General features: G+C 30.4%; 1 protein-coding gene across 1 annotated transcript; it reads right to left on the bottom strand.

Moving 5' to 3' along the window:
• Positions 1 to 56,763: 56,763 nt before the first annotated feature.
• On the bottom strand, positions 56,764 to 136,318 carry LOC129988821 (alkaline phosphatase-like). Its single transcript, XM_056097090.1, has 9 exons — positions 136,016 to 136,318; positions 108,665 to 108,763; positions 96,047 to 96,270; positions 82,772 to 82,946; positions 65,148 to 65,329; positions 62,603 to 62,810; positions 61,095 to 61,433; positions 60,171 to 60,287; positions 56,764 to 58,048 (listed from the first exon to the last, which is right to left on the bottom strand). Exons 2-9 carry the CDS (start codon positions 108,747 to 108,749, stop codon positions 57,765 to 57,767), a joined length of 1,614 nt encoding a protein of 537 aa, XP_055953065.1. The 5' UTR covers positions 108,750 to 108,763; positions 136,016 to 136,318; the 3' UTR covers positions 56,764 to 57,764.
• Between the last annotated feature and the right edge of the window lie 7,861 nt (positions 136,319 to 144,179).

Genomic DNA, 144,179 nt, shown 5'->3' with positions numbered 1-144,179 from the left:
AATTTATCTTCGTTTTACTTTTTGTTTCAACAACTTAATATAAACAAATATGCACAGACGCACACATAAAATATATTACATTAGATGTAGAAAAAAAAGTAAATAGTTGATTATTTACAAGTCTATTTGAACCTAGCTTCATCCTCGACTTCTGGGAGCTGCATGTGCCCAGAAGTCTCGCCGCTCTGTCTTAACATGTCTAAATGGGATCTCCTTATTCATAAATGAACCCCCCCCCTCGTTTATAGGTATTACTGTTACGCTGTTAGCTTAAGTCGAAGCTGAAAGTTCCACGTGGAAACAAACGAATACTTTTAATATGTGTAAATGTTATTGTTCAGAACACTATTTAAATTCTTGATCACAGCGGGGCCCCGGTGCATAGTATCCACCGCAACCTCCAGATGGTCGGCCCTGCTGACATTCGGTTGAAAGTATTACAATATCGAATTTGAGTTTTAGATACATTTTTCCCAACCGATTGAGACAAAAAATTTCACTCAAATATGGACTTCTAGTGACAAAATTCCATACCATATTTAAGGCATTCCATTTTTGAGTTATCACCTTTACATTTTTCTAAAATTGCAAAGAGACAGACGGTCAAATGGTTGAATAATGCTCAAAATTTGATAGAAGTTTAGACTATGTTAATTACGCATACCGAATTTATTCTTCTAGTTCTCTTCATTTTGTAGTTGTGTCAACTTATTCGAACAGACAGACTTCCTCTGAACGAATTTTGCTCGAAATTTCACAGAAATGTGCAAATTTAATTAAAGACATACCAAATTTTATCCGTCTAACGCAAAGCGTTTCTGACATATATTTGTCAGACAGACGGATATTATCCAAAAACGTGTTTTTCGAACTTTGGGAAGACTAAAACGTAGAGATTCGTCAATCTCGAGTTCGAATGCTTATATAAAGTATTGTAATTGTCTAAAGTTTATGAGAAAGTAAAAAGAACTAGTGAAAAAGACTAATGATTGAGACACGAGGACTTGTTTGGCATTGCCAAATACTTAAAATATACAGTAGATTTGTAAAGTTTTGATCCAAATAGGCAATCGGAAAGAATAGTTTCAACACTTACACCCGATTCCATTAACTTTAGCATGAAACTAAATATGAAACGAATTGAGTAAGGGAAGTATACTAGAGTCTCAGTTGGCTTTTGTGCCATAAAACACAAACTAAAGTAAGTTGGCTATTGTGCCAATAACTTTCTAACTAAGTTGTGCATAATTCTTTGAATTAAAATATGGATGTACATAAGAAAGTAGAAGAATATTGTCGATAACAATTGCATTAATAAGTATTAAAATGATTTAAGCAGATCAGAGGACAATTATTTCTTCTAATTACGGTAATTTGATACAACAAAATTCATTTAAAAGGCTCTTTTCTGTTATCAGAGCATCAGTTGTCATACACAAGATGAGCTTTATTCAATGAATCAACACTAAGATTTAATGAACTATCGTTAAAATAGGTTTTTATTTGATTCCCGTTAAAAAAGTATTCGTATACTAAAATATAGTGTAAGCATGCTATTAGGTATACTTTTTAATAATTAAATACAGCATGAATACAAAAATAAAATTTTATTTGCAAGTTTGTTACATATATGCTAAAACATGACTAAGAAAATGAACTATGAATTCTGAAACGTGACATGACATATCTACAGTAATATACGAGATGAATCTGCATTTACAATAAAAATAGATACTAAATTATTTAGCATTAATATTTTATTTAATAAGTGTTAAATTAACGGTGATAAAGTGCTAAATTAACGATAATAAGCAAAAACAATGAATGCTAAATGATTAAATATTTAATAATAATTAATAGTTTAAAATTTTTGCAATTTCAGATCCGTATTACTCACAAAAATTCTTTTCTGCTGCCAAAGTTAATTGTAAAATTGCTCACTAAAAATATACAAAGAGAAAGAAAATTCATTACTGATTAATAACTTAGCAACTTTTTATGAAATAATGCATGCAAATAATTTAATGCTTTTTTCCAAAAAACTAGCTAAAATTTTTCTATTTTAGTTATTTTATTTTTAAAAGACATTATTTTGTGAGTCTTCGAATTATTGAACGAGCCTGTAAATATGCTACAACTTTTTTTGATTATACACAGCAAAACAATTTCTCAAATGTAACATAAACTCTACAACAAATTTGTAACTTTCCTCATGCGCTTCGAGTAGCATTTGTGACACCGATGACAAATCAATTGCATTATGCTTGTCGCACCGGATGTGAAAGGGTTAATAAAAATTTGAAGAGCAACAAAAGTATTTACTTTAGATATAAAGCAAATGTTCTACATAATTACACTTTCGAATTCTAAAAATATAATTTGACTATTTCATGGACACAAAATGTCATTGTTAAAGACAAAATGATACTAAAAATCAAGTTTTCATAATACTTTTATAAATTCAAGCTTAAACAGTTAATTATACAAACATTCCTACACAAATATATATGCAAACATTCCTACACAAATATATACAAACATACTTATATAAATTATAGAATAGCTAAAATGTTTAATCCCAACGATTTATTTTACAAAAGTTAAAAAGTAGTTTTATTCGATATAAGTGGAAATTTAAATTAATAATTTTGTTTAAAAATACCCTACACATTAATATAATTTAGAAAAAAAGCAAGCGATTCAGAACTACCAAGTTTTTCTAATAAAAAAAAAAGAATTTAACTTAAAAATCTACGCCTGTGCTATTTACAATTTATTGCATCTATTCTATAATTTTATAGAAAAATTGCACTTTATTGTATGGAAGATATACGTACATGGTAGTTTTGATTCATGATATATGTAAGAACTTATCTTAATTTTGTCTACAAAATATTGATCACCATGGTGATCAAACATGGCGATCAATTAGTGTATTTAAAATGCAGGATTTCCGATTGGTTGGCCGGCCGAACCAATCGGTTGTCCTTTATTGAGAAGTAATTTAAATAGAAAGAATCTCCTCCAAAATGATAATGACACATCCATGTACAGATATCTAAAAAAAATTGGAACTAAAATACTATAAGATTACATATTTTAATAAGATGAATTTTTAATTTAATTTAATTAGAGTTCAAAAAGAATTTGCAAATGGATGCAACAAATAGGCAGGGTTTTCCGATAACAGTTATTTTACAAAGTATCAAAGTTGCATATTTAAATACTATCTTTTTAAAGTTCGAACAAGAGAATTAATACTAGACATTTTGGAACATTTTAAAATGTGAAAATTTATCACAAAATTTAAAAATAATATTTTTAATATTAAACGTTCAAATTGGAAACATTTTATAATTATCATTTAAAAGACAAATCAAATTTCTTATCAATCCACAATACTAAATTTCATACGGATTCAGAATAACCCAAGTATTTATTTCAATTTGAATAAATACTTTTAATTTTGGATCATTACTTCAAAAGTGGAAGCTAAGAGGCATGTAGTAAGTACGGTTTTTTATATACATTTTGTATGAGTCATTCATAATTAAGCAAATATATTTGAATATTTGACTTGTAAAGAATTTCACATTCATAAAAAGGAATTTTCACAAATAGACAACATTATGAAATTACAGATTTGTGTCAAATGGCAATGAGAGAATTTTCTGACATTCAAGGATAAATATAACAACTTTGCAAGGAATTGTGTTTGCGGAAGAATTTATAGGGTGATAGTAAAAAATTGTATAAAGGTTTTAGAGCGGCAGTCGACCATTAAAAACATTCGAAACACTTTTATTTTAACATATTCTCTTTTAATTTCATTTAAAGGTGTATTCTTTAATGGAAATATTGAAATAAAAAATACCGCACTGCGCGGTTGTATTTTTTAAAATAATATTTACAGTCATGCATATACAGGTGCTATTACTAATACAGTTGTACGTGCACATACGTACTTGTAAGAGCTGAATTTTAGAAGCATAAACATTGTTTTACTTGAGAAATTAAAGTAAGCTGTGAAGCTTTTCATCTGCAGCTTAGAAACTGCTTACAGTAGTTCTGGAAAAGTGAAATGCAAGATAAATTTAGAAATAATTTTTAAGCCTGCAACGATTCTTAACTTTGACACATTTTCGCTATAAGTTAGTCTTCCAAAAATTACAATGAAAAATTTGTAAATCTGGATATTTGATTGTTTTAATCTAAATAAGTGTTGCCAGCGGAGACAAAACTTTAAGATAATTTTAAACTGTTGGATTAAACGCAAAATGTATGTTTAATAATACCAATATCAAAAACTGCTACTTAAAATTGTTTTATGCGGGATAAAGCTTTCGTAAGGTTTTTATAATAAAGAATTTGAAAAATAATTTTTGAATAAAGTTTGGAACAATCTCCCAAAATATACAAACATTCAGTATTAATGTCCTAAAAATGCAAGCAACAAATATCTTTAAAATGTACTAATTTTGAAAAACAGTATTGGTCACATAGTACATTACATTTCATGACAAACTCTTTAATTGGCACATGTTGAATACGAGATATTATACCAAATGGAACACTTTATCCGTTGGGTCACTTCTGTTCACAGTTTACTCGAAAAGGTTTAGAACTCCAAAAAGAACTTGATGGTTCAAAATAAAAATCTGCTCAGACGATATTTTCTTCTGTTTAATCATCATATAATCAACAAATATTCTGAAAAAGAAAAATATGAATTAGTATAGTTACGACAATCATAAGTGCACCGTGAAATACATTGTGAACAATTCGTTATATCTGTAGTTCAAGAATATAAAGGAAATTCAAATATTGCTAATTTTTGATTATTGTAAAACTAAATGATATTGTATTCATTATTGTAAAATTAATAAGTAAAATTTCAATAATTCTAAAAATAATATTAACCAAAATTTAATATTTACTGGAAAAGCTTAGACAATTCTACTGTCTTTACGATTTAAATTTATACGAAGAGAATGGTTAAAATCAAATATTTCAGTGGAATATCATTCAGCATATTTCAAAGCAAAAGGTTTACTAGTCAGAATATATTTTTTTATTGAAAGTCTTCTAGAATTTGACATCATACCCATAAAATCCTTATAACAAATTTTTTTCCTAATTTTAGTATATTAATAGAAAATGCAGTATCCATGTAGCTCCAAATAAAACATTATTTCTTTTATTAGCTTGATCTAAAAACTTACTTCAGATGGTACTAACACCTGGATGCCATTCTTGAGAAATCACTTCTTTCTTTGTCCATAGTTTGCTTAAAGTTCATGAAACAGATAACTCACTTCTATGATGAGGGACTTGCCAATATTCAGGAAATAAACATAACTGTAGATCAGAAGTAGATTTGCCGATGAATGCTTATAAAAAATAAAAATACATCATATGGTCATTTAATACAATTTCCAAATGAAGCTTTCGTTATGTTGTGCAGTTACAAACCTGCAACTTACCAAATTTCTTTCAGTGACTCCATGGAAAAAAAAAGTATTGTCCAGCCAAGACAAATAATGCAGGCAGAATTCGTGTCTGGATATAAAGTAATCACTATATAGATGTGGAGTTAAATTATAAGAATGACTTCCAATGCAGCCAGCATGCATTTTCTGATAGAAAAACTCCACAATTTTCGCAAAATATAGAATGAAGGTGGATTTCTTCAGTGCTTCTCCATTTGCTCGCGTATTGCTTATTCGTATCAGCAATAACAGATAAAATATTCAAAAAGAAAATTTCTTGATCTGTGTTATTAAGAGAAATCAACTCAAACAGGATTTAAGTGATGCAGCAGTTTCTTCACACAATGATTGCTTATTTAATTTCATGCATGAGAAGCATCTTTACTAGGAGATTACCAATGCATACGTAAATGTAATGTACGATTCACCTCCACATTTCAAGTTATTTTCCCGCATTTCTAGTGGGAAAAATGTTAGGTTCAACATGGATGAAGTAATTCTTTCAGAATTATACGGTGAAAATTAAAAAAAAAAAACACGATCCTAATCCTTTGACTATGAAGTACAATCTTACAATTGATTATGAATATTACATTGACTATGAAGTACAATTGAATTGACAATAATACCAATGTCTTGGGATTTTAACCAATGAAGTTTGTCTCAAATTTACGATGATTTTTCCTTCTAAATGGACAAAGGAGCATTGTTTACCATGGTTCTCTGTCACACCGAACTAAACGAAGCAAATCCACATAATTGCAGCATCTCCAGTTTGTGTAATATTCTTCCATATTCATTCAGAATACTAGCTATTCGTATTCTAATACCATCAACTGTCTTCAATAACTCAATAAATTTCAAATGGGGAAATCTAGTTCTGTTTGAGGAAGGAATTACTAAATTATAAACAAGTAAACTCTTCAAAAAATTAATCACCTGCCATTCGAAATAAAGTAATATTTCTATAAAGAGGATCCAAGCAAACTGCTGTGCCGAAATCTCCAAAATAAACCTCAATTACAAAACTATAAATGAATTTATAATTAGTTACAATAGATGCCGGTGTTAACTTTTTAAATTATAGTTTATCCCATTCTCTCAGTAAATACTAATATTATTTCTAATCAAATCGTTTGATTTAAACTGGATATAATTTCATTTCTGCGGTTTTCATCTCGAATGCTCCATTCAATGCATCTGCTGTTTCTGAAGCTTCTTTCTTGAATAATCATTGCCGAGTTTATACAACTGAAAAGCACTCGATATTTGGTGCATGCACTTAATACTTCAGTAGTTTGAATGGTAATTCAAACTACTGAATGGGAATAGCGAAATTAAAAATCACATTAAATGTAAACTAATGGCTTAATCATTTCTAAATACACAATGCCAGAAAGTTGATCCTCTGAACAACTTCAGCCTTTTTTCGATAAAGTTAAGGCATGTTGCATACAACAAAAAATACTAATACATTTAATAAGGGATTCAAATTTGAAATATAGCAGAATTTCTGTGAGATACAACCTGAAAATTCATCTTACACGAGAAATTAGAGTAAATGTAGATTTAAAACATTAACTTTTCTGACATTATAAACCGAGGAATGAAATTTAAGCTTTTGAATAAAATTAGAGGTGCAAAATGCTTCAGAAAAATAAGATATTCGAGATATTTAGAAGATAGGCTCTAATTTGGCTACTTATTAAAGTAGATATATGGACACACCACAAAGAAATGCATATTTCATTTATAAATAATTCCTATTTGAATGAGGTTAGATTTTAGATAGGATAAAAGAAATTTCTTCGTACAAGAGAAAAAAAGGAGCTCGCTTCTTTAGTTTATCTATTATCTTTTTGATTATAGACAAGGGAATTTGAGATTATGAAAAAATATGGATCAAATCGATTTTAATCGGCAATTTGATTGTTTTAAATGTTGATTTAAAATTGTCCGATTAAATTAAAAAATCGAATTTCGAGAGCTAAGGTTCTTGAATAACTATCACTTTGAAACATTCAGTTGCACTGGAAAGTTGATAAACTTGTCCATACAATTCTGACTATCTATAAATTAAAATATCACTTATGACAGACAATTTGGCCAAAAATTGTATAATATTGTTATTCAATGTGCATCATAGAAAATAAAAATTCCAAAAAAGTATTACAGGAAAAAATATCTACGAATTAGCTCACTCGGTGCACATTCCATGATTTTTTTTTTCTTCCATCAATTTTACAATATCTCATGTCGTTTCGACAAATCGTTACACCTGTGAATAGTAAAACCGATAATACTATATTCCGTGCGAAAAATAATGTTTCTATGGATATTACTTATAAATATATGGAGAGAAGTCATAATATACCATTAATATACTTTGGATAGTCTGGGTTGAAAGTGCTGTATCTTCTAAGGAAGGCTATGCCCTTAAACCAATTTCACGTATTTCTCTCATTGTTGTGTTCTACTTTTTTTTTTAAACTTAAAATTTTACATTTTTTAAAAACACATTTTTCTTTCATAATGTGTAATATGTACAACATTCACACATTTCCCAAAATCACCACAAACAATGTTTTCAAGCCATACCATTTCTAAAACCACAAGCTTGCATTACCACATTTAAAAGCTGCACGAACAGCTATACCACTCGCAACACTACGCGCATTGTCCACTACCACAACCAGACATTCTACTGCCACATTTCAGTATTTTCACATACTTCACAGGGTTTTCACTACAAATTTGCCTTATCAGTCAGACACCACACATTGCCCGCCCCATAAAGACATCACCTTCCCTCCACAAACACATTGCCCTCCCCATAAAGACACCACCTTCCCTCCACACACACACATTGCCCGCATCATAAAGACACCACCTTCCGTGCATACACAACACACATTGCCCGCATCATAAAGACACCACCTTCCGTGCATACACAACACACATTGCCCGCATCATAAAGACACCACCTTCCCTGCACACACAACACACATTGCCCGCATCATAAAGACACCACCTTCCCTGCACACACAACACACATTGCCCGCATCATAAAGACACCACCTTCCCTGCACACACAACACACATTGCCCGCATCATAAAGACACCACCTTCCCTGCACACACAACACACATTGCCCGCATCATAAAGACACCACCTTCCCTGCACACACAACACACATTGCCCGCATCATAAAGACACCACCTTCCTTGCACACACAACACGCATTGCCCGCATCATAAAGACACCACCTTCCCTGCACACATTGCCCGCACCATACAGACACCACCTTCCCTCCACACACACATTTCCCGCACCATAAAGACACCACCTTCCCTGCATACACAACACACATTGCCCGCACCATAAAGACACCACCTTCCCTCTACACACACAAATTAAGACGTCATAAAGACACCATCTTCCCTGTATACACACAAATTAAAGACGTCATAAAGACACCATCTTCCCTGTATACACACAAATTAAAGACGTCATAAAGACACCATCTTCCCTGTATACACACAAATTAAAGACGTCATAAAGACACCATCTTCCCTGTATACACACAAATTAAAGACGTCATAAAGACACCATCTTCCCTGTATACACACAAATTAAAGACGTCATAAAGACACCATCTTCCCTGTATACACACAAATTAAAGACGTCATAAAGACACCATCTTCCCTGTATACACACAAATTAAAGACGTCATAAAGACACCATCTTCCCTGTATACACACAAATTAAAGACGTCATAAAGACACCATCTTCCCTGTATACACACAAATTAAAGACACCACATTCCCTCCACTCACACACATTGCCCACACCATAACGTCGACTTATACCCTCCACACACACATATTGTCCATACCACAGCGACAGTATCATTTACACTCTTTCAACTGTATATTGCCAACACCCATTTGGCAGCATGCTTTTACATGCTTTCCACATACATTTCCCACATCCGAGCGTCAGTATAACTCCATATGCATTACCCACGCCATAACGACAGCATTTTCCTTCTACAACCATTGCCCGCACCTGCCAGATAGCACCTTTCCTCCACACATTACCAATTTGCTTCGATTTTATTTCTTATTATGCCAGTTCATATTCCTTGAATCACACATTTTCCAATACATGGTTGAACTAAACTTGGGTAAATTATATCACGATACAGCTTTCCTATCTCGAAAAATGCACATTTCAGTTAAAGAAAAAGATGTTCTACGGTTTAAAGTTTTATGGGTCACTGCATGAAGTATGAGTGTTGAAAGAAGAAAAGGGCACATGCAAAATACTATGATCTTGACGCCACGCATATTTTCTTTTAACAAATTTGATCGATTGAGGATCGAACAAAATGATAGTGAAAATCGTTTAGATGACTTGGCACAATTAGCTAGCATTAATACAAAAATCTTAGCAAAATATCTAGCAATAATTTTTTTGTAAAAAAAATCAGTTATTCACCAGAGTAAGAAACTAAGGCAAATAAAGATTACGGTCTTTCTCCTCACAAGTGATATTTCGACGTAACTCTCTTGTGCAATGAATTTGAAACGCAGTGTCATAATTAGATTGATGGGGGGAAAAAAACGGATGGATAGATTTAAATATCTTAACTTTCAAAATTGATAGATTTAATAAGGAGACCCAGGTTAAAGTCGCATCTTTCTGAAAATTCGGTTTCTACCACGAATTTCGTAACTGAGTTTTCAAATCTAGGCATTGGTACACATTTTAATCTAAATTACTCGAATCTGGACTTTTTAGATTTCTTTTAATGGATGTATTTAAGGCCAGAAAAATAATTTTCTGAAATTACAGCATTTAAATATTGACATCCATAACAATAGTTCAAGAGTCAATTTTAAGCGAGAATTGCAAAACAGGATATTTTGATTTGAGATAGAATCGCAATTTCTTGAAATCTGTCCTTTTTTAATTATAAATCTTAATGATCATATCGAATAATTGTAATTAGTTTTTGGTACTACTCAGATTCCACATATCGCACTTACTTAAAGACTATAATGAGCAGAAATGGTATGAGATTCTTATTCTGGTAAAGTTCTCATGAATTTACTTACACGTCCAATTATTCTCAATGATGAAATCGAATGCAGACCACTAGATCTTAACATTTCAGAATTCTTTAAAGGGGCTAATTAACTTAAAAGAAGCCGACAATTTTTATAATTACTATAATTTAATCAAATAGTCTTCTCTCCAAGACGACATACGATAACACTGGAAATTTGGTTAATTTTTTTTATTAGGGATTAACTAAAATTTCAGCTTGTTTTAAAACTTAAAATATAACGAAAGATTATTTTTACTTTATAAAAATTATTTACAATTTTTGCCGTTTATGGTTGCAATATTTATTTTTTATGACGCATATTTTAAATATTTTTCGAAAATATCACAAATAACTTATTTTTCTGAAACATTTTACATTTAGTTCCTACATTTTTCAAAATCTTAAATTTTATCCCTCAGCTTATAATGTCAAAAATCTTTTTTTAGAGTCCATTTATATTCCCTTTTCTGGTGTATGATGAATTTTCATCTTGTATCTCACAGAAATTCTGATACGACTCGGCTTTATATATAAATCATTTATAAAACCAACCGATTATTTCTTTGCAGTATGCAACTTATTTACTTTATCAAAAAGGAGCGGAATTTATTCGTATAATCAACTTTCGGACACTGCATGCTTAGAAATGATTAAGCTTTTATTAGTTTTCATTTACTGTGGTTTTTAATTTCGCAATTCCGAGGCAATGAGTAAAATGACAACATGTATTAAGTAAACGAATCAAATCTCGAGTGCGTTTCAACTCAATGAATTCGGAAATGATTACGCTATATAGAAGATCAAGGAGGAATAGATTCATTGAATAAATCATTTGAGATGCATTGAAAACTACACCTAGAAGAAATGACACCCGATTTAAATAAAACGATTCAGTCAGAGCTAGTATCAATATTTATGGATGAATAAAATGAACAGATGACTTAAGAAAATTAATATTAACATCAATTGGAAGTAACTATACAATTATTTATTTTCTTGTTAGTTGAAGGCTCTGACATGCTATTTGTTTGATCCGAAATCCAGATCAAAGAAATATTACTTTACTTTGAAAGGTAGAAGATTACTTTTAATTGAAGAGTCTTGTTTATAATTAAGGAATTCACTCTTCAAATAGAACTCGATATTTCTATTTGATATGCTTTGAACTACTTGAAAGATAGCATTTTAATCGACATTTAATATTCTGAATGAGTGGCTGAATATATACTAGAAATTATCTCTAAATGGCAAGGAGCCACAATAATGAAGATTTACCTGGTGAAGCCCAGTGAGACGGAGGAAGAACAAGAGAAAATTTCTACACCTCAGGCTTCTTGGGAATATTGACAATCTTTTCTTAATGCTGCTTACTACATTTTGAACTGGTCATTTTAAAGGTTGTCACTTTCTGCGAAGATGGCTTCAACACGGCTTGAAAGAGCAGACGAGGAATGTTGGGCGAAAATTTATTAGAGTACTTTGTATTACTTATGATCTTTTTTGCGAGATTTTGTAGCTGAAAAGAAAACAATTCACGGTTAAATTTCCAATTTTTAACAGGAGTTTGTTCTGTTTCTGTATACTCAGTTACTAATTTTTAAAGGAATAATTTTATGAAAAATATTACCATTAGCACAGCACAAATCTAACAGAATTTATATAAAATTTGTGTATTTATGGAATAAAAGTTGCTTCACAGGAAAGACATTTAAATGTGAAAAATATGAAATTCAATATTTTAAATCTGCCATTCTATTATTTTCTGGAATTGCCTCTTGCTTTAATAAATAATATAAAGTTATTCTAAATCAGAGCAAATAAAATTCAATTTTTCATTTAAAAGGTGCTTGCGACCTGCGGTGATTTTTTTTTTGCAAAATTCAAGAAAGTTTGCGGAAACAATCGCTGAATGTTTTAGCCCTTAACACTTTGGTAAGCAATTCGATGCGTCATTATTCACCTAATATGACATTAGGTTTATACACAGAAATATAGAAAAATAGTTTTAAATTTCTCCTAAAACTTAATCGATATCTTTTCACCATTCTGTAGGTATTTTTTGCAATCAGTTAAAAAAAGTAAAACGACAAAATGCAGTATCTTGAATAGCTCAGAAGATGAGACATCCATGTATTAAAAATGACCTGTGTTCGTTATAAAATTAAAATAATCTGTTATTCGAATGCTCTGTTTTTCCAACAAAGTAAATATTCAAAGTAATTCTTCATTTCGATGTAAGGGCATGTCCATTATTAATGACTTTTTGAAAAAGGCCATACTTCAACTGGGAAGCTAAGTCAGCTTTGCTTGAACAAAATTATGTTTCCCGATTCAACAAAACAAGCGTTACAAAAAATAGCATTTTCACCCTTTCTAGGGCCGTGGGAAGTATGCTTCCCACCAAATTTATCAATCTTTGAATGAATTTATGTAGGTTGGTATAAGTTCCGCCAATTTTTTTTTAGAAAGACAAACTTAGAGGCTTTAGCTCTTTATCTTACACAAAATGATGTGTCTTGATTTATTACTTATTAATTAACCAAATTAATTAATCAAATTAAATTTATCTAATAAGCTAATTGAATCCCTTTCCTTATTCTAATTTCAAGCCTAAAAATATTTTAACATAATACGACTAGAAAAAAAATGGCCCTTTAAAGGATTAAAGGAAATAGAACAAAATTTTATTTGACGATTTTTGAATTTTTGAGCTACTAGCATTGATTTTAAAACTCGTTTGAACATTAAAAAAATACTTCTATGGATCAGGAAATTGAATTATATAGATCTGATTTCACACTGAAAAATAGACGTTAAAATGAAATATTTTAAAAACTCCTTTGCATAGCATTGGCTTACAATAGTTACGAAACATTAACCTTGGACGCAAATTTAGCATATCTAAAGATTCTACCAAGTCATCCCTCACGAGATTTTGGCGATTAACCCCTGGCATGTGATCAAAAGTATACGAACCAATTGTGTTTTCGACGCGTTTTTTCCCAACCGATTGAAACAAATTTAATACAAACTACAATTTTCGAGTTATAGCGTTTACATGTAAAAATTTTACGGACGGGCGGAAATTCTTCAAAAACTTGTTTTTCGAACTCAGATATATCTAAAACGCAGAGAGTCTGGACAAATACTATACTTTATATTACGTATACGAGAGATTCAAAAGAACCAGTTAAAAGGACCCGCGATCTAGGCCATAGGACTACTTATTTGATATTGTCAAATATTTAAAATATACAGCAGATTGGTAAAATTTTGGTCGAAATTAGCAATTAGAAAGTTCCATTAACTGTGTCATGAAACTAAATATAAAACGAGCTGAGTAGGGGAAGTATACAAGAGTCTCAGTTGGCTTTTGTGCCATAAAACACAATCTATGGCTAAGCTATGTCACACTCATGGAAGTAAAATGGAAGTATACAAGAAAGCAGAAGCAAGAATAATGTCGATGACAATTGAATTAATAATTATTAAAATTATTCAAGCAGATTATGGTCATTCGAAACAACGAAATTCAATTAAAATGTTCTTTTCTGTTAGCAGAGCATCCATTGCCATACACAAGAGAATGAGCTTTATTCAATTAATCAATGCTATTTAGTGAATTATCGTTAAATGATAGATTTTTATTTTATTCCCTCTAAAAAGGAAAGTATTCAAATACTAAAATTTAGAGTAAACGTATTGTTAAATTCACTTTTCGGTAATTAAATATAGCATAAATATGAAAAATAAAATTTTATTTGCAAGTTTGTTACATAAATCCTGAAACATAACATTAAGAAGATGAACTATGAATATTTGAACATGGCATGACACAAGAATCATGACAATAATAAACCTCATGCACAAGCATTTAAAATAAAAATTGAAGTACTACGACATTAAATAAGTTTACTTAGTTTTACACTTTCACGTCCGCATCTTTCACAAAAATTCTTTTCTGTCCCCAAAATTTATTGCAAAGTTGTTCATTAAAATTTACGAACACAAAAGGAAGAAAATTCATTACAGTACAATAAACTTTCTGCTTTTTATGAAATAACGTATGTAAACGATTCATCTAGTTTATTGAAAAAAGGCATTAAAATTAATATTTTTCAATTATTTTATTTTCAAGAGAAATCATTTTGTGTGATTCCGAATTAACTAATAGGTAACAAAGCAGTCTCGCATATCAAATTTGTAATCGAATTTCAAATAGGATTTGTGACATCTTTTGACGACATATCAATAACACCAAGCTGGTGTCACCGTGCGTTCAAGGATTAATAAAAATTCGAAGGCATTAAAAGCTTTTACTTTATATCAAAAACTAATGCATTCAAGAATTCCTCTTGCGAGTTTTAAAGATATAAATTTACCTTTAAACGGACATCAAATGCCGTCTTTAAGAAAATTGGCACTAAAAAGCAAATTTTCCTAATTTATCATAAATTCAAGTGTAAAAGGGTTAAATTAGTAATATATCGAAATTATGAAATATTTAAAAAATGTTTAATCTCCGATATATTTGACAGAATTTTCAAAAGCTGTATCTACTAAATAAGTAAAAATTTAAATAATTTTGCTTAAAAATCTTCTACATATTAATATACTTAAAAAAAGCAAATGATTCAGAATTACCAAGTTTTACTAACATTAAAGAAGAAATTGAACTAAAAAATCTACACCTATTCTATTAAAAAAATTCATCGCATCCATTCAATAATTTTAAGGAAAAAATGATATTTTATTCTAAAGAAGATATCCGTACATGGAAATTGATTCATAATAATTTTAATGCATCTTCATTTTATCTACGATGTATTGATCGCCATGGTGATCAAGCATGGTAATCAATTAGCGTTTATTTAAAATGCAGGATTCCCGATTGGTTGGCCGGCCGAACCAATCAGTCGTCCTTTATTGAGAAACTAATTTAAATTGAAAGAATCTCGCCAAAATTATTTACAATATTACATATTCCACGTATAGATATTTATACAAATTAAAGCTAACAAACTTTAAAATTACAAATTTTAATAACATGGATTGTTAAATTTAATAAATATAAGTATAGTTGAAAAACTTTGTAAATGGAGGCAACAAATAGGCAGTATAGATAATTTCAGATAATAGAAAAATATTTTACAAAGTTATATTTAAATGCTAATTTTTTAAATCTCAAACAAGATAATTAATATTAGATATCTTAGTAATATCTTACAGCCTGACAATTTATGAAAAATACAATTCATTATAAAGCTTTATCACAAAATTTAGAAATAATTTCATTCGTAAGTTTAGAATATTTTTAAATTTAAAACATTTTACGATTAGCATTTAAAAAACAAATTATATTTCTTAACAATGCCCATTTCTCAATTTCAAACCATTTCAGAATAAACTATTAGCATTTGTTATTAATTTGAAGTCTTTCATATAAATACTTCATATGTACAAAATTGCAGTTTTTAGTACACATATTGAACAAGGAGTCACTTATAAGAAATTATGCAAATATGGAATTTTTGCTTTGTAAAGAACTCCGCATCCTTCAAATAAATGAATTTTCAAAAGTAGACAAATGAAATTACCATACGAAATTAAAGATTTTAGTTATGTCTAATGACAATATGACAATTTTCTAAAATTTGAGAGTAAATGGCACATTTTGGCAACAAATTATGCTTGCTCATGACTTATAAAATGATAGTAAAAATTATATAAAGTTTTTAGAATTATAAATCGGTTGATGACGATTAAAAATAACCGAAACAATTTCATTGCAACATTTTCATTTCATTTCATTTAAAAGTACATTCTTTAAGGGAAATATTGAAATATAAACACCGCAAAAATAATGGAGAGATTGTATTTTTCAAAATTACAATTACGCATATACAGGTGCTATTACTATTGCAGCTATTATACGTACACATACATACGAGGCAGATGAATTTAGAAATTATTGAGAAATTATAGTCCTTTAATTATTGAGAAATTATAGTCACAAGTAAAATTTGAGACTTTTCATCGATAAATAAAAAAATATTATCAGAACTTGGAAAGTGAAAGTGAATTGCAAGATAAATTAAGAAATAACAAATTTTAAGATAGGAAGAATATGCATCTAAGCTATGCTTCGTTACAAAGTTAGTCTTCCAAAACTACTATTGAAATTGAATATACGTTATATTTGATCGCTTAATGAATTGCTCAGCTGTGACAAAGTCTTAAAATAATTTTAAGATGTGAAATTGAATGAAACGCCAAATGTATGCGTAATAATCCCAATATCAAAAACTTCTACTTAAAGCTGTTTATGTGGTATCTCATGCTTTCGTAAAGTTTTCATAATACAAAGAATTTGAGAAATTATTTGTATAAAATTTGAAACAATCTCCCAAAATATACAAATTTTCAATATTAATGTCCTATAAATGCAAGAAACAAATATCCTTAAAATGTATTAACTATCAAACACAATTTTAGTCATATAGTACATTACATTTCATGACGGTTGACAAACCCTTTCATTGGTACATGTTAAATGAGATTTTACCAAACGGAGTACTGGATCTGTTGGGCATTTTCTTTCTGCAATTTCTTCGAAAAGTCTTAGAACTCCAAAAGGAATTTGACGGCCCAAGAAAAATATCAGCTGAGACTATATTTTTCTTCACTTTAATCATCATACAATCAATAAGAAATCTGAAAAAGAATAAATATATGAATCAGAGCAGTTAAGACATTCTTCTAATAACTGTACCATGGAATAGGTTTGTTCATTAAATCTGATTTCAAGAATACAAAGAAAATGGGAATTTCGTTCATTTTTCATTACTGATATAGTAAAATTTCATCAATTATCAATATAATAGGCACTAAATATAAATCTACTGTGAAAGCTCAGGTGATATTACTATCTTTAGGATTTAAATTTACAATAAGAGAAAGTTTAAAATGTTAAAATATAAATGTTAACATTTCTGCTGAATATAATTCAATATGTTGGCTTAAGACAAAAAATTTAAATGAGCATCAGAATATGTTTTTTTAATGAATAGTAGCACTCAGTGTGCATTCATATCCATGAAATTCATACAACAAAAATTCCACAAAGTTATCTTGATTTTAATATATCGCTAGTAACACAAAATACAGTGTCCGTGTATTTGAAAAATAAAATATTTTGCTCTTATTAGCATGATCTACAAACTTACTTCAGATAGTGGTCATACTTGGATGACATCCTTAAGAAATCATTTCTTGCTTTGTCCATAGTTTGCATCAGTAGAAGTTCGTAGAACTGAGAAGATTTTTCACTTCTATGGTGAGGGACTTGCCAATATTCAGGAAATAGCATAAATGTAGATCAGAAGAAGATTTGCCAATGAATGCCTTATGAAAAAATTAAAAATACATTATATAGTCATTTAATACATTTTCTAAATGAAAACACCTTTGCTATTACGTACACACATAAACCAGCAACTTACCAACCTTCTTTAGGGGATTACATAAAAAAAGTATTGTCCAGCCAAGATAAATGGTGAAGACAGAATTCGTGTCTGGATATAAAATAGTCACTGTATAGAGATAGAATTAAATTATATGGAAGGTTTCCGGTGCAGCCAACATACATTTTCTGATGAAAAAATTCCTCGATTAATTTCGATTCTTGCAAAATACAAAACAAAGATGAATTTCTTCTATATTTCACCACTCGGTCGCTTGTTGCTTATTCTAATCAGTGAGAACAGATAAAACAGTTATTCGCGAAAAAAATGTCTTGCCCAACATTATTAAAAGAAATCAATTTGATTTGAAGATAGGAGATACAAAAGGTTCTTCACACAATGTTGCCATTTAATATCATGAAAGAGGAGAAATTCATGTCATTATTAAGAATTATTGTATTTCGCTACTGCATATTTAAATCCGATGTATGATTCACCTTCGCAGCTTAGATTTTTGTGCCACATCTAGTGGTAAACGTATTAGGATCCACGTTGATGAGGCAATTCTTTTTTACAATAATATCACGGAAATCTGTGGAAAACTGCATTAAACTTATGATCCTCTGACTAGGAAACAGTCAAATTGAATTGACAGTAACGCCAATAGCTTGAGATTTTATCCAGAGAAATTTGTCTCAAATATACAATGATTCTTCCTTCGAACTGGATAATGGAGCAGAAAGCTTTTATCATGGTTCTCTTCTCTGTCGCACTAATTTAAGGAAGGAAATCCACACAATGTAGTATCTTTGTTCCTTAGAGACAGTTTCTGGGGAATGTTCTTCTATATTCAGATTCCTAATTATTCGTAAACCAACAGCATCAAAAACCTTCAACAGCTCAAACAATTTCAAATGGGAGATTGTGGTTTAATTTGAGGAAGGAAATACTAAATTATAAACAAGTAGATTCTTCAATAAAAACTAATATCTCGCCATTAGAAATAAATATTTCTTTAATGGCGATTGAAACAAATTGCTGTGCAGAAATGTCCAAGATGAACTTCAATTAATTTGAAAACTATAAATGAATTTATGATTAGTTAAAAAAAGATGTCGGTGTTAATTTTTTTAAATGCTATCGTTCATATTGTTCAACCAATGAATAATATTAGTTCTAATCAAATCTGATTTGAATTGGGTATTTCAATTACATCTCAAATGCTCCACTCAATGCATCTGCTGTTCCTGAAGATTCTTTATAGAGTAAACATTGCCGAGTTCATGTAGTTGAAATGCACTAGAGATTCGATTCATGCACTTAATACATGTTACCATTCAAACCACTGCCAGAAAATTAAAACTCCCAGTAAACTAACAGAAATTTAATTATTTCTATGTAAGCAATGTCTGATAGTTGATCCTCCGAATAAATTTAGCTACTTTTTGATAAAGAAAACACATGTTACACACTACAAAGAAATATATTCGTTTAATAATTTAGGTTTAAAGACAAATCAGTTCAGAATTTCTGTGAGATACAAGATGAAAATTCATGATACACGAGAAAAGGAAGCAAATGGACATTTAAAAAGTGAGATTTTCTTACATTATAAACCGAGAAAAAAAATTTAAGCTTTTGAAAAAAAATTGGAAAGAGGTGCAAAATGCTTCAGAAAAATAAGATATTTGAGATATTTACAAGATAGGTACTACTTTAGTTGCATATTAATGAAGTAAATGTATGGACACACCACAAAAAAAATACATATTCTTTTTGCAAATGATTCATATTTGAATGAGATTAGTTTTCTTTAGGATACAATATTAAACTTCATCATACACGAAAGAAAAAGGAGCTGGCATCTTTAGTTTCTATCTATTATCTTTTTGATTACAGCGATAGACAAAGAAATTTGATATTATGAGAAATTACGGATCAAGTTGATTTTAATTGGCAATTGGATTATTGTTTGATTTTTGATTGAATTTAAACTGTCAGATTACATTAAAAAAATCGAATTTCGGGAACCAAGACTCTTGAATAACTTGCACTTTATCACATTTCTATTGCAACTGAATGTTTCAAACTCGTTGTCCATACAAACCCAACCTTCTCTACATTAATTGTAAGAAGAAACGTCGTCAATAATTGTATAACATTGTTATTCCATATGCTTCACACAAATGAAAAACTCAAGCGAGGTATTACAGAGAAAAAATTATTAATTTCATCAGGCGCACATTCCATGATCATTTTTCTCCCATCCATTTCATGGTATCCGATATAGTTTCGACATATATTTACACCTGCGAATAGTAATATCAATACTGTATTCCGTGCGAAAAATAATGTCTTTATGCAATGTTACTCACTTATAAATATATGGACAAACACCGTTTCCATGCCATTTCTATAATCATAACACACATTGTTCACACAAGTTAGCATTACCACATTTAATAGCTGCACACAGTGCTATATCACTCTCAAAACTATGCGCATTGTTCACCGTCACAACCAGATATTCCCATTGAAAGGATACAACCGCATTTCAATATTCTCATACTTCACAGGTGAGTCACTACAAATTTGCCTTATTCGCCAGACACCACACATACACACACACATTGCTTACAACATAACAGGATTTGATCTCCACACACACACACACACCATAACGACATCACCTCACCTTTACACCACACATTTCCCAAACCATAACGACATCACCACACCACACCACACATTTCCCAAACCATAACGACATCACCACACCACACCACACATTCCCCACACCATAACGACATCACCACACCACACCACACATTCCCCACACCATAACGACATCACCACACCACACCACACATTCCCCACACCATAACGACATCACCACACCACACCACACATTCCCCACACCATAACGACATCACCACACCACACCACACATTCTCCACACCATAACGACATCACCACACCACACCACACATTCTCCACACCATAACGACACCTCCACACCACACCATAACGACACCTCCACACCACACCATAACGACACCTCCACACCACACCATAACGACACCTCCACTCCACACCATAACGACACCTCCACACCATAACGACACCTCCACACCATAACGACACCTCCACACCATAACGACACCTCCACACCATAACGACACCTCCACACCATAACGACAGCACCTCACCTCACATTTCCCACACCATTACGACAGCACCTCACCTCACATTTCCCACACCATTACGACAGCACCTCACCTCACATTTCCCACATCATTACGACAGCACCTCACCTCACATTTCCCACACCATAACGACAGCACCTCACCTCACATTTCCCACACCATAACGACAGCACCTCACCTCACATTTCCCACACCATAACGACAGCACCTCACCTCACATTTCCCACACCATAACGACAGCACCTCACCTCACATTTCCCACACCATAACGACAGCACCTCACCTCACATTTCCCACACCATAACGACAGCACCTCACCTCACATTTCCCACACCATTACGACAGCACCTCACCTCACATTTCCCACACCATTACGACAGCACCTCACCTCACATTTCCCACACCATAACGACAGCACCTCACCTCACATTTCCCACACCATAACGACAGCACCTCACCTCACATTTCCCACACCATAACGACAGCACCTCACCTCACATTTCCCACACCATAACGACAGCACCTCACCTCACATTTCCCACACCATAGCGAGGAACCTCCTTACACACACACTTTCTACCTCCCCTTCACACACTGTTCCCACAAAAGTGGCAGCACCCCTCTACACTCCTCCCTCACACATTGCCCACACCACAACGATAGCCCCCTCTATACTCTTCCCCTTCACACACTCCGCACACCACAATAACAGCACCTTCTTTCAACACACATTGCCGACAGCTGAAAGGTAGCACCTTCCCTCCACATATTGCCAATTGTCAAACTGCTTAAATTTTATTCCATATTACTCCAACCCATATTCCTAAAATTGCAAATTTTCAAATATATGGCTGAACGAAACTTATGAAAATTATATTAAGATACAGTTTTCACATCTAAAAATTGCGCACTTTAGCTAAACGAAGAGATATCCGAGGATCAAAGTTTAAGGGTCATTGCATAAGGTAATGGTTTTCAAATATGAAATAGGGACTTGCAAAATACCATGATCTTGAAGCCGCGCATATTTTCGTTTAACAAATTTGATCGGTTAAGTATATACAGGATGACAGTGAAGATCATTTTAGAAGACTTTGTAAAATAATTTAGCAATAACCCAAAAATCTTAGCCGAATATCGAACCATTTAAAAGGAATCATTTATTAATAATTTTTAATATAAAATTAAAGCGACCAAAGATTACGGTCTTTTTTCTCACAAATGATATTTTAATATGTCACTCTTGGGCAATAAAATTTCAAATGTAGTCACAGTTAGATTTTGGTGAAAAATACAGATGGATAGAAGTATCTTACTTTCGAAATCGGTAGATTGACTATAAAGAGCCAATTTAAAATCCATTTCTAATTTAAATTTGGAAAATGTCTTTATTTATATCCATTTTAAATTTGATACATATTTAAAACGTGGAAAATTCAATTTCTACCACGAGTTTCGTAACTGAGTCAGTTTTAAAAACTAGACACTGGTATGCATTTGAATCTGAAGTATTCTAATCTGGGAGTTTTGGACTTTATTTATTGGATGTTTATAAAATCAGAAAAGATAGTTTTCTGAATGTAAACCTTTAAAATTTTGACACTTATGACGGTAGTTCAAGAGATAATTTTAAGCGAGAATTGCAAATACTGTAAGAGGATATTTTGATTTGAGATAAAATATCGAAATTTCTTTCGATCTTTCCTTTTAATAATATTTATAAATCTTAATGATCATATCGAATAATTGTATTAAGTTCTTGGTACCATTCAGATTCAACATATTAAACTTTCTTTAAGACTATAATGAGCAGAAATGATAAGGGATCATTCTTATTTCGGTAAAGTTCACGTGAATTTATTCGCACAAGTCCAATAATTCTCAATGATGACTGATGCAAAAAACTAGATCTTAATTTTAGAATTGTATAAAGGAGCATATTAATCTGAAAAAAAAACTTTTTAGAATTACCATAATTTAATCAAATAGTCTTTTCACTAAAATGACATATGGTGGCACTGAAAAATCGATTACGGATCAATTATATTTTCAGTTCATTTCAAAATTTAAAATTTAACAAGGAAAGTTGTTTTATAATTTTTAAAAATTGTTATTTGCATTTTTTTTTTGTCATTTATGATTGCAATATTCCTGTTTAAATGATACATATTATAAACACTTTCCGAAAATATCTCTAATATCTTATTTTTCTAAAGCATTTTACACTTCGTTTCTATTTTTTTTTTTTTTTTTTTTTTTTTTTTTGTCAAAATTCAAATTCTATTCCTCAGTTAATATAATCTAAGAGTAGCTCATTTTCTTTTAAATACAACTTTATTCTTTTTCTAGTGTATAACGAATTTTCATCTTGTATCTCACTGAAATTCTGATACGATTCGACTTTAAATATAAATCATTCATAAAACCAATGGATTATTTCTTTGCAATATGCAACATGCATTTATTTTGTCAAAAAGTAGCTAAATTTATTCGGAGGATAAAGTTTCAGACATTGCATGCTTAGAAATGATTAAACTTCAGTCAGTTTACGTTTACAGTGATTTTTAATTTCGTAATTCCGAGGCAATGAGTTAAATGACAACTTGCATTGAGTGCATGAATCAAATATCGAGAGCATCTCATCCAAATGAATTCTGCAAAGTTTACACTAGAGAGAAGATCAAGGGGTAGCAGACTCATTAAACAAAATATTTGAAATGCATCGAAAATACACCGAGAAGAAATTAGACCCAATTTAAAACGATTTGGTTAGAACCAAGTATCTATTTATGGATGAATAAAATGATCAGATCACTTAAAAAATTAATATAAGCTGAAACTATTATAAAAACATTTTTTTTCAGTTAGTTCAAGTTTATTTTAGATGCTCTGTTATACGAATTGGTTGGATTACTTTATTTTGAGTGGCAGGTTATCAATTATTGAAGAATCTTCTTGTTTATAATTTAGTAATTCATTTCTCAAATAGAGCTCTATTGTACAATTTGATATGATTTGACTTACTTTATAGACAGCAACAAAATCGTCACTAAATATCGTGAATGAGCGGCTGAATATTCATCAGAAATAATCTCTAAATTACAAGGATGCCACAATAATGAAGATTTACTTGCTGAAGTCCAGTGCGACGGAAGGAAAATGTCAATAGAAAATTTCTACGCCTCAGGCTTCATGGGAATATTGACGATCTTTTCTTACGGTTGCTTACTAGCTTCTGAACTGGTCATTTTAAAGGATGTCATTTTCTGTGAAGATGGCCTCAACATGGCTTGAATAGCAGATGAGAAGTGTTGGATGAAAATTCATTACTTATACATTGTATTACGTATAATCTCTCCTTCTGGATGTTGTATCTAGAAAATAAAAAAAAGCGCACTTAACCTTCTAATGTTTAACAGGATTTTTCTATTTCTCTACACTTATTTATTAGTTTTTGGAGTGATAATTTTATATAAACTGTTACTGTTAGTACAGCACAAATCTAACAGAATCTGGACAAGATTTGTAAGTTTATTGAATAAAATTTTCTTGGCAGGAAAGATATTCTGGCATTTGAATGCGGAATAATTAAGTTATTCAACATTTTAAATTTGCCATTCTATCATTTTCTTGAATTATCACTTGATTAATGAATAATATAACAAAGTTCTGCTATTCTAAATAAATTCAAATTCGGAACTTAACAGAGCAAATGAAATGAAATTTTTTTATTTTAAAAAAGGTGGTGACGACCTGGGGAGATTTTTTAGGAAATTTAACGATTGTTTCCACAAACTAATACATTTCATCCCTTTGCACTTTTAAATGTAATTCGTTGCGTAATTATTCACATTTTTAGTTTATTGGTTTATACGAGATTCATTGCTCTGAAAATGTAGAAATAATAAGTTGAATTTCTGTGAAATCTTGATCTACATCAGCTTATCATACTGTAGAAAAGAATCAAAGTTAATCAAAAACTGTAGAATCAAAATTTTAGAAATCAAAGTAAAAAAAAAATGAAACGACAAAACTATGCACTGTTTTGAATCAATTTGAAAATATTTTCAAAAATTGATTAAAATTAGAGAAACATACAGAAATAGATGCCAATGAAAGGCTAATTTGTCTTTTTTGAAATGATTCAGAAAATATTTGAGAGCAACTATATACTTTGAAGATATTGAAAAATTTTAAGTATCGATTCATTTTAATTAAAATAAACTTTTTTGTTGCGAGAACTAATAACTTAAATAGTTTTAGACCTCATCGGTTTTGAGCGATTCTGTCAATATGCATATTGCATTACGCAATATATAAATATTATCCATTAGAAAACAGTTCCTCTGTAATATTTCAAAATAATAAGGGTTAAAATTTTCATTTTATTTCTTTAAAATAAACTGCATAATAGTATATTGCAGAATAATATTTTAGGGGGGAGGGAAGTCATTATCTTGAATATATTATAAACAAAGTAATTCATTTATCTCTAGATTAAGACTAACATGACCAAATAAAATAACTTACCAAAATATCTACCTCCTTCGTTAAATATCAATGACATGAAATGGCGCTAAAGAATTAAAAAGGTCAAAATATTATCCTGCCTTTTTTTACAGAAACTGAACGAAATGCAAAGATTTAAAACACATCCAAATCAAAAACGAAGTCTTCTAATAATGAAAAGACTGTAAAATGAAAACCAACAAAATGTAAAGACAAAGAATTTCTCTAGAACATTCCATCTCTTTCCTAGAAGGTGACTACTGAGAACAAGATGAGTTGTCCAAGTTTGAACTTAGAAAAGATTTGTGCCAAGAAATATTTCACAAAATGTATTGCAATTCATTTCGAAATAAATCAGCCAATCTTCTTTGAAAATTTATCAATAATGTAAAGAATTTCTGTCTTTCATTAAATATATGTTATAAGCGCATTAAGTGTTATTATTAATCTTTTTAAAAGATTACCAAAAAAAAGTAACGGTCCGTCACCATAATGGTTCGTGAAAGAGTATGATGAAAAGATTTGGATTCGAATCCAGGTTACCTTGGCTGAAATATGCCAGCAGGAGTTTATACGATGTTACTAAAATTGCTCTTTATGTGATTTTTGAGATTTATTTGATACCTATAACCCTCGTTGTTAGACATCAAATACATAGAACTCTTGCTAAATGCCTACAACCCTTGTTGTAGACATTTATGACATCCTATTCTGCTATAAATTCCAAATAATATCGATTTGCCGATTTTGACGGAGTGTCATGGAGTCTTGAACTCAAGGTTCCTAACCTCCGGACATAACAGGTGAATAGAGTAATGGCATGGCAATGAGATTACTTAGTAAGGTGGTTGTGCCATGTAATTAAAAGTATTAATTAATAAAGTGATTAATTGCTAATAAATCGGAATCCAAATAATATAGAAGAAAATTGTAGAATTTCGGCCATTTCGACATGTTCAATGTGAAATGATAAATCAATAATTTTATTAAAAAAAGTAGGAGAATTTTTGTACTATATTTATCATTAAAATAATTGAATTAATTTTTTTAAGATATATATTTTAAAGCAGAAAATAAAAAGCATCAAAATCTGTCATCGATATGCAATTAGTCTTTTAAATATGGTTTCCTACTGAGGTGCATGCATTGTTTCTATCCTATTTATCAATTAATGAGTAAAAATTAAGTTATGCGTAGACGTTATAATACGATGCGTAAATTGAATGAAATCCATATTTTCGTTTTCATAGACTTTTAGCTTTATTCCAACTGTTCCGTAGATTTTTAATTCAATCAATACGACAGCATCTTTCCAAAACGAAAACGTAACCTTATTAGATAGCAGCGAAAATGTTCTCCACCACAACTCATATCTGATATTCGAACCATCTAGTTAATTAGAGGTCTCTTTCTTTGCTATTCCTTGGCTTTAGTAGTGAAGAGATCATCTAATTGGGTCAGTTAAATAGTAAAAATGAACTACAAGCTAGGCAAATAACAGTAAAAATTAAATGTGGTTTCCTAGCGATGTCCGTGAAAAGAATGATCCTATTTTTCAATTAATGTGTTAAAATTAAGTTAGACGTTCTAATTCTATTCGTAGATTGAATGAAATCCATAATTACTAAGTGTTGTACAGATTATTAATTCAATCAGTACAACAGCACCTTTCCAAAAACCGAAAATGTTCGCTACGACGACTCGTACCTGATATTCGAACTATCTAGTCAGTTAGATGTCCCTTCCTTTGCTATTCCTCGGCTCCAGTAGTGAAGAGTTCATCTAATTGGTCCAGTTAGATATTAAATGTGCCGGCGTCCTGGCATAGGGGTAGCGCGTCTTCCCCGTGATCTGGGCGTCCCGGGTTCGAGTCCCGGTTTGGGCATGGTTGTTCTTCTGTTGTTCTATCTGTGAGATGTGTGAATGCGCCCTCCTGTAAAAAGGGGTTGTGCAAGCGAATGAGTGATGCGTGAGTGGCAAAGTCGTACTCTTGGCCCTAGTTGGCGCTGCTATAAAAAATAAGAGGCGTTCCCCTCAGGCTTAAATCGCTGTCTTCGTAACAGTGGGCTTGTCAGTGGCAAGTGCCATAAGAAACAAACAAACAAACAGATAGTAAATGTGAACTACAGGCGAGTCACATGGAAATCAACATTTTAAGAAGATGGTTTCCGAAACTGAAACAATGAGTTTTTGCAAATTGGACCATCGCTTTATTTAATCATGATTAAAGCAAAAGAATCGTTTGGTTCAAATTTACACCAGCGGGCTATGTAAGGATTCAAGTATAACCTTTTATACACTAAATATTTCTTTTTCTGTTTTTGTTTCAACTCATCTTGTAAAAAGTAACTTCAGGATTTTGAGGGGTGTGGAGGGTGTTAGCTGAATTGCCATCCTTGTTATCTGACTACGGTTCCAAACTACGAAATATGTCAAAATGGATTTAGTGTTGCTTTCAAAACGGGACATTAATATAATAAGATAAAATAATCGGGATTTTGAATTTCATATCTCCCGTTGCTCGAAAAACACTATTTTGAAATGATGCCTGTCTTTCAGTTGTTCTGAGAACACAATAAATAAAAACATCAAAAAATAATGTGTATGAAATTTGATAGGTAGTCATTTCTCTAAATTTACAGTTTTCTATTAATTTTGGACTCAATCTATCTATAAAAACACTTTTCATACTTGTGTTACCACGTGAAATCCAAATAGCGAAGAGGGTGAAATCAAGCCCATAGATTTGTTCCCCAGGGCAATACAAGGCATTCCCAGCCTTGCTTATAGTCCAAGATGTAATATGGGGGGGGAGATCACTCCTGTTGACTATCGTTTTAAGTTGTTGAGTCTGTCATCTAAAATATGCTTCAATATATACATACACCTGGACATTGGACCGAATTGGTTCCTGCATTTAAATAAAATGCTTTTAATCCGGAAGAAAAATTTTAAAAGTTATAGGTTTTAAGAAGTGTATAAAATGAGCCATCGAATGTGAAGATAACTTAAATCAGGTATTCATAAATTAAAGAAAATAAATTTGGAAAAATATTTTTTTTTCTATTTGGAGGAAATTTTTGTTTAAAGTGTGACACTGCATAGAAGACACCATTTCAAAACGTTATAGGTATTATTTTTCGAAAAATTTAACTTCGTTGTAAAAAAAAAGGCGTCGGAAAATGTTTTTTGTTACAAATTAACTGTTTAAAATATTTTCTATTTTAAAAATGTTGATCTTCAATTTTAGATGGTACAATAATGGTCAATTTTCTTAAAAAGATGAGAAAATTAAATTTAAGGAAAGAAGAAAAAAATCTTACTTCACGGCGACTGATCGAAACACATTTAGTAATATTCGGGAAATTAAAATTCATCGGAAATTGTTTCCTAGCTTGATCATTGATTCAAAAATATTAACTTTAATTTTCCTTATTTATTTTTTTTCCGAAACTCGACTATTATTATACTATTTTTATCGTAGAATAACGTTTTTTTAAAAAAGGGATATTTTTTTCGATCCGCTAAAATAATGTTTGATGCTTTTTTTGATGACTCTGTTAATCATTCAACTTCGGGACCGGAGTCTTAAAATTCGATTCCACAGATGAGCCGCCATGTAGAAGGAACAGGTGCACGCTAAATCCGTCAGGCTCGATTGTTTTCCTTCTGGTGTATTGCGGAGACATGAAAAGGGAATACCAATTCAGGTGCTGTTCTCGGTATTTGGCCCCAGTTCAGAATTAAAGTCTGTTCGAAACCCTAATGCTACTTTGAAACAACAAACAGAATGCAATAATATATTTGAAAAACGGACAAAGTTTGCCAAAAATTATTAACTAGTAATTAGAATAAGGGGTGAACGGAGGGATTTCGCACTGTAGGTAATTTTCAATAGACAACTAGTTCGGTAACTTCAGGAGAAGGTCAAAGGTAAAGAAGGATCCCTTTTCCTGTATTATGAAAGAGACATATATAAGATTAAACAATTCCCACCACTTTCTTGAGTTCTTGGATTGAAAGAAATCCATGCTTGCTTGGAATTTTGGATTTTTAAGTCAAGCCTTCCTTCTAAAACAATAATAAAAAAATTTCATCTGAAAATTTTGTCAAACCTGACATTTTAAATCAGAATAGATCATTTTTTAAAAATCAGTTTATCCATATTTAAACAAAATAACACCTACTGAATGAATAAATTCTTTGCAATGTAATTTCGATCACCACACAAACTAGTAAACGGTTTTAGATAGTTTAAAAGATGCTTTACCTAATGAATATTTTGTAAATCTTATAAGCCGGAATCTTAAATCCCTGAATCCTTCTTATACGCAATAATCTGCAATCTAATGTTCCGGAAAATGAGTTTAGAAGGATTGAATTTATCAATTTCCCTAGAACAATAACTCTCTGAAGGCGCTCTGAAATGAACCCTTTAAAGGGCCATTTTTTTCTAGTCATATTATGTTAAAATATTTTTATGTTTGAAATTAGAATAAGAAAAGGGATTGATTTAGCTTATTAGATAAATTTAATTTGATTCATTCATTAAATTGGTTAATTAATAATTAAGTATCAAATCAAGACACATCATTTTGTGCAAGATAAAGAACTAAAGAATCTAAGTTTATGTCTTTCTAAAATAATTTGTCAGAACTTATGCCAACCTACATAAATTCATACAAAGATTGATAAATTTGTTGTGAAGCATACTTCCCACGGCCCTAGAAAGGGTTAACTAAGTTAATTTGTGGGCCTTCGAAAGTGTTGGTGCATAATTTTGCTAAAATCAACTAACTGAAATTTATTTCAATAAATCATTAAAAAAATGCTGGTTTGGATTGATTTGGTTTATTTTATTTCTTATACGCATTCTATCCATATCATTAAATAAACGACTAGCTTAAACTGTGTTGACGATTTTTATTCAGTGGAAGTCAAAATCTATTTTTACAAATTTGCAAGAAATTTTCGAAAATTGTAAATTATTTGAAAAACGAATTTACAACGTAAATGACAATGAAATAGTTATGTACCAAATACTGATGCAAGAGTCTACGAAAGTATTGGGGCAAAAAGGAATGAAAAAATTCTATCCCTTAGAATCCGGGAAAAGAAAAGAAAAATATAACAAAGGTTTGTGATTTCAATGTTCCTGGAATCTAAGCTTTGAAATTTACGAAAACGGTAATGAGTTTTGAGTATCAGTTTGCACTGGTGGAACTCAAAATGATTGTTAGGGGATTTGAGAGCTATGTCGCCTTCTTAAATTCGTTTATTTGGATTTGTCGTTTTAATAATTGGCTCTTTATTTTACTAAGATATTCGAATTTTTAATCAAAATAGATTATTTGCTTTCATGTTTATATCATTTCTATGAAACCATGTTTTTTAATCATTATTCACGAAATTTCAGCTCAAGGCCACATGCACAGAATTCCCCCACTTATGAGGAGGAATGACTCGTCGCCATTGGAAGAAATACGCGCAAAGGAGCTTTTTAAAAATTTGATTCTTTTAAAACTGTGCTTTTACTGTTGCACTTAATGAAATTGAAAATTGATAAGTAAAAAAATATCATTATTAACTTCGCTATTTTCATAGATGTGTTAAATTCTGTTAACTTCTTATAAAAAGAGATATAAAAAATTATTTTGTAAATACTGAGAGAAGGGCTATTTCTAGCATAAATCAAAAAAGAAATTTAATACAAACGTTTTTTAAGCCCCTCCATCCTTGTTGTTATAAAAGTTATAATTTTTAAATTAAATTTATTAATTACTGTTTTATTTTTTATTTTTGAAATTCATAATGACAAATATTATATCATTTAGAAATCAATTATTTGCAAACTTCTTTACCAGATGGCACCACAAGTGAAGAGTGAAAATGTAAGTATATGATCGATTTTAATTGATAAATAATTTTCGGAAATATTGTAATAGTATATAGTCATTAAAAATATAAATGTATGCAACATCTTTAGAAGTACTAACATATCAACAAAGTAATGAAAAATATTTTAGATAATTATCTCTCTACAATTATAAAAAAAATTAATTTCAATAAAGGTGTGCATTTTGTGAGTATACAATGAATCACTCATTGCATCACAATTATAACTCTTAATCACATAAAAGCGCAATTTTTTTACGTAATTACGCAATTTTATTTCATTTAAAAAAGGATTTAAAAAACGAAAATTTAACATTCTATTTCAGCGAAACGAACAAAAAGATAGCTTTACTTTATTTTTTTTAATTTTTAATCTTTACATATATAAAATAAATTGCGCCATTTTCTTAATTGGATTGCAAACCTGGATGACCTTTCTTCATCTGTCTGTTATTTACTTAATCTAATAACGTTATTTCCAAAACGCACTCCGTTCATCTGTGTGAAATCCTAATTGTTTTTAATTGCTCTTCAACATTTTCCACATATGGAAGACCACGGATTCTTATTCAATAAGTACGAAGTCTTATTTTCACGGATTGTTATTCGACACGGATGCTTATTTTTCACTAAGTAGCTTTTTCTTTCATAAAGAAAAATTAAATTTCTTTCGTCTTCTTAAGTAAAACTAAAAGCTATATTTAAATTAATTTAATTCTGATATGAAAAGGCAAATTTCTCATTAAATTAGCTTTATTTGGATTTCATTGTCCATTGCCATCAGATTGAATAAAAACCAGCCGGAGGGGATCTTCTCAAAACATTCTAGCATATCCATCTATCCATGTTACAAATAATGCCTCTATGACATTGCTAAAACAGTTATGAAATATTAATCATTTGACGAGAATTTATAATTTTTACTGAATCTATTGTGGGATCCTTCGCTAGATTTTCGGCGTTTAATGCCTGGCACGAAATTAACAGTGTCCAAAAATCGAATTTGTGCTTTAGATGCGTTTTTACGAACAGATAGAAACTAAAATCTGCTTCAAAACTATTGTAGTTACAAAAGAAACGTATCAAATTTCACATATTTAAGTCATTGCGTTTTTGAGCTATCGCGTTTGTATGCTTCTGAAAGTACAGACAGACAGCCTGTCAACCCTTTGTCGGATTTGTTTCAAAATCTGATGCCTACAGTATAAATATTACCGAATTTTATTTATCCAGCTCTCTTCGTTAGCATGTTAATTTACATTCAAAGAGCCGGACAGACAGACTTCCACTGAATAGATTTTGTCCAGAATACGATCGGAATCTAAAAATTTAGTATTAAGACGATATACCATATTTCATTTGTTTAGCTCAGAGTATTTTTGAGTTATCTTTGTTACAGATAGACATAATACCGAAAATATGTTTCTGAGACTCTTTTTAATCTACAACGAGAATATTCGTCAAAATGCAGAGTTCATTTTTTTTTTCTTTTGGAATTACAATACATTCCTTGTACTTAGTAGATGAAGAAGTAAAAAAGAGTAATCAACAGTTGCTGCTACAAATTTATTATTGACTGACCATAATTGTAACCTTCAAAAAGGGTCTCCCTACAACTTTCTGACATACTGTAATAAATAAACGTGTTATTCTAGAGATCGCCTTGTATTGTATTTGCGTACAATATTTAAGAAATGTTAATGTTTCGCATGAATTTCGTATTTTTAATGAATCGATCATGCGATGATTGACGAGTTTTTTGGCTGTGATTCCCTGGAATGCTGGGATGCGTTTAAATGCTTTCTCCAAATATTTGAAACAACAATTTGGCACGAAATTGCACATACAGTCAAAAAATCCCAAACTACTTTTGATACATTCATTTCTTTTTTGAGTTATCGTAAACATATATTTCTGAAAATACAGACAAACTGATGGTCAACCTCTTATATGATTTGGGTCAACATTTTATAGATATTTGTATTATAAATATTAAATCAGTGAGTCGATTTTTTTACCTAGTTTTCTTCATTTTGTAGTTAGTATGTTAACATATATTCAAACAGACAAACTTCCAATGAACGGATTTTGCTCAAACTTCGATAGAAATCTGTAAGTTTACAGTAAATACCGTATATAAAATTCAAACATCTGGCACAAAGTATTTTTGATTTATCGTTATGACATTTTCAAAATGTATTTTTCTAACTCGGATAGATCTAAAATGTGGAGATTCGTCAAAATTTCGATTCAAATTTTCTAGCTGTTACAGTAATTTTTTTTTCTATACGTCGTTTACGAGATAGAAAAAATAGTTTGAAATAGCATAATAAACTTAAAACTAGAAACTACCAAATATTATAGTTATTTTTGTTTTAGATTTTGTGGTTCAATGACCACATCTTGCAAAGTTGTGCTAATCAAATGGTTGGAAGCATGATTAAACGGTAATAATCAAAATGTCAGAAATGAAACGGGGACTTAAAAGCACAAAAATATTATATAAATGAATAACAATGTTTATAAGAATAAAATGAGAAATTTAAATGTGAGGTAAAATGGACTTCAAGTAACTAAAAGAGTTTTTACGGGGATACTAGAAACCAGGGCAATATTTGGTGTAGTACAAACCTGTGAATTCAATCCCACACGTGGATAGAATGCTGATATAAATATGAAAAGTAAATAAACACATAGACTATTCCTTCAACATCAGTATACCACTTTAGTAGCTTATAAATTTTCTCCTAAGAAAATTCACCTTTTAGCCAGAATGGGAGACGCAGATTCGCAAATATAAGAAGAAAGAAGAGGTATGAAATGACATTAACTGAATTTATAATTTGTTAATCATGTACACAAAGTAAATTTTCAATAATTAACAACTTTGGATTGAAATCATTTCTCGGAACCTTACAGAATATCGCTTTAACGATGTGAAATGAGAGAGATCATAGAAAGAAATTGATTAGTGTCGATTCAATTTTTTTTATTTTCTCGGGTATGAAGTATGGAGGAAGTATTGTATTCTTCAAAAAATTTGAACTCTATATTTTGATTCCACGTTTCAGACCTTTCCGAGTCCGACAAACACATTTTTAGTCTTATACATGTCTGTCTGTCTGTGAAAACGATAACTGAAAACACTTTGAACTAGATGGATAAAAATGGGTAAGGGGATTTACAACCAAGTGTGTAGATGTCTGTCAGATTTTGAACAAAATCTTTTCAGAGGAAATCTGTTTATCTGGTTGCTCGAGTAGAAGTGAAATTCAGTCCGCCTTCAGAATTCGCTTGAGGAACAAAAATTAAATAAGAAATTCATCAATGACTACAACTACTAAATATTATCTTATTCTTTTGAAATTCAAATTTCATTGAGATTAAAAATTTTAAAAGCTGCATTTTTAGTTTGTTTTCAACATTTTAATAAAATCCCTATTTTTTCATTATGTTCATCTGTCCTAAGCTTTGTATAGTTTCTAAACTTAGAAAAGAAAGAAAGTGTGTGTGTGTGTGTGTGTGTGTGTGTGTGTGTGTGTGTGTCTTCGTGGGTGCCTGCGAACGTTTAGTTTTGCTATGAACGTCCCGTTTAGAAAGCGATACAAAAGCTATTTCGGGATGGATTTCTTAGTTTGGAACCCTGGTCAGATGACGAGGATGATACCTGAGCAAACACTGTCGCCTCCAATCAAAATCCAGAAACGTTTCATAAGATGAGTAGAAACAAAGGAAGAAAAGAAATAATCAGTGCATAAAATGTCCTACTTGAATTAAGGCATAGTGTGCTGATGTAAATATGAACCAAACGATACTTTTGCTTTAATTATGATTAAATAAAGTGATATTCCAATTCGCAAAAAGCAGTGCTCTATTCTAGGCAACCATCTTCTTAAAATGTTGATCGCCGTAACTCATCCTGTATATCACCTGTAGTTTACATTTTACAATCTAACTGAATCGGGCCATCAAACTAACTATATGACTTCTTCCCTACTAAAGGCCAGCGATACCAAAGAAGGGGACATAATATCAGTTGTGAATCGTTTTAGTGAATATTTTCTCTGCTATCTAATTAGGTGACGTTCTCGGTTTTGAAAAGGTGTTGACGTATTGATTGAATTAAGAATTAAAAGTCTATGGAACACTTAAATGTAATTATGAATTTCACTCAATTTACGCATAGAATTATAATGTTCGTCATAACTTAATTTTAACTCATTAATTGAAAAATAGAATCATTCGATACACGCACCTCTCTAGGAAACCACATTTATATTAATTGAATATCGATGTCAGATTTTGATGCTTTTTTACTCCCCTCTATAAAGTATGTATTTTAGAAAATATATTATTTTAATGATAAATAAACTACCAAAAATTTTTATACTTTTTTTAGTAAAAGTACTTATCCATGTCGATGTGGCCGAAATTTGACATCTTTCTCCTACTCTATTTGGATTCCAATTTATTAGTAATCATTTACTCTTCTAAGTAATACCTTTGATTATCTAGCATAAACACTTGCTCAGTAATTTCATTACCATGCCGTTACTTTATTTGCGTGTTATGCCTGGAGGTTTAGAGCCTTGAGTTCAGGAACTCCATGACACCTCCCTTAAAGCGGCAAATAGACATTATTTGGAATTTATAGCAACAGAGGACACTATAAATAACTACAACAAGTGTTCTAGGTATTTCACGAGAGTTCTATTTATTTGGTGCCTACCCAACAGGGTTGTAGGCATCAATTAAATCTCAAACTACATAAAGGGTTATTTTGGTAAGATCGGAAAAAATCCTGCTAGCATATTTCAGCCAATGTAACATAGATTCGAATCCAAATCTTTTCATCAGATTCATTCACTACCCTTTATGATAACTGGCCATCACTATCTTTTTAAAAAGATTAATAATAACATTCAATGCTTGTACAACATATACTGAATTAATAAAAAAAAGAATGTTTATATATTAATACATTCTCAGAAAGGAGTGGTTGATAAATTTTGAAATTTATTACGATAAGTGATGTTAAATATTTTCTGATTCAAATCTTTTATAGATTCAAACTTGAACAACTCATCTTGTTCTCAACCGCACCTTCTAAAAAAGACACGGAATTTTATAGTGAAATTCTATGTCTTTAGATCTTGTTAATATAACGCCATTTGTTGGTTTTCATTTTCAGGTCTTTGCATGATTAGAAGACTTCATTTTAGGTATGGATATGTCTTAAATCTTTGCATATTGTTTCGTTTCAGTAAAAAAGACAAGATAATATTGGGCCCTTTTTAATTCTTCAGTGCCATGTTGTATCTTTGATATTTAATGAAGACGATAGATATTGTAGGTAAGTTATTTTATTTCGTCTCATTAATCTTAATTTAGCAGCAAATTAGATAGGTTTTTTTCGCTTTTTCAGCTATTGACGATAACGAATCTTTCAAGAAATGTTATTTTGTAATATACTATACGTTTTTTATTTTAAAGAATTAAAATGAAATTTTAACCATTACTATTTTGAAGTATTAATGAGAAATTATTATATTATATTGTGTAATGCGGCATGCATATTGACAAAATCAGTCAAATTTTTGTATAAGATAGACCATTAGGTCTCTGCTAATTGGGTAATTCAAACATAAATTCTAGCTACAATAAAGTATTTTAATTAAAATTAATTGATGCTTTAAATTTTTCCTTAATAACATCGGAACATATTGCTGATCCAATATTCTCTGCACCACTTTAAAAGAGAAAAATGAACCTTTCATTGGTATCTATTCTATATGTTCTAATTTTAATAAATTTTGAGGTAATATTTTTAAATATATTAATAGAATAATTCCTATCGTTGCTTTAATGCACACTCGCTTTGGAACAACGTTAAATCAATCTTTTAATTTAAAAAATGGAAGAATTTCACAAATATTCCAGTTCAACGTCTATTTATTAGCGTGTAAAACCAAAACATCATAAATTCATGTTCTAGTATATAGAATAACTTTTTTAATGTTCAGATGACTTTTAAATGCCATTTCTGATCTAAACCTTCAAAAATAATCAAATAAAATTGTGCTCTATTTCCTTTAAAATGTTAGTTTACGTAACGCTTGGTTTAGTACATTGGGAAGAATAATTTTATTCAAGCAAAATTGTCTTAGTTTCCCAGTTGAAATATGAACTTCTGCAAAGAAAGTGGCTAAATTTGAGTTATAATGGACATGCGCCTATATAGAAGGAAGAAATGCTTAGGACGCTTACTTTGTACGAAAAATAGAACATTCGAATTGTCATTTTAAAACGAGAAGAGGAAATGAGTCTTTTCAATTAGAATGTCATATCTGGGGTACTATTCAAGACGGTGCATCATTTTGTCGTTTAATTTATTTTGTTAAATTTGATTGCCAAAAATATCTAGAGAATGGTGAAATACAGATTAAGATTTCGGGGAAATTTAACTTAAATTCTTTCTACTTTTCGGAGTAACCTAATTTAAAACAATAAACCTAACATAAAATTTGGCGAATATGCATCGAATTACTTTTCGAAGAGAAGTGTAAAAAGTATTCAAGACAGTTTGGGAAAACAGTCAATGAATTTCCCAAAAAAAATCTGCGCAAGCGGCCAGTATTTGTTTAAATGAAAAATTGAAATTTGCCCTGACTTAGTATAGAACAACCTCCTTATATGATCCATTTAAAGCAAGTGGCCATTCCAGAAAATGATAGAATGACAGATTTAAAACATTAAATAATTGTATTCTTTCGCATTCAAATCCCAGTATCTTTCCTGTCAAGGAACTTTAATTCAATAAATTTACAAACCTTGTATAGATTCTTTTGTGATACTCAAATAGTAAATATTTCTATGAAATTATCCCTTCAAAAGTTAATAACTGAGTATGCAGAAGTGGAACAAATTCCTGTTAAAAATTAGAAAGTTAAGTGCGCTTTTTTTTTATTTTCCAGCTACAGCATCCAGAAGAAAAGATCATACGTAATACAAAGTAGAAGTAATGAATTTTCATCCACACTTCTCATCTGCTATTCAAGCCATGTTGAGGTCATCTTCACAGAAAATGACATCCTTTAAAATTACCAGTTCAGAAGCTAGTAAGCAGCATTAAGAAAAGATCGTCAGTATTCCCATGAAGCCTGAGGCGTAGGAATTTTCTATTGACATTTTCCTTCCGTCGCACTGGACTTCAGCAGGTAAATCCTCATTATTGAGGCATCCTTGCCAGTTAGAGATTATTTCTGATGAATATTCAGCCACTCGTTCTGAATATTAAATGTCAGTTTTAGTTTACCTTTCAAGTAGTTCAAAGCATATCAAATAGTTGAATGAAGCTTTATTTGAAGAGTGAATTATCTAATTATAAATAAGATTACTCGATTCTTCAATTAAAATGAATATCCTGCCGTTCAAATTAATGTTTCTTTCATAGGAATTCAACTAAATCGCATGTCAGAGCCTCTTAAAGGAATTTCAACCAACTAGAAAACAATTAAATGATTCTATTTGGTTCCAATTGATGTTGATGTTAATTTTCTGAAGTGATCTGTTCATTTTATTTATCCATAAGTATTGATACTAGCTCTGACTGAATCGTTTTATTTATATCGGGTGTCATTTCTGAGTGCATTTTTAGTTCATCTCAAATATTTTATTCAACGAATCTACTGCTCCTTGATCTTCTCTCTAGTGTTAACATTGCTGAATTCACTTAGTTGAAAAGCACTCGACATTCGATTCATATACTCAATGCATGTCATTGAAGCTGTTTGGGAGTTGCGAAATTAAATAGAAGTAATAGAAGTTTAGAAATAATAAAAATAATAGAATCTTAATCATTTCTAAGCAAGCAATGTTACACAGTTGATACTCTAAATAAATTTAGCTACTTTTTGTTAAAGTAAATGCTTGTTAGATACTTAGTATCTATTCGTTTTATTAATGTTTGAGTATTGGTTATATCAGAATTTCTATAGAATACAAGTTGAAATTTATCATACACTAGAGATGGGAATAAATGGACAATAAAAAAAGTTAGTTTTTCTGACATTATAAGCTGGGGAGTAAACTTTGATATTTGAAAAAAAAATGCAGGAAAGAACTGAAAAATACCTAAAATATGTATCATGAAAACAAATATTTCAATCGTATATTTAAAAAAATTGTAAATAAAGTTTTTTAAATTTGAAATCGGCTTTCGTTGTTAATTTTAATTTTTGAAATATACTGAAGAAATAATACGATTTTCCGGTGCCATCATATGTCGTCTTGGTGAGGAAACTATTTCATTAAATGACAGTAATTCTAAAAATTATCTGCTTCTCTTCATATCAATTGGACCCCCTCATAGAATTCTGAAAAGTTAAGAGCTAGTGGTCTGCATCGATTTCATCATTGAGAATAATTGTTCGAGTAAATTCCTGAGAGCTTTAACCAGAATAAGAATCTCGCACCATATCTGCTCATTATAGTCGGAGAAAATAGAAACGGAGATATATGGAATCTGGCTGGAATAAAGAACGTAATATAATTACTGGACATGATCATTAAGATTTATAATTAAAAAAGGTCAATTGCAAGAAATTGTGATTCTATCTCAAACCTAAATATCTTCTTAGCTTTGCAATTCTCGCTTAAAATTGACGCTTGAACTACTATTATGAATGCCAATATTTGAATGTTGTAAATTCAGCAAACTATTTTTCTAGTCTTGTACACATCGATAAAAGTCCAAGCTGTCCAGATTCAAATAATTCAGATTCAATTGCGTTTCTGTGTCCAAAATCTTTAAAACTGATTCAGTTTCGAAACTCGGGGTAGAAACCGAATTCTCAGAAAAGGATTATTTTAACATTCCGTCGGGCGCAATGCAAATCCTAACACGATCGGGCGCAATTCATTTAAGAGATTAATGTACTTAATTAATGCAATTTTTGAATGTATGTTAAAAAAAACATATTAAATAGAACTTTTCACTTGAATCTGAGTATATTTAGTATGAGTATTTGAGTATAGTATATGAGTACTCAATTAATGTGACTTCATCTCGCAGATTAGTTGCGCCCAATGGAAGGTTAAATTAGTATTTTTAGTCAATCTACCAATTCTGAAAGCTAAGATACTTAAATCTATCCATCTGTATTTTTCACTTGCATCCAGCTGCGACTCCACGTTTCAAATTCATTACCCAAGAAGGATGCATCGAAATATCTCTTGTGAAGTGTAATCTTTGGTCGCTTTACTTTGGGGAATAACCTTTTTTTAAAAAAAATTGTTGGATTATTGACTATTGTGGAAAGTCATGAATCAAAAACCCTCTTCTAATCGGGTATTTTGGAAGTCGCGTTTTCATGTTTCAACACCAATATTTCATGCAGTAATCATTGAAAACTTTGACCTCGGATATCTCTTCCTTTAGCTGAAGTGTACATTTCGCGAGACACAAAAATTGTATAGTAAAATAATTATCTCCAGTTTCAATCCGCCATATATTGGAAAATATCTGATTTAAGGAATATGGGCTGGTCTAAGAAATCTAAGCAGTTTGACAATTGGCTGTTAGCAACGGGCAATGTGGGGAGGGAAGGGGTAATCTTTTAGGTGAGGGCGAGATGGGGAGGGAAGGTGCTAGCTTTTAGGTGTGGGTAGGAAAGGTGCTATCTTTTAGGTGTGGGTAGGAAAGGTGCTATTTTTCAGGTAAAGGAAAGAGCTGCGGTTGTAGTGTGGAAAATACATAAAGGAGTAGTATACAGGAGTGTCGTCCCTATGATGTGGGCAATGCGTGTGCGTGGAGAGAAGGTGCCGTCGGAATGGTGTGGGCAATGCGTGTGTGTGGAGAGAAGGTGCCGTCGGAATGGTGTGGGCAATGTGTGTGTGGAGAGAAGGTGCCGTCGGAATGGTGTGGGCAATGTGTGTGTGTGGAGAGAAGGTGCCGTCGGAATGGTGTGGGCAATGTGTGTGTGTGGAGAGAAGGTGCCGTCGGAATGGTGTGGGCAATGTGTGTGTGTGGAGAGAAGGTGCCGTCGGAATGGTGTGGGCAATGTGTGTGTGTGTGGAGAGAAGGTGCCGTCGGAATGGTGTGGGCAATGTGTGTGTGTGTGGAGAGGTGCCGTCGGAATGGTGTGGGCAATGTGTGTGTGTGTGGAGAGGTGCCGTCGGAATGGTGTGGGCAATGTGTGTGTGTGTGGAGAGAAGGTGCCGTCGGAATGGTGTGGGCAATGTGTGTGTGTGGAGAGAAGGTGCCGTCGGAATGGTGTGGGCAATGTGTGTGTGTGTGGAGAGAAGGTGCCGTCGGAATGGTGTGGGCAATGTGTGTGTGTGTGGAGAGAAGGTGCCGTCGGAATGGTGTGGGCAATGTGTGTGTGTGTGGAGAGAAGGTGCCGTCGGAATGGTGTGGGCAATGTGTGTGTGTGTGGAGAGAAGGTGCCGTCGGAATGGTGTGGGCTTGTGTGTGTGTGTGGAGAGAAGGTGCCGTCGGAATGGTGTGGGCTTGTGTGTGTGTGTGGAGAGAAGGTGCCGTCGGAATGGTGTGGGCTTGTGTGTGTGTGTGGAGAGAAGGTGCCGTCGGAATGGTGTGGGCTTGTGTGTGTGTGTGGAGAGAAGGTGCCGTCGGAATGGTGTGGGTAATGTGTCGTGTGAGTGGTGTTTGATGGATATGTTAGTGATTTTCCTGTAAAGTATGTGAAAATACTGAAATACGGTTGTGTCCTAGTAATGAGAACATCTGGTTGTGGGAATGGGCAGTGGGTGCAGTTTTGCGAATTATGGCAGTCAGTGCAATTGTTAAATGTGCTATTGTAAGATGAAATGTGTGAATTTTATGTGTGACGGCATTGGTGAATGTGGGATTTGGAAGCATTGTTTGTCAGAATCTTGGGAAATATGTGGAAGTGTGAGTACTATATATATTGCACATTATGGAAGTAAGTGTTTGATATATGGAGATAAAGAGTTTAAATAAAAGGAGAGCACAACAATGCAGAAAAATATGGGAAGAATACTTAAGGGCATAGTGTTACTAAGAAGACAGGCATTTTCATTCCAAACTATTTTAAGTATGAAAAAGGTAAATTATGACTTCTGTCCATATATTTATAAGTAAGCAACAGGCATAAGGACAATATTTTTCATACGGAATATAGTATTATTGGTGCTACTATTTACAGATGTAACAATTTGTTGCAAATATATCAGATACCGTAAATTTGGGTGTAAAATGACCTTGAAATGTGCATCTGGTGAGCTAATGAGTAGATAAATGTTTTTTCCTGTAATACTTTATTAGAATTTTTCACTTGTGTAATGTACATGGAATAACTGTTATACAATTCTTGACGAAGTTTCTTCATGCAAGCAATATTTTAATTTATAGATGGTTGGAAGTGCTTTGACAACGAGTTTGAAATATTCATTTGCATTGAAAATTTGATAAACTCAAAGTGTAAGTTAGTCAAGAATCTTAATTTGATTTTTTTATTGTAATATGACAATTTAAAATCAACAATTAAAAACAAACTAAAACTGTCAATTAAAGTCAACTTGATCCGTACTTTCCCCATAACCTCAAATTCCCTTATCTATCGCTGTAATAAAAAAGATAATGGATAGAAACTAAAAAAATGATCTTTCTTTTTTTTTTTCGTGTATCATATATTCATATTTGAATGAGATTACATATTCCTCTTATAAATTATGAAATCTATTTTTTTTTATGTGACCATACATTTACTTTATTAATAAGTAGCTAAAGTAGTACCTATCTTTTAAATTCTCAAATCTCATTTTTCTGAAGCATTTTGCACGTCTCTCCAATTTCTTTCAAAATAAATTCCATTCCTAAGCTTATGATAATGTCAAGTTAATTTTTTAAGTGTCCATTCACTCTTTTCTCGTATATGATGAATTTTTATCTTGTATCTGGCAGAAATTCTGATAAAACCAGTCTTCAATTCTGAATCATTTATTAAACGAATATATTTCTTTGTAGTGTGAAATATGTATTTTCTTTATCATAAAGTAGTTAAATTTATTCGGATGATCAACTCTCGAACAATGTGTACTTAGAAATGTTTAAGTTTACATTTCATGGTATTCTTAATTTTGTAATTCCCATTCAGTAGTTTGAATAATGAAATGTATTAAGTGCATGCGTCGAATATCGAGTGCTTTTCATTTATATGAACTCGGCAATGATTACTCTAGAAAAAAGCTTTAGAAACAGCAGATTGATTGAATGGAGCATTCGAGATGTACTTGGAGAAACTCAGAAGTGAAGCTATGCTCAATTTAAATCAAACGATTTCCTTAAAACTATTAATAGTCATTGGATGAAAGAGATGAAATGATACCATTTAAAAAAAATTAACTCTATCTGCTGTGACTAATTATAAATTTATAGTTTTTGAATTAATTGAGGTTCATTTTAGATTCCGACACAGCAATTTGCTTCGATGGCCAATAAAGAAATATTATTTTGTATGGAATGGCAAGATACTAATTTTTATTGAAGAATCTACTTGTTTATAACTTAGTAATTCCTTCCTCAAATTAAATTAGATTCTCCCATTTGAAATTGTTTGAGTTATTAAAGGCTTTCGATGGCATTAGAATACGAATTGCTAGTATTCTGAATGAATACGGAAGAATATTCCACAGAAATCGTCTCTGAGGAGCAAAGATGTTGCAATTATGTGGATTTGCTTCCTTTAGTTCGGTGTGACAGAGGAGAACCATGACGAAAGTTTCCTACTCCGATTTCCATTTTGAAGAAAGAATCATTATAAATGTGGAACAAATATTGCTGATTAAAATGGCAATACACTGGTGTTGTTGCCAATTCAATTTGATTTGTGCCTCATTGTTAGAGGTTCATGAGTTTAATGCAGTTTTCCCAGATATTTCGGTGGTACTATTGTAAAAGAAAATCGCCTCATCTACGTGGATCCTAATACGTTTACCTCTAGATGTGGCACAAAAATCTAAGCTGCGAAGGTGAATCATATATCGCATTTAAACATGAAGTAGCGACCTACAATAATTCTGAATAATGGCATGTATTTCTCCTTTATCATGATATTAAATACCAATTGTTGTGCGAAGAAACTGTTGCAGCTGCTAACTCCAAATCAAGTTGATTTCTTTTAATATTGCTGGCAAGAAATTTTCTTTGTGAATAACTATTTCTATCGGTTCTTACCGATTAGAATAAACAACAAGCAACCAAGTGGCGAAGAACTGAAGAAATCCACCATCACTTCGTATTTTGCAAGTAGCTTTAAATTAATCGAGGAATTTTTTCATAAGAACATGCATATTGGCGACACTCGAAATCTTTATTCCTTATTTAATTTTACATCTGTAGAGTGATTAGTTTATTTCAAGATACGATTTCTATCTGCACCATTTATTTTGGTTGGACAATGGTTTCTTCATGGCATCATTGAAAGAAATTTAGTAAGTTAATGATTATAATTGTATATTACGAAGGTTTCATTTGGAAGTTGCATTCAATGTCCACATGTATGTTTATTTCATTTTTTATAAAGCAGTCATTGTCAAATCTACTTCTGATCTACATTTATGCAATTTCCTGAATATCGGCGTGTCTCTCATCATAGAGGTGAAAATCTTCTCAGTTCCATGGACTTGAAGAAAACTATGGACAACGCAAGAAGTGATTTCTCAAGTATGTCATCCAAGTGTTGCCATTATCTGAAGTAAGTTTTTGAGTCATGCTGATAAATGAAGCAAAATTTTAATTGACACTAAGTGAACATTTCATATTGTATTACTATATTAAAATGAAGATAATTTTAGGAAAAATTGTATGATTTTCATGGGTATGAATGCGCACTGAAATCTCAAATTCTAGAGGAAATTCTTTAAAAACTTATTGGGATGTTTATTTAAATATTTTGCATTGGACCAACATAACTATGTTCCGATAAAATGACTTTTTATTTCTTTTAAATTTCTCCTCATATAAATTTAAACCGTAAAGACAATAGAATCATCTGAGCTTTCCCAGTAATGCATTTATGTTTAGTTAATGTTTTGAGAATTATTGAAATTTTACTGTACCGATAATGGAAAGTGAACGGAATTCTGATTTCTTTTAGATTCTTGAATTACAGATTTAATGAACAATTCATAATCTATTTCATGGTACACTTATCAGATGAATGACTTAACTGTACTAATTAATATTTTTCTTTTTTAGATTAGTTGTCGATTATAGGATGAATAAATGGAAGAAAATTATATTCTCAGCAGATTTTTATTTTTAACCATCAACTTCTTTTGGGGGCTCCAAACCTTTTCGAGTGAACTTCGGCCAGAATTGATCAAGATCCAGTGTATTCCATTTGGCATATCTCGTATTCAACATGTGCCAATTAAAGGGTTTGCCATGAAATGTAATGTACTATGTGGCCAACATTGTTTTTAAAAGTTTGTACATCTTTAAAATATTTATTGCTTGCACTTCTAGGACATTAGTATTGAATGTTTGTATATTTCGGGGGATTTGTTCCAAATTTCATACAAAAATTATTTTTCGAATTCTTTACATCATAAAAACTTTATTATTAATCTTTACCCTTATTACATTATAAAAATCGTATGTTATTTAAGTACAATAACTGTATATACATGACTATAATTGGTATGAAAAAAATACAATCAAATCATTATTTTTATGGTGATCTACTTCAGTATTTCATTAGAAGATGCCTCTTTCGGCTGTTAACATGAAATTGTTCAGATTATTTTTAATGATCCTTTGCCTTTTTATAATTCTAAAAACTGTATACAATTTTTATTATCAATCTTCAAAAGTCCTGGGCAAGCAAGTTTTTTTCTAAGTTGTTCCCTTTATCCTGAAATTTTAGAAAATTCTTTCATTGTCATTCGAGACAAACTAAAATCTGTAATTTGATAATTTTGTCTATTTTTGAAAATTCATTTTTATGAATGATGTAGAATTCTTTACGAAGCAAAAATACCATACATTTGTTCAATTATGAATGATTCATTGTACAATATGTAAGAAAAACTGTACTTATTGCAAGCATCTTTACATCCACCTTTTTGAAGTAATGATCTGAAAGATTTCAAATTGATAAGACAAATTTTTAGTTGATTCTGAATTGGTACGAAACTGAGTATTGTATATGGATAAATTCGTTTTGAATTTTGAATTTTAATTGTGAAATTTTCCAGTATGAAAATGTTTTAATGTTACGAAAATTATTTTTAAATTTTGCAATAAAATATTATAAATGTTATTTTTTATAAATTTTTACACTTTTTAAGATGCTCTAAAATGTCTATAATTAACTCTCTTGTGCGAACTTTAAAAAGGTGATATTGGAATGTAATTTTTACTTTGCAAAATACTATTCTATTTTCTGAATATCCCGCCTATTTGTTGCATCCTTTTTCAATCAATTCTTTTTTTTAATGCACTTATTTTTATTAAATTTAAAAACCCCTCCTATTAATATTTTTTAATCTTAAATTCAAAGTTTATTAGCTTTAATTTTCTTTATAAATATCTGTACATGGAAATTGCTATTGCAAATAACTTTGAGATTCTTTCGATTTTAATTTCTCAATAAAGGATTCCTGATTGGTTCGGCCGGCCAACCAATCAGGAATCCTGCATTTTGAATAAATGGTAATTGATCACTATGCTTGATCACCATGGCGATCAATTCATTGTAGACAAAATTAAGATACTTTCTTATAATTATCACGAATCAAAATTGCCATGTACGGATAAAATATAATTTTTTTTTTCCTCGTGAAACAACTAAATGGATGCGAGGAATTGTAAATAGCACAGGAAGAGATTTTTAAGTTAACATGTTTTTTCGAATATGAAAGAATTTAATTCTGAATCATTTTCTTTTTTCTCGAGTATTTTATTATGTAGAAGAATCCTAAGCATAAAATCATCAGTTTAAATTTCTTATGTAGAAAATAATTATCTTGAAAATTCTGTAAAATAAATCATTAGGATTAAACATTTTAAATATTCCTTAGTTTATACATTATTAGTAATTTAACCCTTTTATGCTTGAATTAATGATAAATTATGATACTTTGATTTTTAGTGTCGATTTTCTTAAAGATGACTTTTTTGTCCATGAAAGAGTTAATTTATATCTTTAAAACTCGCAAGAGGAATTCCTTAGGGCACTTGCTTTATATCGAAAGTGAATGCTTTTAATGCTCTTCGAATTTTTATTAACCATTTCACGCCCAGTGGCGCCAACTTGGTGCTACTGATATGTAGTCAATAGATCTCACGAATGCTATTCGAAATGCAAGAAAGCTGCAAATTTGATATTTGAGATGGTTATATTGCCTACTTGTTAATTTCAGAGTCTCACAAAATTATTTCTCTTGAAAATAAAATAACTGAAATTTTAAATTTTAATGCCTTTTTTTCAATAAACTAGATGAATCATTTATTACTTTTTATGAAATAACGTAAATTTATTATACATCAAGGAATTATCTGCTTTCTGTTTGTATATTTAATAAACAACTTTATAATTTCTGTAGACAGAACAGAATTTTTGTGAATGACTCGGATGTGAAAGTGAAATTTATTGAACTAATTTTAGTTTTATATTTTACTTAATGTCTGTATTTTTATTGCGAATGCTTGTCAATCACATTTATTACTGTAATTATGTCATGCCCCGTGTAAGCATTCATAGTTCATTTTCTTAATGTCATGTATTAGAAATTATGTAACAAATTTGCAAATAAAATTTTATTTTCATATCCATTTCATTTTTTTTATTTAAATGATCAGTTCATATGTAGGAAAGATTGAAAAATATTCATATGTAATCAATATGTGATTCGTATTTAAATCTAAATATTTTTACGAAAAATATTTAGATGACCATGTTTTTTTAAAAGAAATATTCTAAATCGGTTAATTTTATTTGTTTTAAATGTAGTAGCCTTGGCACTTTCAAATACAATTGATCTTCCTTTTAAAAAGTTTTTGATTCGGGAAGTGTATACTTTATCAGTTAGTATCAGAAAACATTGCTTTAATTTTATGGTTTTTAGTTTCTTAAGATGATTTTAATTCTATTAATGTGGTTTGAGAGCTGTTGGTCGTCGAGTTTCTATGTTTAAAGATCACATGCTAAAATTCATTACTGTAACGTTCGAAATATGAATTCATTTGGAAGTATGTAACTTACTGTAATGAAACCTTCCACATGCAATCAATAAATTTTTTTGATGGATATGCTTCAAATTTTTAAACAAAATTAAGATTTTGATGATAAAATTATCCAAGAAATCCAAATTAGAACCAGTCCAAATTCTCGTCATTTATCTTGATTTCGTTTATGAGTTTTTGTGTTACATAGCGACAGGCATACTTTCAAAATCTAAGACGGAAATTTAAGGCCAAGAAACACATTCAAAATAACAAGACCAAATTTAATGACAATCATAATACTTGTAATATTTCATAAACGAGAAAATAAAGATCTGAAAGTAAGTCGAAAAGCTATGACGGAATATTGTAATATCACAATATTTTAAGGCTGATGCATCTTTTATATTCTTGTATACATAGTGAATGTATTTTACTCAAAATTTGAAAGAAATCTACTAATTGAATCGTAATTTCATCTACCTGATTTCAACTATCTAGCTTATAACATTTTTGAGTTATCGTGTTTATAGACAGATATAGTGCTAAAAATACGCTTTTTTGGTTTCTGGGAGGTATGAACCGTGAAGATTAGTCAAAATATCGAGTTTGTATTTTTTAATGATTACAATATTTTCTCTTTATTTCGTATGAGTCTCACGGAGGGCACCTCGTAATTGAGGATAAGAAGCTTCCGGCAGGATGGTTGGTTCTCGCCACCCTTGTGGGTACAAGAAAAAGTGAGGATCTGGCTCTTTCCGTCGATGATGGGACGTATTTCCTTAGGGAAGTGCTGCGCCGTGGCCGGTGATGGCTGGCTCTTGGTACTTAACCACATTTCCCTCCAGTATTGCTGTTGCATCGGTCCGGTCATTCAAGTGTTTCCGTGCGTCTTCCGACGGATCGGAGTGGTCAGTTTGCGATTTCGTACAAGAAAAAATAAAAAGACAAAGGCAACTAATTTATTTTTTTGGAGGGGGGAGGGGTTATCGTAGTTCAGTATTAATTTTGAATTTATCAAGCGGAAGAGAAGACACTTACAGTTTTCTTCACACAATTATGAAGCACAAAACGTGAGGAATTCTATTAGGGTATGAAAAAGTATTAGAATACTTTTACTGATTTTGCACTGAAAAGTTTTGAATTAAATCTACGTTTCTGTATAAATTGCAATTGTTTTACATCGTGAATACTAATAAGATTCATAAAAGATAAGTTTTTGAATACGGCGTGTTTGTTTCACATCAACAGAATATTTTATTTTTACTTAATCTCCTCGTTGAATATAACGCATGTAAATCACAACATGTAAAAGCACAAGTTGTATAAGTAACGCTAAGTTATACATTAACTTAAAAATAATTAGAAAACGACCAATAAGAGATATTCGATCATATTAAGAAGGATTCGTTGTTAAAATAAATTGTTGAACAAATGCATTTGCTGAAGAGTTATTCGCCGCAAAAATCGGCTGCATTTAAATTCGTTAAACTCCCTTATGCATAATCTGATATTCATAATTTCCGCAATAAATTTTTTAAAGCATCATATGTGACAGACATGAAGCCATGTTATTTTTTAGCTTTGAACTAGTTCTATTTATTGACTACTATTTCTTCCTACTGGAAGTCGTGACTCGTGATATCATAGCACCATCAAAATTGTAATTATCCGGGAATTGAAACTATTGATACGTTGTCTTTTGTTTCAATCCACTTGTAACTCCACTTTTTTATACTTCACGTAATTTGGTAGCAAAATAAACAAAATATTTCTTCCTTACTTTTCAACAATGGAAATTTAAACGATTAATTATTTGATAAAAATTGGAAAATGAATTTTATTGGAAAAATGAAAATTATTTTCGAAAAATATGTAAAAAAATTAATTTTGAAATTATGAAAATTGGAAAACGTTTGTGCGGCAATTGAATTTGCATCATTAAAAAGACATTTTTTTTTAAATTTTAAAATGGTATAAAAATAGTTTGTGCTGCATTTTTTTCAGAATACTGCGGAAAAATGTCGGAATTTTTCTTAGTTTTAAATTAAATAAAATGTTTAAAAAAATCGCTTCGAGGTGCATATTTTCATTTTTTAAGCGTATTTGTTCTAAATTTGATAGTTCTAAATCTAAATTTGATAGTTGGCTTGCGCTACTTTTTATAAGTTCAGATACTATCCAATATTTAGTTTGATAAGCACAGCGTTAAAAAGCGCATAAATAACTAAATATTTTTTCTCACTTTTATCGGAATGTTGAAAACAAACTCCAAATGCATCATTTAAAATTTCAAATCTCAATGAAATTTGAATTTCATAAAGATGAGGTAACATTTAGTTGTTGTAGTCATTGATGAATTCCTTATTTTATTTTTGTTCCGCAAGCGAATCCTCAAGGTCGAGTGGACCCTGTCATTAGCGAGAAATAACTGCAATCTTCATCAAAAGAAAGAATTCTTTTGAGAGATCTGCTGTCTTTTGTGCTGGATGAGGAAATTCCGATTGCAATGACACTTGGCTTCTGTGAGACATGAGGAATGGAATTCTATTTTCTTCGGCTGTGGTTGATGACACGAGAGACTGTGAATCCATCTATCTTTTTTTGATGAAAGCAAATGAAGTAATATTTATTTTGTCGGACTGACAGCAAGTTTTCTGCTTTTTTGTTTTTGTTATTTTTATTCTTTGCGTAACTCATCAGAGAGCATTTTTGACCATGAAAAATGTTGCCCATTAACGGGAATGTAGATATTTTCATGATATTCTTTGAATAATGAGGTCACAAAATCAGATTCGGTTAAAAAAATTCCTTGGGTGCAGTATTATCATAATTGATATTTATTATTTTTTGAGAAAAAAAATGCGCCACTGCTTGAATTGTATTTTACGCAAGGATGTTTATTCTGTAGATTGGGATATGAAATTTTACAGAAGCTAATATTTTGTATCGTCTTTTTTCTTGATATGAATCAATTTTTTTCAAAAAAGAAAAAAAAAAGGAAACAATTTAATTTTGGGTCAGTTTTTTAATTCAAAAGAGTAAAAAAAGATCAGAACGATTTCCTTAAGATTTGATAAATGATGAATGTTGGATAAATAATGGGAACAAGTGTTGAGAAATTTTAAATGAATTTTTTTATTTAACATTTAAAAAATCGGTCACTTTGGCAGAGTGCTTAAGACTTCAACTTCAGAACCGGAGACTTCAGGTTTGAAATCTGAACCACCAAAGAATCTAAGAGTAACCAGTGCCATCCAGTTCAAATGTCCTTTCTCCCTTGTTTGACTTGAAAGTTTGAAGCGGAAGGTGAGGCTCAGATATTGGCCTCTTTTTCTGGCCACGATTCTGTATTATGAGAACCGCCGGAAAATAATTTTCGATTCTCTTCGAAACAGGCTGTAAAGGCAACTAAAATAAATTTTTAAAAAGTTAAATTTAGTTAAAATTTCTTAATCTAAGTTTTCATCTTTAAGTACAATTCTTATAATCTTAGAGATTAAATGAAAAAGATTCCAGCTCAGACTTTTTCAATCCGAGATAAATTGCCGAAATTCGCTAGTATTCTAGATAATCCGGAATAATAGGTTATCTTAGTATATGCCAAGAATTCTTGCATAGACTAAATTTTTTGCTTGTAAATGAAAGAAATTATATATATACAAATTACACGCATTGTTAGGTCTTTCTATGCATTTTTTAACACAAGGGAAGTTTTTCGAATTTTTCGCAATTGCTCTGAAGTTTTAGACGCCTTTTCTAACAATTTCTTAATATAGGATAAGAATTCTGTTTCGTATTAAAAATAAATATAAAAAATATTTTTAGAAATAATAGAAAGAATTTTTTTTAGAAACAAAAGATTTATAATAAGCCCAAACTGAAAAACGAAACTACAATAATGACGATTCTTATATCACTTTATCTAAAATCAGTATGTGAAAATAACTCTTTAAAATACTGTGTAGTTTTTAAGTTTTCATAAAATAAGTCTAGAAAGAAAGTATTGTAAGCTTCAAAAAATCCAACCTCGAGATTTCAATGGATTTTCACTTTTTCCTTCTTCCTTAGTTCAAACAAACCTATTTTGACATATCTATTTGTCGAATGACTGTGAATATTATAAATTATAAACAGAAAGAGTAAAAATGAATAAAATATGACGCGCAATCTTTAAAATAGAATTTAGATTTGAACCAACTTCCGTCCAAATCTTACAAAGGGATGGTTGTATGTTGGTCAATCTAGTCTAGTTATTGTGAACACAGCAACGAGCAAATACAGCAATCCATATAAATTATAATCGGGTCGTGGTTTCGGACACCAGAAATGTATAAAATATAAACAAAATATATTCCTAGAAAAATATCCAAATTTCTATTCTTTGCACTTCCATCTAATAAAATGTAAAAATTGTGAAAGTCAAATAGAGGACAAACCCCTGGTTTTATATTGTTGCGGTCTTTATTTTTAATGAGGTTCCTTTTTTTACTAAGTTTTTCTCTCCTCAGCTTTATGTTTTGACAGATTATTATACATCTAAATTATGTAAATTAATTATGTAATTAAATTTCAATTAGTAACTAAATTATATAGTTTTATTATTGTTATAATTTTTTTTTCAATACAGACAAATTATGATATATTTAAATTTTTAAAGGAAAGGTCATTCCTCTAAGAGATGATTTAAAAGAAAAGGGGAAAAAAAGAGACATATTATTCGCCTCTATTCTTGCATTGGAAGTTGTATGATGATTGGAAAAAAAATGTGATTCCACAGTTTTTGTCATAAAAAAAAGATTTTCACTAGCATCGGTGGAAAATTTCTGCGAGTTTGTGAATGGCTAATCTTTCTTTTTAGTTACAGATGATTTACTGATTATTTAATTTTTTTAACAGATCATTTACAAGAAAAGAGGGGAAAATTAAAGAATACTGGCACTGTCTGTTAATTAATTTGCACATGGATCTGTTTCTGGCCTGCTTGTCGTGTGATGATTGGAAGAATGCGATTCCACAGTTTTTGTCATAAAAAAGTATTTTCACTAGCGTCGGTGGAAAATTTTTGTGGGTTTGTGAATGGCTAACCTTTTTTTTTTAGTCACAGATGATTTACTAATTATTTAATTTATCTAACTGATCATTTACAAGAAAAGAGGGAATAATTAAGGAACACAGGCACTTTCTGTTAATTAATTTGCACACGGATCTGTTTCTGCCCTGGATATCGTGTGATGATTGGAAGAATGTGATTCCACAGTTTTTGTCATAAAAAAAGATTTTTACTAGCACCGGTAGAAAATTTCTGTGGGTTTGTGAATGGCTAACTTTTCTTTTTAGACACAGATGATTTACTAATTATTTAATTTATCTAACATCATTTACAAGAACAGAGGAGAAAATTAAGGAATACTTGCACTGTCTATGAATTAATGCCAGTTAATCATGTGATAATTAGAAGAATACGATGTTATAGCTTTGGTGATAAAGAAGATTAAATTAGTGCAATTGGGCAATGAGTGCTGGCTTGTGAATAGTTACTTTTCTTCTTGATCCGCAAAGGACTACAGGCAATATCCCTGTTTATTTTGCCTTTAAAACAGCAGAATCAAAACAGAAAACATGGCGTTGGTAAAAGAAATATCATTCGTGAATCCTTATTCGCAAAATCGGATAATTGTTTTGTCTCCTCTGCATGTAGAGCTGAAGTTGATGAAAAAATTCGAGAAAGCTTTTGATCATCATAAACCTTGCTTTGCATATACTAGGGATGACGAATATTTTCAGAGCGGTTATTACGTAACCAATATCAAAAAGTCACAAATACAAGTAATCAATACTTTTCAAAGAGGGGTGTGATTCAAATCCTTGATACGATCTTACTGATGATATTTCGATTACAGGTTTTGGATCACGATAGAAAGTAACAATCGATACGATATCACTGAAATTTGCCGGAGCGGTGACTTTACTGGAAAGTACGAATCGATACGATCTGTCCAATGGAAGCTCTCGAAAGAAATCTGTGATTGGATTGAAAAGTGAACGGACCGGTTATTGGAATTATCGTATCATATCATTGAATTACATATCACTGAAATTTATCGGAGCGGTGATTTCACCGGAAAGTGCGAAGCTTCACTGGAAAGTTGGAAGTCACCGCTCCACTTTACGGGAGTGACCGATATTCGTATTTGATGATGCGCTATTCCATACAGATCATTTTTAATTGCTCGTGACATTGATTGACTTTGATTACATGTACTCTGTTTACTGCTGGCGCCATCTATTGGTAGAATATAGGACTAAAGTAAACATTTTAAAGAAATGACATATATTTTTAACTCATCTTTTCTAGAAAATGGTTCACTCTAATAAATAAATTAAATAAATAGTTTTGAGAAAAAAAAAAAATTAAGAAGTAAGCTGAAACAGATAAATTAATTCAATCACACGTTAATTAAATTAGTAAATTAAGTATTAATTACAATTAATAAATTTTATATTTAATATTAAGTAATAATTTTTAATTAATAATATGATTGAAATAACAGATATTTGGAACGCATATTTAAAAATAACAATAGAAATATTATTTGTTATTCAAAAAATCGTAGATTATGCATCTCTAGTATATACATGAAAACTGTCTAGACAATACAAAAACATTTAAAACTAGAAGTGTTACTCATATGCAAAGCAGACAATTCATAAATGATCCTTACTTCATGAGTTCCATGAATGAATCAAGACGAAAAGCTCGGTTCATATTTTCAATTGCTACTAAGAGTTTTCTGGTCAACCGCTAACTGAATAATATGTGTGATTTTTACATAACCACAAGCTTAATGGATTTAGAAACCTCAGTTGTAAAGCCACATACAATAAATATTCTATTACATAGACTGATTCTTTCAAAACATAAGCGGTGCTAAGAAAAAAAATAAGATGAGTAGTTTTGCACGGGCATAAAATACGTTGATGGTACCATACCAGAGAAGATAGAATACTGATGCGGTGACAAATTATTCATGGAATCTACAAAGAATCTTGAAGCAAAACTTACTCAAGTGTAAAACAAAGATAGCTTTCGGGGTGGAACAGATTATCTTTATCATTTGTTTTATGCTTTTTATTTCCAACTAAGCTGTTGTGTATTTATTGATGTGTTGTTATTCAATTTAAGATTTGTTAATGGAGAAGTTTTTTTATTTAACACCTATACTTCTAAGCCTATTTTAATGGAATGGTATAAATAACACTACTCTCATGCAAACAAGAGTTGGTGGACTAAAACCAACATCGTATTTGTTTTCAGCACATAAACAACATCAAAATATTTGCACGAAAAATATCGGCAACAAAATAATTGCTAGCGTCTATTGTTATTTGATGGAATTTAGGAGAACTTTTGAAACGAATACATATGAGAGAAAAATTGAAACGATTCTAATCCATTATTTAATAATGTAAAAAGCAATAATTTGAACAATTTAACAATGCAATTTTTTCTGTAACTTTTGTAAGTACAGTATCAATATGTAAATCTGTAATATATTATGTGTGAAAAATGTTTTAAAATGTGCATTTATTTTTTGTTCATTTGTTTAGAATAACAAATTTGTTTTAAAATGTCATTAAATTTCTAACGTGTGCGGTTTCTTTTTTGTAAACTTTAAATTGCATAATAATATCCAATTAAAAGATCAATTATGATAAAAATTTCACTAAAATTATTAAACAAGTATGAAAGCAACTTTCATCGTGTTTTATTTCAATAAATGTTTCTTTTGATGATTTTATTTTCTTATTTTGTGTTATCTTAAAATGCTTATCACTCAGCAGATAAATGAAAATATGATATAAAGAAAGAAGCAGATTTACAAAAATTAACAAGACATTTATTAAAAATTAAGAACAAAATGTACATTAAAAACAAAAGTTAGCTGCTCAAACATTTAACAAAACAATAGAACTCTAAAAAATAAAAAGTGTATCGGCTAAATGTCTCTCATTTCCTCTATCTTCACAACTAATTCTTTTCCTCGACATTGTTCAATCACATTCATTTTCAAACAATATTTACAGCAAAAAAAGAGTTGCAGCTCTAAAGTAAATAATGAACACAATAAAATCGCTTATTCCGCAGCTCTTTGCAAAGTGCAACCTTTCAAACTGCATTCATCTTTTCTTAAAGTCTTTATCCATCTTTTATGTTCTTCTGTATTTAACTCAGTCTTGAAAGAAACGGTAAACTTTTCAAACATTTTCAACATTTTTAAACAATAATAATCATAAGGCCAGGATTCAGGATTTTTAAATTATTCCTTTTTAATTATTAATTATTTCGCTTATTTTTTATTTCATATTTTTGATTTTAAAAAAATTAAAGCATATATATTTATAATTATTGATTTGAACTTTATATTTATAAAAAATCACATAATTTTCAGCAGGAATTTAATTACTTAATTTCATCCTAAAGTCACTTGTATAAGAATCAATAATGCTATTATTTCTTGAAAATAATGGTGTTATTTTAAACGTCAGAAGTTTTCTAACAATTCAAATTTAAGAACAGAGTTTTGTTCAAAAATTACTTTTTAATCATTTCTTCTCTTCAATTCTTTTGCAATTTTCGTCCAAAAATATTATTTTTAAGATATAATCACTTCTTCACCTTTTGCATATAAAAATATTGAACATTTCGAAGTTATAGAATTCAAAATAGAGTGATCTCATAACATTTTAGGATGATTTTTGTATTCAATGAACACATTCAAGGATTTCGAAACCTCCTTTCACAACATTCATATTGATTCTTCATCGTAAGAGTTTGATAACAACCGGGGATTTTATGTCAGTAACAATGAATTCAGCTCAATATATCACTAATAAGGTTGCCAAGGCGACTGCAACCTGTGTCCACCACCTCCACTGACTCAGAGAGGATGCCTCTCCTGGTAAACCATCACCGCCGTTGCAATGATCTTTGTTGCGGCCAATGCAAGCTGCGTAGGCCATGGCATGGGCGATGTAGTGTTGGTCGTAGACTCCTGTGAACAGGTGGGACATTGGCCCCACAGCATATATGCCCACGTCCTCCCCACCATGCGTCGCGGTCGATCGAGGAACTGTCGCCTGTTGAAGATAGTCCTTATGGGCTGTAAAAGAAAGAATTCATTAGCAAAGTTGTTCAGATACTAATGTTAAGGTCAGTTAAGAAACAAATCAGAGATATAGTGCACCACTACAGACAAGCATTAACAGCTACTTTGTTTTTCAAAACCAATTACTTCCGGACAATCACTTCTTAAACAATTTTGCTTGCTTTTTCAGTTCCTAACTCTATTTTTAAGTAAAATCACGTGCACACACATTTAACTAATAGACTAAACAAATGGTAAATTTGTAATAACAACAACCTAGTAAGAAATCGGGGGGGGGGATCAGCTATGTACAGCCGATCATCCTACCACCACTGAACTGCGCAGTATCGACGGGACTGATGCGTCAGACTGGTGCCTTAATCATCATCCAGCTACACTAGCCACCAAGTCCTTAGACTTTAGTTATATTAGCGTCCTGTTTTAAAGCAACACTAAGGCTATTTTGGGACGGGCCTCGTCATTTTGAACCGTGGTCAGATGACGAGGACGATACCTAAGTTGGCATAATTATATAATTGTATTATTGTTATAATTTTTTTTTTCAATACAGCCAAATTATGATATATTTAAACTTTTAAAGCAAAGGTTATTCCTCTAAGAGATGATTTAAAAGGGGAAAAACTAAGACATATTATTCGCCTCTATTCTTGCATTGGAAGTTGTATGATGATTGGAAAAAAAATGTGATTCCACAGTTTTTGTCATAAAAAAAAAAGATTTTCACTAGCATCGGTGGAAAATTTCTGAGTTTGTGAATGGCTAACCTTTCTTTTTAGACACAGATGATTTACTAATTATTTAATTTACTAACAGATCATTTACAAGAAAAGAGGGGAAATTAAGGAATACTGGCACTGTCTGTTAATTAATTTGCACATGGATCTGTTTCTGGCCTGCTTGTCGTGTGATGATTGGAAGAATGCGATTCCACAGTTTTTGTCATAAAAAAGTATTTTCACTAGCATCGGTGGAAAATTTCTGTGGGTTTGTGAATGGCTTAACTGTCAAAAAATTCGAGAACAAGATTTTGACGAACCACCACGTTTTACTTTCTTTAGTTCGGAAAACACATTTTTTGGAATTATATCTATATGCCCGTCTATTACAAAATAACTCACAACGCTTTGAGATAGATAAAATTTGGTATACTGTCTTTAGATCAGATTTGCAGATTTCTGTAATATTGGAGCAAAATCCATTCAGAGAAAGTCTGCCTGTCCAGCTGCTCGTATACAAGTCAACATGATAACTACAAAACGAAGACAGCTAAATGGATCAAATTCGGTACACAAATTTATCCGTAGTGCTGACACCTATAAAATGTTGAGCTAAATGCAACTAAGGGGTGACCGTCTGTCGGTCTATATTTTCAGGAACATGTAAACGCGACAATTATAAAAAGCAATGATTTAAGCATAACAAATTTGGTACATAACTTAGTGACTACAATTGTAATTTTGTGTCAATTTTTTATTTCAATCAGTAGTAAAAAACGCTCTAAAGCACAGATTCGATTTTCGGATACTATTAACCGCATGCACGGATTAATCGCCAAAAAAACTTGCCAAGGATCACAGAATTGATTCAGTAAAAATGCTAAATTCACGCCAAAGGTTAATATTTCGCAACTATTGCAAGCTGTTTCTGAGTTAACACTTTTCTTAGAGAGTATGCGAAAAATGTTTTCAGAAGACCGCTGATTCGGCCGGTAACGGAAATGCCACCTCGAGAGATGGTAGGAGAGGCAAATAATGTTCGGAACTTAGTATTTACTTCTTTCTTTTCTCTCAGTTTCATTCATCTCCTGGTTTTAGAACGTGGCATTTGAGAACAATAGTTACAAAATATAGATAGATTTTTGGCGAGAACATAGCATATTTACTGAATCTGGCGTGTGATCTTTGGCGATGTTTTTTAATCACTGACTTGTAATTAATACATTCATTCTACTTTATTTCAATTTTCGCGTCATTCTACTTCACTTCAATCTGATCTCCAGAGAACAAGACATCGGGTTTGTCGGACATTACCAAAGAATCTTCACAGCATCCTAAACCGCAAAGATCGACAAATTAGAATTAAAAGCAAAATCAATTTTATATATTTATGACCTCACCTGTGTTCACACCGGTAATATTTTCCCTGCCGGTTGCTGAAATCCTATAGCCAGGCCCTGAGGAATACATGAGGGTGGTATACGGCATCTTGTCCACGTTCGAAATCTCGGCAATGCCTACAGAAATAACAGAAAGAAATGTAACTCTTTGATTGATGCAAATAAATTGTTGACGGATAAAAGCTCACGAATTCAAGTTTCAACGCAAACACTTTTAATGTGTAATTTACCAAGTGATCATTTTCGTAAACAATAAATGTCTCAAACTGGAACATTATTTAAAAATTCTTCATTAACTAATTTTAAAATAAAAAAAGATGTAATTAATACAAATTTAGATTTGTATAAATAGTGTGCAGGAATTTTTAGTGCATGTATAAATGAAATAATTTATATAAATAAAATGTTTAAACCAGATGGCAACTAACAGCTGATTTCGGATATCATGCGCCGTCAAAATAAAATTCCAAAAATTGAACAATTTCTTTGAATGAAAAAGTGAGTTTTTTCGTAAATTGAATTTGTGATTTCAAGATGCTTTAGGAATAACTAATTTGATTTGGCGCTATTGTTTTAAATCTTGCATCAAACCACTTCAATAATTGTGTAAACATAACTCTCAGCGGAATTACTCCATTATAACTATTATAAATCTGAAATTCTAGTAATTTTGAATTGTTCTTGGTATTTCTGAACAAACAGAAATTAACAATTAAGAAACTAAATTACTGAAATTTGGAATTCGCAACAATATTTAGTAAACTACCCTTCAAAGCTTATTCCCCGAATTTGCTTTTGAATGCCAATATTTCCAGAAAATTCATTACACCACCAAAAAAAAATCCCTAAATTTTTTTTATTTCTCACAATCCACAATAACCTACTTCTTTATTATAAAATAACAAAAGCGCTATAGCCGCTCACCGAAGATATCCTCTCCAACATTGGCGTATCCTGCGAAATTCATGCCCTGCGAGTGGTCAGAGGTGACGATGACCAGTGTCTCTTCCCTGTTGGTGAGGTCCAGCGCTGATCTGACCGCGTTCTCAAGGTCAAGGGCTTCCGAGACGGCCCTGACTGCCCTTCCGCTGTGGTGTCGCTTGTCGATGAGCCCTCCCTCCACCAACAGAAAAAAGCCCCGAGGGTTGCGGGACAAGATACGGATGGCTTTCTCTGTCATCTGGGCAAGAGTCGGCTCGTCGAAATCGGATTTCATGTTGCCCCGATCTGTCACATCATACAAATGTGCCGGCTCGAACAGACCTGAAAGACAAACCAAACAAATAAAATTTAAATACAAACATCTTCTCCTTAAGCTTAAGACATTGACAAGATATATAAACATCTTGCACCTAAGATTAAGACACTGACAAGACATACAAACATCTTGACATTAAGCTTAAGACACTGACAAGACATACAAACATCTTGTCCCTAAGCTTAAGACATTGACAAGATATACAAGGCATATAAACATCTTGTCCTTAAGCTTAAGACATTGACAAGATATGCAAACATCTTGTCCTTAAACTTAAAACACTGACAAGACATACAAACATCTTGACATAAAGCTTAAGACACTGACAAGACATACAAACATCTTGACATTAAGCTTAAGACATTGATAAGATATATCATCTATCTAAGATATATCAAACATCTAGTCCTTAAGCTTAAGACATTACCACGCTACGCCCTAACAGCGTAACATGGTAATGTCTTAAACTTAATTTATTTTTCTTCATATTATTTTTTAAAAAATATTTATAATTATAACAACCACAATGTACACCAAAGAAAATATATTGTTGAAATGTATGTCTGTGTGCGTGTACAGACGCAGTTACTAACAGAATTAAAATTATTATTGTAAAATATACTTAAAAATATTTCTTTAATTTATGAAATGTAGAAAACAATGTACGGAAATGAAACTGATATCAGTGAAAAGGCTATTTTTTTTAAATTTAAAGTTGCCTAAAAAGGGACTCTGTGCCTTACTATTTTCTGAAGTGAACGAGGGAAACTTTAAGATTCTAATTAATTTTCAATAAAAAATGTAGTTAAAATTCTGAAAAAATTCCTTTTTACTCAGTGCTTATTATTATAATTGCTTGATAAATTTGTTAACTCGAGTTGCAATGATATATTATATTGAGAATTTTAAATAATTTTTCTCATCAAATTTTTTGAAGTAATTTCAAGCCTTTTTCGCATGGTTTTAGGAAGTATGGAATTTTTTTTCTATAAACATTACCACAGAAAAGATATTCTCAAATTCTTCAATTAATAATAAAGAAATTGCATTACTCAAGACGAATCCTATCTAAACTAGTAATTTTCTCAACTAACAATTAATAAATTCCATAATAATTAATAACTCCGAATAAAGGCTCTATAAAAAAAGGAATAAATGAAACAACGAGACTCACCGAGAAGGTAGTCCGTCTTCCTGGGATCTACTTTGTCAAAATCCTTCTTATTCCAAACATAGCGGTATCGGTGCTTGCCTTCTTCCTTGTGCTTCTTCCACGTCTCGATAAGCTGCCGGTCGTCCACCCTCTTGCCACGCTTCTCAGGATACTCGGGGTCAAAAGTTGTGTTGGGCATCAACGCCTCGCGACCACCACCAAGTATAACCTATAAACAGAAAGTTTGAATAAGGCGATAAAAATTCCCTGTCTTTTGTTTGCGTCTTAAATTTTCGATTTAAGTCAACATCCGAAATTGAAGGTTTCTGGAATTTTACTACTTTGTGCTTCTAGACAGCGAGAGCAAAAAGGAAATACGAAGGACGGATTAGCAGAGTCCAAATTTTATAAATAGACACAAGAGTAGTAACACTGATGTTCTTACCAAATGTTACCGGGTGTACTCAAAAATGACATATTTTGAAAATCAATTAAAAAAAGAGAGGGAAAAAAAAGAAAGAAAACGTCGTAATGAGATAGAAATGTATCATTTGCAGCCACAGGCTTGGGAAATCAGGAAAATTTTTCCTACGAAATTGGAAATTTAGTTAACTTTACCACAGACAAGTGAAAGTTGTAGTTAATATTAAATATTTGAGATCTGAAAATCTTTGCCTCTGATTGTGCCACATTGTTGCGACAAATAGAGGTTTCATTGAAAACATCGATTTTTTTTTTTAATTTTTTGCAACATTTTCATACCGATTTTTATTTATTTATTTATTTGCAATGGTAGAGTAGCTAGTTGAAATTTGGAGTACAGGCGTCGCATTTAAAATAAAGATTCTAATCTAAGTATGAACTAAATCTGTCAAACGATTGCTCTTCCGTCAGCTTGCAAGTAAATGTAATAATTTATAAAGTCAGTGACTTAAATTAATGGAATTCAGAATATTATCTTGTGACTACAACTGTAATCCTGGACCAAATTTTGGTATCAATCGATCATCAAAAGGGCGTACAAAATACATATACTCATGATAGATTTAGCATAATTATCGAAGAGCATGCCAAAAAACTTTGGAAAGATCATCACTACCTCTAGTTAGAATTACATCTTTCAATCTATGAACTCGAAACTTAAAAGATGTTTTGAGCTAAACGAATGAAATTTGATACATGGACTTGACATTAGTCAGTAAATTTGCATCAGATTTTGAAAGAAATTTGTTCAGAAGAAGTCTGCCTGCTTGGCTCTTTCAGTGCAAATGAGCACGATATCGATAGAATATCAAGAGCCAAACAAATAAAATTTGGTACTCAGGTTAAGCATTTCAGCTGTATATCGGTACCAAATTTTCGATAAAATTAGACAAAGAGTGGACTGTCCGTCGGTTTCGCACGCATGTAAACATGATAATTTAAAAACGCGAGGACTTAAATAATAAAATTTGGTTAGTTATCGTATGACTACAATTGTAGTTTTATGTCAAATGTTGGTTTCAATCAATTGAAAAAAATGAGTCCAAAATACATATTCAGGTTTCATGCAGTTGCGTATTAACTGAATGCCAGTGATTAACCGCCAACGATCGCACGCTAGATGCAATAGAAATGTTAGATTTACGACAGAATTTTATAGTTCGTCATTTTTGTTCGTCAATGAGATGAAGTTCGTGGCCTAACCTAAGGCTCACACTTTTAAACGGAAAGAGAGGGATAACAACTCTATTAGAAAATATGCGGAAAACGAAGACCACTCAGATGTTTTGAACCAACATCGAGCGTAAACACAATAATATTTATAGGCTGGCATACAATTTCCAAATTGTGCTATACTGCATGCACAGTTAAAATCATCCAAAGTGCAGTACAGAGCTAACCGCTGGACTTAAAGCTACCAAATTTGGCAGGTAGTTATTTTTTTTTTTGTGCGAAATGTTTACCCAGAAAAGGTTTTACAAAGACTTAACAAAATTTTCCATTTATGATTAATCAAAGTTATAACATTTTTTTCAATAATTTCATACTATTATCGTAAAAAAAAGACAATTTTATTCCGTTTTAAAATTTATTAAAAAATGAGCTTTCAAATATTATCAATATTATTTCCGTTAATTATTTTACTGTGTCGATGTAAGGGTCTTTGATAATCAGTTAGAGAAGTTTGCCGATTTCCAGAGAACATTAAGAATAAAAGCAAAATTTTGAGATTTCATTACCACATCGTTTGATGAGTTGTTGTTTGATGTTCCATTATTACTTTCACTGTTTGAAAATGCAAAATAAATAAATAAAGTTTTTTTCCCCCATAAAGATGATAGTGCTCTAATAATAGTCAAAACAATATTTAGAAATAGATAAGTAGAAATTTCCAGAAAAACAAATAGTCTATATTGTTTAAATTACGATACTAATTTGAAGCGAGCAAAGAAACTTTGAAACTCAAAGAAATTATAAATCGTTTTTTATATAGAACCGTAAAACAAAGCATACAATCATAAATAATAGCAAAGCGTCCGAACCATTTAAATCTTTGAAACCTGCCATGAAAGAAGTTATCTACCTGCAAGTTCTTTCCCGGGTAGTCTTCGACCAGTTGGCGAGCAATGTCCTTGCAGAGGCTGCGATCTCTGTCAGTCTTGAAGTTGGCGTCGGACTCGAACCATCGGTCAGCGGAATGAGAATACAGGGGCGCAGGAGTGGCGTGTGTCACTCGCATGTTCGTTACTAAACCCACAGCCTTGCCTGCAAAGATGAAAAAATGAAAATAAGTAAAGCCGGATAAGTGTAATTTAGTTAAATTAACACTTGAAGTTACGTGAGGGCTATTTTGGATGGTTTGAATTCGGTTCAGAGAATAAGAACAATACGTAAGCAAGTGTGAGAGAGGCTCATCACATTTCTCCAGTACAACATCCGGTGGACTTTGGACATTCGAAATTAGATTTAAAATTCATCAAGTCAAAGTATGCAACAGAGTTTTAATGAAATTAGATTCCGAAACTACAAACTTTCTATCACAAAGGAGAGATTTAATCAACAGATAAGTTTCATAATCTTGACTGGAGCGTATTACTTGTAACATTCCCCGTTTCCCAGTACTGATAAGACATTTACAGCCAGCTGTGTCGTTGCTGTTAATTACTAAACTCCTCGAGATAACCAGATGGTGGATCTTTTCACCTGGATGGTCTCGCGTCTGTTCATTAGCGACTACAGTGAAAGACCACATGTGGGGATTTCTCGTCCAAGAGATATTGATAGTACCTTAAAAGAGAAAGGGGTGTCCAAACATCTGGATTTTAAATGTTTCTCATTGTGAAAGGGCTATGATAAATCCGTGTTCCAGAATAGTCAGTTATAAAAGGTACATCACTAAAAGGACCTTTACACGACCTACTGGCGCCGCTGAGGGAGTCTATTACTAAACCCCGATTGGCCGAAAGAATGCTCAAATGACCAATGTAAATTAAGAGGTGGAGATTGTCGCTGAAATAGAGTGCGGAGATTTTTTTTTGGGGGGGGGGAGAGGAGGAGAAACGAATTGCAGGCAGACTGTGGGACTACGCCCAAGAGTTCGGAGTCCGAGAACTACCCCTGGAGTGGTCGTGTTGACTAACAACCTGTTAGTTCCCTGTGCTGTTGTTTCTCCGTATTGATGGAGAACTGAGTTTCAAGATAAACCTTCGACTTCGACTGTTGTGTCTCCTACTACAGGTGTAAATAACTATTTATTTAACGAAGATTAGAACAAGTTATTCTTTTGTATATATAGGGCTGTAAAATAAAGAATTGTCTGGAAATTCTGCTTCGTTATTTGATCAGTCTAGATCAAGACATTACATACTTTAGAGTAGGTGTCAATCATGAGATTAGAATCTTCAACAGATTTAATGTGCGCCAGTTTCATATGCCTGGCGGATTTTCTGTAACATCCGGTTACGATGCTGAACTGTGGCGAAGTCACCGTGACATAAGTCCGTATATCTTCCTATCTAAATTTATATGGCTTGAAGGCATTATTAAAGACTTATCTTCTTTAGAAATTAGCGGGAATGTTCTTCCTTCGACTGTTTTTTGTATACAAACACAATATGGCGCGTTTTGTATTTCATAGTAAGTGAAGAAAGAATGGATTTTGTGGTGTCTTTGTTACAGCTAATTTTCAAAATTTAACTCAGATCCACAATGTCGCTGATAAGACTATAGGCAGTATTTCATTTGTTTAAGTCGTTTTCATTTTTGAGCTATCGCGTTCCCACAGATTCAGACTGAACCCTTTCGTGGTTCGGATCCAAGCTTTGTTATAGATTTACAATATTAATGATAAATTTATATATTTAATTTCTTCTATCTAGTTTCTTTGTCATTTTGAGCGATGCGTTCAGGTCGATATTGATGAATGGGTAATGTTTATATCAAGCGACAAGAAGACAGTTAACATAAAGTTTTTGATCAATCGCGTAAAAGAGTTACTGCCTGTTGATCTGTCTATTTATGGGTAGGTGAACAGGATTACTCAAAACCGTAGAATATATATACCGTAGAAAGCATCTTTAAATTTTAGTCGAATCCTTTTTCACATCACCAAAAGTTCATAATTTTAATCGCCGATGTGTCCTTCAACTTCACAAATAATTCCATGAAAGTTTTTCTTGCGTTTTTATCATAATATATCACACATTTTTCTAACAGGACTTTTTAACCAATCTCTTTTATTTTTTGGGTTATTTTTTGTAACATTATTATTTCGCCACTAGGGATGCTGTACTTTGTTTCAATAAATTTAGCGTAGTCTCTTTACTTTAGGAACATGTTACTTCCCTGGCTGTATGAGACACCATTTTGAATTTAAAGGGCTTAAAGGGATACCAATTACCATGTATATGGAATCTTTGATCAATAGAATTGATGAAAATAAAATAAAATACTTAGTTTCTTTTTAACGAGCTGATTACTTTCATTAAAGACAGGAGCACTTGAAATTGGCAGTTTCCAAGTTATAGCATTACGCTCAGTTAAATAATCGTAAATAAGACCTTGCTTTAATTTTTAAGTTATAAGACTTCAATGCGAAACACGAACAATTAATATTTTCTGGAAGAAAGCTCTATAGTTAAACAGTGGCATAGCGGGAATAAGTGCCGTCAAAACATATATTAATAAGAAATAAGAAGAAATTAATAAGAAAACATAAATTAATCAAGCGTATAGCAGTATTTTTTCCTTTCCTCGTCTTAAAAAGTGACATCAACAGATAAATACATTGGCGTTCTTTCAGACTGGACCCCGATATTTAAGCTTTCTTGCCCCCTCTCCTTCCAGCTTCCAAATTTGCTAAACCACTGGAATCGAAACGTAAATTGAGAACTAAAAGTGATAAAAGTTAAGCAAAAACAAAATATAAAAAAATCATGGTACTCACACGAATGAAATTCGGACATGCTGTTTTGAACTACTTCGAGTACTACCAGGCAAATTTTATTCATACTACACTTATAAAACACTGTTTATTTGATATTTTAATGTGGTAAAAAGCATTTGAATTTTCTGTGTACTTACATGGTTTAACAACTTTAGTTTTCAATTATATAATTTTACGGATATCTTTCAATAACTCTAAAAAGCATAGAAATAGTATAACTTTCTAAATTCAGTCAAACTGAATTGTCACTGATCATAATCATGTTTATCGTTTTAGGAGAACTGCACAAGTAATACTCGTAAAAAAGTAAATTCTGTTCTTTTTACTGTTAATTAGAAAAAAAATGATTAAAACTAATTAACAAGGAAATATAAAAAAAATTTAACTTTAGAGTGAATGTAGAGATAAGTATGTCTGAAGATATGTATGAAGTCTGAAGATAAGATAAGTATAAGTATGTAAGAAGAGATAAGTATGTCGTTAGAGTTAAGTATGTCTGAACCAAACGTCAGAAAACCGCACAAGATGACTTTAGAATGATGTCTGAAAACTTTAATTAATTCCTTTACAAACGACTGACACTAAATTAGCTAAATATCTAATTAGTCTAATAAAATAAATGACTAAAAAATCCAAATGATAATTTTAAAAAAAATTAATAAATTGGCGAAGTAAAAATTTGTTTTAAGTACTTTCACTTAGTCATTTTCTGCCAGCGGGAATTGGGAAAAACCGATTGAGCTTTATATTTATATCCAGAAAAAAATACACTGTGCACTTTCACTGAGGAGGAAAGATAATAGGGAAAAATAAGAAGAGCAGAAAAAATTTTCATTGTATTCAGACAAAACATATATTTTAGAATGAAATTGTAGAGTCCCTTTTTTATTATGCGGATAAGATAATGTAAAAACAATAATTTAAAACTAAGTGACGGTTTTATCCTTTCTTTTTGAACAAAAACATGTAACGTTTTCCTTCTAGACAGCTTAATTGCATGCCTTTTGCTTCATTATACACGAAAGCGTTTTTGATGACTACAGTTAACGCTTCAATTTTTTTTTTTTTTTCTCCATCGGTTTTATCTCGGTGATTACGGCGGTTTTTGACCACCAACTAGAAAAAAGACTGGATGATACAAAATATCGAACAGATAAGCCATATTATATTTTCTTTCCTGCGGTCATCAACATTTAGCCAGGTATAAAAGGTATAATTTTCTTTTCTGATGTTTTTTTATGGGTTTTGTGAAGATTGGTAATACGCTTCAATGGTTTATTAAAATAAAGTATAACATTTTGATTTATTTTTCATAACTGTTAACAGAGGTAGAAAGTGTTTTTAATCCGCTGTATTAAAACCTTATGAAATTGCTTAGTTTTAAAAAATTACATAAAATGTACGTAGCGTATATCAAATACGTATTACTCATACTGAAGTAGATGTAGGTTAAAAACATCAAAAGTCTTTTCCTCTGGAAACATAAAAGAAAAATATTCAAACACCACATATATATAAGAAACTCAGATCATAAAATCAAGAAGATAGTTCTACGTCTTCATATTAGGTACAAATATTTTAAACTCCTTCGTACATGAAGAACAGAGAGAGAATATAGTGTAATGCTTGGAATATTTATTTAAAAAAATTTAACCTCCAGATATTGATGAGTCTCATGTTTCTCTGGGTCAGAAATAAACCTTTTTTGTAATTATGTCTATCCTCTTCAGAGCAAGCACTATACCTCAAAAATTGTACAAGCTAAACAAATGAAATGTAGTTATTCATTTTTGCCGTAAGGTTATAAAATTATATCATATTTAGGTGTATTAATAGAAAATATATATAGTATATGTATATGCACATAATAAGAATAAGGAATAAAAATAGAATTCTATATTTAAAATTATGTATATCCTTTCGTATGTAAATGTGTGGAAATTCAAAAATGCAACCAAGACTGGATTACCAATTTGACAAAATAGGCGCGTGCTCACGGTCCCAGTTGGGAAGAGGGAAGTGCTTCTGGATTTATTAGCAATAGTTTCAGAGCGACTTAACTGTGTGCCTTCATTTGATCTACAAGGAATTTGAATTAGTTTAAAATATTCAAATTGGAATCAAGTATCATTTCATTATTTTTATTTTATAGATTCAATACATTCAGTTTTTCCGAAATGGGTTGATTGGTTCACAATTGAGAATCAATGGAAAAATTTGCGTTAAAGTGTTTAAATGACATCAAAAATTTTATGTAATGTATTTAATATTCTGTTTTAAACTACTTCTTAATTAAAATTTAAATTACTTTATGGAATATCGACATCAGCTTTCTGGAAGGGAATTCAAAATTAAATTACATCAAAAATTTTATGCAATATATTTAGTATTATGTTTTAAATTACTTTTGAATTCAAATTTAAATTCCTTTATGGAATATCGACATCAGCTTTCTTGAAGGGAATTCAGAAATTAAATGCTTTATTACAGTAGTGACCAAAATGGTGGAAATCTTTTAGAAAACTTTGTGCTTTAAAAACTTTGGAAATTTGATGCCTCATAACAACACTTTGAGGCACTTTGGAAATTTAATGCCTCATAACAACAATAGCAATTGCAGTAATACAATAAAGCTGTACATCGTTTAAAAAATAATTTAACCAAGAATAGAATTCATTAAATTATGTTCATTTAGCATTATTTTTTTTCGAAGTTATAGGCTGAAATAACTGGATGAAATAAGTATACATTGCTTCTACTGATCAGAAATAGTTTTTCTTTATTTGAACGTAGCAATAAGCATGTTTGATTAGACAGTCAGTTGGGTAGTAACTTGATTTTAGTAGAATTCAGAGAAATTGATATCAAATCTTGTAGTTGAGCAGAGACCGTTTCTTTCCCTGATTTTTATTGTTTCAAGTTATTTGTGTGTGTGTGTGTCCCCTTCTTCTATTCTGTGAATTGTTAAATGTTAAAAAAATGCATAAAGAAATGAATGGTCACTCAGAAAACGATGTAAAGTTTTCCAGTTGCATGAATAAGACTTAAGTTATTGTGGAATTCGATATAAAAAATGTAAAAATCAAAGTAAGGGGAAGCGTATTTCCAAATTTTTGAAGAAGTAAATATAAAGTCAAAGTGGTAGAGGTAGGAAAAGATACACAACATCATGTGATAGAATAATTAAAAACTGAATATAGAACAAAATCATATGAGAGCATACAAAGTGAAATAAAGCAATGTAATGTGAAACTGAGTGCGTGGACCATCCGACTTAAATTTCAAGAATACAGACGGACAGACGGTCCATTCCTGTTGGTTTTTATCCAAAATTTGGTACTTGTCTTCATTTTAAATGCTAAATTTGTCGACCAAATTTTATATATTTGGATTTTGATGATTTGTAGTTGTCGTATTAACTTGTATTCAGACAGCCGGACTAACAGATTTCCTTTGAATGAATTTCTTTCGAAATTTGATACAAAATTGCAGCTTTTGTATAAAGACAATATACCAAATTTCATCTGTTTAACTCAAAGAGTTTTTGAGTTATCTCTGTCACATACAGATAGGTATTTTCCGAAAATCCGTTTATCGAACTCAAGAGAATCTAAAAAGTAGAGATTGGTAAAAATCCCGAAATCAAATTTTTTGACGGTTACAATACTTTCTTTATGCTTCGAATAGGAGGAAATAAAAATAATAAAAAAAATGTGTCCTAAATTTGAGTTACATATTAGAATTTTCCAATATTTTTTTTATTGAATAAATAGTTGATATTAAAAAAAAGTTAATCATGTTGGATATTTTAAAGTTAAATTTCGAAGAAATTCCTTTAACAACTTTTAATCCACAGCGAATGAGCCATCCTGACAAGACCAATATGAATGAATCAGCCTGATGAAAAAAATAACAGTAAAAGAAAGAATGAATATACATTATTTATGCTTCTTTATTTCTTCCTGCTTTCAAAAACAGGAAGGGATAAAGAAGCATAAATAACATTCGTAATTATTTATTAAATATTTTTATTTGATACTTTTTTCACGTTGGAATAGATGGCAAGTAAATAAGCATTCTAAATCAGCCACTACGAATATACTGTCTGTCCACGACAAGAATACTGCTAGACATTCGTCTATGTTTACGGCGGGCGTTATAGAAACAGGTTACTGTAGGAAGAGTTCATTTCGCAGAGGTAGAAATTCATTCAAGTTTCTTACATTGGCACGTTTAGCGCCAAAGTGGCGATATTTGGTATTATTGCATTTAATTCTTGAAAACAAATTTAAAAAAATAATTCACTCAGCTGAAAATCATTTGCATACTCGGAATATTGAAAATATCCGGCATTCCTGTCATATGTATACAAAGAACAAAACAAATCAAATAGAAAAACTGAATAAATATTTGTATGTCTAACGACTGCACAAGAAGAAAAAAAAAATTAAGAAGTAAAATCATGCATGACAAAACATTAATCGTCTTCATTTCATTTGCTCTAAATTTATATAAGTTATTAATATCAAATTCTCCGCAGCAAACGCGAAGTAATCTAATTTAACATAATTAATCGTAATTTAACATAATTAATCGTACTTATTTCATAAATTTTATAAAAGTGCTTTTATTTTGTTTTAAAGTAAAATGCTCATTGTTAAATAGGTTTGAAACCTTTCCAAATTTATATTTATTTTTCTGATGTATATACTATTTCCCGAAACACAAAATTAACGATTACCACACTATCAATTTTCAGATTTTTAAAAATCAAACTGTGATTTGTAACTTATTTTCAATATGCACAAGCTTTTTACAGCATAATTAATTTCGCAAAGTTTATATGTAAAAGTATTCTGAATTTGAAGATAATTCAAGTGTTCATTCATGCACGTGCCAGATGTCCCAGATTTAAAGGAACCCAACTAAATAAGCCCAATATCGCTTTACATTATTCTACGAAAAACGCGGTAAAAGTTTGTTTTTGTATTCCAGATTACCATTTATTCATTTCCCCCGGCTTGAAAAAGAAATACAATTATTTCAAAGAAAAAATTTTCTCACGAGCTGTCAATTCAAATAAGAGTGATAAATGAGCTTTTCCTTTCAATGTATCCTCGAAGCAATAAAGGATCCAAATTCCTGCATGCATTTTATCATTTCGGGGTTGAAAATTCTTCACTCCTAATGTTCTTCACATTTCTATTCAAAGCCTATCAATACCGTTTGAGAATACATATCTGCTACCGTTTTACTATCACAATCAGTGCACCTGAGTAGAAAGGAATCTCGTTAAATACTTTAATCCTTCTAACTCACATTAACGTGCATACAATTTTTAGATTCTTGGAATCCTAGTTAAGAAGGAAAGCTATTGAAACTACAGAGAGGCGAGACAACAAGTCTCAATAAATGACTATTTTTCTTTATTTTATTGAAAAAAAAGTAATGCGCTACCTATAATATAATATTTTTTCATACCATTATATAGTTGAATAATATTTAGCGATAAAAATTTAATAGAATTACTTCTTAATAATTGCATATACTCATTCAATTCCAGAAAAGAAATTAAATCGTTTTAATCTCTAAATATTTTCATATAGCATAATAGAATCACTATTTTGAATTTCAAAGTAATTCTTTTTTTTTTAAACTATAAATACAATTTCTCATAATTATTATTTAACACTAAGAGCAAAAGGTTAAAACAACGGGGTTTTTTTCCCCTCCTCATTTTTTTTTATCTTGACAATGATTGTGATAGTAGATAACTAAATTAATTATACCTGTAGATTTAAGGAAATTACTCAATAATTTCGATGAAAATAAAATACTGAATTGTGAAATATACTTGTTTAAAAAATAATGGAATTCAAAGTTCCCTGCAAGAACTTTTTTTTAATAAATTTTCAATACACTTTTCAAATAAAAAATTCAAAATGAATGATCAATTAATTTTACTTATACAAACAGCTGAGTATAATTTGCTTTAAAAGTTTGAACTGTGCATTTTTTTTATAAATATAATCTGAAATGGATTTCTATATTTTCCAGTTCCATATATCGATCAATTCAAAAGGCGATCTTATTTATGCTAAAAAGTTAAATTCTAATTTACGATAATTATTTTATTAAATTTCAGTTTATAACATTAAATAAAAGTTTTTGATCCAGAAAAAGCTATAAAAGTATATATATAATGATATTTATGCACATTATGCACAATTTTACGTGCTTGTGATTTTAAAGTCTCTCCTTTCTTAAATCGAAAAGGCATTTTAAAGGATGTCAAAATTTACGAGACAAAAAAAATATTAAATAATAAAATGCAGTTAATATTAACCAAAGAAAAGATTAATAAAATATAAAAGAAATAAGTTAAGCGAATATAAAGATACGTGCAACTGCGATTAAAGCGAGAAGACGAATGAGCAATAGATTTTCTGTTATCGCTTCACATTGACGCCAAGAAAAAGAATACCCCCCCCCCCCAGACTTCTTTCCGATTCCACCCATTGAAAATGGATCATCCCTACCGCAACCTGTTTCTATAGCGCCCGCCGTAAACATAGACGAATGTCTAGCAGTATTCTTGTCGTGGACAGACAGTAAATGATTCTGTTCCAACTAACGATTTGAAACAGTACATTAAATTATTGCTTTACTCTAAATGGCACGAACAGTGGAACGTAAAAGTAAAAAACAAACATCATGCTATCAAATCTATTGTATAGTTTTGGCTGTATACTTTTTTTTAATCAGTTGGGAGATTTATTCATCGTCTTTATTATCGATCCAAGAATAGGCATCAAAGTGCTCACACTGCAACTAGGATTGTTTATATACACTAACCAACTAAACAAACTATACACCTAACTAAGTGTAAAAACTAAACACTTTACATCATATTTATGTTTTCTAGACACTATCAGAATGCCGTAAATTTAATTCCCAACGCTTACATTTTTTTCAAAACTGCTTTGCTTCAATTATTAAATTATTTTGAAACTCTCTACAGGTTTATCTTTTTAAATGAATAGGTGTTTTATTCTCTTATCTAAGTACTGTTCAGTTTTAACTGAAACTTATCACACCGTTTTTTACACAGTCATAAAAATATACCTTTATCTTGAAACTATTTTTACGGTTCAATCTGGTACGGTTCTGGAATTCTACAACAATTACAATATTCTTTTAAAGATACCTTAGATTCCCTATCTTAAGTCGACTCGTTTCAACGAAATCCCTATCAAAGTTTCGTACAAAAACCACTGAAGGGAAAAATTTCGGTTTATTCTCAAGTCGCCATGAAGATTGACGTATCGTTTATTCTTTGTACGTAAAGTATGCCTCCCGTGGTGAGGTAAATCACAGTTTTAAAATTTCAAGTATCTTCTATTCGGCCATGCAACTGCTAAAATATGTTTACTCTCTCTCTCTCTCTCTCACACACACACACACATACACACACACACACACACTCACGCACGCACACATGACGATGATGAACTTATAATCATTGCCTAATTCCATTCATTAGTCGAATATTTATTTCTTCGAATTATTCTCTTTATGTCAATGCCATGCCTTTAAAGACTCTCCTATTTACGATATCAATATGTTCAAAGATAATAGAGTTGCAAAAATTGGCGAAGTTCATGATTTGTAGTACCAATACGAAATTTCTGAGCTTTTCTGAGAGTCTTGTCATTTTCGCAGCACGGAGAACTGAGATGAAGAAGTGACTGATAAAATGTTTTGACTCAAATTACTTTGGAATTCTGTGTGCTAATCACGATTTGAAAGATTTTTAATTTTTTATAAGTAATTAAGAGTAATATTTTGTATGCTTCGATTTTGTATTTGCATGTTCCAATATACAAATAATTAGTGTTAGTAAGAGCTCGAAAATCGTATCTAGTTCTATGTCAGTAAAGAAAAACAAACTATATGATTAATTTTCTCTGGCTGATGTTTCTCTGTCTCACGATAAATAATTAAATTTAAAAAATAAAACCATTTCATCGAAGAATCATTACAAGAAAAACAATATCACAAAATAAACCACGAATGCAGTGCAAAGAAAAGAATATGAATAAAACATTTTCAGTCAGCTTACAAGTAAAATGTTCAACGAAGATAATATTAAAGAAAAGATCAGATATTTGTATGTTCCAATATATAAATTATTTCTTACATACAAATTAATTAATATACAAATTATGAAGTTTAACTTGTGGTAGTAAGAGCTCGAAAACTATATGATTAATTTTGTTTGGTTGAAGCCTCTCTTTCTAAAATAATAAATTAATAAAACCGTCTCGCCGACGAATCATCTTTGCAAGAAAAACAATATCATGACGAAAACCATCAAAACAGTGCAAAGGAAAACCACATTAAATTAATTTTCACTCACTAAGTCAGCCTTCAAGAAAAACAATGTTTGAAGGAAGATTATCTCCTTGAAAATCATGTCATCGTCAGTTATCAAATACTCAACCACTCAACCACGCCCTACCACATGCAGCTCAGCATCCATTTGCGACTCCACATGCTGTCTCATCATTCACAGAGATGTTCCAAAACTCATGAAGCATCCACCCAGATGGTTGCGACAACTTATCTGGAAGAGATTAGCATCTTTCTCGGGCTCATTAGAGTATATAAAGAGAGGAAAAAAACGCAGAAACATGCGGATCCTTACAGATATGATGGTGTTTTGCGTCAAGGAAAAGACGGCCATCTGTCAATGGAGAAAAGCAGTCAGCATTTCGCGATTCAATAGAAGTAAAGAAACAAATATTTACAAAGTTTCAATTGTCATGGAACTGCTCAGACTTAGCCTATTCGGAGCCTAGAACAGTTGATTAAAATAAATATTTTGGTGAAGATTCTCTGCATATCATATTAATGGTGAAGTCAATACCGAAATATGAAAAATTTCGAACATATAGTTTACGAAGTTTTCATAAATAATCCAAAATGCAAAACATTATAGATTATATATTGTTATTAATCCAAAAATATTGCTAATGAACTATAATGCCAATAAAAAACTATTTTAAGGTCAAAAAACGAAAATAAACGACTGAATTTTATCTCACAGAAAAGTAACCAATACTCCCAACAAAAGAAACCTATGTTTATAAAGTCATAATTGTATTTAAATAACAACTATAGTTAATAAAAAATTTGAAACACATTTTCGTGTTGAGTTTTGATATTTGTGGCCATTTTTCTGGTCACCCGCTGTTCCAGCAATAATCAATTCCAAAAATAATCTGGAATTTTTGCATCTATTATTGACGATTATTTCTATGAATTTTAAGCAGTTTTTCATTGTTAATTATCTTTAAAGATACGATAATTATTATGTTGTTGTATCAGTGCATCTCTAATTGCTTCATTCCAGAAAACTTTTGAGAACTTCAAAGAATCAAAATTTAGCATCATGGAGGAAGCTAGTTTAGTTTAGCTAGATTAAGGCTTTAATTACATTTGAAGTTACGTGACAGATATTTTGGAAATGATTATATCATTTTGAATGAAGGTCAGATGACAAGTACGGCATCAGAGCCATCTGTTTTATCTGTTTATCGAGTTAAGCGACTACAGACTTAAAGTGTTAATTTGTCATGAGATTACCGTTACCATTACAGTGAAAGTTATTAGATTTTTGAGATGTATTGAATCATTGTGGAATTTCAGGATTTCCAACGAGGAAATAGTGCTCATGAAATAGACACAAAAATATTTTTAACCCTTTCAGGACCGTGATCACATATCCTTGATCACGGCTCACGATAACATATATGAGACGAGCTTACGATATCACTGCGCAATCTCACGGCTTCACTGCTCATGATATCATGCACCTTTCCGTTGAAGTTGGAAAAGCTGGGCTCAAATGACCGTGAACCATGAACGGGGAATTGTATGACCACTATCCTGAACGAATGATTGGAAAGTCTTGACTCAACTTATCAGCGTGGTTCGAAATATTACAGAATTTTGAAAGAAGTTGCATTTGAAATGATATTACAGTGTTTTCTTCAAATGCAAGATGTTCAATTAACCAGTTTCCAGTCAAATCAGGAAAAATATATATAACATCCCTTCTTCATATATTCACCAGCAGTAAAAAATAATGTTTTTCGCATACGAGGTTCCGTGTATTTATACGATTCATATCGTACAACTTTAATTCGAGAGTTTTGAAGCAAATTTCGTGCAATAAAATAATAACTTATTACATGGAATAGAATGGTATTGTAAAGACACAAATATGAAAAATCATTATTTTTATAAAGTTAATATTTAAACGGATAAATTTTTATTAATAAATTAAACAGTTAAAATAATTGTTTAATAAATTTATTAAGTAGAATTTGATATGCAACTCAATAGTAAGATTACATTTTGTGATTTTTATTTCCTTTCCTTGTATGTTTTATACCAATTTCGTAAATAACGTCATCACAATTCACTTTTATGGCTACTTCGGATCTGATAAATAAAGTGAGTAAAGAGGTGAATCGATCTTAACTAACGATAGATCTCAAAATTTTTAAAGCTATACACATTTCATCCACGCTCATAACTGATCTTTCATTTATGTAATTATGTACATATTATTAAAGAATCTTCGCCTTCTTAATTAAACGCTTCATTACATCTTCTCATCCAACCGTCAATCACTGTCAAAACCTAAGCCATCAGCATAATGTCATCAATATTTCTTCTGAAGAAGCGAAATTCCAACTTGGAGTCATATTCATATCAGTATCAGTCACTAATCTCAGCCCATATGCGATAGACGATACCCATCGAGTACTCGCTTTCTTGCCGACGGCAAAAGAATCAGTTACCTATTGTATCAGATACAAGAGTATAAGTATCAGACAGACCCTTATATAGCAAAACCGAATATCAACCCAACCTTACTATCTACAGGTGCAGGGAGACTAAAAAGCACGCGTCCTTGCCTAAGACTGGTACACATGAAATGTCCATATGTGGCGGAACATTACCATTAAAAAAATTGAATCATATGAGCCTCTGCTTCAGAAGAAGGTCAAAAGAATATATAAAGACTAATTTTAGTTTTGTCGCTCCTAAATGACTCTGGATCGATTTTGCCTTAAACACCTTACGTAAAATTCTGCCTTTTCCCTCTCTCAGTCGAAATATATTAATATTATATTATTGCTCAATGTAACTGCTAGTCACCTTTATAAAGCATAACCACTTGTTTAGAAGTCTCAATGCTATGTCAATACGCATATCATCTATTATGTCCAGAGGTTAAGAACTTCTTCAATAACTTCGTGGCCAATTCCTCAAACACGTGATTGGATAATATTCAAATTTCGATGTATTCGAATTAAAAAAAAGAGATCAAAGCCTTTTCATTTGCAATATTAGTCAATGGTGCGAGGACCTGTCCCATCTTCAATACGCATGTCATCTGTTATGTCCAGTAGGTATCCATATCATCTGTTATGTCCAGAGCTTCGTGCCCTATTCCTCAAACGTGTGACTGGATAATATTCAAATTTATATGTATTCGAATTAAAAAAGAAAACAAATGGTTTTTTTTCTTTCGAAATATCAGACAATGGTGCGGAGAGACGGTCCATCTTCAGCATGATCCTCCTCCTCCTCTCTCGGGCCAGCTCTGCTCTGTCCAATCTCACACAGATTGGCCTCCACCGGTTGCTGTTCGCATAGTATCATCGTTCAAAAAAGTGCCTCGCCTCATAAAAACAGGCAGAATTCTTCCAGATGGCAGCGCTGAGCTATCTGGAATTGATTAGCATCTTTTTCTGCTCATTATCACCGCTAAGGAACAAGCGGGAAAAAACAGAAACCTGAAGCTCTCTGCGGAGAGGATGATTTGTTCCGCGTCACTCTGTCAATGGGAAAGCGCAGAGTCAACATTTTAGTGCTAATGCGAGAAGAGAGCGTGTCTCTGCGGAGATTTATAGCACTCGGGAGAGTCATATTTTCCCGAAGGGAGATGAATGGGTCTTCTTGAATGCAAGGTCGGCCGACCGCCCGATTTAGAAATGCGTCAGACCGACCTACTTCATTAGAGAAGGACAACACAGGATTGATCTATCTCGTAAGAGTTCTGTTTGTTTGGGTTGGGCAGTTTTTTTCTTGTTTTCAACCAGGAAACACAACATTTTAAAAAGAGCTGGAATCCACTTAAAGAAAACAAGTTTCGTTTTTACTTTCTCGTATACGTAGTAGAGAGAAAATATAATAATCGTCAAAAATTTCAAACTCAAGATTTTGTCGAATCTCCGTGTTTTTTAGACTTCCCCGAGTTCCGAGAAATACATTTTTGAAAATTATTCATCTGTCTGTGACTGATAATTGAAAAACGCTTTGGGACAGACGGATTAAATTTGGTATAAGGTCTTTACATCAAATTTGCATATTTCTGTCAGATTTTGACTAAAATTTGTTCAGAGGAAGTCCGTCTATTCTGCTGTTTGAATATAAATTAACACGATAATAATATACCGAAGAGAGATAGACAGATAAAATTCAGTACACAGATTTAACATCTATAATCTAGACACCTATCATATTTTGAGTCAAATGCAACAAGGTGATTGTCTGTCGTTCTGTATTTTCAGAAACATGTAAACGCGATAATTCGTAACCACAATGACTTAAATATATCAAATTTGGTACGGGATTTTGTGATTACAAGTGTAGTTTGTTTCACACTTTGTTTCAATCAAATTGGATTTCTGAATGCAATTAACGCATCCCAGGGATAAATCGCTAAAACACTCGCCAAGTAGGACACAGTAGATTCAGTAAAAATGCTAAATTCAAGCCAAAAGTTAATATTTCGTAACTATTGTACGCCGATGCCATATAAGGAGTTCTTTGGCATGAAATATTTATTAGAGAGTATGCGGGAAAGTTTAGGGAAGACCACATCCCCAAGTTGTTTGGAAATAAGCACAATTACGACAACATTGTTTTTCCTCAATTATGACTTTCTTTTTATAAATATTACATAAATAATAGAGAAGAACTTCATGATTTTTCAATAAAGCTTCTTTTGTTTGTTTGTTTTTCAATTCTATACACAACTGAAAATTAGTTTAGTACAATTCTATTAATATCCTCGCTTTAGAAGTTTTCGAGAGCTATTTCAGAATGGATCTGGTCATTTTGTATAGCAGTAAGACGACGAGAACGACACCTGAGCCAACACTGCTCTCGTAGCATCAGACTGGCGCAGTATAGCCTACCTTTGGCTCTTGCGCCATTAAACCCGAATAAACCAACCAATCTAGCATCAGACTAGAGTCAAGTCAAATCTATCAAATTTAGGTTGCATGTCGCACACGTGATTTAAAATATTTTTATAACAAATGCTTATATTGACTGTGATATTCAAAGTATTTATTTTAGATTATCATATATTCTGTATGATTTGTTGAAAATTATGCCTGAGATAAGTGAGAAACGTGCGGGAAAATGCAAAAATTTTCAATAAATCCTTCATCATTTTCCGGATATATATGCTATTTTTACAAAACTATATCCAAATATTTCGCACAGCAAACAAACCATTGACGAAAGTTGTGCATCATTATGAGCTTTTTCTGTAACTTTTTTCCCTTTTATCAACATTTGGTCTATTCCTTACTCGGTCATGGTCCCCTTGTATAGTCTTTACAGCTTCGAAATTCAAGAGCAGTCTTCCAGCTTTTCTGGAGAAATTCGGGAAAAATGTATAAATCCTAAAGATTCTGTATGCAATCACTTTTGATCAGAAACTTATCTGATTGCTGGTTTCTCTCTTGAACTGAAGCATTAATTCAGGATACAAAATAGGAAATATATCTATTTTTAAAGTTTTTTCCATTTCTAAATTTTCTACTGAAGAGGAAAGAAACATTTCAACACATCCTACGCCGTACTTTTCTATGTCTTCAGTAACGTGACTCAACTAGTGACAGATTATTTTCTTGAATAATTTTGATAAATAAGTATTAGTACTCTAATAATTTTGGTATTGAAACAACTTTTTTGTTTTCACGCAATGATTATTATCAATATTAATCTCTGAATCATAACTATCATATTGGCAGTGTGGCTGAATTAGGCGCCAAAAACAGTGCGATAGGTCTGCCAAAACCTGGCGATGCGTATTTGTATTTCAATAATAAAGATAAACAATAGAGTATTAAAAGGATTGTTTGCATTCATTTTAAATATTTCTCATAATTTTGTGCAAAAATTTTAGCACCAAAATAATGAAATATTTAACTAGTAGTAAAAGCATGTATCATAGGTTTTAGCACTATGCCGTCCGCACATCTGATTGGGATTCTTTTTTTAAACTTCGGTAGGACTTCTGTTACCAGGAGCGTTACAAAGTTGTCGGGAGATAATAAATTTTCATTTCCACAAAATAAATAAATAATTAAGATATTAATAATAATTTCTATAAAACAAATAATAATTAATAGTTAAAATTAAAATTAAAAAAAATCATATTATAAATAAATAAAAATTTGCGGGAAACCAACGTGGTGTCGCCAGACGGTATAGGGTTAAAACTCTTGTTTGATTAATTTATTGATTAAAAGTACTATAAATATCTTGTCAATACTTCTATTCAGATCAAATAATTCATTCTTCCAATACTATAAAAATTTCCATACAGCAAAAACAAAAATGTAAGAAATGTGTTGATTCTGGAGACAATATATATCGGTCCTTACCTTCTGCCAGAGCCCATTCTCCAATGCAGCGCACTTCAGTGCCGGGCACGCTGGAGCAGTCCGAGTGCCGGACTCTGTCGTCCACTCCCACTCCCTCGTATTTAGTCTTAACGCCACAGAGGAAAGCTGTGGCCGTCGACGCCGAATCTGGCACGTATTTGTCCGTCGCGTACGTCTGACAAAAGAAAAGAGGACATAAGAAATTGCGAGAAATGTCCGTTTGCATAAAAGGATTTTGAAAAGAACACTTTTCATAAAATAGACAGTAAAGTAGTCCTTTACATAAAATAGACCTTAAAAGAGCCCTTTACATAAAAGTGACAACAATATAATATCGGCTCATCTATTAGATGTGTAGAGAAGCATTAACTCTTGCAAGTATTAAAAAGATTATATTATTTCTTCATTATAAAACTTGTCTACTTTTCCTTAACCAATTATTATAGCCTACGGTAAAAGGTAACCTAAAGTAAAGTTAAGGCAAAGGTGCAACAAAAGGTAAAACCCATTTGGTAATCAACCCAAATGAATTTGTTTCTTCAGCTTACAGTGTAAATAAACTAAAATTTCTGCTGCAGTCATACAGTGAATTAGAAAGAAAAATCACTTCTTGAATAAACTTGGAATACCTTTAGTTTTAAAATCTAGTTAGCATTTGTCAAAGAATCGTATTTCCACATTTATACATGGGATACTTCATTTAATTACTTTGCTTTTTTGTACTGTTCAATTAGGAGACATCTTCGGAAAAGTGCAGCCTAAATGATTCAATTAAAAATTCATAGAATGCTTAAGATATTGAGGGTATGATTTGTGACTCAAATTGTGGAGTCTTTGAATGATTTAATTTCAATTTTTATATTTGAGAAGCGATGCTTAGATATTTGCATAAAGCAAAAGAACAACAAGTAAAAGTTCAACGATAAAGAAAGTTAGAAACTAGCAATTTGTCCATCTCCTTGTTGCTTTCTCGTATGCGAAGTATAAAGAAAGTCAAAAAATTTAAACTCGAGATTTTGACGAATCTCCACGTTTAGACTACTCTGAAGTTTGAAAAATACATTTTTAACGTTAGATCTGTTAATTTATGATAATGATCATTCAAAAAAGCTTGGAGCTAGATAGTTGAAATTTGGCATATGGTCTTTGTATCAAATCTGTTGATTTCTATGAAATTTTGAGCAAAATCCATTAAGAGGAAATATGTCTGTGTTGCAGTTTGCATATATGTTAATCCCTTTATAGTTATAGTTAATAGAATAACTATAAAACGAAGAGAACTAGATGAATTAAAATCTGCATACAGACACGTTCTTTTAATATGTACAATGCAAATAATTATTAAATCTTGAGCCAAATCCAACAAAAAGTACTGTTGGTCTATAGTTGAAGAAGCACGCAAATGCGATAACTCAAAAGCGTAATGACTTAGATATATCAAATGTGTCAAGTGATTTTTCTGACTCCAGTTGTAGTTATGTGCCAAATATTGGTTTCAATCGGTCGGGAAAAACAGCGTCAAAAGCAGAAACTCTTTTTTCTGATACTATTAAATGCATGCCAGGGATGAATCGTCAAAAAATTCGCCAAGGTTCATTCTATAGATTCAGCAAAAATGTTAAACTCGCGACAAAGGTTAATATTTCTAACTATTTTACGCCGATGCTGTGAAAGGAATTTCTACCTTATCCAAGGTCCACAATTTTTTGCGTGCGGTAGAGGATAACAGCATTATTAGAGTGTATATGAGAAAGGTTTGGGGAGATAGCTCCCTCTGGTATCTATATCTGTATTTCCTTTTATTTTATTTGTTTCTTATCCTTTCACTTTAATATTCATCCAAAATAAACTTTCTGAATATAATACATTATAACAATTTTTTGTCGCAAATCATTTCACAATATAAAGTATATAATTTTTCCGAAAAAAAGAGAGATTCAGTAGATATAAAATTGTTTATTTTTTAATGTTAAAATACAGAAATGATTTTCGATTTAAATAAATGAAAGGCGAGTTAATAATTTTTATTTATAAGCATTTTTAAAATATATCTTGCATCAGTACTAGTTTATGAGATGTTTTCCTACCATTGCCAAAGCGTCAAAACTAATGAATCTTGGAAATAATAGGTGTACAAAATATGATCATTCATATTAAAATGCCTCATTTTAAACAATTCGTTTTTTTTTTCTTTGATTGAGTTCACTTGAAATGTAGAGATAGATTTTTGTCTCCGACGAAACCAAAACTATTTTATCAAATACTTTTTTTGTAAAGTGTGCAAATTGTAGAAAATAAGGGAAATTATTTTCTTTTTCCCCTTTTTTTATTCAAATTTTGATTCGGCGAATTTTATTTAAAACCGATTTTAATTTTGTTCGAATGCAAATTGCTTTAAAGTGAAAGTTTAATGAGAATTCTTTTGTCTAAATTCAAGACATCATCTAAATCTGAAATGTGTCTATTGGACTTTAGTTTTCAAATTAGTTACATTTCAATCTGACAAACATTTCAAATGAAATATTTTAATTAGAATATCATTTTACAAATTTGTTTCCGCATCCTACGGAAAATTATAATAATGTTTTGTATTTTATAACTGAAAATTGCAACATAGGTAGATGTCTGGAATTTGATCTGTAATCATAACCCTAAAATTGCAATTTTGTATTTGAATTTAAAGAAATTCATAAACTGAAAGCCAGGTCGCATACATGTGAACTCTATTATTAAATAATGAAACAGGTTTGATACAGAAAATTTTATAACTGATTTTATTACTAGAATTGTATAAATGTGTTAAAATTCTGGCCAAATCTATCAAAAAGTTGACTGTCTGTTAGGATGATAATTTTTGTCTATATAAACGCAATCATTCAAAAATGCAGTAAGGTAGAAAGAAGAAATTTGTTTTTTTAGTCTGGATGCCAAAAACGCCGATTTATTCCGTATTTTAAAACCAAATGAATAAAGACAAGTTCAAAATGGATGCTCTGTTCTCTTTGTTATATTACAAATCTAAACCATTACGCTTTTATACATTTTTTAAAAATATACTCAATTTTAAAACGAGTATATAAAATAATTTCTCATTGCCCCTTCCAGATTTATAATCCCATACAGATTGCACTGAAAATTAGTGAATAATTAATTTAATTCATATTAGTGTTATCATTTTAAATAATTATTTCCTGCTTTTTAATATTGTGCGTGTAAAATTTTGCAATCGATTTTAAACTAACTTCCCAATGAGCAACACCCGATAACAAAATTTGTACCCAACAGAAAAGAAAGCGAGTTAAGATTACACTGTCATTCAGTTCCTAACTACTTTTAAAGTTTCTAGCTTATTGAGAAGTTCATTTAAAATTGGTTGCAATATTTGTACCAAACATATAAACAAACAGTTGGACAAGAAAACGGACCAAGAGAAATGTGTTAAAAATGGGCCACGAGGTCTGTGAAAATGCTTTAATGAGCACGTTCCAAATGAAGGGATAAAAATCTATCGTGCTACGCAAATGTTTTTAAAAGATGCATATAATTATTCCCTTACCTAAATTGACACGTGCCAAACAATCCCTATCAGAGTCTCATGATATAAAATCACGAGGAAAAATATTTCTCTCTTTTTGCTCTTGTGTCGTGCTCTAGATTGACGTATCGCGTCGCTTCTTGTTTGTACATAAACTATGCCTCTCGGAATGGAATAAAGCGAAGTTTAAAAATTCAAAAGTGTATTCTCTTCGGCCACGCAATTGCTTTAAAAAATGTGTGTTTACATTATATCTATCTGTTTTTAGATTTGGCTCTATTTGTATTTCTAATTTCGGATGCTCTTACCCACTAAAATAGAGCATTGCAAACAAGTTACGCATGAACCGTTTTCATTATCTTCAAATCATCACCTCATTATCTTGCTATCATTAATTTTACATCATTTTACACAGATCTTGACTGTAATTCGTGGTTAAGCAATCTGATGAAACTTGACCTTGAATTTCTATTTTTGCTGCATTGTTTCAGCGATGAAACAATGGTAAATCAATTTAATTTCGCCCCAAGGAGTCGTGGGCGGTTCAAGAAAGAAGAAAACTGCCTCAGAACGTGATGATGTTATCTGAAAACGCTCAAGAGGAAGGACGAGAAGTGACCCTCTGGCTTTAATAAAAGAGAAAGTTAAGATAACGAGCGTTTCTTCTATAATGCATAATATTTGGAAAAGTACCCACTTTCCCTTCACTCTCATAATCGCGAAACAGTTCTCATTTAGACAGACGCTGTTTATTCAATAAAGGAAAATAAGTGCTCAGTTCACTTCATTTCGGGAAATTGACCGGAATTTACTTCAACTAATTATGCCATGCCCTTCTTGTTAATAAACTATAATAACATTTCCAAATATACACATAACCGTAAATCTTTCTTCAGAATTTGCAACATACACAGCATCCAGTGATCTATAATACCATAAAATGGATCAAATGTCAATTTTTAAATTTTGAATATAAAATTATCTCAGATCTTTGACTGAATTTTGAAAATTACAAAATGATAGGATAAATATTTAGTGAGATATGTCGTTAGTTTGGCAGCAGACACGTTACTGTAGGCCACGCCCCTTTTCAGTTATTTATTTAATACTTCAATTGGTAAAGATTATTTCTCATGAAATAAAACAAAACACATTTATGAAATCAAAGATTTTTTTTGTTTACTTTTTGCTAGTTTGTAATTTTGATTATTTCACTATGCTTTCTTTGTTTATTTCCGATCCTCAGTTTATAAAAGTTTTGAAAAAATAAAGATAGTTTTTTTCAAGACTTTAACACGATTTATTCCTTACTTAAATATTGATAGACTTAGAAATGCTATCAGTTAGCCTAAAAGCAAGTTATTTTGAATGACAAGAATTGTAAATAGAAACAGAATCCTTCAGATGAAAAAGTTTCAGAAACGAGGTTTAACTTGATTTTCAAATTTTTTTAGTAAACCCAATTTGTCAGTAAAATCAATTGACTATAATTTGGTTTGTGGCATTATGGCTTGTGGAAACTAAATTGTTTTCAATAAAGTATTTTAGTTTCAACAAATCAAAATTTGAAAGCATTTTCTACAATATAATTTTGCTTCATATACATAAAAAGTAGTAATTAAAATTTGTATAGATGCTTTTAAGCTTATTTTCAACCAATGTATAGAAATTTATTTACTTCAATTTTTTTCGAATTATATTTTACTTAAATGTTTTATAGTTATTGCTGAGAATTAACAATATACCGAACTGAACAATACAAAAACTGAATAAACAAAATATTTTTTTAGAAAAAGCTTAATTTAGTTAGATTAAAAAATCACAATTTCACATAAAAAATCACAAATTTCTAAACATAAGAAATATTTTAAAATTTGCAATTTTTGTCAAGTTTACATCCAACCACTATTAAACAAAGCAAATTTAATCTATATAAAAAGAAAATTTTAAGATACCAAGATCAAGATATTTTTAATAATAAATTATAATAGAGACTAAACAGTAATCATTCCCAAATGTACCTATCAAAATATATTTTTCTTCGATATTTATAATATGAATTTTCTGCATGACCTGCATTTTAAACTAACAAAATTTGTTGAAATTTTGTGAGTGAAATATATTTTGGCTATAATCTCATTGAGTTAGGATTAATTAGTGAAATTCATGAGTGAATGAATTGTGATTTTAAAAAAAGAAGTGCGATATCATCCGCCAAATCAAAGCGACCTTGGCGTATTTAGGTAGCATCTGAAGTAGAGGTCTGATTTAATTCCAAACGGGATTACGCTTCCTTTCTGGATAATTTTTTAAAGAAACTAGTTTGTTTGTGCTTACTTTAGAAAAAAATCACCAATTTTTGAATAATTCTGCATTAAAATTTTGAATAAATCTAAATTTTTGAATAATTCTGCATTAAAATTTTGAATAAATCTAAATTTTTGAATAATTCTAATTATTTTTTAAATAATTTTTATGCCCATATTTGAATAATTCTGATGAATATCATAGCCAGAGGAGAGTACTCTTATCCTTTTACTTTTGATTTACGGTCTGAGCTCTGCCCTGTCATCCACTACGTTTAAGAAGTATTCAAAGTTTAATAGAAATCCTGAAGGAATGGACGCGTTTTCGATAATTTTTACAAAACGTTATTTGCAATATTTAGTATTAAAGATTTCGTCTATAATTTGATTTTGCATTTCTCCACTTGCAACTTACTTTTATATCTTGATGTTCTAAAGAAAATGGTTATTATCTTACATAATCTTCCTTGTTTTTTCAAAATGTGTTCTTGTTTTATGTGTTAGGTTTGTCAAAACCTTTTCGAGTTTGTGTTTTCCATAGGATTTGTAGCATATTCATTTTATTCACTATAACTTGCAAATAGTTAGAAATAGGATAGGTCTGCTATAATGTTTATCCACATGGGTTTTTCATACATCCTCTTTCGTTCAGCAGATCAGATCAAACTTATATTATATAAATATAAGTTTTATATAAATTATATCATGTTTCTTTCCTTCTGAACATATATCATAGAATATGGCAATTCCATTTTATCAAATAAAGGCAATTTAGTTTAGAAATGTCGAAATATTTCTTAACTCTTTATATAAAAAAAAGAGTGTTTGCAATCATTAATCACAATAATAAAGAAAATGAAAACCCCAGTTTTTGAAAAATTTTCCCAGCTTAACCATCTTCTATTGTGATATCCATAATGTTACGATTTCATATCAGAATCAATTATTGGGTAAAATTAATACCAAAAAATTTTATAATCAATATCAAACCAGCTTTGATTTATAAATATTAAGGAAGCTCAGTCGTGGAATTTTTTCCGTTCGAAAATTCTTAATTCACATTTAAATTTTCAAAAAAAAAAAAATTAATATATGACGTATTTAAGCTGGCAAGAATAGTTTCCATGGAACTTTATTTCCAAAATTGTATCCTCTAATTCAGGAAGGCTTGAAAATTTGACATACGTCGAAATCTCGAAATCGATTTTTTGATTATTATTACGATACTTTCTCTTTTTATATTTCATATACAAGAAAGTAAATATTAACATTAAAAGCAAAGATATTCTGCAGTAATGTTTCTACAATATTTCACAATATTGTACCGTATTCAGGATACCGAACGTCAGAATATTGTATAATATTTTGAGTTAACAATGATGAATAAAAAATGCTTTATATAAAAATAATAACGGTCATTTTACATATAAATATCAATAAAACATTTCATATCGACGTGCTTTTTTTTTTTTTTTTGATGCTAGCGAATTTCGAAAAAAATTAATATATGACGTATTTAAGCTAGCAAGAGTAGTTTCCAGGGAACTTTATTTCCAAAATTGTTTTCTTCGAATTCAGGAAGGCCTGAAATGTTGAGATTCGTCAAAATCTCTAGGTCTTTACGGTTCTTTTTTTTATACTTCGCATACAAGAAAAAAAAATATTAACCTTAAATACAAAGATTTCACAATATTGTTCGGTATTCAGAATACCGAACGTGAAAACATTGTACAATATCATGAGCTAACAACGAAGAATAACCACAGCTCTACATAAAAATAATAGCGGCCATTTTAAGTTTTCATATCCACGTGATTTTTTTTCTGATGGTCATACAAAAAGCGATACAATCTCATCAACAGCAAATTGCGGTTGTTTTTTTTCCATCGAGATGGCCACACCCTACCCCAAGACAGCGATATATTTTTGTCAACTTAATGATTAATGATTAGCATCTGGGAAGAAGCCCAGGAGATAACGATGTTCTTTTTTTCTTTTTCCGGAAGATACAAGTTGTTCGAAATGTGATAAGTTTGTTTCCCCTTAACTGTTTCCGAGGGCACTCTTCCGAGTTCCATCTAGGTCACGGACAAAGACGTTCAGAGCGATGTTGATCTATTCAGATACTCTGAATGATGAATTGCATTCCTTTTGCGATCCGTTTGCGGTAATAATTTCGTCACACTTACATGACTTATGGACTGTTAAAAATGCCAGAAAATTCAAATTACTAACATAAATTTGATTATTAATTTTTACTTTCCCCTGTTCGAATTATAGAGAAAGTCTTATAATCCCAAAAAAATTCGAACTCGAGATTTTGACGAATCCCCACTTTAAAACCTCCTCGAGTTCAAAAAACACATTTTTAGCATTATATCTGCACGACAGCCTGCATGCTGCAAAGTTAACTCAAAACTGCTTTGAACTAGACAAATGAAATTTAGTAAATCTCTTTACGTCAAATGTGTAGATTTCTATCAAATGTTGAGCAAAATTCGTTCAGAGGAAGTCTGTCTATTCGTCAGTTCGAATATAAGTTAGCACAATAACTACAAAACAAAGACAACCAGACGGATAAGTTTCGATATACAGATTTAACATCTATATTGTAGATAGATATTTAGCAAATTTTGGGTTAATTCCAACTAAGAATTGAACGTCTGTCGGTCTGTTCTTTCAGAAACATGTAAACGCGCAGAAACATGTAAACACAAAAACGCAGTGACTTGAATATATAAAATTCGATATGTGGTTTTGTGACTGTAATTGTGTCAAATTTTTGCTTCAATCTGTAAGGAAAAACGCGTCTAAATCACATATTAACCTTTAGTAGACAGCGCATGCGTGAAAGGTTTTGGGAGACCATTTCCACTTTTTGAATGATCGTACTCATTAACAGATATTATTCTGAAAAAAAATGTAGATTAATAATGGTTTATTTGGGAATAGGACAACGTTTCGAGTTTCGAATAGAGAAGGGGGGGGGATTCAGGAAAGTCTGAAGTGCGATGAATTATTAATAATTCATACGAAGAAGACGATTACAAAATGGGGCAGTGAAAAATACTTATCAGTTGATAAGTAAATACTACATATGTCTGATCATGAAATGAATTCTTCTTTTTTTTCATACATTTTGCCTATTAAAATTTACGGTATGTTTTTTAAAAATTATGAGGATGAATATATATTGTATCAAGTTTCAGAATTTTTTCTTGATTTACAAAAATGCATACTTTGGAGGTTGTGATATTGTTTAAAAATGACAAAAATATTTTTTTAAATTTTTTTTACAAAAAAAAAAAAATCTGTAGATGATGTACTAAATGCAGTTGCTCATAAACATGGCCTTCTGCCTGTAGAGTTAGGACTCGGTGGCCTATTGGTAAGGTCTCTGGTTAGGCAATGGAAGTTGCTTTGAACGGGATGTTAATGTAATTAAACTAAACTAAAACGTCTGTAGAATCTGAATGTATTACAATAAATAGATTAAGAGATAATTTAGAGGTTAGTAAGTTTTTTTTCTCAACTGATCCAAAATGAAATGTTCAACAAATTTTTAAATTTTCCTGACGGAGAGAATTTTATTATGCCAAAAACAACTACTGCTACCTGAGCGTAACCATTCTTCAAATTTATTTATATAAGATTAAAACTTGACACTCTACAATTGAAATGTGTGTCTATATAAAACTCTTATTAAATCTCAACATTCTTCTTTAAGGTCATTAATTATGAGCTTGTTTTTGATGAATTGTAAAAAGTTAATTAATTGATAGCTTATCTATATTAACACTCCATTTTCTAAGCAAAAGTGTAAGCTGAAATTCGTTTAGATGATAGACGAAACTGCGGATGAATTTAATCTAGAAAAGTCTAAATTTTTTATCACTTAGCAAATCATTTTTTTTTTCACATTGGGAATAATAATTTCTCAATATGTTCTGTTATTCCTGAATAAATGTACAAACAATCTATTCATTTAAAAATATTTCATAATTGCTTTAAATACTTCATAATGCGAAAAAATTGAAAATTTCTTATTATTTACCAATCGAATCCCAATACTGAAATAATGGATAGAAATACAGCCTTTTTTTAATTCAGGAAATAGTAGATAATATATTTCTTAAGCTATCTGCAAAATGTTAAGCAAATTATTTGATAAATTTCTAAACTAGAAGAATTCTGCCTTATACCCTTTTTTTTAACCAAAAAAACCCCATTTTCCAATTTTTAAAAAAACTTTTCCATTTAACTGGTATATTTTTATTTCACAGATGTTTTTTTATCCTTCTAACTACTAACTAATCAAAAAATACAATTATTTCCGAACATTTTCCAAAAAAATTCATCCCGTATCTTAAAACCAAGTTATGAGAGAAAAAAATTATATGAAAGTTCTAACAACCATTCATCCAGGCGAATCAAATGATCACCCAAGATGGCTAGTATTTCTATGAAAGAAAAGGCATTATATTAAAGAGCTACCATAAGATGAGATGAAGCGTCAAATATCATTTATACGTTAACATTAAAATTATACCAATGTATATAATAAAATACAAAAAAAAAATATGTTTGAAGATAAAGTTTAATAGTAACTATTTTTTTATCTATTTCGACTCCGTTAAAATAAAATATGGTCTCCAAGTAAGTATGAGTTTGATGTGATTGGGTATTTACATACGATATGATACTGTAGAACCAAAAAAAATATCAAGTTTTCCCAGTTTATTTGATGCGATCTGTCATCAATATATCCATCATCACTAACATCAAACACTCCAAGAAGCTGTCACCACTTCGAAGTGTAACGCTTATCAAACAGCAGGCGGGAAAATAAGTCTCCGCGTTACGAATTCGCAGAAATGTTTTGTCGCTTTATGAGATAACTTTCTAACTTTCAATTTTACAAGTGCTGTTAGATCTAATACATTTTTAATCACGTAGTCTGTCTCAATTTTTTTACATCTTTCTAACTTTCAATTTTACAAGTGCTGTTAGATCTAATACATTTTTAATCACGTAGTCTGTCTCAATTTTTTTACAGACAATTTTAGTTCCGCATTTGGAAAATGTATTTGAAGTTACTACAACTGGCGGCTTGTGAAATAGAATCGTGGGGGTTCAGCATCTCTTAATATTTTACATTGCACAGTAATGAATATGTGTACTAACAGTTTTGTTTATATATCGTCTTTTTTTTATTAATTCTAATAATTCATTGTTTGGTTAATAAATTTCATAAATTTTTGATTAGAAATAGGAAAACAAATTGAAAATTCTAATAGGAAATTATATCAGAAATTCTAGAGAATAGAAAAATATTGAAAATAGTAAATTCTAAGTAATAAATTCCAACAAAAAATTTAAGTTCGGAATGGATTTTTCAGATTTTTTTCTATACTCTTCATTATGTTATAATGATTTATAAAGCTGTGAATAAACAACAAAATGAATAGTAAAGTATAGGTTTAAAACAAATTTTTGTCAATTAAAAAGTTTTTTTCCTTTTTCGTTTGGACATAAAAAATGAGTATTATTAAAAGCTGCTTATTTGTATCATCAAAATTTATTTTAAAATAAAATTTAATTTTCTTGTTTTGTTTTCAGAAAAAAAAATACATCTGCTGAAATCAATGTAACACCATGTAACATATTCATATTCATATAATATGACTTAGAAATCGTTACTTATCATTGTATATAATGTTAGAAAGCTAAATTCTGTCTCTGATGTAGTATTAATACTATTAATACTTTTCAAACTCAAAAAAAATGTTGTTGCTATACGTTAGCCTATAGGTACACAGTGATATTTTTTCTCAATACTCTACTCTACAATTAATTCTGTTTCTTGATGATACCATATTTTATTCGAGGTCGAGGCTTGAAGACGATATAAGCTAAGATCGTAAAGAATAATATTGGAACTGTGGAAATTTCAAAAACATTTAAAATAAATTCTTCTGAATTAATCATTAAAATTTATTGAAAAGAAAATCATTGAATTACAAGAAATTTTATTCAAGTTTAATTAAAATAAAAATATTGTCAGTTCTCGTTTTATTACTTTTAAATTATCTTTCATTTTCTAATTTACTTTCAAATATTAAATCCGCAAAAAAAAAAAAAAAAATGTAGTGGGAAAACGTTTCTAATTTCGTTTCTAACATTTCTGCTTTTAATTCTGAGGCAGTACTTCTCTTCCATCAATTTAAAAACAGCTGGGAAAACTCGGAATCTGTAACTGAGTATGCGCAGCAGAAAAAATCAATATTAGAGGGAAACATAGTACATTCCAAAAGTTATTTTTCCCTGTACGCAGAAAAGAATAATCAACTGAAAAAAAGTGAGAAAGAGACAGAAAGAGAGAGGAAATTTAGTTATCATAGAAGAAAAAGTGTTAACCAGAAAATTTAGTTATATAGTTGGTAGATTTATATATTAACCAAATCAACCTCAAACTGGCTACTTTGACACGCTGGAAGGCACAAGAAAAAATCTGAATGAACTGGATCGCCGCAACAGCAACATTGGTTGGAATTGTGGTTGAGTCTTAAGGGCCATCACCGGCCACGGTACAACACTACCCTTATTAAGTACGTCCCTTCAACAATGGGAGAAGCCAGACACCCACCTTTTTGTGTACCTACCAGGGTGGTGAGAACCAGCCACCATGCCGAAAGCTTCCCATCCTCAATTATGAGAACCCCTTCTCCCAGTGGGACTCCAGGTAAGATAGATATGATTCCAAAAAAATTTTTTCGGCTTGAAACTGATCGAAATGTGGAATGTCTAAAATCTCGAAATATTTTTTTTCACCTTTTAGCACTCTCTGTTTGTATCGTGCAGCTACTTAATACCTAAGTAAGTAAAACTGAATCCATCTTTCCATCTAAGTAAGTAAAACTGAATCCATGTTATTCAACAAATACATATTATGCTTTCAACGAAATTCTGCTATATTTAACAATTTGCACTCGGATGGTGCCTCTCATTTCCCATTCAAGCCACTGCCTTATTTTGACATTTATTTATTTTTTAAAAATATTTTATTGTTAAAAATACCTAAAGAACGATAAAAAGATGTAGATTAATTAAAAGGGAGAATTTAACTTAAGACAATTATATATATATATATATATATATATATATATATATATATATATATATATATATATATATATATATATATATATATATATATATATATATATTTCGGAGCAATAAGCACGTCTTAGTATTAAGTGAATAATTATGCATCGAATTACTTTTCCGAGTGCAAAGTTTATTTTATTTAGTTAACGTATCGTCTTAAAGCAACACTAGGTCTATTTTGAGAAGGACCTCGTCATTTTGAACCGCAGTCAAATAACGAGGACGACACTTTTTCCGAGTTCAAAGAGTTAAAAATGAGTAACTTACTCTGGCCAGCCCAACGTTGGGGAATGTCTCATAGAGCATTTCTTCTCCTACCCCTGGTCGTCCCGCCTTCTGTCCTTTGAGGACTCGTGCAGCTGCGATTGTGGCAAGACTCATGCCATCCCCGACAATCAGCACGATGTTCTTTGCCACGTTCTTGTTATCCGTTCGGCGCAGTTGCCGAGCAAGCACAGATTGCGCCTGCTCTCGGTACGATTCCGGTTCACCTGAAAGATATGAATGGAAATTGTAATTAAGCTGAACAATACTGCATCAAATTATGAAATGATAAAAAAAAATTATACACTTTTATTGCACTTGGCTTTGTTCGTGTTTGCAAAGATAGGAATTTGTACACGATATTTCATTTACTTCCTGGTGTGTTGATTTTTATATTTTGTGCATTTATATATTATCCCTATTTCAATATCTTCAAAAGTATCACTTAATCGATTAATTTGCTTGATTACAAACGTGGGGTACCACTTGAAAAGTAATTGCAACAATATTACATGAAGCTTTTGTCAAGGAGCAACAATAATCAAATAATCATAACTGATGAAATCATAACTGTGAAAAGAGATGAAGAAATGGAGCTGAATAAAAATTATTAGTTTCCAAGGAAAGGCGAACAAGAACTGTTTTATGTTAAATTATGTAGTTTAGTTTTGATGTTTTAATGCTCCGTTTGTAAGCAACACAAAGAATGGACCTCGCTACTTTCAGTCATAATCAAAAGACAAGGACGATTCGTGAACTGATACTCTTTCTAAAAGCATCTGCACTAAGGCCTAAGAGATAATTTTTAACTCATGATGTCAGATTTAGCGTGTACCAAATCCACACACTGGACAGGCCTTTAATGGAATTGAGTTTCGATCTTCGAGTCGTGTAACCCTGAAGCCCAAGACTTACATTAGGCTACCAAGTCCCATTAAATAGTGTATCATGGGTTGTTATGAGCATTTTAATTGTTATTTATAAATATGAATTAAAAAAAGATTATAAATGTTTTTAATTAGATTCCTACTGAATTTATAAAAATAGATATAAATTAAAAAAAATATTTAAAAGAAAATTTCATACTAATAAAAGGGCATTTTCATTAGTATGTTTGCGTAAATATGTATGTCTGTGACAATATGTATTTTTTTTATTAGTATGGCTGCAAGGTTTTAAAAAATACATTTAAGAAAAATCCATTTTTTAAAAATCCATTTAAAGTTACATGAAATAGCGCATGTAATTCAATGATGATCGATTCGATTAAAAGTAGGAAACTAGCAAAAGTAATAACAAAATCGAATATTAATTAATGACAAAATATTTTACATTTTTTTAACCATGGGGTAAATTTATTTGAATGAAACTTTCTTTTACTTCAAATGAATCTTTTTTATCCAAAATGTTACTTACAGATGTTTAAAAGTTCGAAAAAGTGCTCTGTGAAAATTTCATTAATTCCATTATTATTATTTTTTTGTATTAACTAATACAGGAACAGTGATCCATAGCCAGGATTTATGTAAAATACAGCCAACTTGAACGAGTACAATATGTCAACAATTGCATTCAAGTTTATAAACATCATAGGACGTTTATCTATCTATTTAAATCAATTAACCAAATCAAAGAACAATTTCCCAGTTTAACCATCGCACCAATTCAGTTAATTTTTTATTTCATATACATGCTTATAACCCCCACATGAACAAAAAAAATGTGTTGCTTATCTCCATCATTATCATCCTTCATTTTTATGATAAATATGAAAATAAAACATTGCTAGAGTTATAATGTCAATAACTGGATCGACATTGTTTTGAATATTTTTAAAAGTAACAATGGCATTTATCATAGTTAACCATCACTTATCGGATCTATGAGGGATAATGGCTAATAAGCAATTAAATAAACTAATTATTTTGGTTTCATATTACGAAGTTGAATCTGATTATATGAGGAATTCGTAGCTTTAAAAGAATGAAAGATTTATAAATTTTTGTACTCAGAAAAACAATTAGACACAGAAACATTCTCGCGAATAGAAGGATTCCTTTTTATTTCTTCGACACTTGAAAAATAAATGGTTTGATTTTTTTTTTTCCTTAAAAATTAATTTGTGACTTCTTTAGCTCTTGTATTTTTTTAAAAATTATCGAAATAAAAAAATGCCAGAATGATCTACTCTGTGAAATGGCGGTTGAGTGACGCCGCCGCTTCTAGAGTGCAAAGCGTTAACAGTCATAATGAAACTTCTCTACAGTTACACCAAGACTTAAATAAAAAAAAATATTCCACGCTTTACAGGGATCAAAATCAAAGACTGAATTATATTCAAATTAGTTTAAATATAATGCAACTTATATTTAAATAATAATAATATTTAAGTAATAACCAATTTAGATTCTTTAAATATAATCCAGATTATATTTAAGTAATGAAATTTTCTCATAGTTCCATTAGCACCATGATAAACAAATATTTAAGATGAATTATATTCAATTAATTTTTAATAATATAAATAAACACCCTTTAATTAAATTAATTTTATTAATTATACTATAAAACTTTCCATTAATACGAGAATATGTTTAGCTTACATGTTTATGCATTTTAAATCTTTTACTTTATAATCTTTTTGGTGTTCTGTCGCGCAGCTGAGTACATCTCTATAAATGAGGATAAAGAAAAAGCGAAGAATAAATATAAAAAATAAACTTGTAATGGTTTAATAAAAATGAATCAGGCACATCTAGCCTGAAATATAACAAGTTATAATTGTTACAAAATGTAACAAATTATAATTGTCTTATTAATTAACTTGTAAGAATATTGAATATTAAATATAAAATTCAAAAAGGAAATGGTGCAAATGTGCAACACTTCTCAGTGAAGGTTGGAAGTTACTAGATTACCAAGATTCTAACAAATAAACTAAAAATCATATAAAAATAACAGGAAATAACACATCACACAAAGAAATTTTAAATGTTTTTTTTAAATTGATATCAATTCTTGAAATTTTTCAAATGCTACTTTTTTTTTTTTTGCAACAACATTCGGAATTATGACAACTTTTATCTTTCTTTTTTTATGCGGGTAGAACCATTTTTACCTGTCTTAAAAGAATGCTTTCTTATGGAAATTCAGGGAGTAACGTAAATGTGCGTAAGTTTTCATCATTTATCAAAGACATACACAAAATGAGTCTTTTTTTCACAGTAAGATAACAGTATAAAGCGGAAAACTTAAGGTAGCTTCTACAATTTTATACATTTTCAGAAGCTTTATATTTTTATATTTATTTGATATTTTTATTTTAACGAAAAAATTGTAAAAACTCAAACGAATTTTAAAAATAGTTTTTCAAATTTAAAATATGATAAAGTTTAATTATAGTAAGACCATAAGATATATTTTCATAAAGTGACAGTTCAGGACGGCCACGACAGAGGGGCGTTACCCATCATACGACTTTAACATTCATTATTCGGATTTCCTTTCCTTAGCCATGCGAGGGAAACCGGAATTCTTCTAAAAAATTCAAATAATGATTACCTTGAATAATTTTTGATTAGAGGTGCAATTTATTGAGATTTTAAACTTACCACCGGAATTGAAGGAATTTGAATTTGTGAATTTGAAGAAAAAGCATAACAGAAAGTTCCACTTAAAAAAAAACAATTTATGTAAGAATTAGAGGAACATTAAAGCCTAATTATGGAAATCCTAATTAAGGAATAATATTAATTTAAATTATGGGAATCATTAAAAATTTTTGACTTTTATTTTTTTAATCGACATTAATGCAGCAGTGATTCTAATTAATAAATCAATACTTTTCATTATTTAAATCAGTATACTTAATTTTTCTCACAAATTTATAATCATTATATTCACAACAGTTTTAAAGTGGCGCAACTAAGTGAGGCAGACAGATTATGTGTCCTGGACGCCAATATCAGGAGGTTTAAAATTGGGGAATTAATTCATTGCATTTAGGAGTAAAGTACATCCTTTTCTAAATTCATAAAAATTAAAAGGATTCCAATCAAGCAAGAGAGGACAACAGAATGTAGTCCTTTTTACAACCTAGTGACAATTCAAACTATGTTTCTAAAACAAAATAACAAATGGAAAACTTTAACAGAGGTTTGTTGAATCAAACCTAAACTAAGGTCCTTTGCAAAGAATACTAGAGGAAGGAGGTGCGCCAGAATATCTTCAAATATTTTCAGAAAAGGGAAGGTAATATAACAATTAATTTCACAGGGTGCCTCAGGGTTTCTCACGATATACATGGAGACATTTTTTTTTATAAATTCCATATAAATATGAATCCATATAAATATAAATATGAATTGGATAATCGCTTCTCCTGATGTTAGAGACAAATTGAGAAAAATGTATCATGTCTACTTTACAAAACAAGAATGAAATGTATTGACTCGTTTGGAAAATAGTACAAAGTCAATTCCAAGTTGTTAATGTTTATGAAAAAAGTTATTAATCAATATATATGAAAAAGTAATGTATGCTTTTTTTAAGTGGGATTTTATTTGTAAATCAACAGTTTTGCATAAGTTTTATCTAAAGATTTTTTAAAAGTTTGTTTTATATGTTTTGAATGTATGGAAATTTTCGCACAGACAAATGTTCGAATTACTGATTTAAATCCATTTTAAATTATTAAAATCATAATGTGTCAAATTATCTTTCATTAAAAAAAACTTTCGACATTGTTTAAAAATCATTTTTTTTTTTAAGTTTTGATTTTTACATCAAAATAAGAGAATTTTCAATATTTTTTGGTGAGGAATTTTGAAAATATTATCGAATAATAATAATTTTTATATTATATTAAAATTCCTAGATCTAGTTTTTATACTTGTTATGCAACTTCCCAGTAATTTAAACAATTTTTTACAAATATTTTTAAATATGATTTGCGGCAGAAGTTTTTTTTTTTTTTTTGAAATTTATTTAAAACTTTATTGCTTTATCAAGTCTTCAGAAATTGTTTGTTTTCGTTCTGTTTAGATTTCAGTTCTCCCATTGCGTGATTTGAAGCATAAATTAATTTTTAACTTAGGATAAACTATTGAATATACGCGAGCCGGCGACCTGGCCTAGGGGTAGCACGTCTTTCCCGCAGTTTGGGCGTCCCTGGTTCGAGTTCTGGTTTGGGCATGGTTGTTTTCTACCCTGTGCTATATCTGTGAGGTGCGTGAATGAGCCCCCTTGTAAAAAGGGATTGTGCAAGCAAATGTGTTTGTTACGATCTGTGGGTGAATGAATGAAATGTATGAATCAAGTCCGCCCCGTAAAAAGGGTTGTGACGCCTGAGTAGCTAAAACGTAATCTTGACCCTAGATGGTGCTACTGAAACAAGAGACGCTCTCTCGGCATAAAATCGCTGACTTTGTCAGCGGGCTTATCTATGACAAGTGTCATAAGAAACAATAAGTACATGCGAAATAACTAGAAAATTTTTATTACTTCCGAAGTTATAGATATTTAAAACTATGCATTTCACTAGAAAATAGCAATCTTTTTTTATTTTAAGATTTAAATATCTATAGCATTGATATATTCATGATATTCCTGTTATATATTCATACAAAATTTTAAAAATAATTTTTAATCTCGTAGTAAATGCAATTATTGTAATAGCTATTTGAAGTGCATGTGGCTTTGGTGACTAAAAGTCATTAAGTAAATTAAATGAATTATTTCGCCTAAAGATCTGAATTTCCAATAACAATTTTTAAAAAATACTATACTAAGTTTTTCCTGTGAATGTTATTATGAACAAGTTTTTGTCTTTTGGATCATATTTGGCAAGTGATGTTTTGAAAATAAATAAATGATTTATATGGCAGCTCAGACTTTTTTTTAGACGTATGTATTCTAAGCAATTCATAAGATAGTAATTTTGCTTGATTTAAAGTTAAAAGTATTTGTTCTAATAAAATTGTTATTCTTTTATTATTATCTTAGACATGTTCATACGTAAATAAGGGACAGTTATCGTACTTCAAGTTTAAATCACATTTGACCAAACTAATAAACAAGTTATTATGCTTAACTTTTTAACAACTAAAGGTAAGGGTCAAAATCACTCATTTCATATCTACAAAACATGAAGAACATTTTCGTGTTTCTTATGCGTCAAAATTTAGTTCAAATGAAATGAATTTTTTTATGCACCGTTTCTTTTTTCGTATTTTCCAATTTATTTCTAGGTTGTTCGTAATTAAGTAATATGGCGCATTGAAGAAAGGCAGTCGAATATCCATGGCCGAATGGTCATGGCACTGGTCTCATGATCAAGAGACCTGGGTTCGAATCCCGCTAGAGATAATGCGATTAATAGTTTATGTAAATACTTAATTCCTCGATTTTATGTTTTCCTTTATTTCATGTTCCAGAACATACTGGACATTTCTTTAGTTTACCAGACAAATGTTCTGGACTTTTGTTACTGTCTCCAGAAAAGTATTCTGGAACTTTCCCTGCTAGTATAAAAGCAGAAGATCTTTCAGTCACTGTGTTCAGAGTTCAGTTAATAAATTGGTTTAGCTCAACCTCTTGTGTGTGCCATTGAGTTCTATATCATAGTATCTACGTGACAATATAGTAATTAATTCTCTCAGTGTATTTAAAATTAAGTTTGATTGAAGTTAGTTTACCATATGAAATTATGGTTAGTCTGGAAAATGATGATAAATGCAATCATAAAAACTCAAAAATATTTTATAAGTAGTTATTTAGATTTCTTTGTATTTGCAATCTAAGCCTTATCTGGCCTAAAGGAAGGAAGAGGTGAAGGTAATGTTTTGGTATTTGCCACAAATGGCATTTTATGTGTGTAAGCCTTGGCATATCCCTCCAAAATGTAGACCTGTTTTTCATTTACATGGAAACTTGAATAACCAATTATATTAGAGTTAAAAGCAAATGTTCGATTGCTTTGGTTTGAAGGAATCAAAATATCTCATATCAATAACTTTGGATACATTTTTTTTTTCAAATTTCAAATCTACTAATTTTTTAGCATCTAATCATGGAATATTACCCAATTCATTAATTTTAACCGCAGATACCTCAAACAGAGACAATAATTGTAACGTCCTTTTGGAAAAAAATGAATTAATTTAAATATTTTACTAAAATTAATTACTAAAAATATTCTATTAACTTACTTATAGATTTTCTACCCTGCCTCAAATGAAAAATGCAATAAACTAATTATTTATAAATATTTGAAAATGATTTTAACAAAACCAAACTTGAAATGCTACAAAACTTGAAAACTCTAGATTATTCACTCTGCGTACTATTAAGATTCTTAATTTCAAGTTGTTGTTTGAAAAAAATTTTCAAACATATGCAATTTGTTTTGTAAAAATGTTAATCTACAAATTTGTAATTATGGAACTCAACTATTCAATAATTGTTAATTGTGTATGTAGGCACCTACTTCCAATAAAACATAATTCAAAAGCAATTTAATAAACATTTTCGGATTATCTTGGAAAATTTCTTATCTGTGGTTACTTCTCCTTTCACAATTGCAGGTAATCTGTAGTTTACTGAGTACATCACAGCTCAGAATGCATTTATAAAGGGAATACATTTGTAAGGGCAAGACAATAATACTCTGAAACCACTAATAATAATAAAATACTGAAAAACATATCAGTTACTGTTTGTTTCTTGCGAAATTCCATTTGAAAGCAGTTTCAGTAATACAAAAGGTTTCCATATAAGATCTGTAAAAACAATATGCTGAAACACCAGGGAATTATGAAAATAAAAATAAAAATTGATCATCCTTTTCTGGAAAATATTATTCTTAAGTATTTTATGGTACAAATAAATGTTTTCTTAAGGAATGACAGCTATATAAAAACAGTGAACAGAAATGTAATTTTTTCCAAATTAATAGAAATTTTTCTTGGTGATAATATTAATCTTTTCTTGCTTTGCTCATACATGCTTTTTCTAGCATGAGCTAAACAGGATTGAAACAAGACTTCTTGGTATAAAGTAAATGGGGAACTGTTTCTTGATCATAAACCGTAGCGTGACTTAGTTGCAATACATTAGGTTCAGTTGCCTGCTTATGGATCTTTCAAGGGAAACTGCCCCACATTTTTGTAGATCTTTCAGGGCAAACTGCTAAACATTTGTGATTTTTTTCTGGGTAAGTACAAGTAAACATCTAACAGCCAGGTCCACTGATACAAAAAAAAACATTGTTAAAGAGCAATAAAGCATATTAGCTTTTGAATGTAAAGATTCAACTAAAGAGTAGAACTCACTCATAACTTTATTTCTTCTAAGCATGTTGCAACGTTTATTTCATGCCTTAAACCAAGATCATTCATTGGCGTCGAAATTTCATTTACAATTTCAAATATTAGCAGATTTCTCAGAATTGTATCTTTAACACCCGTTCTTAACCCTATTTGAAATGCCCGTGAAATTTTGTTTTTAAAAATATCTAATACAAATAGATTGAATGCCCAAATCAGGTGGCTAATTAAATAAGCCACCCACTTCAACCACATAATCCAGTTTACAATCGGATTAAAGAGCATATATCTTATCAAACCATTATGAAACCATAGAAATAAACATAAAGACCGCTTGTCACAGAAGCGATTTAGTGCATTTAAATAACAACGTTTCGGATATTAATCACCGATTAAAACGATCACCTGTCTACGTTTTATTCAAAGAATCATCATTAGCGAACTGATCACAATAAACACGTGCTGCCGGATCAAAACAAAATAACTCCTCCTAATGAATATGGAAGAATAACAAGAAAGGTCAGTATCGATAATACGTGTCCGGCATCTTAATCGACGCATTTTAATAAATCACTGCATCGGGCGCAGCTGCTTATGCAAGAAATTCTGCAAGTATTAATTAGGAAGGGTTTGGATGCAGGTCACATTCTTTACCGACTTTACATTTGGAAGAAGTCTGGGGAGCTATTTCGTCAGGACCTGGGGAGATAAAACGAGGGAGTGAGCCTTTTATTTTCTCAGAAAACAATTTTAAAAAATGTGTCAAACATTTCCAAGGAATGCGACCGACCTACTTTCAGTTGATAGCTTGTGACCTTACGCTCGGAAGTTTTAAATTGAAATCAATCAAAATGTATCACTCTGTAAATGGTTTTTGCTTTTTAGTATATGAAGTATACGAAGATGAAATATTTTAATTGTGAAAACTTTCGACTTCAGGATTTTTATGAATCATTCCTGTGTCAGACCTCTCTGAATTCATGCAGAAAGGATGTTTCTGAAACATAGTTTAATTTCTATCGGTCTGTGAAAACATAAAGCTAGAGACATGGAATTTGGTATGCTGCCCTTTCGCTAAATGTGCAGATTTTTATGGAATTTTGGACGCCATCTGTAACGGTATACCATTCTGGTTTTCTTTTCAGGTCCATGTAAACGTTATTTAAAATGAAAAAATCTAAATGGATGAGATTAAGCTAGATTTATTATTAAAATTACAGATCTGTAGTAAATTTCGGACCTGATTCTTCAGAAGATCAGTCATTTGCCTATCTGTGTATTTTCGAAAATATGTGAACGTATTTCATTCGAAAACGCAAAGACTTAAACAAACGAAATTTGGTATGTGGTCTTATCATCAACATTGCATACCTGTACCAAGTTTTGGATGCATTCGGAGAAAAGTATCCAAAATCTGTATTTGGTCTTGTTTTCACTGTATTATAACGCATAAAGCCGTATATTGTGTTAGTATACAAAAGAATGCAGGGGAAAAATTTCGGTATTTCTATACATATTCTATATTAGAAAAATAATAATATTTATGTGCAATCAGTAAGGTTATAATAAAGTAGAAAATTTGGTACAAAATATCTTTGCTTATAACACACAGGTAAATTTTACTTTTTTTAAATAAGAACTTCTAAATAGCATACTCTTAAAGTGAAATGTATATTTAAGTTTTTTGTAACTAAATTAGGTCAACCAATCTATGCTAATAATAAGGATGAATGTATGGGTATGTGCAAATGTGTATGTGTTGGAGCTGTACAGGTCAGACCGTTTTGACCAACAGCTTCAAATTTGGCACATATATACCTTAGAGCAGTGGTTCTTAACCTTTTTAAGCCGCGACCCAAATTTGAGAAATATTTGAGAAAAAGTCATAATTTTTCATTGCTTTATTTTAGATCGTATTTTTAAAAAATCTTCAATCCTACGATGATGATTTTTTTTAACTTACAAATTTTTTATTTATTTTTTTAATAATAAAGATAAACAAAAGTACTTTTCGATCCAAGGAAAATTTAATTAATAATCAAGTGTTTTTAATAATTTTTATTGACCAAATTAAAATATATTTATAACTTTTTGAAAATAATTGACATTTTAACTTATTCCTAAAAAAAAAAAAGAAATATCAATACATATGTTAAGTCTTTTAAATTTTAAATGCAAGTCATACAGTTTTAATGAGAACCTTGTGCTTGAATACATTTTGAAAGATCTTCAAACCTCGGTTGAATGCTTGTCAAGGAACACCTTATATCTATTTCGGGATTTCTCCATTTAGTTCTCACTGTTATTATCATCACACGTACTTTTTTTGCTCTCGCTTTTTAATCAGCTGATATTTTTTGATCTTGTTAATCGCATTCATTTTCGATTGTTGATATTTATTCAAGTCGTCATTTCTAAAATGTCTGAAATTTGCTGTATTACTAACTTTTTTGGTTCGACTCAGAGCGACCCAAGAAATATGCTTCGCGACCCAATTTTGGGTCTCAAGCCATAGGTTAAGAACCGCTGCCTTAGAGAGTAGGAATATGCGACTCAGAAAGATTTTTTGACAATATTAATTAATTAAAAATTAAGATGAATTTTATTTTTTTGTTCATAATAATTTCTGAAATTATTATGTGACAAAAATAAATTACACACAGTTTCAAAATTTAACAATTCATTTTTAGAATGATATAAAATTTATAATCGTGAACATTTTTAGTGAATTTTGGCAATATTTAAAAAAAAAAATTTTCGTCTAATTTTGAGCAATAGATTGCATTATTGCCCTGAAATTCAAACCGCTTTCATTCTATTATCAAATACTTAATCGCGGGATTTTCTTCCATTGTTGGAAATGAATGAAGAAGGATTTTGTGTAATATCCGCATAGCTTACAAAATGGGGAAAAAAAAAAAGAAAAAAAAAACGTGAGACTACAATATCGCGAATTTTAGATGATTGATGATCCGGATATTTACATTTTTAAGAGCTCCATAAAAAGAGATTCGTGTAAACAATTTAATGAAGACAGTTAAAATGCTTCTCTTTAATGTCAGACAATTTGGCGGAATCATAAACATGGAGTTAAAAAAAAACGATGTATCTGAAATCGAATACAGCCAATACTCTTGGCGAACCAGCTAGTTGCATAAGGCGACTAGTTAGAAACATCTAAAAAATTATTCTTATATTAGAGCACAGCTATAAGTTGGAAAATAATATTTTACTTTACAAGTCAAAAAATAATTTTATTCGCAAAGCTCAAAATAGTATAGTTATAAAATTCGCATATCCAAAATTTTGACGCTATTTTCCTTTAAACATTTCATTTATTTAAAGGCTTATTAAGGGATACATTATTTTAAACAATTGGTATATAAATTCGATTGCAACGAGCGGGAGTGATCTCTCAAAACTATCTCGCATACTCTTTCATAAACCAGATGCCAGAGAACGCCTAACAGGGCATTGGGGTATAATAGTTAGGAAATATTAACTTTTGGTGTGAATTTCGCATTTTTACTGGATATATCATATCGTTCTTGGCGAGTTAATTGGCGATTAATCCCTTGTATGTATTAATAATATCCAAAAATCGAATTTATGTTTTAAATGTGTCTTTCTCAAGCGACTGGGACAAAAATTTGACACAAAACTGCAACTGTAGCCAGAAAATCCCATATCAAAAGTGATATATTTAAGTCATTGCGTTTCTGAATTATCGCGTTTACATGCTCCTGAAAATTTAGAAGGTCAATCCCTTGTTCGATTTGGCTCAAAATTTGATATGATAGATATTTACCCCATAGATTTTAAATCTGTAAACCTAATTTTATCTATCTACCTCTCTATGTTTTGTACTTATCGTGTTAACTTATAGTCGAACAGCCGGACAGACAAACTACCTCAAAACAGATTTTACTCAACATTTGATAGAAATCTGCAATTTTCGTGTAAAGTCTGCATACCAAATTTCAGCTATCAATCTCAAAGCGTTTTTGAGTTATCTTTTTGCTTTATTGAGTTATCTGTCTCATATAGACAGACATTTTCCAAAAATATGTTTTTCGAACTCAGAGAGGTCAAAACGTGCAGATCACTAAACTTTCTCTAAAATACGTTTACGAGAAAATAAAAAGTGCTATTCTGTTTTGAGTTTTTAAAAGCGTGAACTGCAAAATAATCAATACACAATTAATCTATAGAAAGTGTACACGATGATGAATTCAGTAAAAATTTTACTTGAAGAACACAGAAAAAAAAAAGGATAAAAAAATGAAGTATTGCTTACCTGTAACATGATTTATCGAAACAGAACATGCAGTTAGCAACAGCCAATAAAATGAAGGAATGTACATATTGCACGCCAGTCTCATCCGGCTACAGTCACCTGTAACAAATAATTCTCCATTAGTTAAGTTCCTGATAAGAGATAATCATACAAAAAGTGCAAGATAAAATTTAGTAATATAAAAGGGGATTTGAATTATGGTGCATTTTTTGTTTTTCAAATCCTATCCATTTCTGGGCTTCAAAAGGGATATTCGTGTGTCATTAAGTACATTTTTGTCCCAGAAATATGTTTATAACGATTAAGTACTAACGGTTGAAGCTTGCAACCGAGGGTATATACTTCTTTTTGGATCTCAAAAGATCCCGAAAAGGACATTCGTGTCCCATTAAGTACGTTTTTGTACTATAAATAACTTTATAAAGATGAAGTATTGTAGCTGAAGCTCGTGCATTGCAGCCGTGGTATCTACTTTTTTGGAACTTTAAAGAACCTTAAAAAGACATTCGCGTCTCATAAATTACTTTCTTGTCCTAGAAATACGTTTATAAAGATGAAGTATTAGCAACTGAAACTGCATTGCAGCCGTGGGTATTTACTTTTTGAATCTCAAAAGATCCCGATATGGACATTCACTCCTCATAATTTACTTTTTGTCCTAGAAATATGTCCATAATGATGAAGTATTAACAGTTGTTGCTCTTGCATTGCAGACTAAAGTATGAAGGAAATTATCCAACTTCACAAGTTGGTATCTTTTAGCTGCTTAGCTATATTTTGTTTTGTTTTCTTATGAATTTTGAATAATACAATTATAAGTCAGCCATAAACAGCTAGTCTGACCTGTCCGAAGGCACACAGACAAATTTGAATGAATGGATGGTACAACTAAGACGATCACCGATCACGATGCAACACCCTCCCGTAGGAGTCACGTCTCGTCATCAGTGTATCTGACACTGAACCCACCATGGTGGCGAGAACCAACCAACATATCAGAAATTTCTCATTCCCATATATGAGGGGCCAACTGGGTATGAAAATGGCTATTTATAAATCAATAAAATAATAGGCTTCATCTAGATAGTTTTAAGGTGTATATACACACTTGAAACTTCGAAAATTGTTCAAAATATCGAATATTTTTTTATTGCTTAATAATGTTCTTTGATCCTTTAGCTTTCAAGCGATACCAAGATGCTGTCAGTATTAGAAATATTTCTCGAGTTATAATTATTTTTCTTGAGGTGCTTTCATTAAAATCTCTAGTTACGGTGCTTTTAAAACTTATTTTATGAAGAATGATATTTTTCCACTATGTTGCTTCATTCAAACAATCATAACTCAACAAGAAATGAATACAGTTATTTATATATCAAAATAATCTGTATGAAATAGCGGATGTTTTGTGCCTCCATCAAAATTATATTTATAGAAATAAATTTTTAATCGCTGTTTAAAAGTTAAAATGACAGAAAAAATCTCGCTTTTTCTATTCATCGTTGATGAAAAAACTGTTTTAAAAAAACTATACATTTTTATAACTTGATTGAGGCAGACAACATGAAGACTAATAATAGGCATAATTTCCAACTAGAATTGTGTGTCTGTACAAATTAGAATTTAAGATATCATGTTTCAAAAAATAGGCTAATTAGCTCATTAAATATTATTTAATTAATTAATAATTAGTGTAATATGGTTTTTTCTCACTGAAATGATTTTAAACATATATTAATAACCTACTGTGAAAAAACTGTATTTTTAAAATTAAAATTTTTTAAAAAAATCTTCAAGTGTGTACGTACACCTTAATAAAAAATATACTAATGATAATAAATTTTAACTTTACCGCATAATTGTTTTAAAATGTTTTTCTTAGCAATTTTTGTTCTCAATTATAAAAAATTATTCAACCCTTTCTAAGCAATTAAAAAAAATCGTGAAATTGTATTCTTAAAATAAATACTCATGTAAGGATGTCACTGTCAAAATTAATTCAACAAATCCTTTAATTAACTTTTATTGAATAATTATTTCTCACTTTTTATTTACATTCAAATTTCACGTTAACAAAAAACTTCTCTACAGCAGAATTATATTTTCTTTTCAATATAAACTTACTTAGAAAGACCAATCGTATTTAATTTGGTTAATATTGAAAATTCTAATAAAGTTAATATTGAATTGGACTTAATATTCAAAATTTTAAAATGAATGCTTATGGACTCTAGATCGAATTAGATATTGACAGCAAACTTAAAAAAATTAGTGGATTATTAATTCATTGAAATAGATTGAAGATGTAGTACTTCTGAAGTACAGGGTGTTTATAAAGTCCCGGACCCATTTTGATGTTTAATAACTCATAAAATAATAAAGATAGATTTAAATTAATAACATAAATGGTTAAATAGACTCAAAAAGTTTCATGACCCTTGTCAATGAACTTCCACATGTGCCCCCTTCGTCGCACGGAGAATATCAAGTCGATAGTCAATTTCACGCCAGGTAGCGACAAGCATGTCGGCATCCACAGAGCCATTTGCGCACTTTATGGCAATTAACAATGCCAGAAACATGAAAGGATGCTTCATCGGAGAACATTATGCTCTTCAGAAAATCAGCAGCATCTTCTATCCTCCTTAGCATATCTGTTGCAAAGGCCATCCTCCTAGGCCTATCGTTCGGTTCCAAAACTTGAACAATTTGAACTTTGTATGCATGCAGTCTTAATTTTTTTTTAATAACCTTGTACACCGTCGAAATTGGCATATCCAATTCTGTTGCCGCTGATCTCACAGATATTCTAGGATTGTGTAAAAATGTCTCTCTGACACGCTCAACATCAAAATCACTTGTGCAAGGACGTCTGGAACGTTTCTTATCTTCGATACTTCCAATTTCTAGAAAATTCTTTTTCCACCGCAAGATGCTGTTTTTGGATGGAGGATCTTTTTGGTAAATTCTTCTGAAATTTCTCTGTGCTTGCACTATCGATTTCATTTCCATGAACCACCACAAAATCTGTGCTTTCTCTTGTGGTGTATGCATTCTCCTTAATATCCGCTCGAATAAAACATCACATATAAAAGTACTACATAGAACAAACACATCAAAAGTAAACATAACATTGCAATAGTTGCCAAAAACAAAAGAGAGAAAAATGCAATTAATAAGCAGACAATATTTAGAAAAGTACAGATATTTAGACTGGAAAATGAAATTATCTGAAATTAACCACACGCGCAGACGATATTTACAAAAGTAAAAATATTCAAACCTGAAAAGGAAAATATATGAGTTATTCCATCAATAAATGCCATAAGTGTGTTTATATCTTTATTATTTTATGAGTTATTAAACATCAAAATGGGTCCGGGACTTTATAAACACCCTGTATTTACAAGAGCGATTCTGTGAGCATTAGTCGTTGATAAGTAAAAAGAACATCAATTAAAATAAATTTACTTAGGAAAAGTATATAATAATTCAAAGATCATTTGTTTGTCACGAATTGAAAACAAATTTTATGGAATAGTCACGAATTTGACTATTCCATTAAATGATTTTTCGAATACGTTTTTCCTAATTTTTCGTTTTCCTTGTAAGCAAATGCTTCACAGAAAATAGAATATAAATTAGATTTAATTTTAAATGAGTTTTTAAAGAATTCTTCACAGATTATAAATATTATAGTAACTTTAATATGATTTAAGTGGGTGAATCAATTTGAAAGTAAATTAATAAAATCAGTAGCAAAATACAGTAGACTCCCGATTATCCGCGGAGCAGATTAACCGCGCCTGCCGCACTAAGTTTTTTTTTTTTTTTTTTTTTCTTCCAAGCAAAGAGAAAATGCTTCCAAAGCAAGAAGCAAATACAAATGACTGATTTCTTCAAAAAGGTGTAGTTTTACTGTTATGCTTTTGTAATTACATAATAAATTACAGTATTAAAACAGTACATATATATTAATTTTTCTGTGTATTCTTGACACCTCTCGTAAGTACAAAGCACTTTTCTGTTTTCATTAACAAAACGCATTTTAGGTTAGTTTTGAGTGATATACTAAGCGTTAGTTAAACATTTCCTGCTGTTTATTTTACGTTTTATTGTACATAAAACGATTTTTCAAAGTTTAGTCTTACTGTTTTCTCTTTTGCTATACCAGTTTTTAGCTTTTTTCGGATTATCCGCGATTTTTGTTATCCGCGGCGGACGCGCCACCCAATTCCGCGGATAATCGGGAGTGTACTGTATATTATTTATGCTTCTTTATATGCTTCGCTTTTTCATTTAATTTTATTAATTTTTATATTTATATTTTTTTTAGAATTGGTCATAACTTTTTAATTCTTCTGCTATCCGTCGTCCCTGTTTCAGAGCATTCCAGTTTGAAATTCGGAAAAAAATGATCACTTAAATGTTGAAACATGCGAATGTCAATATCAATAATTTTCCATAATCCCATAATAATTTTCCATAATATAATGTACTTCTACCTACATGCTTTATATCTATTTAGCTCAATAAAATTATTGCCAATGATATGATGAATGTTAGTGACATTAAAACTAAATAAATTATTTTCTATTGTTTTTAAGTTCTCTCAATACTTATGTAAAATCTCCGTCGTTTACAATTCAATAATGAATCTTACACTCACACTAATATAACATTTATAAAAAAATATTTAAAAAAATGAAATCAAATTGTGATCTAAAATTAAATAATAAGAAAAAAAAACAATATTTTCAAATCGAGTAAAAAATAGCTTGCTTTGAAAAAGTTTCGCAAAAACGAATCACACAACTCAGAAGTGATAGCAGAGAAAATTTGATATTTGGTGATATTTTGGTGATATTTAAAAAACACTTTGTACTTCACAAAGAATATATATTAATACTTTTCTGTGGATTTTAAAAACAAAACTAAAAACTTAATACTGGAACACAAAATAAGAAAATTTTTTAAGCATAACATAAACTTTTAACAATTAGTAGTATTTATCATTAATAATATTTCTAACTATTGTTAATGTTTAGCACGCAGTCTGAAAGTTATGTTTTCCTCAATGAATTTGAATAATTCATGAGCAAGCCGTGTCATGATGAATATCAGAGAAATCAAAACCACAATATCAAAAAATAATTTTATGAAAACGAAGTAGATAAATATATTAATATTTACATGCCAATTTTTTTTTTCATGATAGTCTTAGACAGAAAAAAAAACATCGGAAGAGTGATTAATGAAAATACGTTTAAATCTTACAATAATGCATATCTTCTATTTAAGGCACATTTTCTATTACCATATTACGATGAATCTGTCGTATGAGAAATCGGGCTCGAGGCAGTTTTTCTTTAGCAGTTAAATCTTGTATACGCTGAATTTGATGATTTAGTGATTTCAGAACCGGATTCTTATTTAACAAATCAAATTGATTTGGCCTTTGAAGGCATATTTTTATTTATTTTTTCATCGGATTCCTAATTTGGCTAATAACCAAATCAGCGAAAATATAAAACTTTCCTAACAGATCCTCAGCAGATCGGCGAAGGAAATATTTGAACACATCAGAAAACAATAAATTAAATATTAATGTATAAATAAATTTTTATAGTTCATGTCTTAAATTAGAGCAAAACGATGGGAGAATTAGAGCAAAACGATAGTTTTTTCATAAATTTAATGAAAAAAAATTGAAAAAGACAGAAATGTAAATCGTAAATTACATGCAGGCATATTAGTTTAAATTTGAAAGTTTATATGGAAAAGTTAATAATATTTAAAATTTTCACAAAATTCAGTAACTTAACGTCAAAGAAAGAAAATTAATTTCATTAGAAAAAAAACTGTTTGTTCTTTCTAATGGTTAACGGATTTTTCAACAATCTTAAGAAACATGGAAACACGAAAAATCATCAAAACAACATAAAACATTCAATAAAAAATGTGTTACATTAAATTTTGAAATTCGGGTTTCGAAGGCATTGAACCACTATTATGATTACCTCTTCGACAACTATCGTGGCTGCAAGTACGATTGAACATATCAATATCTGTTACCACAGACACGCATGCACTCAAGCACATCATTTTTTATAGCATAGATTTCAAACAATGTCGATATTTCAAAGAGAAACATTATGTCTATTATATACAACGTTTTTATCATTACTTTGTTGTGAAATAAATTTCAAATTTTCTTTCATGCATCTTTTCCCTAAAACTTATTTTATCCAAATTCTTATAGTTTTGGATAAAATAAATTTAATCAAAACAAATTTTAGAATATACATTTTATTTACGAAACTAAGCAATAGAATATTTTAAATTTTAATTATTTTCCACTTTTTCGAATGCAACAACAGTGGTCTTAAACCTCAGAACTACAAATAACTGTGGTTTAGTTTGGTTTACTTATACTTGAATATTTTGTATTTGTTACCCTTTTTTCGAAATCAACTGCTTTATTTTAAAAAACTAAATGATTTTTTTTTATCTTGAAGTCATAGGATATAATATTTAATCCCTATATTGATATTATGATGATTGATATCCCTAATATTGATATACTAATATCCCTGATGAATTTTATTTTGTAATTTTATTGAAATAATATTATATTGATGATTTCTATACCTAATTTTCGTTACATCGAGGTTTGCCATACTTATTTTCTTTAATAGATGTATACAGTTTATTTTTATCAAAAGTAACTTCAATAAAAATATTAAATGCTTTTATTAATGTGAAAAAAGTAGGTTTTTTTTATTTATTTATGATTTTCAACTATTAAGTTTTTATTTTCCAATCCATTAATTTAAATATAAAGAATTCTTGCCATCAATTTTTGCCCCAAGTGCACTATCAATTGCTCTATGCATATGAAATAAAAATTTAATTTTTAACGAATTGATAGTTACATCTTGAAAATATTAAAGTAGTTCATTTCAGTAGATTGCTATTGGCGAAGTATGGCCAAGGATGGCTCTTTCACCAGAAAACTAAACTAAACCAAGCCATAGATTGTTATGGTACACAGAATTTGGAAACTTCAACATAAGAAATAAGTGAAATATAAATTATAAAACTTCAACTTTATAAATCTGAATCATCATATTAAATAAATATGTTTAATAAAATTAAAATCCTTCAAAGCTTCGCCAAGCAGTTAGCAAGTCTGTTATTCACAAAAGCTGTTACATAATCTCGTCGACAAGTAACTTGTGACAGTTCCGATTTATAAGACAAGAATGAAAACATGTAATTTTGAATATTAATGGCCAGGCCTTGGATGAAATTGGATCGTTAGTCTGTAAATCAGACGCTCTCCATTCAAGCATAGTTTGGAATCTACATAAAAATTACTCAGTACTGAATAAACATGGGACTCTTCAAGCTTTTTCTGTTTATTTTCTGAGATAGGAGGGGTCAGGGAAGTTGAACTTCAATAACTTTTTTCCTTTACTGTTCAATTCCAGACATTAATTCTTTCGCAATGACCGACTGTTTCCAGATGTATTTTAAACCGGATGTCCTGCATTAGAAAAAAATTCTTAGAGAAGAACTTCTCAATTATCAATTAGGGAACGAACTCCTAATATGATTCTATCCTAGATTTGATGAGTATATACACTGAAAGTAATTATAAATTTCAAAAAATGAAATTAATCTGATATTAACTTTCACTAACTTTAAAAAAGATATTTATATACAGTACACTCCCGAATATCCGGCCTAATGTGGCGGAAGGATAGACGGATAATAAAAAAGCCAAGATAGGTCGCAGTTTTATGAACTCATTTCTTTGCTCACCAATATCAGAAGACACAGATTTTATACCAAAACTCGCTGTTATAATGCGTATTTTCTCACTTCTAATTGAATTCTAAGTCCTCCATTTATCTTAAGCCAAATAGAATGTGAACGCGGCCCGGTGAATCATAGATGCAATTGCCGATTTTTGCTGTTTACACCAAAGTCTAGTCTCTCATCGCGCTTCATTTCTCCTCCACAGACACTACAACTTTTTTTGTTTATTTCTCATTTTGAAATCCTCACTATGGTAGATTTAAAAACCATTAAGCATACATCTAGAGGAATTTACAATATGTACATACTGTACAGTTACAATCAGGAACAACGGCAATATCTGAGGTCTGTTCCACGCTGACGAAACATTGAAACAATGAACAGAATTTAATTACGGCAAAAGAAATCTAGGCCGGATAATCGCGAACCGGATCTCAGGAGTGTACTGTATGTCCAAAATTTTGATTTTAATTACAATGCAAAATTATATGATTCGCGGTTGCCTAGTGGAAAAGTTTGAGTTTGGAGACTTAAAATCATGCATTCGAGATTCGACTTTACCAAATATTTAGAGTATTCATGCCTTTGTTCAAGATATATTTATCCGAATCAAAGGTCTTTTACCCAGCGTAGAGCAGAGATTTGAAGGAAATGGTGCCAGTGCATTCACATTAAATAAAATTTAACCTTAAAACAAATCCGGTGGAAACATATTTTCAACAAAAGAAGTAAAAGAATCCGATTGAGAAAGTGTTTGTACTCAAGGTTTTTAACTATTAACAGTAAATAGAGTAAAACTATTAACAGGTGAATAGAGTAAAGGCACGGCAAAGAATATATATGCAATTTTGGCTATGACTATTGCAGACAGTTTTCACGCATGGGAAATTTTTGCGCATGTTAATTCAATTTATTTCAGTAAAACAGAAGTGAGATGACAGATGGAGACGTTGTTTACTCTTTATTGATATGTGTACATAGAAACTCTACTCAAGTTTTGAACAGAAACAAAATGATAGGATTAAAAAATATCAATATCGAAAAAATAGCCGGTAAGTCCTATTCTTGAGAGACAAAATAATCCAAAAGTGATAGTCCCTTTTTTCTTAAATGGATTATGTACATTAAAGAATGTGTATATGAAGAGGCCTTAAAAAACAAATAGCGTTACGAAAAAAAAAAAAAAAAACTATCTCAATTTCAGAAGAAACGATATCTAATTAGCTCGATTTTTTTTTTTTTTTTTTTGATACATAAAAAAAATATATTCCTCATTTCTTGCTGGAATGCAGTGATTACGGCCATTGTTTAAGTAAAAATCTGAGATAAGGGGGAATTTTTAAAAGACGGTGTTTACCTTTTAATCCCTTGCCCATGCAGTATGACCTTGACGATATAAGGTCATACTGCACATTATTTCGGATGCACTGAAAATGATTTCCCATCCGTCAAGAGCTTCCCACTCTCTTCACGACAGTTCGGAAGGACAGGGCGTTTTGTGTAGTGCCATAAACAGGAAACGAAAAGATGTATGCCTCACCCACACACTGCAGGGGTTCTATCAGCACAGGTGGAACAGCGCAATTAATGAATTAATGAACAGAAGAAAATAACTGCGTCATGAGATCACTCCTGCTAGACAATTATTGAAAATATTATAAACTGACATAGGTTTTTATTCCAGAACGGATGGAATACTTAATATAGATACTTGTTCAGATACAATGTTCCATGTACATGTTCAGATACAATGTTCCATGTACATGTTCAGATACAATGTTCCATGTACATGTTCAGATACAATGTTCCATGTACATGTTCAGATACAATGTACAATGATATAGATACAATGTTCAGGTATATTAGATTCCCAAGACTTTTTGAGGACACACATTTTTTAACTGTAGGTCAAGTACCAACAGTAGATTTAAGCATTTTGCGGCTTCTGGCAGTAGATATTGTAAGCCCTCACCCCTTTTATGTAGTTTAACATTTCAAGATTTTTTTTAAAAAATTTAATCAAACTAAACCAAAAATTGAAAGAAAACTTTTCTGCATTAATTTTTTCAAAACTAAATGATTATAATATTATAATCAGGGAGATACTTTATTGCTGTGTATTTGTTGTTTCATACGTAGATTTCAAACAATCAGGCAGTTGCCACTAATAATTTTTATTAGCGAATTGGAAAGTCATTGTTTGAATATTTCTGATTGGGAAACAAATGTGTTTAAAAGCATCCATAAATATTGATTTTTCTGATAAGATAATTTTGCAGTATTATTTTATATTAGGAATCCATAATAAGCCATCTATGTTATCTGCTAAATATGAAATATATCTTTAAAAGTAAAAGAAAAAGACAGAAATTAATAATTAAAAAGCAATTATAATTTTTCTTGTCTTTCTAACACATTTAGTCAACAAATTGTTGCAAATTATTTCTTTCAAAAACATTTTATTACTGTTATTCACAACTGTCATTAAAACTTTTTCAACTTCTAACCATCTTGGATTCAATGTGTACATTTAAAATAAGTATTGAAGTTACGAATAATTTATGCAAAAATCTATGATTTAAAAAGATTTTGATTCCCTTATATATGTTTTTGTTTTATAAATATGCATTAGTACAATGATAGAAGATAAATGGGACAGACATTCCGAGTGACGGTCTTTGGGGACATTATGAAAACAAAACGTCAGTTTTTATAAGCGAAAAATTAATATCATGTCCACGGAAAAATCATATTACTTTCTATAACGTGCCGAAATTCAGCAATTTTTTTCCATTAAAAGTTTCTTTTTTCATACTGGACTCTGTAATACGAAACGTATTTTGGAATTTTTGATTTGAATACATTATTACAATATTATACCCGCTTTTATGCACCCGTCTTTAACATTTCCATTGTTTACAGAACTTTTGGTTGGCCCATTCCGATTAAATTTAAGTAATAATTCAAGTTAGTGGTTTTCAAAGATTTTCATTTTTCCGATTCCAAATTATACCATTCTCTGGTTCCTCGGAAAATGTAAAAGTAGGATAATATTGTATTTGCAAGTAATTGAAATACTAACAAGAAAGGAAGCATCCAGATGGAACTAGAGCCTTATAAAAGAATTTATAGTCCTCTAGTATTCACATTATTACAAATTGTCCTATGCAAGAAAAGTTACAAGAAATGGTACAATCAACTATATCTTTACAACAATCGTGTATCTCATGCGGCCGAATAATTATAAAAAAATGACGCTTCAATAATTCTTTTTATGTCTTCTTCCTGTTATAAAGATGTTTTAAATTATTATATTTGGAAGATTTTACTGTAATGCTTTTAATGTAGATAAACTACCATTTCTTTTTATTATTTTTGCTGCATGGGTGTTAAAATGCCATCCTTAGACTGGACAATAAATTGCCTTTTCAGTGATAATTCTAAATATGTTATTTGAGAGATAATAAAAAAAAAATTTTAATTGCATTTTCAATTGCTTACGCACTCACAGAGGAAAAAAAAGCAAACATGTATACAGCAATTTTTTATTTATATAATTTTCTTCCATAAAAAGAGAAAATATCGTTAACATCAAAATATTTGACTCTTAATTTTTGATACAGCAACATGTTCTAGAACCTCCTGAAGAGAAAAGGATATTTTTGAAATGTCATTCTGACACAGAAAGAGTTATAAAATGGAAATTTTATATGTAGTTTTAACACCAAAATCATAAATTTCTATTAAATTTAAGTCGAAATCCATAAATGAGAAATATGCCTGTCTTTTCATAAAGCTTATTTGCATGTGTAGGAGATAGTTAATAGCTAGATAGATTTCATTTTGCATATTGGTTTTGTAGGTTTTAATTGTAGATAATTTTCAAATTTTATAGTAAACGGGCCAAAGAAAGATAGCACCGTTTCAAAGCTATACTCTGATCTTTTCATTATGAAGAAAGCTTAGATATAAAATGCATTTGTGAGGAAACATTTCTTTATCTTCTCGCATATCCTTACAGAGAGAACTCGTTATAAGCTGAGGATCACTGTATTTAAAAATAAGTTTCCTCTCAAGTTTCCTCATCCTCTCAAGTTTTCGTTTTAAAACTTTTCACTTTTCTGTATTCAAGTGAAATAACAATTTTTTAGAGAATTGGGAATTTTATATAAATAATATTTTTTTCAATCTGAGAGTAAACACGATTTACAAACTTTACGCGGTTGAGAAAAATGCATGTTGACATTTAATACGGTTCCGAAAAATAAATGCGTATGCATTTATTTATCATTTCTTGACAGACAATATTCAGCCGTAATTGTTGTTTAGCTATCAAATGACCTTCTGAAATCCATTTGTAATTAAGGTACACGATTAAATTTTTATATTTTACATATGATAATGGTTTCTATACATTGCCACTCGGCACATTTAGTGTAAAAGAAACAATAGAAATATTAAAATCAAAAATAAAGGTTGGGCATGTGACTGCCATTATATCATTCCCACACAGTCTCAGGTGATAGATTAGAACCTGATTTTCATTGCTTAAATTCAACCACGGCATTTCATAAAATATTTATAATTATATGTTTTTTCCTTATTTACTTTTCCAAGAAATGAAATTTTCAGTTTTCCAAGGACACAGGCATGACAACATTTTTTAAGAATTTGTTTTCATCTCAAGGAATTTCCACTACGTAACACAACACCACTTTGTTCAACTTTAACCTTGATTTTAAAGAATTATAATTGCATTACAAAGGCATTATTCTATCTCTGATACTTACCAGTAAGAGGGATCTCCCCAAAGCTTTCTCGCATATTCTCGAATAAAGGTTTGTATTTTACATACGTTTCTTCCCAACCAATTGAAATCAAAATTTGACTCAGAACTGCAATTACAAACACAAAATCAAATTCAATAAATTCGAGTCATTGCTTTTTTGGTTTATCGCCTTTACATGCTTCTGAAAGTACAGACTGACTGATGTTGAAGCCCCTTGTTGGATTTAACTCAAAATTTGGCAGGTGTCTGCACTATAGATGCTAAATCTGTGTGCCGAATTTCACCCATCGTTTTGTAATTATCGTATTAACTTATATTCGAATAGCCAGACAGACAAACTTCTTTAGATTGGAATTTACTCATCATTTGACAGATATCTACGAATTTGATTTAAGGACCATATACCAAATTTCATCTGTTTATCTCAAAGCATTTTTGAATTATCTTTGTCAGACCAGACAGGCCATTCAAATTCTCAAATTCAAATTTTTTTACGATCACAATATTTTATATGCAGTTTATATACGAATTAAAAAAAGTACAAAATAAATTTTCTGCTCTACCATTTATGTTCTGTAGTGATTGTTTTTAAAAGATTCTAGCATGACGAATATCATAAATATATAATCTAAATTACGTTGCAGATATTATACTGATTAGGAAAACTTATGGATTTTAGATAAATCAATAGACTAGAATAATCAAATTACCAATGAAAATGCTGTTTCTATATCAATGATACCTGTTTGTTAGGCGCGTATTGTTCATTAATAGAAGAATGATCACGTCTTGTAAAAAGCCCTTGGATAGAGTTTCGAATATATATATATATATATATATATATATATATATATATATATATATATATATATATATATATATATATATATATATATATATATATATATATATATATATATATATAAGAATTGTCCCATTCATTCTAAGGAAACGAGCTTTTCTCCTGATATTGATCTAATTGCTCTCTGAAAAGGCAAGGATTATCTCGGAAAATCTTTCTCTTATTACGTATATTCTGCAGCAACAATATGAAATAATATTATACTGAAATGCATGATATATATTTTTCATAAATATCAATAAGATGGTTTAGCTTGTTAATGGTGATAGTAAATTTTATTATTATTATTATTATTATTATTATTATTATTATTATTATTATTATTATTATTATTATTATTATTATTATTATTATTATGCATTAAATTTCGCTATGAAATGGGCGCCGGCGTCCTGCATAGGGATAGCGCGTCTTTTCCGTGATCTTGGCGTCCTGGGTTCAGGTCCCGGCTCGGGCATGGTTGCTCCTTCATCTGTTCTATCTGTGAGATGTGCGAATGTGCCCCCCCCCCTTGTAAAAGGGGGTTGTGCAAGCGAATGTGATGCGTGAGTAGCTAAGACGTACTCTTGGCTCTAGTTGGCGCTACTAAAAATAAGAGACGCTCCCTTGGCTTAAAATCGAAGACTTTGTCAGCGAGCTTGTCCATGGCAAGTACCATTAGAAAAAACAACAACAATGAAATAGGCGGGCCTTCTTGACGGCAATTAGCAGAAATATTATTGTTGTGTTTTGCTACTATTTATCAATAAAAGGACTGCCAGCTTTCATGAGTACGATCAAGAAACATAGAATAATTAAATTTTATCATGGTGGGCGCCAAAGTTATATATAATGAGTTTCTGTGGTATCAACGGGACTTGAAAACTTTCATTCAGGAAATGGTACTCGATTTAATATGAACAAGGTTTGGATGCTTTCAAGTGGACATTTGGCATACAGTAATCCCTGTTCTGTCATTTTATAATACAGAGAAAGTCCTTTTTTTTTTTCTTCAAAAACGCAAATCAAGACATGTATTCAAGTAGCTATATTCAAGGTTTTATTGCAAAGCATACGAAATAGTTCAAGTAAAAACTGTTCCCACAATAAATATCACATACTTTTAATAATATTATACATACTTAGGTATAATAACTTGATGATTCCGTAGAGATGAGAGACTGCTAAAGCCTTAAACGTCAAGAGTGACAGTTACAGTGCAAAATTTATCACAAAGACAATGTGATTTTATTATTATTAAACATCGCACTCCATTATTAAAAGAATACGACTCATAGTTATCATTATTATTTTAACCTGGTATGCATAATTTTGGACATTTGAAGCCACAAAATTTCGCTTTTCTTATCAACAAACAAATTCTTTGAGAAATTATCACATACAAAGTGAGAAAAATTAATCTTGTACATCATGTAGCCATGTAGCGATTCAGCTACAGGTTTTTATTTTCATTTATAAGTTTCATATGATTATTACAAAAGGCAATAATAAGTATTTGGAAATCCTTTTTTAAATGCTTTTCGATAAAAGTTTATAGAAATGACTTATATGTGGCAATAGCTGTTCTAAAATTAGATTAAACTGTAAACTTGGAACTTTATCCATATGGCTCATAAAGAGAAGTCATTCTACCATTGAAAATAATATCATATATTTTTTGCATTGTAAAAATATATTTATAACAGGGACTATTTAATTTTTTTGCAGAATTGTTATTATGTGATTTGTGTGTCTAAGATATCGTTTTATTATTAAAATGTAACATTTTAACTTTATTTAAATTTTACAAAAAAAATAATTTAAGAATTTTTTTAATAATTTTTCTAAATTATATGCAGCTATTCAAAACACGGGCATTTTTTAAATTTTGTAATTAAATAAAGCGTCAATAGTTTAAAATTGTTTTTATAATTTATAAATTATTCTAAACAAAATGATTTGCTTTCATCTGCAAGCAGAACTTCTGAATCTCTCTTCCTTATATTTAAACCGCAAAACAGATAAAATTCTAAAAAAAAAATTATATAATTTGAAATATTCATTGACAACAAGTATTTTAAATAAATCTCACGAAGATACCAAATTTATTCTTTCTAACTTTGTTAAAAATGAGTAATCAATTATTTAAATATAAATTACTTGTATCCTAGTAGACATTATAATAGAAATTTAATTGGGAAAACGCATGAAGCTCAATAACTATAATACCTCTTGCTCTTTCAAACAGTATCTCAAAAATCACATATCAACTGGAAAAATAACTTATTCAAGAATATAATGCAACAGAGACTATTAAGAAATCTATGATTAATTATATCGTGCAGCAAAACCAGAAAAATACAGCGCAACTTCCTAAAGCTGGTACGGAATAGTTTGAGTGAAGTTCTTTGAGCATGAATGTTTAGAAAATGAATATCGAATCAACCCATTTTTATCGAATTCTTTTATTGGTGCAATTGACGAGAACAGACAGGATTATAGTTCTCATTTTATTGTTATAAAGAGTGTTTTAGTTTTGCAGACATAAAAGTATAATCAAATTTTCAAAGTAGAGTCGAATGATTTATTCAAATGTCATTGAAAAATAATAATATTGAAAGAAAAAAAACAACAGGAAAATAAAGATTAAAGGGGGGGGGGCAAATATGTAAAAACTAAACTGAAGACAATGTTTCAAAACTTTTAGATTCAGTTGCAGCTAAATCACTCAAATAAAGGCAAGAAAAGAAATAGAATAACAAAATATGATAGAAGAGCGCTTTTGTTTTGCACTCTTAATAAGGTAATCAAGTTTTCAAAAGTATTCAAAGCGTCGAATGATTATCAACTTCAATGTAAAATGCTAATATTAAGGAAAAATCAAGAGAAAAAAAGATTTGTGGGGGGGGGCAAATAGTTAAAAGCTAAATTAAAGGCGGAGTTTCAATATTTTTAGAGATATGAAAGGATTCAATTGCAGCAAAATCACTCAAATAAAGGCAAGAAAAAATAGAGAATAACAAAAGATGATAGAATAACTAAAAGACTTGGCATTAGCACCACAAAACTGCAGCATCCCTACAATTTTTTCAGTGTATTACATTCACTCATTCAATTTTCCCCGTGATACTTAATCAATTATTCACTCTACTGCTTTTTCATTTAGAATTTTGAATCTCCAGAAATAATGCATGAAAACTTTTGTGTCATTCTTCACAAGGGGAAAAAAACCCTCTTAGGTGGTACAGTATCGAAAAATACGATTCCTACTGCTGCGCATTCATTTTACAGTGAAGGCAGGATGAAAGTGTTGAAAATACAGCCCCTTTTTTTTTTCTTTCCAGATATGTTAGTAGAGGCGTTTAAATTTGTATTTTCAGCAACAGAACATTTTTCTTGACAAAGACAAAATATGATGATAAATAATAGAAGTGATATTTTTTGCAATTATACTAATATTGTTTTATCTGGTAATGTCTACAAAAAGAATGCACTAGGAGTACGAATGGAAAAATTAGAAGAGAAAAATTACCTTCAGAATGCATGTCGTCTGCCGTGAAACCGAGTCACTTATATGACCGAGTATTGTAACCTATTATAATTCGGGAATAATTTGAAAAAATAAATGGAAATATTTGTCTATAACAATTAAGAAACACTGTACACTAAACCAAAGCCTCCCACAGATTAGTTAATTCATTACTTGATTTAAAAAAATAATTATAGTTTTATCACTGTAAACTAAACCAAAGCCTTCTACATATTAATTAATTCATTACTTGATTTATAGAAATAATGATACTTTTTAAAAATAAAAAAATTCTAATACTCATAGTTTAAAACTTTGTAGGTTCATTTTTTTAGCTCTAGAAAGAGCTTTAGATTCTTGTGCGCTTGTTAGAGCTTTATACGCTATTTCCTATTATGAAGAAATCGTGTTATTATATATATATAGCTTTGAGAAACAGAACAATATTTGAAACTATTTTTATTACATTTATTTATACTGACAATTTTTATATAAGAAGTTTATATAAGTCTTTTAATTTATGTAGAATTAATGTAGATATCTACAATTTTTAAACCTATAAATAATTTGTGTTTCTTATTTCATAATTCCTTTGTCCTGCGAAGATCAAATAATTTTTTCGGGTTTTTTTTTTTTCAGTTTTCATTGTTTTTCATTCCGAGTCAGGAAGTACTGTAACTGTTGTTTTTTTTCTGTAATGCTCATTATCAAATAAAAAAAAATAATTCCACAGTTAATCATTTAATTATATAGACTTACTTGGCCTATTATTTCAAGAAATAAACGAAATATAAACTTTTATTTGCTCAATTTTTTCTTAAATGAAGTAAATAGAAATTATATAGTTTCTTAATTTATTACCGAAACAAATTTACAAGAAATTTCAATTGCCAATAGGTCGAATGAAATGGATACTACATTTCAGTTTCCCAATAAAAGTTCTGCGTAAAATCATTTGCAACTTATCTTTTCTAAGCAGAACTACCACTGAACGAAAAGAACATCGGGTGCTGATGATACATTTCAAAAACTCATTTCATCTTTCAGTGCAAACATGAAGCGAAAGGAACGAATTTATTCCAAAAAATTTGCAACGATAACTGAAAATAAACAGCACAGACTCGATGGTTCAGCTGGGCTATTTTAAAAACGCTTTTCACAAAACGATCCTTCAGTCTTTAAAAGTAACTACTTGCGAGATGTTTGTAGATAATTACCCTAGAGCAGATAAATGAATGGAAGCAGATCAGAAAAAAAAAATGTGGTTGATATAGTTAAGGGCATCGAACAGTGATTCCGCTACCGTGCGGCAGACATCACAGACTAAAACCCGCCCAGAACACATTAGCAGTTAATAAGACTGTAAACGGGCCACACAATGATCCTTTGTTGGGATCTAAACAGAGGAGGGGAAAAAAAGTACTTCCACCTCGACTGATAACTTTTGCATCTTCTCGTGCCAGATGGATACCTCCTTTCATAACAACGCCTTGTGACTTCAGAAATGCTTACTTTGTTCTGATCTTGAACTAGCGGAAGTCTTCCGTCGGCTTTCTCGCTTCTCTACTAATAATAAAGGATAACGCACGTGTCTATATGTGCTGGCGCTCTGGAGGACAGATAGTTTGGCTTAGAGTTACTAAATCTGGTAAAAATAATTTTTGAAAATTGGGAATGAGGCAATGTTTTGGAGTATTTAAAAAAATTAAACAAGAATTTTAATAAATAATTAACTTTATCAAAATGTTGACATTTTTAGATGATAAATTCCGAATATATAATTTAATAAAAATGACATGAACATTATTTTATAACTCTAAGTTATTTTCTTAATGAAGCCAGATAAATTATCGTACAAATATTTGTTTTCCCTCATTTCTACGATTAAGGAAAAATGCGAGAAAAACGTCGGCTTATATATAGTCTATATATGATGGCGTTCTATAAAATAGATAGTTCGACCTAGAGCCACAGAATATAGAAAAATTAATTTTGGCGAGATAAATTAATACACTTCAAATCAATTTATAAAAACTTAAAATAGAATCATAATTAATTAAAAACTAAATGTGATTTTTAATGTTTTTCTCACAATAATATAATTCAGAAAAATAAATCCTATATCTTTTAAAAGTTAAAAAAATCTTTATCATAATGCCGATTTAATAATCGTGCATTTTTTGTATTTTGGATAATAATTTTAATTTTTTTTTTTACATAATTATCAACAATACATTTTATTGTAGAAAAGAAATGCAAACCATTTTCATTGCTTCGTAAAATATTTATGTGTACGACTTTTTGCTTTATTGAAAGAAAAGGAGGAAGAATTATTTATTATCTATGCATTTTATGTAAGGAATAAAGAGAAATTACAGAGAGTGCCGCAAAAAAACAACATACAAATAAAAAAAAATTACCCGAAGAGATTCGTTATTTGTGGTGCAATGGAGCCACAGAATTTGCTTGAATTAGCAAGATTTATCGACATAATAAACAAATAAATATGTTATTAAAATTACAGGGATTCAGTATAAGGCTTAAAATGCTTTGTTAGAGGATAATAAGATACTTAATTGAAGTTAAAGATAACAAATAATTTCGGTGAACCACCTGGTTACTGAAGGTTGCCAGCACCTGCATAGATATGGCAAAATTTTGTTTCATTTCATGGTATAAAAAAGAAAATCGAATGTACATTTTATGATAGCAATTACTGCGGTTAACCAATCGGATCCAAAATTTGATGCAGATTTACAGCTAACTAAACCATACATTAAATCTCGTAAATTGTATTCATTACGCTTATGATTTATTATGTTCATACTTACATGAATGTTGTTCATACATAAATGTTGTTCATACTCACATAAATGTTGATTTATTATGTTCATACTCACATGAATGTTGTTCATATTCACATGAATGTTGTTCATACTCACATAAATATTGATTTATTATGTTCATACTCACATGAATGTCGATTTATTATGTTCATACTCACATTTTTATGTTCATACTTCATGTGATTTATTATGTTCATACTCACATTTTTATGTTCATACTTCATGTGATTTATTATGTTCATACTCACATTTTTATGTTCATACTTCATGTGATTTATTATGTTCATACTTCATATGATTTATTATGTTCATACTCACACGGTCAGACAGTCTGTTTGTAGACCAAAATTCGATGCATATCTACAATCTTCATTTATAGACAGTATACCAAAATTCATTCGGAAAACATAATGCATTTTTGAATTATTACATTCACGAACACAAGGATGGACAGACAAATAAGCAATCATACAGTAGATAGATTCGATTCAGAATGTTTTTCAGATTCATAATTCTAGGTATTAAACTATGTGCCAAATTTCAACCCTCTCAACGGCAGTATTTTTAAGTTTTCATATTACAACTGAAGCATTGACATGCTGGCAGATATTCCTTCGATTCATTTTGTTCAACATTTATTACATGTTTACAATTTTGGCGTAACACACACAACACACAAAACAATTCTACAATTCTTCTCTCGTTCTACAATTCATTCCATTAGGAGTTGTTATGTTCATATACAAACAGAAAACAATTTCAAAAACGCATTTTTCGTATTCATTTATGCAAAAAAGTAGAAATTCATGAAACTCTCGACGTCGACTTTCTAAAATTTTAAAATTTATATTTCTTTCTGGTTTTGTTTGTTTGTTAATTTTTACATTTCACGAATAAACAGCAAAGAATTGAAACCCGTCGAAAGTAAAGAAAAGGCATAAAAATATTTTCCTGATAATATAATGAATCCCATACAGATTCAAATTTAGAATCAACTGTACATCGCAGCGTAGCTACTGTTAACAATAAGAATTTTCTTTTGGCTTCGAAATGATAGCTTATTTTTCTCCATGTTTCCTTGTGCAATATTATTCTTTTAATTCTTATATTTCAACTGTAATTAAATAGTTTTAAATATTTAATTACAGTTATAAATATTTAACTGTAATTAAATATTTATTTATTTAGTTTTAACCGTTCAAGAAAAAGTTTTTAAATACTTTTGCTTAACTTTACACATTTCATGCGTGTCAAAATGAAATTTTGAAATCAACGTTTGCATCACTTTCCTTTGCTATAGAGTTTCAAACTTTGTTACAATTGTTAGTTTTTGATATAAATGATATTTAAATAAATTTTGAGTTCGCAATTTTCAATTAATATATCAATTTAGCTAGAAATTTATTTAACAGAGGAAATGACATCTAAAAATTAATTAGTTAAATACATTAATTTTCGATTCCATAATACTTGTAACCATAAATAATGACATAAATAGATTAAAAACGGGATAGAAGAAAATAAAAAAAGCAAAAAAATTTTAATACCTTTTTATAAATGCAGTACAAATCTGCAAGTAATATTTTTTTGGAGGAAAACAACAATCATAAAAAAGAGAAATTCCTGGATATTCTTTAGAAATTAACCTACATAATAAATGTGGTTGAAATTTCAATTCATTTAGTATATTTCTATCAAAATCATATTTTTTTTACGGTTTTATTTTGAATTTCATATTTTTGATAAAAAGAATTAATGAAATTAAAAATATTACAAGATGATGAGAATTAAAAAAATGAATCTGAATATTACTAATATTTAACTAGAATATTTAGTTTTCTAGTAGAATATTAAATATACAGATTATAATCAAGTTAGAATATTTATTCTTCGAAATTTAAAATATTAGAAAAAGAAAAAAAATTCGCGACAGAATTTATATATAATTATTTAAAATATGAACGTAAACTTAAAGAAAGCCGTCTCATTTGATACAGTTATTTGCTTACGGTGTTACCTACTCAGTGTGATACGTTGGTTTCACAAAGAAGGCTTAGGTGTTTTACATTTTAAAATCACAATAAATATTGCTAAAAATAAAAACTGAAATATGGACAAAATATTATAAAATTTTACAAATAACAGCTAACACCAGTGTGTTAAAAACGAAAAATATTTTTTTAACCAAATTTCAATAAGTTAAACTAATAATCGTAAAAGAGTGAGGCGCAGAAAAAAATGTTTTAAGTAAATTAAAATCGTAAATGCATAATAATACCTTCCAATATAATGTATTTTTATTTTCATTCAATGAACGTTTGGTATTTTTTCTTTGCTTCTTAAGATATTCCTTGAAACTTTAAACTTTATTCTATTGATTTTAACGATTCACGCTTTTAAGATGTTTGCTTTGACTTCCAGATTTTCGATAAATAATATTATTTTTCCTTTTCAATTCACCGATAAAAAGTTTTATTAAAAAGGGGTTGTATCTTTATTATCTTTTTACATAATATTCATTCGCGTTCATTCGTTCTAAGTTTAATCTAGATGTATTGATGTTGTTTGAATTTCTGATATATTAAATAAAATTCCTGTCAAATTACTACTACTAAACTAATGTGTTAGAACGACTTTTAAGCCTAACATAATATGATCAGCTTGGAAAATCGAATTTTCACAATTCATGCATTTTACATATCAATATTGCATGTGCAACTCCAAAATAAGAACGTTTAGTTAAACTAGAATAATTCAGAAAATATTTTATAAAACGTGAATCAAATAAGAAGATCTAAAATTTTAAAGAATTACTGATCTCAATGACATTTTGAATGAATTTGTAGAATCATTTTCCTAAGACATATGTATTCAGTAATTTTCAAAAAACTTTTTATTACTCTTAAATGTAATAAAAATCAACTAAAAAAAAGGACTTTGGGTTTTTTTTTTGTTGTTTGTTTTTACTGAGGATGATTTACTGTGACTAATTTCTCAGTCTGATAGTTTAAACGGTCACTGTTTTATAAGATGTTTCATATTATGCTGAACTATAAATATTATTAGACGACTATGTCTTCTATATTGTATTCTAAATCATAATCAAAATACTGACTGTCCATTGATATATAATAGATAGTTTATGAGGTGATGTATTCAATTTCCTATAGAATTGTCTTTAACTGTTCAATAGCTTAATTTATTGTCTATATAAAAATTGAATATCAAAGTTTTCCGACAAATGAAAGTCCTTATTGGTAACATTATTTTAATAATGTAAGGAAAAGAGATGCCCATTCGTTATTCAAAACTTCCCATCATGTTCATTCCGTAGTTTGTGCCTCATTAAGATCTTGGAATATACGCGGAGTTGATTGAACTCATTTATCATCAAATCGTTCTGAAAGAAAAGCCCCATTCACATCCGAATTCTTATCATCTCAAATCGAATTTCCTTTTCGTCTGTCTGTCTCTTCAACACAGAGATATGAGGCGCGAATTTTTCTGATCAAGAATCTGTTTTTGTAATTCTGGCGAAAAGAACCATGTTTCATTATTGATACAGCTCAAATTTCAAATTTTGTTTCTTAATTTGTTTGCGTCAGTTATGTCAGTGACAATACTTTGTAGTAACGATAAATAAAATTAGCAAGTTTTCAATGAATTAATTTTCAAAAAAAAAAAAAAAAAATGGGGTGAGCTGAATTTCCAAACGTATTCGATTATTTTATCTCCATGGATTTGAAGGTACAAAACGTTAGTAAAGATCACATAGATAAAATTACATATATTTTGTAACCTGAGCCATGATCAAACGATAAGAACGGTACCTGAATGTGCACGCCTTGATATTTGGGTTTTTTTAAGCCCATATAAGCTTTTCGATACCACATGATCTAAATGTGCCATTGATGCTATATTTATATATTATTGTCTAGAAATTATTAAAATTCTTCGATATGCACAGATTGTTCTTATTTGTTGCCGTGGATACCGGGTTAGAAAATTTATTGCATAAAAATTCACTTCATATTTGACTATCCAACATTCTTTAATTCTTAGAAATTCCATAAACTTATGACCTTGTATGTTAAATATTGAAAGTTATAAGATGATTTCCTTACCTAAATGAGTATTTCTGATATCGCATATTACAATTCTCATAATCGAAAAGTTATAATCATAGCTTTAAATATCAGTTACTGTTCGTTTCAGAAGCACAAGATTACACTTTTCGACGATTTTACTTCGCTGAAGGGTTATACACAGAAAGATAAGCAGTCATTGCGCTTCCTAATTCTGCAAATAATCTGAGTCCCCCCCCCCATTGCTAAATGTAAACATCTCCTCTTTTCATTTCTCCATTCATGAATTTTTTGAAGAAATAAACTCCTCCTGACGCATGCGCAAAAGTGCAGAGGATTTCATAATCCGAGAATGAACAGTACCTAGGTGGTTGAATTTTGATTTGATAGAAAATTAGCTTTCTTTTAAAGAATCAAATTACAGTTAATAAAATATGATAAAATAATCAGCCACCAATAACAACTGTCCATATAAATATTTCCACTTTAGAACCTTTTTAAGCGAATTCTAATTTAAATGTTTCAATATTTCAAATAAATTAGAAAGATGAAGTTTTCTGCATATAAATAAATAATATTTAATAATTTCTTCAGATTTCATCCAATCAAGGATTGCAGTCCTAGATGGGCTAAAGTTTGATATTCATCGAAATTTAAATATTAGAAATAATGATAATTTAAAAAATAATTGTGTTTTAAACCAATCATTAAATAATCACTAGAAGTACAACACATATGTGCCATTAATTTATACAAGATATATGTTCTAATCATAGTCGAACCATTAATTTCTAAATTGTTAAAGAATATTTATTTTAACTATAGAAGAATACTAAACACGTATTTCCAGAAATACAGAACATTAAATTTATTTAAATATATGTAAACATATATTTAAAGGAAGTAAATAATTATATATTTATTATGTTGTTTATCGTTTAAATAAATAAACTAATGAAAAAAAATCACGAGGCTTAAATTTTTATACAGTATTTAATCCTATTAGTATTGTTAATAAATTATACTTAACATTCTAAATTTAAACAAAAAGATATTCCATTCTTTTCTGAATGAAATTCATAGAGTTATAAAATTTCGAATATTAATGTTTTCAGCTATTTTATACCATTTGAACGTTAACTTGGGGGAAAATCTGCCAATCAAATCACTGTGCTTTCTGAAGGAGACATTGATTACCTCCAAATAATGAAATTCGAAATTTCATAACTCGATCAGTTTAGATCGGAAAACAGATTAACCTTATTGTTTAAAACCTTAGTGTGTCAAAAATATTTTACTAAACATGACTAGTAATATGAAGAGGATGTATCTATATTTCGTTATTTTTTTCAGTGGTCAACCTAATTTCTAAAAACATACAGCATAATTCTTAAAACCAATACAATTGCTATTTAACTAGACGTGTTTGTATATAATAAATGGCTAAGAAATTACTTAAAAAGCCACAGTTCAAGTCGACGTTCTGAATTTTCATTTCTTCCGAATTCATGGAAAAAATTGCTTTTAGTGCAAAACATTGAAATAAAATTCAGCTTATTTATTAACCGAAATTCAACAGAACTCATTTAAAGCGATGCACTTATTCGTTAAAATCAAAAAGGAAACTTTTGAGAGTCCGTAATGGAACTGTAGATCGCATTTTACGAGTGAGAATACTAAGACTCTCTTTATTGGCCTTACAAACTTAATGCCCTAAAACTGCTGCATCTTCTTTTTATGCTTTTAAACTAAAAAGAAAATGTTGTGTTTCCTTTTATTTCTCTTACAAAAGGAGCTGTTATTCAACAAAAATCATTAAAAATGACAAAAGACTCTCTTTTAAAATATAGTTCTGAAAAAAAAATCTAGTAAAAATTTCCCTGAAATTAATATGCAGATATATCTGGAAAATTGCCGTGTTTTTTTTAGATATATGAAAGATATATATAAATAATTATGACACATGATCACATGGATTCCACATTTCTGCACAACATTGTTAATATTATCCTAATGTTTAATTAATTTGTATAATAATATTTATTAATAATATAATATGTAATTTTAACAATTGCCTTTATTCGGTAATTAACATAATAGCAATTTTAATCGACTTGCATGTAACCTCATAAGCCTATAGGTCCTAGGCAGCTGCCTAATTGGAAATCCGGCAGTTATACTTTAACCCTTTTTCTTTACTATCTAATAAGGTGACACCTTTTATTTTAGAAATATTTTCTTATTTTGATTCAAATGGAAATCCATTGAATACTTATCTATGTATTCGAAGTTTAATATTGAATTATAATCTTTATGAATGGTTCATTTTTTGCTTACAACTATCAAAATTCGATAAATTTACGCACGTATGGCACTCTGGCAAAACAGTTAAGCGGTTAAAGAAAATAATTATAATATCCCATCATCTACTAACATAACATTGATAATTTATAAATTTTTGGCATACTCAACAAAAAAGAAGAGTTATAAAAAAGGTTTTATTCCAGCAGTGATCTTCTTCGAGACTAAAATTAATTTTTATATAATATTAAAGAAAACTATAAATTAAGATTAATCGAACATTTAGTTGAAAATAGCTTTTTGTCAAATATTAATAATATTGTTCGAATCACGGTAATTTTCTTACTGAATTTTGATTAAATATAGTAAAGAATATGAAAGCAGAATTCCTAATTAAAATTTTCCCAATCCCTTAGGTTTTTCGGTTCGCAGTTTAAATAAGTTAATAATTGTCCAGACTGTGTGAATTCCAATCTTGGACGTTACTGGACGGAATAATAGGGTTTATTATTAAAAATTAAAAATATGGAAATAAATAAAATAAAAATATTCAAATCTAATGATATGTTACGAAATAATAGATTTTTTTAAATGAAAAAGAGTATAAGAAAGTTGTTGCAAGCATAAAAATAATCGTCTTGCAACAACTTTCATTACTTTTTTTTCGGTCGTATTCATTACTATTGGTGATGGTATGATAGCCATAATATTTTTACATTTTAATTTAAAACAAGAATTCTTCATATTTTAAATTTTAGAAATTTAAATTTAGTTAATTTTTTTATATGAACTATTTACTGTTAGCTAAAGAATTGGGACAAAATGGTACATTTAATTTAAATGTCTAACATTTTTTAATCGAAGACTTACACCCAAAAATCAACCTTATCTCGGCTACTCGGGACATATGATCACTCCATTTACATAGCAAAAGTTTGAAATTTCAAATTTAATTTTTATCTAAAATATTTAAAAGGGAAAATTAGTTAATATTTTTAAAAATGAATTATTTACTTTAAAAAAAAATTGAGAAGTCAAAGATACTTGAATTAAATTCGAGACTGTTCTAACTAATCCAATATCTTTATGAACCACACGCTTGTAATAACAACAGAACATAATGATCACTCACTCACCCAATATACCCGTATGTTCTTTGAAGATAAGTAGTACTAGTAGTTTCTGCTAAGATTGCCTTTTCACTCCATGCTGCTGGACTGGCGGGAAATGTTCTAATCCTTTGAGCCCTCAACTCAGCTGTTCGAAATCTTGCTGCTCTCGCTCCAACAGATGTCGTTTGGCGAGATATTAAGGTCAGAGCAGAAGGAACACGCGCTGCTTCGCTCGGGGAGTGTGCTTGCGTTCTGCGCATCTTAAATCAAAACATTCTCCCGCTTTTCGAGTTTCTCGGCTGCGAGACGCAAAACACTCTCTCCGACGAGGGATGTCAGCATTCTTTTTTCTTTTCTGCTTCTCTTTCCTTTCGGCTGTGGGTCAAAAGAGCACGTAAAGCGGGAAGCGTTCCTCCGTCGATGGATGACGATGGAAAGTTATCGCGTTCGATTTGACCCCACCCGTGAAAGGTCCCGGGTTATCGTCGAATAGCAGGAATTTCATTGAAAGATAACTGACACTTGTTTGCATGCATTGAATCACACTTTTTCATTCAAGATTCGATGACTTAGTCAGCAACGGTTTAGGCATTTTGAGGCTCCAGGAGCACGCATTATGAGGGTTCTTCTTTTAATAAATAAGACAAACTATTTTCACATTTCAACACAGTATAACTCAATATGTTAATGATTTATTTTATGTTCATTTTTTGTTATTTATTTTAGTAATTTTATTTTTAATAGTAATTTTACTAAAGTATTTATTTATTTATTTATTTCCACGTTTATACAAAATATTATTTAACCAATTAAGTGCGTTCGATTTGCATGAACGTCAATAAAAAATCATCATTTTGGAGCGGTTTATGTGTAATTTTTATCTAATCTAATCTAACATATAAAAATAAATTTTGGTCTGTTCGTATTTTATTCCCTGCCGTACTTTCATGCGTTTGCGGTAAAACTTTGCAAACTTATTACTATGCACTTGCACGAAAGTTATAGCGTAATACAGTTATCATATCTAATATAAGAAAATGAATTTTTGTTTGTGTGTATTTTATGTGCTGTCGTACAGTTCATGCGTTTTCGATAAAATTTTGCCAATTTATTACTAATTTGCATTTGCACAAAGGTTTTTGGCATAATACAGTTATCATACCTAATATATGAAAATGAATTTTTGTTCGTATTTTATGTGCTGCTGTATCATTCCTCCGATTCGATATTACTTTGCCAACTTATTGCCTGCACTTGCATGAAGGTTATAGGCATAGTATAGTTATCATACCTAATATATGAAAATGAATTTTTGTTCGTATTTTATGTGCTGCTGTATCATTCCTCCGATTCGATATTACTTTGCCAACTTATTGCCTGCACTTGCATGAAGGTTATAGGCATAGTATAGTTATCATACCTAATATATGAAAATGAATTTTTGTTCGTATTTTATGTGCTGCTGTATCATTCCTCCAATTCGATATTAGTTTGCCAACTTATTGCCTGCACTTGCATGAAGGTTATAGGCATAGTATAGTTATCATACCTAATATATGAAAATGAATTTTTGTTCGTATTTTATGTGCTGCTGTATCATTCCTCCAATTCGATATTACTTTGCCAACTTATTGCCTGCACTTGCATGAAGGTTATAGGCATAGTATAGTTATCATACCTAATATATGTAAATGAATTTTTGTTTGTTTGTATTTTATGTGATGTAGTACCGTTCATGCGTTTGTGATAAAACTTTGCCAACTTATTGTTTGCATTTGCGCGGAGGTTATAGACATACAGAGCCGGCCTTCTCTATGAAGGGGCCCGGGTGCAAGAAACCATTTGGGGCCTTACATTTTTTGCAAAGTCGAAAAATATACAAGAACGAACACAAATTACTACTTCATGTTTATTCAATGCGTGATGCTATTAATTACTTCAAGAAAATTACAATTTTTGCAATCTCTTTTTTACAGCAAAGAGATAGCTTTTTTACAGCAGTTTTTTGCTCTTAGTACAGCAAGTGCATTTAAGCGTTATATACACTTGCTTGACCGAAGACAATTCTTTATTAATTTTAATTTGCTGAAAGAGAGCTCAGCATTTATTATAGTAACTGGCAATATTAAGAAAAGTTTCAACACAGTTAATACATTTAGAAATAAATCATTAAAATAATTAATTAATATATATTGCAATATGTGTAGAGCGTTATTTACATGCCTTTCATTCAAATTCAAATCCCGTAGCAAAGCAATTATTTGATTAGGTTTTCATATACATCGTTATTTTAAAACATTACAAAGATTTAGGAATATTTTCTTATCCATATCTTTCTAAATTTTTTATATCAGTGAAATTTGAAATGCTTTTAAATTTATCTTCTATCTGTATAATAACAGTATCAGTTACAGAGTTAAAAAAAAACATCTAAATTACTCAATAGGCCTTTTTTTTATAATTTCATCTTCCACTATTTAGAAATATAATTTCTCTTTTTTTCGAATTCGTTTTTCAGGAAAATGTCCTGAAAGATTCAAATTACGTGCGATCGCTTTTGTTTCATCTAAAAATGAGTTAAAATTTATTCTTAAATTTTGGATTTCAGTTTTAAATTTACTGAATAAAATAAAAGCGCAGTCGAGAACAATGGATTTTACTTGAAATAGTTTATGGATAGTGCTCGTTTTGGACAATATTGCAAACAATACTATTAAACATAAAATAAATTCCATTTCTTGTATTGAATCCAATAGACTTTTAGCTTAGAATACTTCAATATTATTATTTGCCTCAATAAGTTCTAAGGCATTAAGTTTGTTCGAACTGTACATACACTGCTTTAACCGTATCTATTTTGGCTTCCTAATGAGTGTCGCATAATGGTTTAAGAGTAATGTTTAAATGTTTTGTAGTTTCCCATCTTTTTGCAGATTCAGAAAATAAGTAATATAAAGGTCGCAATACCTCCCCCCCCCCAAAAAAAAAATTACTGCTGGAAGCAGCATCATAAATTAATAACTTAAAAGAATGTCATAGGTTAGGCAGATAAATTGCATACGGATTTAGACAATTTTTGTAGATAGTATTCTATTATATTTCCCTTTCATGTCGCTATCGTTGTCGAATGCCTGCCCTCTACAATCCATAATATCTAAATAAAGCTCGCTTGATATTTCCAATAGAGCTTTTGCCAGTCCTTCTCCAGTCATATCAGTTACTTCAATAAACCCTATAAATGACTCATCTATAAATCTTTTCTCTTCAAAATTTACATACCTAATAAAGACTGAAGCTTGTTTTATATGAGAAATATCAGAAATAGAATCCATTTGGATACTGTAATACGTAACTACTTTTGTATACCGTCCTTAATTTTGTTAAGAATTCATTTCCTAATGCAGGAATAATTTGTTCTTGTGGTGTATGTGCTAAATCATATACAACCCTATTTTTGTCATTTTTTATTCTATTTATATGATTCATAAGAACAGAGTCGTGTTTACTTAATAATTCGATAAACTTAAGAAAATTTCTTTATTAGGCGGTCTTGTTATTTATTCCATGTTTCCTCGAAGTGGAAGATTATTGCGTTCCAAAAATATAATCACATCTACAATTCTTTGAAATAGTAGTTTAAGTCATTCTATTTCCTTGTTTATATTTGATTTGTTTTATCAATAGTCGAACATAAATTTAGTCATATCAGTTACTCTTTCCAAGCAATAAATGAACTAAGAGACAAATAGAATGCTCATGATCTTGAATTACAGTTGATAGCTTTCTCCAGTTATTGTAAACAACTATAAATCTGTATATTTTTCATTTCCTCTGGAAAATAATATACAACTAAAAACAAAATACGGAGTTTTGCGTTTTTGAACAAATCAGTCACAGCAAAATTGCTTTTCACCAATCGACACTTTTTTTAAAAAAAAGTATTAAGTGGTGGAAAATGTTCAGCATTCTTAGCAAATGACCTTCATCAGTCTTAGCAAAAACACCTTTGTGGTGACAGGTCTGCTTTTAACATAAAACATTCTTAACTTATCATTCATAATGCTTGGCCATAAACTAGGGTCATTTATATACTCTCGATCATATTAGTTTTATTCATTTTCATCATTATTTTCTGATTCAATCATATTTGTATAAAAATATGGTTCTTCAAAGATTTTTCATAGTTTCTACACTTTCATATCAAGATTGTATAATTTGTGCGAAACTTTCTTTGCCAGTTGAAGCTTGAATTGTAACTTCTGAAGTCAGAGCTATTTCATTGCCAAAATTACTTCGTTGACAAGAAAACTTATCTACTCATAACTTTTTGAAATATAGCTTTTCTTCTTTTTTTTCTTTTCTGCTAATTTTCTTTTTTGAAACCGAGTTTTGACACCCAGAAGGATACTTCCTTGGCATGGACATGATTAGGTCTAACAATATTAAACAATTTAAGGTATGAATTATCAAAGTAATATATGCAATTTAATTTAGTAGGTGAGGTAAATGACCGCACTTTATGCTTATAATATGTTGCACATTTGCAATATACTGTAATATACCTGCAAACTTCGTATATTTCAAAACCCATCGATTTTTTTCAATTAAATTTCGTCCTCTCTTTGTTCCTTCCCTCTATTACCGTTCAGGACATTATTTTAGTTCTTGATCCTGTTGGGGTCCCTCAGTCGCAGGGCCTCGGTGCATAGCATCCGCCGCAACCCCCAGATGGCCTGTCCTGTTGACCTAGTACAGTTACCATATCTAATATAAGAAGATGAATTTTTGTTTGCTCGTATTTTATGTGCTACTGTATCATTCCTCCGATTCGATGAAACTTTGCCAACTTCTTGCTTGCACTTGCACATAGGTTATAGTCATAATTCAGTTATCATATCTAATATAAAAAGATGAAATTTTGTTTGTTCCAATTTCATGCGTTTGCGATAAAACTTTGGCAACTTATTGCTTTGAACTTAGATAATCCACATTTTACACATGGCCAGTTGGATGTTGGGTGCTCAAGGGTCAGACAGACACGAAATTCATTTGTTTTTGCTGAAGATGGAAAAACAAAAAACTATTGCCTTCCCTAAAGCATACTTAAATAATATAGTAAAAAAATAGAATAAATATTGTTTATACTTCTCCTTTGCATATCATTCAATTTCTTTGAATATATTCATAGACGACAAGAAAATAATTATCATTCTTTCTATCATTCCTAATTAAACAAGATAGCTATTTCCAATTCCAAACGATATTTTCAAAATTATTTCTTCCCGGCAGCAATTCGCCGGGTAGTAAAAAATAAAGCTAGTAAGTAATAGCTAGTAAAAAATAAAGACCAGCTAGTAAAAAATGAAATCTTATTCTCTTTATTATGATTTTTTGCAAAATTTACTATGTCGTGTTGCGTTCATTGTGAAAATGTGTTATCGCTTGACTTTAAAAGGGGAAATTTGAGAGAAAACGGAACTAGTTAAATAAACGGTAGGTATTGATATATATTGTGATAACTAACTGAACATTATAAAATAGAAAATATGGCGATCTAAACTAGACAAAAAGAGATAGTATTAACCTAATATTTAATACTTCATAAAATTATAATCTTAATAAAATTATTTATTTGAAAAGCAAGCTAATAACGTTTTTTTCAATCAACCTACCCAATCGACTTTCTTTTAACCAAGCAGTGCCTAGTAGGAAATACGCCACTGAACTTAATCATGGAAAATAAGTAGTAAAATTGGATTGAACTATTAGAAATTGTCTGCTCAACTTTTTGAAAAATTAATAACAATTGAAAAAAATAATCAGAAATAAATTGTTATTGTTGAATTTTAAAATGAGATAAAATGTTGAATTTTAAATGTTTTTTTGTGTTATTTTCTGGGATAGATTTTTTTCCCGAAATTAATGTGGAAATGAAGCAAAATTTTGGTTAATTTCTCATAACATGAAACCATTGCTGTAGTTGATTTTATCAACTACAACAATGGCTTCTTTTCTACTTTTCTTGCCGTCGTCTGAGCAACTGACCTACATTTTCTTTTAAACAACGTTAAATCACTACATTAATGTCCTTCAAAGCGTTATCAAAAGGTATATATAAAAATGAAAAACAAATTTGAAAAAAAAATAGTGGTAGAGTCAGTCAAAATTTTAATTTCACTTAAAGCGGATTATTTATATTTCTTCATATCAAAATCGTCCGAGTTTATTTTTTTTTAAAAAAAAACTAATAACAATTGACGAAAAACAGTGTTCATGAATAAAATTGTATCATAGAAAAGATGAAACTCTGAATATTAAAGTGATTTAAAAACATTTTATCAGAAATTTTTTTCTCGGAAGTTAATAACAAAAACGGTCAGATTTTTGAGTTATAATTGATTGAATACTTAATTAATTTTTGTGCTTTAAAAAATTGCCAGTATTCCTTGTCTTAAATAATAAGTATGCAAAATTTGGTTGAATTTTGCCCAGTTGTTTAGGATAAGATATAGAACATATATACATAAATAGTCACAATGACTTTTAATCATGTTAACATTTTCCAACCATTAAATGGAGTTAATTTCTTTTTATTATTATTATGAACATTTTTCCTTTGAATAAAATTCGAGACCATTCTAAATATATATATGTTAGAGACAAAAAAAAGATATTTCTTCATTCTGGGATATTGGGAATCTTTAGATGAACTATCTCATTGATTCATTAGATAAGACAGATGCTTCATTCACCTTGATTGATTGAATCATCAAACAAGACCAATGCTTCTTCTTGAAACTAAACTATCAGAAACGGAAAAAGCATGGGATATATGGTTTTTTGCTCAGTCTCTTCTTTAAAGTATCATAAATCAATTCAGTGTCTTTATCTTTTTTTTAGTTTGTTGTTTTAAAGAAGGAAATCAGAAGAGAGATGATTTTGCAGTAGCAGAATAAATGGATAATGTTGTGCCAAAGACTCGTAACATATGAATAACACAGTCAGAACCAAAAATTATAAAAAGAATATTTCACTCGATGCTAAGAGAAAATTATATCAGAACATGGAAGATTTCCTGAATACTTTTACAGATTCGAAAAGATTCAAGACAACGCATGTGTAATGTGGGGAAATAGGCTAGGTTCAGTATTGCATAGCAGAATGTGTTGAACCCAATGAAATTAGAGGAAGATTCAGTATGGATGGTGATAATTTTAACACAAAATTGTAATACAATTAAAACTCAAAAGCATTAAGAAATGATGGGGAAGATTTCTAGTCTTTTACCAACTGTTTGAAGATTCTTTGAACTTTTGTTGGACGTTGTCCTCTTATTCAAAAATTGAATAGTTAATGAGCATATCAGTCACAGTAATCCCTGTTTATACGGTTTAGTTCTGTGGTAACCGGGTGGCTGTCTGTAATTAAAAAAGTACTAATAATTAAAATTAGTAAAAAGATTTTGTATGGGCTTTCTCTCTCTTTCTGTTTCTCTCTAACTCGCACTTTGATTGAAAACCATTGAAATCCAGAAAGTAACATTTGTAGCAAATTATTTGAAATAAACACGCATTTATTTTTTTAAAAAAATACGATTTGTTTTAGTGCCAAGAAAATGTTTTTGCTTTTATCTTACCAAAGAGGATTAGATTAATTTGCTTCTTTTTCTAGGAAATACTTATTTTTGACAGTTGATTTTTTTTTTCTACCACCACTACTACGCACATATTTTCTAAGTAAAGCTGGAACTTACTCCCTCGTAATACAGGTCATAAAAAAAGAAGAAAAAAAGTTCTAACATCATTTTCTACTTATCTCTGCTTAATTGCTCATCTCAATGGGAGTTGGCGGTAGTCTACATCTCTAACTCAAAGATATTGACCCTCTTTGAAGCAATGAACCTTCTGTTGCTGATACTTGACCCAATCCTTCTGCCAGCTTACAGACACTTACCACCAGCAGCAATGTAGGAAGATGCGAAATAGACTCATTAATCTAAATTCACCCAATACGGAAGCAACGTATTTTTTTATGGAAACTCTTAAAAAAAGTAAAAAGGAAACAGGGAAGTGGAAGTTTCAGCTAATCATGTGCAATTTTGAATTTTAGTGAATATATTCGTTGGCTCTAATGTTATCATCAACCGTCCGAGAACTATCAAAATTTATAAATTCTCACTGAGCGTTAA

This window comes from Argiope bruennichi, chromosome 10, assembly GCF_947563725.1.
Source record: "Argiope bruennichi chromosome 10, qqArgBrue1.1, whole genome shotgun sequence".
NCBI classification, from domain to species: Eukaryota; Metazoa; Arthropoda; class Arachnida; order Araneae; family Araneidae; genus Argiope; species Argiope bruennichi.
Note: the sequence above shows the minus strand (reverse complement) of the source record. Positions and strands in the feature narration are given on the sequence as shown.

Excerpts from the sequence above, each read along its gene's own strand:
- LOC129988821 (XM_056097090.1), bottom strand. The coding sequence starts at position 108,749 with ATGAGACTGGCGTGCAATATGTACATTCCTTCATTTTATTGGCTGTTG. Across the intron at positions 82,947-96,046 it reads CCAACGTTGGGCTGGCCAGA|ACGTACGCGACGGACAAATA; the intron begins GTAAGTTACTCA and ends TTCTTTTGTCAG. Across the intron at positions 60,288-61,094 it reads TGTTGGAGAGGATATCTTCG|GCATTGCCGAGATTTCGAAC; the intron begins GTGAGCGGCTAT and ends TTATTTCTGTAG.